Source organism: Adiantum capillus-veneris, chromosome 23 (genome assembly GCF_014529385.1).
Source record: "Adiantum capillus-veneris isolate H3 chromosome 23, ASM1452938v2, whole genome shotgun sequence".
Classification (NCBI taxonomy): Eukaryota; Viridiplantae; Streptophyta; class Polypodiopsida; order Polypodiales; family Pteridaceae; genus Adiantum; species Adiantum capillus-veneris.
The window spans coordinates 73,359,784-73,503,962 of record NC_140953.1 but is presented as its reverse complement, the minus strand read 5'-3'; the positions used below and the strand labels follow the sequence as shown (position 1 = coordinate 73,503,962).

The window sequence follows — 144,179 nt, the reverse complement described above, 5'->3', positions numbered from 1 at the left end:
CAGTAGAATTCTCATCAAAGGAGACAACTATTGCCACTCATGATTTAAGGGAGAGTTGTGTCACTTTCACCTGAGATGAGCTGGCATTGATAGTGGAAGATGTCGACCTACAGTTAAAAAGAGAGAATGATATTTACACGACATAGTTGACAGAGAAAGATGCAGAAAATAACATGGCTTTCTATAGCCACCCAGACACCCCAACCCTCACAAGTCTGGATGGAGAAAAGCATTCACCGCTTAAGTCAGGACGTTCAAAATCTGACACAGCAAGTGAATCTAATACCTGTACAAGGGACACAAATCAGCCACCTTGTCATGCATCCGGATTTGGTCCCCTGGTCTACTTCAGATGCATCCTCATCTTCCCAGTGTCCAGTTTTCTACAAGAATTTTGATGGATGGAGTGGATATTATAATTGACATGTATGTGGTCATTATTATCATTTAGTTTGTCTTATTCGTTTAATGCAAAATAGTAGTCGATGCGCAATCTGTCCAGAAGATATTACACAAGGAATATATATTATGTTTAGCATGGCAAACAAGTATAAATTCAAGCAAGAATTCCAAGATACCCCTAGCACAATTAGAAATCTATTTGATGAGCAAGATGCTGCTTCAGGGCAACACAATTGAGATCGACAAACTATGTACTATCACGAATATGAAGCATTGTAATTACTCAAAATACATTTGAATACAAGGACTTTTACAATGGTTTCTGACATTTACTCATTCTACTCTCAAGCTATCTTGAATCTGTTGAGTTGTTATCTAGTTTTAAGTCTGAGTATTGTGGTTCTCCTTGTAATTCAACCTCCACATCTATGATCAAATTCTCTTCTATTTCGTCTACAGTGCATTGAGATACACCAACATTGAACTCTTCTTCATCTTTGTTTTGACAATCATACAACCAGGTTGGCATTTCCTCCTCGTAGCCAGCACTTTCGATGTGATTCAATATCTTTTCGTTGCAAAACATATACACTAATGTTTCTACTCTGTCTGCTAATAGTCTGTTGTGAATAGTGCTGTGAACATACTTGTACATACTACAGTTTCTCTCTGAACTTGAGTTTACTTCACATTGTGCGAGTACTTTCATTGCAAAGGGACGTAAGGTAGAGTAATGCTCTCCACCATTCATCATCCACCACTTCCATGCAGGTTGCTCTTTTGCCATTACCTGTACAAAATCGTTCGCAAAAGGACCTTCTTATAATCTAAATGCACTCACTTCTTTGATGCAATCAATTCGGTCCTAAACGTTGGAGTAGAACGTGTTGACCACGTGATAGAAATCGCTTACCACCTCTGTATTGGACATTAGATTTAAATTCCAATACTCTATATCGAGCATGTAAGCAACGCTATGGAGTGGACTATGAGCGCTCTTCCACCTTGCATGAAAATACTTAGCCAAAAATTTCCGATGTTTGCCAGAGAATGGTAATCGTCACTCCTTCTCTACTACAGACTCTTTATGCTCTTCGGGATTTTCAAGACTCTGTTGGACTGACCACCATGCCATCCACACTACTTTGCCTAAGTTTGGCGCCCTTTGATCAAGATTGCGGATTGCGAACATAACGGACATCATTACATGGTATGCATCCGTTACACTCCTCCACCAAGCAACCTTGTTTACATTTCCACGTAGACATGTAGTTTTATCTTTCACTTTTTCTTTCTGCTCAAGCTGCCATTCATCAAAGGCTGCGCAATTGAATGTGTCAATCATAGCGCATTTATTATGGAGAACTGATTGCAAGGTATAAAAGTGTGTGCAGAACCGAGTTTCAGCAGGAAGTTTCAACATCACTGATATGCGCATCCTATACAAATCGAGCACTCTTTGTCGTTTCAAGATAAATTTCACAACCTGACGTGCTATATCAATTATTTGGCAAACCATATGGTTTCTTCGCTAGTGTACCAATCTTTCAGTACCAAGTTTAAGTTGTGCGTATTACAACCATTGGCAAAATGTGTGGCGTTTTTACAATTCTTTGCGTTGTTCATGACTACTTGAATGACATGTTCAGCACCAATTTCTTTAATTACATTAATCAAGGTCTCAAAAATATATTTACCACTTTTAATTGCACTAGAACTATCAATCGACTTTATCAACGTTTCTTCCCTTCCACAAACTAGCATTACATTGATCAGCGGTCTTCTCTGAACATTTGACTAGCCATCACTCACAATCGTACATCTTGAAAGCAAAATATTCCCAAGTATTATTTTGCCAACACGCTCTTTGACTTCGATGTAACATTTGTCCAAAAAAACATTTCTTATCGTGTGATAAGGAGCTGAAAATCCTGGACCAAACTCGCTGATTTTCTTCCAAGCAGCCTTCCAATGATTGTTGTCTACCATGAACAAAGCACTTCTAGTAAAGAATATTACTTTGGCGAGTGCAGTTTATGCTTCTTCTAGAGACTGCACTCGAAATCTTTGATGTAATGATTTTTGATGCATTTGACTAAATCCACCTTCATTGTGAAAGTTTAAAAGGAACACTGCCTAGAATTTCCTCTCCTTGTGCAGGTTGTTCTCCAAGGTTAGTTGGCATCACTACAAGATCTGCAGAGTTAATATTTGGCTCTATGAACCCTTGACTCGAAACCACAGAGCTATATATCTGTTGTCTCTTGCCACCCTTTTTGGCGAGCTCTTCTCTCAAACGCTTTGTAATTGCAGGTGCCTAAGGATGTTCACATTTCTTACAACTCTTTTTAACGCTACCCAGAAAATGATCCCTAATACGTGGTGCACCGCCTGATTTTCCTGTGTGACAAATTTACATTGCCACTCCATATATCGGCCGCATATGTTGTGAGCATAATCCCACTCTTTGCCAGGAGCTTTTTATTCTTTGGCTTCTTCGTACCACTTGTGCCCACATTTTGCTCCATTGCTTTTAAATTAAAACTGAAGACAAAAGAACCAGATGTTCAATTTTTGAAATATTTTTTTTATTTTCAATATTTTTTAAATTAAAAATCATTCAATATGAAAGCACAATATGAGATTTCAATGCACGCTAGTCAATCCACATATCGATCACCTATATTGTGAGCAACCATATACATTGCAATGTAGTCTATTCATGGCAAATAACTATAACAATTCTATGAATCTCTCTATGCAATTATCATTATAATAATCATTTATATGTCCACTTTGATTTGCAAACAATAAGACACATCTAATTTTCATTGCTACAAAAAAACAAACGAAAGCAATAAAATATATGATTGGTCATTTCATGCACTAATAATCTATCGTAATACGTAATGCACTCTCTATATAAACCAATGCATGAACTAACGCAAATAAATCTTCATATAATCACTCAATTGAGGACTACTTGTACCCATTGAGGGATTGTAGCCCACCCATGCAACCAATTCAATATATAAAAGCTATTTTTAACATAATTAAGGATTATAGCTCTTATATTGTGGAGTGACAAGTATAAATCAACTCAAATGCAAGACTTCAAGAATCTTTATATGCCCGGTACACTAGTATAGGACGTCCGACCCTTGACTATCGACTCGTCATTTACATATGCTCATCTTCTAAAACCAATTACAACCCTCATTTGGATCAATGGATTCTTTGCAATGAGCATGATTCTCCAAGTTTGATTTTGTACATTCATGTCGGTAAACGAATTAAAAAATTTTAGAAGTGGTTACCGAATTAAGAATCACGTTCAGCCTAAAAAAAGGACTTGTGACTCTGTAACCTTAGGTCAATTCACAAGGAGATGACTATACCCGACACTCGGATACACTCCCCAAGGATTTGCCTAGCTAAAAGACCATGGTTAGCACTATTTACTATATATAATTATTCCCGCCGGACTTTTTCATCTTCCGGTGGGCCTGCCGGGCTATTACATATACCTGGCGGGCCCGCCGAGAAAATAAAAAAGCCCGGCGGACCCGGCAGGGAAAAATGAAAACCCCGTAGGGCTAAACGGCTCTATAGGTTTTTGCACGTCATAATCAAAGTCACATTAACAATTAACGTGATCATGAGATTTTTTTGTGTAAATACTAAAGTTATTGACGTAATCACCCAATCGTGATCATGTTAATAAAATCCCTGGATCATATCTCTTTCTTTCCATAGCACATTATATATGTTAAAAAATGCTACAAGGGAGGGAGTGAGGCAAAATTGATAGCTTTAAGACAGAGCAAGGAATGCAGACAGTTCACCCCTCCATTCTAAGATGCAGTGGCTTTACCAACGAAGCTCCCTAGATCATAATATTTCCATACTACAATGGGGACACCTTGCTAGACATGATGTGCCATTTGCCATTCGCTCACGGAGCTTTCAGACGCCACATGCACAGGCTACAACACGGCTGGAGGTCATTGCCACTAGCAAATCAGCGCTTACCAGAGATAGAGACAGCACGGATCAAAGCAATGAAATTGAGCAAATGCCAGCAATGTGTCACGCCTTAATTGATGGCATTGCGGCTGCTCACTTGGCTAGTATAGTGCACAGTGCCCAACACCCTTTCAACATAATGTTGGACTTTACCGCGGAAATAAACCCTGCATTGGCATCATTGATTGGGGAATGATACTTAGAACACCAGCTAAGAGCGTATCAAATAATTATGTGCATCCAAGCGGGCGGATAGTCGGACTCTACAGTTTTAGAGGCACAGAAAGCAGGGAAAGGAGCGATTGCAAAGCGACCGTGGATTGCTCCAGAAATATATGATCCACAGTGCACAGATGCGTACAAAAAGCAAGAGACATTTATGCATTTGGTTATCTACTCGACATACTGATAGACTTTTGGAGTGCAGTTGTAGATGGCTCGATAGTTTCACTAAGTGGGAACGTTCTCTTATGAGACGGGCAACGAATTACTTAGTAATTACTATGGTAATTACTACAATAAACCCAAAGTGTATAAATAGGGCCCATTACATTGTAATCGGGTTCGCAGTTGGCAATTGTTAGTATTTAGATTAGCACTTTGGCTACATTTGTACTTGAGTTGTCAATCATTGGTAGTTGTTGTTGGCTGTACTCTGTCTTTGTAAATCATATCATACTCACTGTAATCTTTTATCTCTAATCCCAATCATGGCAGATATTCCAGTTACACTTACTTTGTGTCCAGTACTCTGAATCTGAATCTGAATATTATTCTCATTCCATAGTCTGATTCTTATTCCAGTATCCAAATTCCAGTCCTGTTTCTGATTTCTGTCCAGTCTACTGTCTGAAATCTTCTAACACTAGTAGCTGAAATCTTCTAACACTGGAATTAACTGTCTCAAGAGATCAGCTCCAATTCCATTTTGGCGATCACGGTGGCTCGAGCTGAAGCTGGCTGACTGAAAGACTCGTCTCCCAATTGGAAGTTTTCAGCAATGGCACCCAAATCCAATTGTGGCCGCAAATCCACCATCCGTGTTGATCCTATTCCTGAGGAGTCAGGAAGAGAGTCTGACCCTAAGCAAGAGAAGATGACTGACAGTGAGGCTCAGAAGGAGCATAGCCAGGCTGATGAGGCGCAGGACTCATAGCAATCCAGTCATTCTCGACACCGACGGGCAGAACGGGAAGCACGGAAAGCCAAGAGTTCCAAGAGTTCTAGGGCCTGGCAGGAGGATGAGGGTACCAAGGGAAGTAAAGGCAGTCACCGTACTTCTAGCAGACAAGCCAAAGAAGACACTGACACCGAGACAGAGACAGAGATTGATTGGGATGCTGACACTGACAATTGCAAGAAGACTCCCAAGCGCCATTCTAAATCAAAGAAGAAAAGTGGCAAGATCAGTGGTAATTGGAATGATTACACAGCTTCCCTAAAAATTTCTTTTCCAATATTCAAGGGAGGTAAGAAGGATGATCCAAACGTTCACATACAGGCTTTTGAGCAGTATGTTGAACTAAAAAATATTGATGAAGATGATTGGGGGGAATATTTCCCGCAAACCTTGAAGGAGGCAACGAGGAAATGGTATTACCATTACCCCGCCTGCCAGCTCAGATCATACAACAAATTGCTTAAACCTTCAGATTGGAATATTCAGATAACAGAGGGTATGAAGCTATTCTCTGTGACTAGATAAGATCAAAGAGCGGAATCTATTAGTCCGAAGTTATGTGGAAAAGATCAAGGAGCTAACCAGGCAGTTACAGGAACTGCCATCTGAGAAGAGGTTGAGGGCATGGTTTCTGAATGGTTTCAGAAGCAAAAAGCTGAGAGAGCAGGAGGTACCAGCTCCTACCAAGAAATTCAATGATCTGGTCCAAAGGGCACTGAAGATGGAACAACGGGCCAAGAAGGAAAAGAGTCACAAAAAGTGAAGGTCCGGTAGCAGTAGCTCTGCTACTACTAAGAGTTCTGATTTCAGTGAGGTGTCCAGCAGCTCTGAAAGCACTCTAATGAACTATCCAAGGAGAAGTCAAAGAAGGGATCTTGGACCAAGAAAATTGAAGAAATGGCTAGACAGATTACCGAAATTAGCCACACAAGACAGCCAGTTCAAAAGATGGAGACTTGGTGTTTGAAATGAAAATCCAAGGACCATATCTCCAACGAATGTCCACAATGTACCTATTGTAAGGCTTTTGGTCATCTATGGAACAATTGTGGCATCAGGATTCATCACTTTAAGAAGGGCAAAGATTTGTCAGTGGTCGCCTATACGGAACTAGTGAAGGTAGAACCCGCCAAAGCAGCTCAAGAGGAGAGACCAAGTACCAGTGGTACTGGTCAGGGACGTGGCCGATTCCAAATGGGTATGGGCTGAGGGAGAGGACGTGGAAACTTCCAGAATAGGAGCATGAATTGCTACAATTGTGGGAAGTACGGCCATTTTCCATCCCAATGCCCAGATGCACCTGCAACTACTACTACTGAGGCTAAGGCACCAGAGCCAGTCCCAGTACATGGAGTCACAAGAAGCAAGGGTGTAGTGATTGAAGAAATTCCAGATACTTCAGAAACACTAGTCAATACTACAAGCACCAAGTGGGCTCAACAAAGAGAAATTTGGACGGCCAAAGGTAAAGAGAAGGTGGTAGTAGATGAATAGCAAGAGCAGAGGGAACTAGCGGCTAAAATCACGGAGGATTTGGCCAAGAAGCTGCCAAAGCAGCCAGAAATTTCTTAAGCTCGAGTCATTCAGAGGATACCAGCCCAATCAACTGATAAGGATCAGTCAATACCGGCCATACCTGAGACCATGCTGGTTGCGGTACAAGGAATGGCTGATGAACTGAGAGTTGATGGGAGGATTGGAAGCACTGCAAAAGAGGAATGGCAGTGTGAAGATACCAGTTCTTCAAGCTCTGACAATCAGTCTGACCAAGAAAGAGAAGAAATCCATGTTAAAATTTGTGATAGAATTCAAAAGTTGACTATAGAGCTGGAGGATATCAGAAAAACCTTCCCTAAAGTGGGCAACTTTATCAGACAGTGCAGGAAAGTTTAGGCGGAGGCGAGAACAGTGGACCTGACGGCCGCTCGAGATGATGAAGTTCCACTCATTCAGGTGGACTACAAGGTTAGGAAGCAATGGGAACCTCTCTCAAGTGTTATCTTGGATGGAGGAGTAGGAGTCAACATAATGGGAGTTCATCTCCAGCAGAGAATGGGTATCACGAATCTGAAGCCAACACCATTTAAAGTGCGAATGACAGATCACAGAGTGGTACAAGCTACGGGAATGATTGAAAACATGTAGATAAGAGTTGGGAGGAAAAAATTTAAAACCAGTTTCTTAGTTCTAGATGTGCAAGGGGCATATGGGATGCTGCTAGGACGCCCATGGTTGAGAACAGCACATGTTGTTAATGACTATGCAAACCAAACATTAACCATATAAGGGGCCAGCGGCAGAATTCAAATCCAGACAAACAATAATAGGAGCTGGAAAAAAGAACTGAGATCGAAGGAGTTATGTCAGAAGTACACAGCCAAGAAGATCGAGTAAATGTTAGCGGCCATGAACATATTCCCTTTAGCAAAGATCGACTTGAATGCAGTCTTACTGAATAAAGAGCAGGCTGACAAGCAGAAAAGACAATTCCCCGATCAATTTATTGAAATCAACACAGGGGAAAGAACAATTCAGTTAACTGGGAGGTTGGTAGAATCAACTGATACTGGTATGGTAGAGGAACCAGTACGCTCTGAAGAACACGCAGTGGATCAGAATGCTGATTCAGAAACTGAATGGACCATCCTCGGATTATGCTGAAGAGTCGACCAAACGAAAAGGAGGCGGGCCTAATTGGTTGCTTCCAGATGACTAAGAAGTGGAAGAATGGAACCTAGGATCAGAGGATAGTCCTAGGATAATCAAGGTCAACAAGCATCTCAACCGGGCAAAATGAAGGAAAAGGCACACAGGATGTTCCAGAACTACAAACACGTAATTGCCAGGGAAAACACATACCTGAAGGGAGTGGATCCTGAAGTATGTCAGCACCGAATACCGTTGAAGCCAAATGCTAGGCCGGTACGACTGCAAAGATACCGAATGAACCCCAACTATGCTAAGAAGGTCAAAGAGAAGATTGATAATCTTCTCAAGGCTGGGTTCATCACAGAGGTGGCTAGTGGCGATTGGCTATTTTCCATAGTCGTTGTTCCCAAGAAGAACGGGAAATTGAGATTTTGTGTTGACTATATGAAACTCAACGCCCAAACTATCAAAGATCCATTTCCATTTCCTTTTACTGGCATGTTGCTTGATGAGATCGCAGGATATGAAATGTATAGCTTTATGGATGGTTACAGTGGCTATAACCAGTTAACAGATCGCTTCTGAAGATAGAGCGAAGACCACTTTCATCACTGAGTGGGGAGCCTTCATGTATCTGGTGATGCCTTTCGTCCTATGCAATGCACCAGCTACCTTTCAGCGGTGTATGATGGAGATGTTTAATGAATTCCTTCATTGGTTCCTCGCCATTTTTATGGATGACTTTACTGTATATTCAGATGAGGAACAGCATCTACTATTTCTAGAAATGGTTTTCAAACGCTGTCAGGAGAAGCGGATTTGTTTGAATCCATTCAAATCTATTTTCCTAGTCTGGAAGGGACAGCTACTGGGACATGTGGTTTTCCGAAACGGAATAGAGATGGCCAATGATAAAATTCAGTGTGTTCAGCAAGCTAAAGTACCCAGAAATGCTTCAGAATTGAGCTATTTTCTGGGTTATGTTAATTTTTATAGAAGGTTTGTACATAAGTTTGCTTATCAAGCAGTACCATTATATGAGCTTACAAAGAAGACCAGTAAGTTCAAGTGGACTGCTGAATGTAAGGAGAGCTTCCAGAATCTGAAAAAGGCCATTATCAATAAACCAGTCCTTAGGCAACCGAACTAGGATGTTATTTTTCATGTACATGTAGATGCTTCGGGATTGGCAATGGGGACGATATTGGCTCAGCCAGAAGGAAGGACTGATTATCCGTTTTATTTTGCTAGTCGCAGATTCAGTCAAGCTGAACAAGGATATACAACTACTAAGAGAGAAGCCCTTGGAATGGTTTTCAGCACTACAAAGTTCAGGCATTACCTGTTGGGAAAGTTGTTCCATTTTTATGTGGACCATCAGGCTCTTCTATTTTTGATTAATAAAGTCATTATTCAAGGTAGGCTGATAAGATGGATGATGTTCCTAGTGGAGTTTGAATTCAGAATTTTCCATAAGCCTAGCAAGAATAATTATAGAGCTGATTTTCTCTCAAGAAGTACGGAAGGTTATTCAGAATCACCCTTGATGGATGAACCAGTGGGACGTTGACTTATTTCAGCTACAGGCAGGAGAATCAGTTGATCCTGAATGGTATGATGTTTATCAATTTCTTTCCCAAGGTGCTTTTTCAGAGGATTCGAAGCAGAACAAGAAGAAAGCCCTGGCCATAAAAAGCTTGAAGTTCACTATCATCGGAGGGTCACTCTATCGAGACTGGGTGTTGATGGTATACTTCGACGTTGTGTGCCTATGGAAGGAAGAATGCAAGTGATTTCAAAAGCACATAATGGTGAATCTGGTGGACATTTTTCCAGCGAAGTAACCTACAAGAAGATTCTGCAAGCTGGTCTGTGGTGGCAAACAATGATTGCTGATGTCAGAAGTTTTTGTAAAACTTGTGACATATGCCAAAGAATGGGTCGACCAACAGCTACAGATATGACTCCTTTGACGCCAGTACAACCACTTGGCGTGTTCATGAAATGGGGATTAGATTTTATGGGACCTTTTAAGAAGGTTACCCCCAGGAAGAACAAGTACATAGTAATGACTACTTGTTATGTAACTAAGTGGGTTGAAGCTAAGGCTCTTTCTGACAACACAACCAAGTCAACTGCAAGGTTTCTATTTGAGAATATTGTCTGCCGATATGAATGTCCAGTAGAGATTGTGCCAGATCAAGGAACACATTTTATCAATGACACCATGGAAATTCTATTGGATGTGCTTTCAGTCAAGCATCAGAAATATACTGCTTACTATCCCAGATGCAATGGACAGGCTGAAAGTAGCAACAAGACAATCAAGACTATTCTCACTAAGGTGGTGCAAAAGAAACCAGACCAGTGGGATTTGAAACTCCATACTGCTCTATGGGCGTATAGGACAGCTTATAAGGTTACTACTGTGATGACACCATTCAAAATGGTGTATGGCATTGAAGCTATGGTTCCTATGGAGTTTGTTATCCCAAGTCTAAGAATGGCTATGAAGTATGGATTAGACTTCAACCACAATCTGAAAAAGCGCCTAGATGAACTCAGGAAACGAGCTATGCTGGAACAAGAAATTGTTCAACAACGAAGGAAGCATTGGCATGATCGCCAAATTAAGGTTCAGGAATTTCAGAAAGGAGATTTGGTGCTTCTCTATCAGTCTAGACTGGGTCCAAAGAAGCCAAACCTGAAAATTGCCTGGGCAGGACCATTTCAGGTAGATTGGGTCTTCTCCAATGGTACAGTCAGACTTAAAGGTTTATCTGGATTATTGTTTCCAGGATTATATAATGGTGCAAAGATCAAGCTTTACTAGAATGGGCAAGAACAAGGTACTAGGGAATTGGGAACTACAGATCAAGAGATACCAGAATCGGATATTTTTGGGCTTTTTCATGTGCAACCAGTTCCAATTTTAGAACTAGTACCAGTAGAACCAGACCAGACTGATCTTAGAATCAGTACCAGTATGATCAAACCAGACTGGAAACCAGTCCAGTATCGGTGGGAACACACTTTTCAATTTTTAAGCGCCCAATGGTCAAATGGCACGCCAGTAATAATCATTTCAAGGATGGGTAGCAGTCTTGTCCAATGCATGTCTGCCATGACAGCAACGACGCACACAAGTCTAAGGGTGGCGAGTGGTGGAGCTTTTATGGCGCGAACACGTATAACAGTCAAGAGAGTCGGCATTTTTTCTCACAAATCCCCTGCGCGACGTTTTCCTCTCGTTATTCATTCGCCATCGCCCAGCTCCGAGGTTTCTTCGCTACAGCCGCAGACCTCATCCTCTGAAGAAACAATTGACTATCAGCTAGCTTTGCCAGCGACACCAGGGTACGGCTTGGACGCATCAAGTAAGTCTTCTTCTCCTTCGCCTGTTTCATCGTCTTCACAGTGTATGGGTAGAAGGAAACGCTCAGACAAGATGCAGGAGTCTCTTGAGGAAACCCAAGCCATAGTTACTGCTGCAAAGGCAAGCCTTCCCATCATTCCGTAAAGTAAAATTCAGCGCTATGTATTCACCGACCAAGCAATGACTTTGCTGCAACTATGGGATCTCCGAGTTGTTCTGCAAGACACAAGAATTTCTTTTGATGAATACATCATAAAGCAGGTTCTTGATTCTTTTGATGCTGAAGATGGTAGTGCCATGGTGAATGGTAAAAAGGCGTCGGTTACATGAGAGGCCATAGCTTTTGCATTCCAAATGCCCAATGAGCCCAAACCATCTGTGGCAACTCCACAGCAGATCAGTATAGCCCTGAAGGAGGATGAAGCGGCTAAGCGTAAGCGCAAGGCAAGTGGTCAAGGTGTTCCAGTAGCAGGACTGGAAGCTTCTATTGTTTACAGGTTTGTGGCTGAAGCAGTAAACCTTAAGAACAATCCAACGTATGTATCTGAGAAACTCTTTGCTATGTTGATAGCCAAGACATTGGATCCAAAGGTTTCTATTAACCTTTGTCAAATCCTGTCCACACAATGTGCTCCAACAAACTACCAAGTTAAAATCCTAGAATGTTTTTAAAGCTTGGTATGTTTGGCAATTTTTGTATTGGGCCACTGCTGCACATGCTCATGAGCAGGTAAAAAAGGCTTGGAGTGAGAAGCCGGTTTGGGAGCCCAAGAACATTGGTCCGTCCTCAGACGACGAAGCAACAGACAATCAAACCACTTCAACAGATCTGAAAAGGAAAGACACTGAAGAACGGGCTCGCAGTTTGAAGAAGCCAAAGACTACACTAACAACGAGCAGTGCGTTTTTGAGGCAAATAGAAAGCCAAGTCAAGACTGTGAATACTGAAAAAGCTATAGTGAGCCAAACTGAGAAGAAACCTGCTCAGAATACTGTGTCTAACCAGCCAGTAGGACATAGTGCAGTCGTTGCTGGTTCTAGCAAAGATCAGGCCAAGGCAGTAACCTCTGAGAAGGTAGCAGAGAAGTCAGCGGACAAAGGCAAAGGCCAAGTAGACAAAGGCAAAGGCCCGGCTTCTTCAACTTTGTCAGGTGGTGTCTCTATTCCAAATACTGAACAAATTTTGCACCTGGTAAAACAAGACAAGTTGCAGCAAATGCAGACCCATCCACTCAAATGGCATCTTCTTCTACGAAAATCTGATTATGCGACTTTACCTTACATGGCTCCAGTGAGTATATGAGCCTACTGATTCTGATCCAGCTACAGTAAAGGACAAATGTTCAGTTCTCATATAGTCTTCTTAGAATACTATTGTCAACTGTATGGGACAACTATTAGAGGCTGCTGGGTCAGAAGAGGAAGTGAAGAAGGCTAAAGCTGACTTGAAGGAAGCTGACCAAATTCAGAAGCTCCAGAAAGCACGTGATGAGCAGAATATACAACATAGGGTACTTGAAGCTCATTTAGAGAGGGTTATTGAGGTATTGAACAAGAAGCTAGCTAAGACTGAATCTGAAATAATGATCATCAAGAATCAAAGGAATGAAGCACTGAGAGCTACAGAACGGGCTGAAACAATGCTGAAAATGAAGAGAGTTCAATTCAACTCCTTGTTCATTCGCCATACAGCTCTGAAGGCTTCCCTCACTGCTGACATATACATTTATAACAGTCTCGCTGAAATTTTAAATCTAGAAGACAATGCTGTCTTTGATTTAGAAAATTTGAAGTCTTTCATGGAAAGCATGCAGAGTGATTTGCAGGACAAAGTGTCTGGATATAATAATGCTCTGATGAATCAAGCAATATTGGATTATATTGAGCAGCAGAATTCCTTGGATGAAGCAGAAGAAGACAAGGACGAAGAAGACAAGGACGAAGGAGCTGATAAGGACGAGGATGACCAAGAAGAAGAGCATACAAATGATGATGATGATGTCCCACCTCCAGGATCTAGTACTGGTGGTACAGGGCCAACTGAAGGAGGCCAGTCATCACAGCCAGACCAGCCAGGCCAGAATGAAGGGCACCAATCGAGAAATCAGCAGTCTGAAGAACAACAGCCCAGTCACACTGGGAATCAGCTAGCTGATCAGTCCTAGCTCAGTAGGGAGGCTAAAGGGAAAAGCAAAGTACAGGATGAGGGATCAACTGCTGATCATCAGCATTCCTTGTAGCTTATTACCCTGAACAGGCAATTGAGACATTAGCAGGCCTCCATAACCAGACAATATCTGGAGGATGATGATCTCTTGTCTGATTTGGAACGGTTTCAGAGGCTGTATGTTGGAGCCAGGGAAATGGTGGAGCATTGAAAATCAGCGACTTTTCATGATTAAGAAACATGCCATTTGCCTGCGCATCCCAGCACAGTCCAACTGCTGGAAAGGGTTTCTGAATGGATAATCACTGCTGAAGAGAGAGTGACCAACCCACACTTGCAAAGACAGTCTACTGCAGATTGTCGCTCTCTTGCCCTTGAATTAGAGCTTCAGTTGGGAAACAAACCAACTTACAAATTCATGAAGGATGTTAGGGAACAGTTAAAGGAGGTTTTGGTGCAGATACAAACTGCCAGAGGAGTCTTGGATCAGAGAGTAAGGGCCATTCTTGAGGATCAGGCAGCCACTAGTAAAGTACCTCACACTAGAATGTCAGTCGGAGCACAGGCAACTGCTCTCCGCAAATTGTTCCAGCTAGTGAGAATCACCAGAAAGATGATGCAACAAGAGACCAGGCTATTCTCAACTTTTTACAATTCGTGCCTGATTCTCCAGTTCTCTTGTATGCCTTTCCAGCAAGAGAGACGCAGCTGCCAAGATTCTTTCCAGCACTTTATCCTCAACATCCAGAACCAGTTGATCGCCTTATATACTTCAAGATTATTGATGAGCTTCAGGATTGGTATGAGCGATCGACTGTGGAATGGAAGACTTGGCAAACGTTGTTCAATGATGCTCTCCAACTCAATGATATTCAGGCACTGAAAGAGGAGATGCATAGGATCCGGATATGTATGGGTTAGTGGAAGATTCAAATCAGAGGCCTGACCAAGATTACTAATCAGCACTGCAACTTACTGTCGAATCTTCTAAATTGCCTGAAAAGGATATTGCAGCTAAGGCGGGCCTGGCACCGCAGTATAGGGAGATGACTGAGATTCTTTTCAAAGCTCGGGTCAAAACTAATCAACCTCTTCCAGAAGGATGGATCCATACTGCTTCGCATTGTCATAAGCTGGCCAAAACCAGGATCACCAAGGGCAGGCGTACACTCTATGATCCTGAGACCAAAACCTATCGTTCCCTCATGCCTTATGAAGTAGAGATGATCACAGAAAGGCGGGATCAGTTGGAACAGGAGGCCATTTACCGATTGATTCAGAAGGAGAATGCTGGTACTGGGACTTCTCAGGCACCATCCAGGTCAAAGGGCAAACGCCAGACGGTGCAATGGAAGGATACTGGGTAGTTCCATCTCAGAATTCAGTGGCAACTTTTCTTCTTGAGTTGGAAGGTAGACGATGAGAGCTCTACCTTGGCCTTTTCAGCTACCTCTCGCAATATCTTGGCCTTTTCAGCTGCCTCTCGCAATCTTTGTATGGCCACTCTGTCAGTGGTCAAGTCCGATCCCCAACATCAGAACCAGACGGTGGATTTCTCAGTCTCACATCAGAATCAGACAGGGGAATTTTTCAAAAATTTTGGAATCTTGCCAAAATTCAAGAAAGAAGGGAAGGATGTAGACGGCTAGATAGTTTCACTAAGTGGGAACGTTCTCTTATGAGACGGGCAGAGAATTACTTAGCAATTACTATGGTAATTACTACAGTAAACCCAAAGTGTATAAATAGGGCCCATTACATTGTAATCGGGTTGGCAGTTGGCAATTGTTAGCATTTGGGTTAGCACTTTGGCTACATTTGTACTGAAGTTGTCAATCATTGGAAGTTGTTGTTGGTTGTACTCTCTTTGTAAATCATATCATACTCACTGTAATCTTTTATCTGTAATCCCAATCATGGCAGATATTCCAGTTACACTTACTTTGTGTCTAGTACTCTGAATCTGAATCTGAATATTATTCTCATTCCATAGTCTGATTCTTATTCCAGTATCCAAATTCCAGTCCTGTTTCTGATTTCTGTCCAGTCTACTGTCTAAAATCTTCTAACACTAGTAGCTGAAATCTTCTAACACTGGAATTAACTGTCTCAAGAGATCAGCTCCAATTCCAGCATGTAGGAAATCTTGTTTCCCAGAAGAAGTATTTTACCACCCCGATCAAGATGTTATGAGGGCCATTCAGATAAAAGTAGATTATTGGATAAAGTTAAGAGAGCAGGAAATTAAAAGAAATGCATCAGATATTTTGATATTTTTCAAAGAACGTTTGAAGACAAACCCTAATCTTGTCCAACTATCGCTTGTTGAACTTGCGCCATCTTTGTTCCCGGACTAAACATTTTTGTGATCTACATTTGTCTTGTTTTCTGGGTATTTCATTTGTATTGAAGTGTATTATCTAGGTTTTGGGTGGTTCACCTCATTGAGTCATGTCTTGTATTTCAATCGGATCAATTATCTTTAGTCATTTGTCTTGTGGTTCAATTGGTTCCATCAATTGTGATTTTGTTTTTCGCATCAAGTGTGATTTGCTTTAAGGGGCCTACGACATGTTATGTAGTGGACGAGACTGTTGTCTTTGTGTATCTATGAGACTATTGAATTGTGAGAATATATTTTTGTTAATGATATTGAATATTTGTCTATTTTTCCATTGCAGCTCTAATTAAAATGGCCGAAGTAACACATTGGAAAATCCATATTGTTCTCTCCAGGTTGAGCCAAGATGCCTCCAATAGCGTAGGTTGACGCACTCCCTTAATCAGAATGAAGGGTGTCCATAGTACATTTTAAGACATTTTCAGCCATAGCCACAAATTGTTTAAAGCACATAAATACTTCGGACTTCGCTTTAAGCGAAAATACCCATGCATGCCTGGAGTAATCATCGATGAAAGTCACGAAGTAAAGGTGATTTTCCAAGGATGGAGTTTAAGCTTATACAACCCACGGCATAAAATGCTAGATGCAACGATTTCATCACCAAAACTGAGATCATATATTGTACATCTGTCATCCACGAATTTGACTACAAGACCAAGTCCAGCAAGTGCAGATACAGACAAAATATTCTTCTTGATCCCAGATACATAGTGTATCAACAAGTGTGAAAGAAATGCCATTTGCGGCAGTAAGCACAATCTTTCCAAGTCCCTGAATTAGATAAGAGACATTGTTGACACAAGTAATTGAATCCCTATGAGGGACAGATTCAAGAGGTGGAGAAATCACGATGTGAGGTAATGTGCTTTGTAGCACCACTGTCAAAATACCACACATGTGAATCTGCAGCAGCTGACATGCATGCATCATGGACAACAGGATCATAACTGCACTCTGCACTAAAAGCCCATTTTGCACCAACATCAACATCACAGTCTCCTTTCACAATAGGCTCAACAATAGCTGCATTTGTAGTGGAACTAGCATTAGTAGTGGAACCAACCTCTTTGGCCTTCCACTTAGGACACTGCTTGATCAAGCGATCATTAGCTTTACAATAATGACAACGCATCTTCTTTTTTCTCTTATCACCAGAATTTCCAAACGAATTGTTGTCAACACAAGCATTAGGAACAGGTGATTTTCCACTCGCAAAAGAACCATAGAAGTGGCTGCGTTACTGTTACCACCTTTTCTTTTAGAGATAATAAAAACATATTCAATTGCACATTGTCTAGTTCCTGTTTTTTCTCAAAGGTGACGCTTGCAACAGCAATGTGCATAATGCATCAAACTTGACAACTTCAGGATTTTCTTGGGTCATAAGTCTCCAAAGTATTAGCAATAGTTTGGTAAGAATCTATCAAGGCATCAAGAACAATCTGCATAAGGGAACTATCTGAAATGACTTCTCTTGCAGAAATAAAGTTGCTCATTGATATCCTTGACACCAGCAAGGAAAGTGTCCATGTCATCTTCCTCATGCATAATCTTCAACTCCAGCTCTTTACGAACCAATGCAATTTTTGCCTCATTACGACTTACATAAAGACCAACCAGAATATCCCAAGTCTGTTTTGCCGAAGAAATGTGAGGAGTAATATCACGCTTCACAGACAAGGCAATCAATGCATGAGCCTGCGCATCCTGTAACCAAAGAGCTTGTTCTACTGTAGGCAAAACAACTCTAATAGTAGCAATCCTTGCAACAAGAATTGCAACATCCTCAACATCGCATGTATCCTTAGAACCAGGACGTACATCAATGCCTTGCACAATGTTCCAAACGTCCTTCGACACAAGAACATGTTGCATCATATAAGCCCACATAGGGTAATGGTCCCCATCCAATCTATCCTCAGCATCAAACATCTTGAACACATCTGTGTTGTTGTCAGCCATAGTAAATGTTGCATCTGATGTGAAAACTGTCCGAAAAGAGCAGAAGGAAAGCAGGAAGGACACGTACTATATAGCACAAACCGTAGAAGACCTTAAGGGACTTGTTATGCAAAAAATGACAGTGACAAAATTTCTGCATAAAATGAAGAAATAGCATACGCAATACTACATGTAGTGGAAACGGAGGCCGAAATGAGCCCAAATCGGAAATCTGAGCAGACTAGCTCTTCGAGCATGCCCAAAACATTTGTCAACCTATAAACACTTGTCAAAGCTCACAAAAATCGGAGAAAGTGAGCAGGCGTGTGTTCAGGCTGCTGGCGACTAAGCACGAGAAGACGCAACCTGCTCTCATGCCAATTATTGCAGCTACTGGCCACTAAGCCCGAGAGGATGCAACCTGCTCTGATACCAATTGTTGGAATAAGGGTTGCAGGAAAACACAAACAGAGCTTGGAGAAGACGAAGGAAGCTCAAGGCACAACAGAGAGTATATTACCTAGTGTGCAATGAAAGATAGATAGCCCTAAAATGATTGGGAAAGAAAGCCCTCAAAGAGGAACTCACCAAGGCTTTGACCGCTAGCATCGAGGACAAATTAGAAGCCACTAAAGAGGGGTGGGTCGAGGTAGTGAAGAAGAACAACAAAAAGGAGGCAAAAGAGAAGGCACAAAAGGAGGAAGTCCTCATTGTGCACACCACGCTTGAGGAGGAGAAGGTGAGACAAGCCCGACGTCTCAACCTCCGCATCACGAGCATTATGGAAAAGGAAGGCTCCACCCCCGAGTCCGATGGAAAGACATTATGCAAGAAACTCGGCTATAATGAAGAGGAGCCACCCCCTTTCATCAAAGCTTGGAGAGCGGGTAAAGACCTGACAAGGAAGAGAGCCCTCATCCTACACTTCTTCTCCGAAGAAGCACGGACTACTTTCCTTCGCAAACGGGTGATCTTGAGAGGGCTTGGTGGACCACCCATCTACCTAGATGACGATCTCACACCCATGCAAGTGGCACACCGGTGCACATGCATGCCTAGAGTACACCAAGCCCGCAAGGAGGGAAAGAGGGCCTCATATAGAGATGGTCGAGTCATAATCGATGGCTAGGCCATAGCATAGGGACTCGCGGCCTATGAGACACTCTACAAGGAGATACACATGGCAGTTTGGAACTGCAAGGGCTCTCTATGAACACACCCAACTGGAAGAGGGGATGCAAGGTAGAGACATCGTCCTACTCACAAAGACACACCAGAGCTCAGAGAGAGGTCTACCCCGAGTACAGCACTATCGATGGGAGTCTACACACAGGAAGTGTACACGACACAACACATCCAGAGGATCTGTCAAAGTAGACATCCTCTATCGCCACTCACTTAATAGCAAGATACAGATAGTAGCCTGCGATCCAGAGGCACGCTACATGATGATACGGATTGAGCTATCTGAGAAGCACATTCTTTACATTTCCATTTGCTACTTTACACCCAGCGGATGTAGGTTTGCACAGACAAGCGGAGGAGAGACAGAGGAGGTTCATACACACAGAGGAAAGGAGGAGGACGATACACACTCACCATATGCATGTCTCAAGGAGGAGATCATGGAGTACTCTAGACTGGGTGATGTCTTCCTCACGGGGGATTTCAACGCCAGGACACAGAGTAGACAATGTGATATTTACGACTTCAACGACCCAGAGCTACTCTCCACCATGGAGGACACAAGGGCAGAGAGGATCTTCAGAGATACCACCACACCCACACCATATGGGAGACACCTACTTCGCCTGGGATCACAGCGCCGTCTTGTTATTTATAATGGGATGGTGCAATGGACATCTTCCAACGGCTTGACTTGTATACCTCCATCAGTAGCCAACGGAGGTAGTACAGTGGATTACATCATCGGCTTCAGGGAGGCAGCTCACCTGCTCACATCCTTCACCATCCCACCATTACCTATTACGCATATCTTGCCCTCTCTTTCACTGGCTCACCTATCTCACACACACCACCTCCACCCACACACCACTATACACTTCACACATGAGCTACCCAGAGTTTACTCATTACAGGTATATGAGGGGATCTACACTCTCGACCTAGACACACCACTCTCTACACTCACTAGCCAACTCTCTGCAGTTTTACACACCTCATCCCTCAGCTGCTTTCCACACACTACCCATAGTAGACGACCCCTACCCTCTGGGATGATCCCCCAAAAACGATGGTAGGACAAGGAGTGCAAAGATCTTTACAAACAGCTGCGGGCTCGAGGAGTCTTGGAGGAGCTCGCCGAGAGAGAGGTCAGGTGACAGATGAAGGCCATCACACGCCGTAAACCGCGAGACTTTGAGGAGGCGCACGAGCTTGAGCTTTACCACCTTCTCAAGAGTACAAACTGTGCCACAGCATGGAGGATTCCGAGAGAGCCACGCCCCACCACCCCCCTGGAGGACCCCCAGATCTGGCATGACTATGTCGAGCACTTAAACTAGATACTTGGGCAACCACTAATCCCAGAGCCATCTGATCCCCGACCTATCACCTCGACTTTCTTCGCATCTAGTATCGTGGAGAGGGCCATTCGACGCTTTCAGCATGGCCGCTCAGCAAATCACATTGGACTACAGAGTGAGCACCTACTGATATATGCAGCAGACACTCTCTCCCCCTTGATAGCACGTCTCTTCAACCTTGCTTTGGTTGAGAGACTACCAAAGGAGTGGAATATGCACACTATTGTGCCTATCCAAAAATCTGGCGACACCCTATATCCAAGGAACTACACGACTATCATGATTGGTCACACATTGGCCAAATTATATGGGAGAGTTCTTGAGTCAAATCTTAGCACATATGCAGAGGAATCAAGGCTACACGCACCAGGACAGGCAGGCTTTCGACGCACTTTCTCGACTATCGACCACATTTCCAAGCTTCGCTGCTTAATCGATAAAGCGAAAGCACGGAAGAAGACTCTACTACTGCTTTGTGGATTTCCGCAAAGCCTTTGACACCATCCCCAAAGAGAGACTCTTTCAACGCCTTCAAGAGCTAGAGATTACCATCTGAGATGATATGGGCCATCCATTCTTTGTATGCACATGTAGGTAGAGTGCAATGCCCAAGTCGATTCTCAGATCCCATTGCTACCGCCATTGGTGTGAAGCAAGGATGCCTTCTTTCCCCGACTCTATTTCGTCTCTACATTGACAAGATCTCAGATTACATCCTACGAGCAGGCAGAGAGGAATCGGACTTAGCAGGTATACTAGTCCATATTATGCTCTATGCTGATGATATCATTCTAGCTTCTGAGACACAGGAGGGACTACACAGCCACTTACAAGCCTTGGATGATTTCTACACACATCGAGGGCTCACAGTGAACCTTGGCAAGACCAAGGTCATGATCTTCCACACCTCCAAGACAATTTGGAGGAGAGCAATACTCACAGGAGCAGGCGGGCAGGTCAAGGTGGTTGATTCGTATGTATACTTGGGGGTGACTTTTACTGGAACCACTGGAAAATTTTCCATGGCCCAAGTAACACGAGACCTGCTTACACGAGGATATGCAGCACTGGCTACCTTAGAGCGTAGATGCCATCAGGCCCACTTCCAAGAGCCCCGTACCAAAGGGTGTCGTTTTGACCTAGTCACACTTGCCATGATGTATGCTGCTGTAGGCACCAGGGCTATCATTATCTCTCTGGACACAGATAGAGAGCCCATAGATCATTTTCTCTCGTTTGCTACACAGCAAACCCTCAGTACCACATGACATCATCAGAGCAGAGTTGGTTGCACCACCGATGCTAGTAGAGACCCTCTTTCAAACAGTTTGCTTTATCCAACGCATGTGAGATCTCTCACCAGACAAACTTGCCCGCAGAGCTTTTGAGGCATCGATTAAGCTGCATCAAGAGGGGGACACGAGGGCATGGTACTCACGTCATAGAGTGGTTTACATCACATGGCTTGGACATCACAGGTCTGCCTCCTTTTCAGTGTCATCCTGAATCCCCTCATTTACGCCTCGCACACACCGAGAGGAATCGAGTTCTCAGACATGATCTATGGCAGCTATACATCACAGAGACATGGAGCACACCCAGAGAGCCTCTTCCCACAAAAAGGCAGTACTATAGAGACCACTTCCTGACCATTCTAGCATATGGGTTCATCCAGAGACCGAGATACATGGATATCTACATGCCACATAGAGCACGGGTCGCCATCGGACAACTCACAGTATCATCACACCATCTAGAGATTGAGGCAAGGAGAGTTTTGCATGTCCCCAAAGGAGAGAGCATTTGCAGATTTTGCACAGCAGAGATTAAGAGCGAGAAGCGTTATGTATGCATATGTAGAGCATAGGAGGAGATCAAAGGCAAATATCGGACCTAGTTTGCAAATCATCCCACTCTACATCAAATTTTTTGGTCCAGAGAGCAACGATAGGTCGACTGCTTCCTCCTAGAGGCACAACATCGAGACTCCCTCCTCCACACAACATCAGCTGTGGGAGATGAGCAGAGGACCATAGCAACATCACCACCTCCGACCATCCAGAGAGGCATGACTCTACAGCAGGCTGAGGAGGTCCAAGTTCGAATGTACCCATGACGTAGGGCAACTCACCTACACCAGAGAGAGATCCAGAAGATCCACGGGCACTACTCTAGATCTCTGGAGGAGAGACACATTTGAGCTTTTGCAGATTCAACCTCCATCTTACGTGGATTGTTCACACCCTACTCGCCCATGCATTATGTATTATACACCTCGATTATGGTTCTGGATGGAGCTAGAGATAGGATAACATTTCTTCTCATGACATATAGGATTGCATCTTTTCCTCAATTTTGGAGCTCCACTCCCACCCTTGTACCACTTCCCTACTCCCCCAATCATTATACAAGATAGTCACTTTTACTTTTGCACCTTTTATCCTTTACGGATACCATGTACTTTGATTATTCTTATAGACCGATTTCGGCCTTTTATGGACGTTAGAAATTCTCTCTCTCTCTCTCTCTCTCTCTCTCTCTCTCTCTCTCTCTCTCTCTCTCTCTCTGGATTTTATGGACGTTAGAAACTCTCTCTCTCTCTCTCTCTCTCTCTCTCTCTCTCTCTGTGTGGATAGATATTTAAGGTCTCTTGGGATGGTTTCTTACGGCGTTAAAATTCTTTTCTTCTTGTTCTTATCTCTCTCTCTCTCTCTCTCTCTCTCTCTCTCTCTCTCTCTCTATTTTCCTCTCCCTCTCTTTCCCTGTTTTCCTCTCTCTCTCTCTCTCTCTCTCTCTCTCTCTCTCTCTCTCTCTCTCTCTCATTGGCCGATTGGTTCGTGGGGCATGGCCCTTTCTTGATGCACATAGCGAAGATACTCTCATCTTATTGGGATTGGAATATGCCACATGATAGCATTTTTCATTCCCGATAGTGGTAAGAGGGAAAGATACATCAACTTATGTGACAATAAATTGCACCATCAATGCGACTACATGAAGAGCATAATAAAAAAATATAGGGACTAAATTACATTAGTGTTATGTACAGGCACCACCCTCTATTAACAAACTGAAGCCATAACCTTGCTGCTGCCAAAACTGGTTTCTTGCCACCACACGCAAAACCCTAAGCTGACAGAAGCATTGTCAACGCCGAGAAAGAAATAATTACATAAGAGTCTGCCAACTCCTGACGCCTATGCCAATGCTGCTTCAATGACTTCATTTTTCAAGTTTGCTCACCAAGGTATCTAAATCAGGAAGGTCCTTTACAAGCTCCTCCCAATCAGGCATGCCCTGCAAGGCATAGTCTTCATGTCAAGAAAGCAATGACAAGCAAAAAGAACAAGCATAAAGAATGTTAAAGAATTTAAGGTTGCCTGCCCAAAGGTAAAGAAGTGTATTTGTAAGGGTGTATGTGGGCGCGAGATAAGGGAGGGAGGGGACGGGAGGGCGGGGGGTAATGATGGGATGATAAAGAAATGAGTGCAAAGACAAAGAGAAGGGCCTTGGTTTTTTCAATTTCAAGATTTAGCATTAAAGAGCAAACAATGATATGAAGGTGTCCACTTAAACCCATCATTCCATTATCTCCAAAGCTGCAAAAACACAACCAAACACTCTGGCTTTTGCAACTGGCAGGCCAAAAAACCAATGAGAGAGCACCACATGCCTATGTTTTTGAAGTTGATCATGCAACGTGTTCTCAGATGCACTTGCACTTCTAACTACAAGAAAGACATCTGCAAAACAATCTCACCTAGAGCTCGTTTACAAATCTTGTGGTGATACAATTACCCATCACTAACTAGGACACACAGAGCTTGCAATATAAATGGCTTTGTACCAAGCTATGAATGCGCTTGTGCTAAAAACTTCAAACATAGAATAGGTATTAAACTCTTCAGAATAACACTTGAGTAAAACCCAAATACGCTTATCCTAGTATATGGCAGTATCACTAATTAGAGATACTTTGATACACAATATCTTGTTTTACTGATGATTTGCTGCGTGCCTGTTTCTTCAATATCGAGCCCCTACCATAGACATAATAAAATACAGACCTTGATCGTAAAATCAATTACTGAGGCTGTTGCCATGGTTTTCAACATCTCAATGTGACCCATAACCAAGAGATTCGGTCATTTATAGCTACTTTTTTTTTTTTTTGCCATGAGGGTTCTGGTCTGTCGCTGCCCCTAACCACTACGACCATGCTCGTCCTTGATAGAGCAGCAGGTAGTAACGATCTTGGCCCAACATCGTAGCTAGTCACCACATCTCTAGACTCTCTAGCAGCAGCTCCAAGGGAGACCATCACACCACCTCTGACATGCTGCATCTTGCAACTCCACACCTCTCAAGAATCGGAATAGACAGCCTAACCTGGAGATAAGGCTTTGGGAGACGTGCTACCACCTGCCTCTACTTATTCACTTGTTAGTTTCCATTATTAGCATCTACTCTTTTAACTCAGATTTTTGTCAAGAGCAGCAGATCATAAATGTGATAAAGATCAGGTATCACACTAGTCCAAACGCTCCTTCCTTGCCCAGTTGTGCTACTGCTTAGTCCTTTGGTTAGCTTAGAGAAAGTTCCTTCAGCTTTACACACTTTTGTTTTGGTAAATCAATTTTGGAGTACTAGTGGGAAACCTCGAAATGAGGAAAACCCACAAAGTATATCATATACAAGAAAAGCCCAAGTTCACATCTGAGAGAAGGCCATACAATGATGGGTCAATCTCTTGTAAAGACAAACAACCATAAAGAGACTGATGCAAATATTTTCTGAAAAAGGAAAAGGCCTGAATTGGCGACTCACCAAAAGCAAACCAACTACCAAATCATCCACATAGCCCAGTACGGGAGCCAACAAAAAAAAAAAAAAAACAGTCTATATATTCTTAGAGAAGGAGCTAGAATGCAAAACCGCCAAAAATGTTTCCCAAAAGACATAGAAGGGAAACGAGCTCGAAGAAGCCCTGCTATATGATCCAGCAAATTGCAAGAGGCAGTACAATTCCATAATAGATGAGGAACCGTTTCAATAGAGACACCACAAACCGAACAAAGAGAATGTCACATGGTGCCTTGCCAGAGAAGACCCAAGTGGAAGAGCTGCACGCAAGCAGCACCATAGAAAAAGCCGACATTTTACAAGCATCTTACTGCTCCAGATCATCTTGAGTCGTTTCCTCCACCATGGCAAAGGCTTATAGAAGCATTTGCTATATGCTATTTGCATAATCCTAATCCCAATGTACAGGAACGAGGAAAGAGTAAACTGAATGCACAAAAATTCAAGGCAGAGACAAAATGATCATGCGCCCGATATAGGCTCCACAATCTTTCCGATTCATCCAGAGGAAGAATAGGGTCAAAAGGTGCCATCAAATTCTGAATCTTTCACCATAAAGGACGATAACGATAGACAAAGGCTGACAAGGCAGATGTATCTGATAGTTCCAAGAGCAAGGAGAAGGTCAATGTAACCTCCACTGTGGTGATTGAGGAACTGTCTCACATAGATGATATTTTGTGTGCCACTATGTCTCTTATGGATATACCTAGATGAATCCAGGATAAGCCCAGATTCACCCTTGAAGGAAAGTGCAAGGTATAGGCCCACGGTAGTCACCCACAAGTCAGCTCCATGCATAGCATTGATGGATACACCTAGATGAATCCAGGATAAGCCCATATTCACCCTTGCAGGAAAGTGCAAGGTATAGACCCATGGTGGTCACCCACAAGACAATGTAACCATCAGCTCCATCATGCCACTATGTCTCTTATGGATGCCCATGTTTATCATGCACAGGACATCCATATCACCAAGGGTGATGTCATTGAAGCCTTGCTGTCTATGAGTGATGGCTTATCCCAACCTTAGATAGTGGACTCAGGTGCCTCTTTCCATTTGACTCCATCTCGAGAGTGTTTTGCCACTTTTGATGCAGGCAGTTATGGTGAGGTTTATCTTGGAAATAATCATGCTTGCACGATTGATAGAATACGCAAAACTCATGTGGCACTTGATAATGGGCAATGAGTTGTTTTGCATGATGTCAGATATGTTCGTGGCATCAAGAAGAGTCTGCTCTTTGTTGGACAGCTTGATATGCACGGTTACAACATCATTTTTAGTGGTGGTACTTGGAAGCTCACAAAAGGTGCTATGCAAATTGTGAAAGGCACAAAGAAGGGGACACTTTATTTCTTGCATTGCAAAACCTTGCCAAGCAAGTTTGTTGCTATAGATGAGATTGCCTCTCACTTGGAGCTTTGGCACAAAAGATTAGACCATATGAGCCAGAAAGGACTCGATGTTCTTTCCCTCATGTTGATACTAAGGGCTTAAAGCTTGATTTTTGTAATGAATGCCAATATAGAAAGCAAGTGAGAATTTCTTATTACTCCAGTGTCTCTCACAAATCTGATCGTCTTGATCTTGTACATCTTGATGTGTGTAGCATGCCCGTAAAGAGCATGGGTGGTGTTGCATATTTTGTTTCCTTTGTTGATGACTTCTCCAAGAAAATATGGGTTTATTTGCTCAAGAATAAAGTGACACGTTTGCTTACTTTAATTGCCAGAGGTCCAAAGTACCTCCATTTGAGCTCTCTGTATAGGCGTCATCTTCTTGAAAATTTTCTCCAAGAGGTTCACGATCTCTGAAGTATCAGTTATACTCCAAACATGAAAGACCCGATTAGTGCATTAAGCGGATCCCAAACACGTTGAAGTTTTGCAAGCTTCTCCAACTTCTTGGAAGAAAGAGACGCAAGTATCAGTTATACTCCAAACATGAAAGACCGGATTATTGCATTAAGCGGATCCTAAACACGTCGAAGCTTTGCAAGCTTCTCCAACTCCTTGGAAGAAAGAGACGCATCCGTAGGAGCATTTGGGTGCTCAATCTCATCGTGCACCATCAAGCTAAGGTCATAGGTCTCCAATACCACCTCCATAAGCACCTTATGGTCCTGGTAGTTGGTGGCATCTAGCTTTTCATCCTATAGAAACATCGGCAACACATGAACCTTCCTCTCAAGTAACTCCTCAAACTCGTCGCTATGACTAGCCTTTCGCAAACACTCCAAATATCATAAATTGTGTCGATGTAGTCTTATTCTTCTTCTATGTCCCCATCATGAGAGCTCTCCGCAACTTCCTTCTTCTTCGGTGCCATCGTCAAGTCACTCCAAGGTTACAAAGCAATCCTTCATAGACACATACAAACCGGGTCAAGTAACCTCCCGTCAAAGCCTCCCGTCAAACGGATCTCCAAACTCCTTAGCAAGGGCAGGTGCACCGGCTGAAATTGATCCAAAATCAGTCCCCCTCAGCTGCACAAAACACTAACAAGGTGGCTGAAAACAAGGTTGGATCAGTACGTACATACGGATTCTTTCCATACCGTACATACGATCTGTATAGATACGAACGTATGAAAAGGATCCATACGGATTTTTATTTTTTTTATGTCCTTGCAAAAAGAAAAAAAAAACGTGGCCAAATGTTAACACCTTGGATCTACGAGGGTTTTTTAGCCTTTTAAAGGCTTTGGAAACAAAACCTGCGACACTATTAAAATTTCACAAAGCTTTGAGAAAGGGGTTTTACAAGATGGCGAGCAAGTTTTTTAGAGAGAAGAAAAAAACGAGCAGATCATGCAACTCAAGATCATGTATTCAAGATTGGATCTTGGATTTTGGTAACAAACTTGCATTACTAAAGTTATTTTAGAGCAGATCATGTAACTCTCTCTCTCTCTCTCTCTCTCTCTCTCTCTCTCTCTCTCTCTCTCTCTCTCTCTCTCTCTCTCTAGTAAGGATATGACCTCTACCCATATCAATCCACCAAGGAAAATGCTCAAGCTCCTAGAGGTGATGAATGGCTGATGGATACATGCATCCCTCGCCGCTGTCGGCATTAGTCCAAGAATGTGCAAGCACATGCATAGCTGCTACAATCTGGCTCATGCTCAAAGGACGAGCAAAGTATCTGCAACAGGAAGGATAATAGCATTCGCAAAATCCTGCTTTATTTTAATATCTTTATGTCACTGGGCCCCCATCGGACGGGGTCCCCATAAGTTGGTAGGACTTCTTCTTTTGTTACTTGTTCTTCTTAGGGTTTAGGCCCGTCGATCGGCATCTGCAAGTTGGCTCCCTTCTTCAGGGCTTTGACACGTCAGCAGTTTGTGACAAAGCTACTAATCTAGGCTCATTCGACATTGACTATTATCGCTAGCCTGCAAGAAAAAGTACTTGGCGTACATGTCCCAATAAAAAAGAACATGCCCATTAGCCTAAAAAAAGGTCCATCGTGTCAAACTCTAAAGCCCTTTGCACTTATATATGGTTCTAATATGCAATGCTTTTGCCGCTTAGATATGCACATTTTTTTGCCCATTTAATGCAAGGCAAGAATTATAAGGAAAACCAAGCTTCAGTTGATGAGGAAAGGGATTTTACATGAGAGGATAGAAGACCTTAGTTATCTATGGTAGCACTATTCTATTGGGCCAAAGACTAGTGGCACATTTTTGGGCACACCTAAACATGCCAGGTCCTCTCACTTTGTCACAAGAGCATGTAAAGCTTGAGCATAGAGAAAATAATATGGGAGAGCATGTTTATGCTATTGATCATTAGGTTTCTCAGTTCTACAAGGTTGTTACGTCTACTTCTCCATTGAAAGCAACATCGGTTCCAAGATTTCACCAGTATTTATCAAATAGGATCTCAAAGACAACATCCATCACTAGGCAATTGTTGTTTATATCGTTAGATTCCTTCTATTGCAAACCAACATTACAAATTCCCTTAGTCAATCTCGAGAAGTAATGCAAGTTTGTGAGCTTCTATTACAGTATGATGGATAGATTGCTTTTGAGAAGCTACCACAATGTGATGATTCAAGCATGTCTGGCATGGAACAACGAGTTGATTGGCATTCTGGGACAAAATATGTGACTTACAGTAGTGACTTATTTATAGGTGTAGTACGCTTTAGTAAGTGTTGCGGCCACTTCCAGAGTGTTAATGTAGATTGTAGCTACATCCCTAGGAGCAAGTTTCCCAATGAAACTCAATGGAGAGGTCGATTGGCTCGAGCCCCTTAAAAGGCTTGATTGGTCCAGAGTTTGCCAAATTGGTTTGTGTCCATTGTTGTCAAATGCTAGAATGCATTAGTGCATGTATTGCACACATCTATTGTTGCATTCCATTGGAGAAAAACATTGTCAGTAGACATGCAATTCATCCAGATTATCACAAACATCGCATAGTTTTGGGTATAAGTAGAATTGATGACAAGGTGATCTCTGATACTTTGCTTGAATCGGTAGCTTTCCAACCTTTGACAATTACAACGCAACTGGAGAGGTCAACAACAGAAGATATAGTGATGGATAAGCTTATGCATCTTAGCTCTTCTGTAGACCGTTGGGACAAGAAGAGTTTCCTAGTTTTCTTGATACTGTGACTCCACTATCTAACAAGAGTTGAGTGCAACAAATCTTGGGAATTGTCATAAAAGCAAAGGGTATTACATCAATGGGTAAATCCGTTGCACTCCCATCAATTTATCAAGGGTGTTTGCTCATATTCGCTTGGAAATTGGCTTCGCTCGGTTTTCTTTGCTCGTTAGTTTGAAAGCCCTTGAGAAAGTCATCGCGAGGCAAAGGAAATCACAGGTGACACACATATACTCTCTCTCTCTCTCTCTCTCTCTCTCTCTCTCTCTCTCTCTCTCTCTCTCTCGTCGGATAGATCTTTAAGGTCTCTTGGGATAGTTTCCTACGGCGTTAAATTTCTCTTCTCCTTCTCCTCCTCCTCCTCCTCTCTCTCTCTCTCTCTCTCTCTCTCTCTCTCTCTCTCTCTCTCTCTCTCTCTCTCTCTCTCTCTCTCTCTCTCTCTCTCTCTCTCTCTCGTCGGATAGATCTTTAAGGTCTCTTGGGATAGTTTCCTACGGCGTTAAATTTCTCTTTCTCCTCCTCCTCCTCCTCCTCTCTCTCTCTCTCTCTCTCTCTCTCTCTCTCTCTCTCTCTCTCTCTCTCTCTCTCTCTCTCTCTCTCTCTCTCTCTCTCTCTCTCTCTGTTGCATAGATCTTTAAGGTCTCTTGGGATAGTTTCCTACGGCGTTAAATTTCTCTTCTTCTCCTCCTCCTCCTCCTCCTCCTCCTCCTCCTCTCTCTCTCTCTCTCTCTCTCTCTCTCTCTCTCTCTCCTTCTCTCTCTCTCTCTCTCTCTCTCTCTCTCTCTCTCTCTCTCTCTCTCTCTCTCTCTCTCTCTCTCTCTCTCTCTCTCTCTCTCTCTCTCTCTCTCTCTCTCTCTCTCTCTCGCCAAGTCAATTCTAATTTCTTTCTTGCTGCCTGTAGGTGCTAGGAGCCATCGTGCCGCAGGGTACCAATCCATATTGGGCAATGCGCACCAATGTCATCAAAATCATCAACACACCAGGGCAAAAGGGTTCCGGCACGAATGAATGGTCTTGCAAATATTGCAATTTCTCACTAACCAGTATCATTACGCACGTCGTCAAGCACTTGACTGGTATTGGAACAACAAACGATTGTAAAGGGTGCAAGAAAGTGCCACAAGATGTCAAGGATCAGCGGATGATAGGGTGGGTGACAAATCAGAAGGAAGGCAGCACACGCAGGATGCCCTCCATGATGCTCTTCTTGGGGGTTCATAGCATCTCCTGCACCATCTAAGTCGCCTTCTTCTTCTAACAGGAAGAGGGCTCACATCATGGAGGAGGGGGGGCGCAAGGGGGGGGGGGGGGGGGGGGGGGGGGGGGGAGAGAGAGAGAGACATTTGGCAAGATTATAATCAAGACAAACTAGGGTGCATGACTGCCATTTAAGAGCCTACTCAAACAGTCAATGCATTGAAACCTTTCACCTCTACTTGTTGATGTAACACCAGAATTTAAGTAATATCATCAACCAGAATAGTAGGTTACCTTTCCAGATTTTCGCACGCGGCCATCTAAGCGCAAAACAATATAGACCTCTGATCCTGGCTCAACACCTTCTACCTCTTGTTGTTCTCGAACCCATCTGCATGACCAAAATAAAAAATTCTAAGCAAGACTAATTGGCACAACTAGCCTTTTAATTATTGAATAAATTGAAGTTACCAACCAGTTTTTGATACTTACACCATAATTCATACCAAGTTTTCTATCTCAACGGGTCTCTGCACTTCATCTCATCTCCAAACAAGATAACACGTGATATCAAACATTGATGAAAACTTTTGTGATGCTTTTCTGCACCTCGGAGTTGATGTGTTCATAAAGTAATCTGATTACTTAGTGTCCAAGGATCAAATATACAGCTTTGGCTTTTTATTCCATTCGCAAGATTTGCAATGACACAGATGGCAGCTACAACTTGTCCCAAAGAACTAGAGAACAGGACAACATCCGTTCATTTTTATCATACCACATGTCCTGCATCAATTCTATTTGGTAGGGTCTTTTATCAAGTCTACCCTTCTGACAATTAACTAAAATTTTTGGCATTCAAAATGCTAATCCATTTCTTTCAAGTGTTAATAGACCAATGGCCACATTAAACCTGGGAAAGGTTATGCCCAAATCCCTCACTATGTACCTAATTGAACCATTTTGGCGGTACGAGTCTTCAAATTTGCTCGAAGAGCTTGTTTGGTGTTCTTCGTCCAATGCCAGCATTGGTCTTCCTTGTCCTCGCCAATTCCCCCTTGCTCTTCGACCTCCTCCCCTACACGACAGCTCACTCAATTCCCCTCTCCCCCATGCTTGCTTCCCCAATTCCCTGCAGTGCTACCATGTTTCCCCCGCGCCCTCGTGTTTTTCCTTTTGTCCTCCCCCCATTCCCCATCTCAGTTATCTGCGGTGTGCATATGCGCACATGTTAATTAAGGGGCCGGCTTCTATAACATCTCCGATCCAAAGTAGAAGGGGATGAAGAAACTACCACACTCAAAAGGTGTTGGATTATCTCTCTCTCAACCCTCAGCAACGATTGCCCTCGCTTAAACCCTCGACCAACTTCCCTCTACATCACCAGCACTTGCATTTTCATCCATCGCACTCTAGCAAGCCAGGGGCTTCCTTAATTTAACAAAAGAAGAAGGAAAAAAAAAAGTTACGGAAAACTCTGCAATTTTGATGATATAATCCAAGGTCTTCACACTACCTCACTTGTCCTTAGATACCATGAAAAGGGCTCCATAGCCACTCTCAAATATGCACATATCTGGATCAAAACCAAATCAAATCAAGACCATTTTAGAACAACACAAAAGTTCAAGAAGAAAATCAATGGAAAACATGGGGAGATATTTTCACATTGTTATGTACAACATAGGGCTTGCTGCCAGACCCTAGAGTCAAAGAGGAGCGCAGAAGAGAGCTCTACTCAACATAGCTCTTATCACCTAAATAAATTTGAAAAGGAGTCAGGTAGGGCACCATGTTGATGGCCTTCTCGATGAAACACACATTCTCCAATCAAGACTACATACATGCACCTCTTCTCCCAAAACCCCCACCGTACACCAATACCGTCTCCTCCTCCAAAAATCAAGGTCACTCACGATCTCAGCTAAAAACTTTAGTTTTCTTATTTTAAAAGCACTATCATTTTTTCGAGTGTTCACACTCCTATGTACAAAGACAACAAAAACCGCTCATCCATGCAGCTGCCATGCATACATAGAGACAGCGGGCACACACCGCTAATGTAAACTTTCTACAAGCAAGCCATCCCAAAACACCTGAAACAGGGGCCTAGAACATTAGAACATCGTTCCAAGACAGTCCGCTGACCCTCAGAATCAGCAAATGTGTTGAGCCACATCATAGCATGAAGGGAGTTCCAAGAGCACTGCAGCTATTTTACACCCAACACCAGAATGTTTGGCTGAAAATCTTACTGTCATTTCTGATCATTGGTAAATTCTAGCCAGTTTCTGGATTGTTTGGGGAGGCACTGGGGAAACCTGACAGTTCCTTGCATTGAGAGCCCACAGAAGGTTCATGCCTTGTGCTCAAAGGCCCATCAAAACATTCTCACTGCCCACAAGAATGCAAGCCTTTTCTGAATCTGTAGTCTCTCAATCCTTCACTTTAGCTGTCATACTTTCAAGGTCTCAAGACTCCAACACTCAAGAGTCAACTGTCCCTCTTGCTCTCATCATCTCATCTAATTTTGGAGTTCCATCCTCACATCTCTCTTCTTCCATTCTCTAAAGCCGCAACTCTCCCCCCCCCCCCCAAACCAACGATCGCTGTCAAATTCAATTCATTTAACCTCTCCTATATCCTCTCTATCTATATTTCAAGAGTAATGACTCAATCCCTTTCCTCCATTCTCTCTACCTCTCAATTTCCGAGTTCTCTCTCCTCTCCTTCTTTTTTCCATCATGGCATACTCTGTTCCCGTTGTTGGAGCTGCAAAAAGGCGAGATGGAGAATTATCAGCGATCGCCTGTCTTCAATAGAGTAACTTGCAAATGCTTTCCAAGACTGCATCTAACAGGATGTACCCTTTCACACAATGGGAGATAGTGTAGGAGGAGCAGCCAATGGAAAGAGAGGATGCATATAGAGGTGCTCCAACAGCTATCAAGCCAGAGCCCCCAAAGCTTGATCCACAGATGAGGTATGAGATTACCGCGTAAACATGCGGTTAGAGATTATCAGATACAATATGCTTACAGCTTACATGACAAAACGACTAGCTGCTTTGACCAAAGATCTTTGAGTTAAGTACAACAACAGGTTGAGGGCCCATGTGCACCATACAAAAGGACATTACAAAAAGATGTAGTGTAGACTTGCTATTACGACCCAAAGACTAGGAAAGCCTTTGGATATTCGCTCGGCACCTTTATTAGCTGGTTCATAGGACCTCCACAATCGATCAGCTCCATTCAAGTAGATAGGATGCCCATACATTACCCTATGCATAACTGATTGTACAAGCGCAAACCGTTGACCAAGACATTTTGTCAGTATCAATAATCAAACAATTTTAGCACGTACCAAAAGAGTAATATGATGGTGGTCTTGTACCCAAAATCACATAGCATGATGTGTGTGTGCATGTGCATACCTAACCCTTTTGTTTTTGCAGCTACAAAATATGAGGATTTTAACTAATGGTAGCTTAACACAATTATTTAGGGATATCCAATCTCAAATTAAAGAGTCAAGACACGCTTTTATCAACGCTTGGCACACCCCATGGTAAGAACCTATAAAAGAGACTCGTGGAACATAGTTATGGGAAATGGGAAGATGCGAACAAAATTAGTGACGGTTATGGAAACAGAAACAGACAAAATTTGAAGTTTCAGGGACATTTCAGGCCATTTTTTGGTATCCGTTCCACCTTCCCGTTTCAAATCTCTGTTCCGTGTTTGAGACATGAGTATCCGTATCACGGAATGGCATTTCATGACCGTTGCCGTTCCCTAATCCGCATTCCGACTTCCAATTCTGGGTAACTATGACCACATTATGTCACAAAAATAAAGCGTAAACTGACTTTTAATTGTATTTCAAATACTCAAGAGAACTAGAGAGAGAGAGAGAGAGAGAGAGAGAGAGAGAGAGAGAGAGAGAGAGAGAGAAATAGCTTGACACTTCATTAGGGACCACAAGATGGGCTGGTCCCCCCCCCCATAAAGAGATTATCTTTATTACTAAGGGAGAACCTTTACAAGCAAAGGAACGGGGCAATAGCCCGTCCTCTATTCTTTCTTTTCTGCTTCTGATTGAAGAATGCGAAAGCTACTCTCTGAATACGGAGAGGATTTTCCCTCTGCTATGAGATTTTGGGAAGCTCTCGAAAACGAGAGTCTATCTTCCACAAAACTCAACGGAAGCTCTCGAAAATGAGAGTCTACCTTCCGCTAACTGTGTCCTTTTATGCATAATCATCCCTGCAACAAAAACAAGGGAGGAACACGCAAAATGCACACACACATGCTTGCTGTAATTTTCTGCACATAACCTGAAAATGTTATCTGAGCACCTTCCAAAGCCGAAATAGAGACCTTTTTCGCGATGAAATCGCACCAAACTTTGTGTACGCATAGTGTAGGTAGAGAAGAACTAGTTTCTATGTGTACTTTGCTGAAATTCACCCTAGAAGAGATGATTAAGGGCTGAAAACAGAGAATTTACAGCCACCACACTCTACGCAGAGAGTGCCTGCTGCAACTTCTTACGATGAAACTTCACCAAAAGCTGGCTATGGCAGTGTAACAAGGAACAGGGGGAACACGGCCCAAACATTCCGAAACGGCGTTCCAGACGAGTCGGAGATGGGAACGGAACGCCGTTCCGGAACGGGGTGTAACCGGAACGGTCTTCCGACGGTGTTCCGGAATGGGGGGAACGAGGCGAAACATGAGGCGGAACAGGCAAAAGTAGGCATTTGGGAAAAAAAAGTGGCTTTTGGGGGCAGATTTGGGGCTGTTTTGGGAACATATTTGGTGCAGTTGTAAGGCAGGTTAGCGGGCAAATTTGGAGGCAGTTTTGGGATTGTTTAGAAGTTTATTTAGGACTAAGCTGAATAGGGGTAATTCAAGCCCCCTCCTCCTCCCCGTTCCCGTCCCGTTCCGAACCCTCCCATTCCCGTTCCCGTTCCCGTTTTCGTTCCGGGTAACTTTGGGCTATGCCTATGAGAACCCTTGTTCTAGACAATGGGAGCACGAGGCCACCACATATGTCTAGAACAAGGGTTCCAATGCGTAGAGCATACTCACAATATGGGGGGGTAGAAGCACTGCCGACACTGAGAAATGGGGGAGGGGGGACTCTTATCAAGCCAGCAAGAAGAGGGGGCGCCAGGCAGGGAGAGGGTGAGAGTGAGAGTGAGAGGGTTAGTTTTGGATTCGTAAGTGTGCCACTTGGCACACTTACTTAATAACTTAAAAACCCTTCAATTTTCACTCTTAAAAGTTCACAAACTATTAATGAAATGTGCAAATTGAACCACAATTGCACACATAGATCCAACCAATGAAAATGTTAGCTGCTCCCTAGCGCAATGTCGTAGTGGCACTGCTCTGGCATTACCTGTTCGCACTTGTCCGGCCATTTGGTCCAGCATAAACATTATAAAAAGAAATACTTTGACTAACTTATCCTAAGGCCGTAATATAATTCAGGCTTTAGGGTTACTTTTCTAAGGACCCCATCTCATTCCTGTGCTTGCACTGATGCATGTATGTTTCTAAGCCTGAAATCTGAGGCTACTATCTTTTGGTCCCCAATGAAGTGTCAAGCTTTTCCTCTCTCTCTCTCTCTCTCTCTCTCTCTCTCTCTCTCTCTCTCTCTCTCTCTCTCTAATTCTTTAAAGTACTTGAAATAAAATAAAAAGTCAGTTTACGCTTCCAAATTTTTGTGACACGTTAGCTGGCTGCTTATCCCCAAAAGGTACAAGCTGATTCGAAAAGATTTCTCGCGAGAAATCTAGTCCAAATCAAAGGGCGGGTAGCCCTGCAGGTGCGAGAACTCGAGGGCTTGCTTTTGATGCCAAAGACTCCCAGGAGCTTTGAGGAAGCTAGGCAACTACGAAACACGTGTTCCTGTATATTTTAGAGGCGAAAAACATAGATTTCAACGTGCTGTATTTTCTCGCAAATGGGCAAAACCAAGCGTCCCGACTGGCAATATGTGTAGCAAGTGAAGTGCCTCCCAAAAGGAAAATGGACTTGCAAATGTAATTATTGTGGGCATTCATGGGACGGTGGTCCTTTGCATATCCATGCACATATTTTGGACATTGTTGGCCATGGTGTTGGAGGTCCATGTGATGAGGCCCCCAGTCGATGTTGTAGAGATTGTTAGAAGATTGCATGAGTCGATGTTGTAGAGATTGTTAGAAGATTGCATGCAGATGCAAGGTCAAAGAGAAAAGATAGAACTGCATTTGTGGACGCATTGGTCAATGATTTGAAAGGAGATGCCTCTCAAGCTCAAGGAGGTGCTTCAATGACTACGCATGCTAAGAGAACAACTAATGTAAGTGGCTCTTCCAAGTCCAATGTGGGGTCCTAAAGCAAGAAGAGGAAGGCTGCTCAAGGGGGTTTGGCAAGTGCATTTGGCTTGCAAACACAGAAGCAAGCAGACCAAGCCTTGTGCAGGTTTCTTTATGATGAAGATGTTCCTTTATGAAAAGTAAGGAGCCCTTACTTTTTGCAGATGGTGAAAGCTATTGGACAAGCAGGTCCTTCGTATGTTCCCCCTTCTTATCATGCTTTGCGCACCACAGAATTGAATGAAGAGGTCAAATGCGTAAAGACTAAGATCATGGGTGTGCGCGAGAAATGAAAAAGATATGGATGCTCTATTGTGTGTGATGGATGCTCTGACACTAGGCGCAGTCCTATCATTAGCTTTCTTGCATGCTCTATTCATGGGTCAGTGTTTTTGAAAGCTGTAGACACATGTGGGGAAACAAAGACATCGGTATTCATTGCTAAGCATCTCAAACAGGTTATCACAGAGGTTGGCCAAGCAAATGTTGTGCAAGTATGCATGGACAATGCAACCAATTGTGTTGGCGCTTGGGAGATGATTGAAAGGGAGTGGAAACACATTTTACCAGATGTGCTTGCCATTGCTTGGACCTTTTGTTTGAGGACATTGGGCAAATTGGTTGGGTTTCAAAAGTGCTTGAGGATGCAACAAAGATTGTCACATTTGTGACAAGAAAGTCTACTATGTTGGCATTGTTTCGACAACTTACCAAGGACTTGGTGAAGCCGTCAGCCACTCGATTTGTGTACTACTTTATTATGTTGGCTAATCTTGTGGATGAGAGATGATTGATGACAAATTTGTGAAGATAAAGAGATCCAAGACTAAAAAGGCTACTGAGGTCTCTAACATTGTGTTTAATGCATCCTTTTGGCAAGACGCTAGGCTGATTTTGAAAATAACTGCTCCAATTTTGAAAATTCTCCGTTTGGTTGACAAGGAGGGAGCCACCATGGGGCTTATGTACGAGCTTACGGATCGCATGGTAGAGCAAATTGAAAACATGCATGGCATTGATGCTGCAAGGATGAGAGAGATTAGGGATGTATGCATTGAAAGATGGAATACGTTGCACACACCATTACATACTGTTGGATACGTGTTGCATCCTATATGGTGAGGAAGAGGGCAAGACAGTGATGGTGAGGTGCATAAAGAATGGATAACATTCTTGGACAGGTACACCAAGAATGATTTGACCTTGCAAGGCACCCTAATTAATGAGTTTGACATTTATAAAGCTGAAAGCAAGTCATTTGCTCATCCAATTGCAAAAGATTCAAATAGGATTCAAGAGAGGGTGAAATGTTGGAAAACTTTTGGGGCTTGCATACCCACTTTGCAAGCTCTTGCTTTGAGGGTGCTTTCTCAAGGGACGTGTGTCTCTCCATGTGAGAGAAATTGGAGCACCTTCTCTCTCATTCATACCAAGAGAAGAAATAGGCTACTCCCATCTTATACAGAGAAGCTTGTGTACAAACACACGTACTTGAGGCTCATATCCAAAATCAAAGAGCGCGGCTATGAGAGAATGGAGGTCACATTGGAAATGCTCAATAAGGAAAAAGGTGAGGACCGCTTGCTTGCCTTGCAAACGATTCAGGAGGCCATTGCAGAGAGTACTACAGATGCGATAGAGCTTATTCCCATTGCTGATACCTCTTGTATTGGAGCATCATGCTCAGTTGGTGGTGATGAGGATAAGGACAAGGACGAGGACGAGGAAGATGCTGCTTATGACGATGAGGATGTGAGCTATGGTGAGAGTTAGAGCTCACTGTGCATGGCCACCTGCTTTTGGACCATGGTTTTGGACATTTACTTATGTCGTATGGTGTTCAGTGTTCACTGTTGACTCTAGTATCTACAGTTGAATTCTAGCAGATAGTCTCTACTTATGTTTTGGATTCAACCTTAAGGAGACTACACTCTTGAATGTTTTTTGGCTTGCTTCTATAGTCCTCATTCCTTTCTGTTTGGAGGTTACCTTATTACTTAGAGGCACCATCTCTCCACTTTTTATTCTCTGTCTGCATGCGTGATTGAAATTTGACACATGGTCATTGATTGAAGTCTGATTGGAATTTGGTGTACCCACTAGTGAGTTGTGACTATACCGTCACCCGTATCACGTGTGCAGAATCTAGATTGAGCAACAAGCTAGTCTCTAAATTCTGATTTCTAAAGTTTCTATGGTTTTGTCTTTATGTATAAAGTTTTAAACACGGTGCCCATTGCCCAATGCCAGGTGGTCTAATATGTAGCATCCTATGTAGTAGGCTATCTGAAAGACTAGCATATGGAATTTCCGGTAGTCTGATCCGTACTTATTCTGTACTTCCGTACCCGTGTGCGTCTGTCGTGTGATTGACGTGTGGAAAACTATGGTTGTTCCTGGGGTGTTTGAGGCTGGCGAGAGTTCACGGTGATGAGTTTCCCGACAGTTTGTAAATATTGTATATAAAGGGTGATGGTGGGACCAGGTGCATGCAAATGGACTTCTCGTGTGCGGTCAGCATCAAGCCGCGAATAATCAGAGGGAAGGAGGTACATGGGGCTGGATAGCTATGGTCCAGCTCCAATCTTAATGTACATATCTAGGGTCATGAAAGTTTGCTTCATTCTGGTTCCTCTCTCTATACTTGTAGCAACTAATCCAATAAAATCTACTTGGGTGGTTCATGGATAGCATCTATAGTTTCCTACAATGTTAAAATTCTCTTTTTCTTTGAATTCGTCTTGTGAAACAATGTCTACCTCCGGCGTCTTTAGGGTTAGCCAGCCACAAGGGGTTGTGGTCATTGCCGCCAAATCTAGCGCCATGCAGGTCTACCAAACCATTGCCTCTCTCGAATCAACTCGTGATTTCAAGTTGCCAAAGAAGGGTACTCTGTAATGATCACAAAGGGAAGGGATTTGAAGCTTATGATCGCCTGAAGGTTTCTTGGTAGGAACCCACCCTTGACTGGACTTCTAGTAAGGTGATAAAAAATAAAAAAAGTTTCTCACCACACCTGCAATGATTGCGATGGGTATAGCATGCACATGGGGGCGCCGCCCTAGCCAAGAGGGGGGAGATATATATATATATATATATATATATATATATATATATAGGGGGGGGGGGGGGGGGGGGGGGGGGGGGTGGGGTTTAAACCTTTTTAAATGGGGCCGGTTGCCGATGGGCGGACCTCCCTGCCACGTCGGCAGAGAGTCCGATATCTAGGACGAGCCGCGTGTGTGGGTGTGTCTATGTCGTGTGCATGTGTGTGTGTGTGTGTGTGTGTACACTCTTGGGGGATTTGGGTGTGTGGTGAATCCTTCGGCCACTCGTCGGCCGCGGACTCTGCTCTGCACAACATCTACCCTGTGCAAGCCCTTCACAGTGCGCGGGGGGTTAAAGTTTGATTTCGCCTGCACGCGGTCCTTCCGTCGTCTTGTGTCACAGAGAGAGGTGTGAGTGTTTCTGTCCAACTAGCCGGTGTGTGTGTGTCTGTCTGTGTCTATAGGAGTCATATATCAAAAACCTCCCAAAAAAAAGAGAGAGTGTGTGTGTGTGTGAGAGCTTCACATGGATTCGACTGATCAGTGTATATATAAGCGTTGGAAAGCCATGGAAACTTCGGAGATCGATGCTTTGAGTCTTATCAAAGAATGTTTGCATGAGGACTTTGAAGATGCACGTCAAGCCTGGGAAGGATCCGCTCTTGTCATGGAAGTGCGCATCCCTATACAGGAGCTTATGGATCATGTTGCTCAATATGCACTTAACGTGGTGATTCTTTTTTTCCTGGGTAGAATGCCTACGGCTCAGGATGTAGGCCAATGGGTTGATTTCCTACTCAAACGGCAAGCAGTCTAAGGGGTTTACTTTGGTGCGCGAGGGTTCTACGAAGTCTTGCTGGCTGACATGGATGCTCCAGATGCTCTACTAGAAATGTCTCCTCTTTTCTTCAATACGCAGATGACTCATGTGCTGCTTTGGGCTCTTACCAAGGACTATCAGAGTCTCATTCGTCACAAGTGTCCCGTCTGGGTTGAGGTAGTCAAATTTCCTCGCACTTGGCGTCATTTTCTTCCTTTGTTGGCTGCTCAACTGGGTAAAGTCATTTGCCCTCCTAAGCTGGACGCAAAAACAAACCGTTTTTGTATTATGTGGGACACAGATATCCCCACTCGAGCAGGTATTTCGATTGATTCCGGGGATACACTGGTTGGAAAGCGCCCATTTAAGCTTAAATGGGGCAAGTTTGCAAATTCTTGCTTCCGATGTGGTAAATTTGGTCATATGAAGTCCGAATGTCCGGAACGAAATCTACAACCACCTCCTTCAGCCGTCCTTGTTCCTCAACCTCGCTCGCCTCCGAAATCTTCTATTGAGGTTCAAACTAAAGGAGTTTCACCCTCCTCCCCAACAGCTGGGGCGATTAAAGACAAGGGGAAACAATTACAATTGTCTGCACTTTCTGCTTCTCCAAATATTAAAAACATAGGAAAAGAACAGGTTTCGACCTCTCAAACTTGGCTAGTGCCCAAGAAACCCGCCAAAGATGTTACAGCTCGTGTTCCGGCATCTTCTCGTAATTATGTGCCTCCTTTGAAGAATGTTGCTTAGAAAAAACTCCCTTGTATTGACAACACTTCTTTGGCTGAAGCTTGGCACAAGGTGATTCGCCCTTACAAGGAAGTTGTTACCGCAGAAGCTTCTTCCTCGCAAGTTGCATTTACTTTCAATTCTCCAAGTCCAGGTCTTGATCCACCTTCTCAGGCACCTACAGCTGGGGAGGATGTGTCGATGGGCACTGGTACTTGAGTTTTCTCCGCCCTTTATTTTCTTGTTTCCTCGTCCACTATATATACCATATAGAATGCATAGTTCTTTGAATTGCATCTACTATGCTGTGCGTGGGTTATGTAATCATGACAAGTGGCGGCTTACCTGGCACTATGTACATACATGTAAAGCAGACATTGTGGTTCTTCAAGAGCATAACCAACATCAATTTGAAGGACAGACTTCTTACTTTGCGGGCTACTGGATAGCTTATGCAGGATCAGCTGGCCATTCTGGAGTGCTTATGCTTGTTCGACATGAACTCTTCCCGACCTTGGTTTGTAATGACCCGGCTGGGAGATGGATGGTCATCCAATGTATTGTTAATGGGGAAGTTTTCGAATTTGGAGGATTATATGCATACATAGCTTCTGCAAATAGGACACGGTTCTGGAGTGCTCTCTTCTTATTGTTGGTGTTCCAATGCTTTTCTCTGCAGGGATTTTAATAATGCACCAAACCTTGCGGATAATACTACTGGCCATTCTCACATGCTTCATATGGAACGACAATTATGGGACCAATTTATGTCGACTTGTAATGGGCTTGATTTGTGGCCCTTTTTGCATCCAACTGATCCAGAATTCACTTTTCAGCACAATGCTCAATCTATGTATCGTGCTTGGCTGGATCGCTGGTATCTTTTTCACATGCCACACTATGATGACTTTGTATGCGAGATGAGGATTGATTATGCTATATGTCTCTCGGATCATTTTCCCGTATGCTTGAAACTTCGTTTTGGCTCTTTTGATGTCAATAATCGCCTACCCAAGAAGAGACTTTTGCATATCAATAATACTTATCTCAAGCATGAGCTTTTTCGCACTATGATTGTGAATATCATCCCGCCTTTGCTCTCCCAGATGCATGTTGACATGGACATAGCTTGGTTCCGTTTTGTTATGCGTGTTCAATCAGTTATACAAGATTATGGCAGGGATTATTTGTCACAATTAAGGGAACAGCTTAACCAGGCAAAGGATGCTGGTAGCCGATTAATGCACTTGGCTAATCATACTTCTCTTACTGACGCTCAAATGACTGAGTTGTTTTCTCTCCGTCATATATTAAGGCACAATGATGAGAGGAACTTGGCCAAATGGCAGACTCGAGCTCGTCAACAGGCTTTTGCAGATAAAGGATGTGCTTCTAAACAATTCTTTCAGCATTTGCATCACTCGCGGCAGTCTCAAGCTATACACAGAGTTAAATTACCGTCAGGGGAGTGGACCTCCACTTTTCGAGAGCTAGCACTAGCCCGACACTCTCATTATGGCAACATTTTTGAGGCCCCTTCTTCTCCCACGAGAGAAGCTCGCCAAGCACGTCACATGTTTCTATCGCATGTTACTTCCATTCTTTCGATGCGGCAAGCTCAAGACTTGGAAGCTGCAAGACTTGGAAGTTGTTTTCACTGAGTCGGAATTGTATGCCAGCTTGCTTGATTTGGGTCGATGGGAAGCTTCTGGTTGGGATGGTCTCACTGTGGAATTTTTCTTGTCTTTCTAGGATTATTTATAGGTGCCTCTATTGTTCATGATGAATACAACAGGGGAACAACAGGAATTGCCCTCCTCTTGGAAAGAAGGCTTGCTCAAGCTGATACCTAAGCATGCATTGTGTGAAGAATTCTCACATTGGCGGCCTATTACGCTTATGCCTATGGTATATAAGTTAATGGCAAAAATGCTAGCTAACCCACTCAAGTGCTTTTTGCATGAATGCTTGCATCAATCTCAATACAGCTTCATTCCGCGACGTCAAATTACAGATAACCTCGCGAATGTCATCATTGGTATAGAATTTGCAAAATATACTCGACACGATGTCTTAATCATGCAAGTCAACATTGAAAAGGAATTTGATACTGTTCTTTGGGATTACATTGCGGATACCATGAGACGTTTGGGCTTTGGGCCTAGGCTATCCTGTGTCGTGCTTTTCTTGTATGCATATAGTACTTCTACAGGCTTGCTTGATGGTTTTCTCACAGAATCTTGGACTTTGGGATGGTCAGTAAGGCAGGGCTGCCCTCGTAGTGCTTTGCTTTATGCGATCGCTACTCATCCCTTGTTTATGTATTTGGATTCGTTGACCTCCACTGGTCGGCTACATAGCCTGAATTTACCTTCTCGTCGACAGTTTGTTGGTCAGGCTTATGCGGATGACTCTTTGTTCATGCCTCGTAATAACTATGATGATGTACAGCAGATTATGCATACTCTTCACTTGTTTGGATTGGCAGCAAGTCTTAAAGTTAACTTTTGCAAATCCAAGCTATTGCCTCTGAAAGAGTGTGACTTGCATAAGATATTGTGGCCTGGGGAGATTGTTCCTCCACATGTTCTGGTTCGCCATTTGGATTATCCACTAGGTTGGAATGTATCGGCTACGCAAAAACTAGATTGGGTGATCCAACGTCTGCATTCCAAGTTGAAATACTGGAAATTGTCCACGTGGCCACTTCATGTGCGTCTGAGGATTGTCCAATGCATCCTTGTGGTTTTTGTGCAGTTTTACTTGCCTTTGTTATCATGGCCTCGCTTGCTCTTGCAATCCCTCATGTCCAATATTTAAGATCATTTTTGGCGGACCTCGTCTAGCAAGAGGGCCCTTCGGCTTCTATCTATGGACAAGCTGTGTTCTCCCAAGCGGCTAGGAGGGTTGAATATTTTGAACTTGAGACGTCATCTTCTGGCTCGGAAAGGTATGTTGTTGCCAGCAGTAGCAACATTGGGCTCTCATGGTCACAGATTTGTGTGCGCACATTGTAACCCCTTCTTTTGGTCGTTGGAAACCGACTTATTGGGATGTTGTTTTTGGGAAGCTTGAAGGACAGATTCCTGGATGTCCATTTACTTCTTCTCTAATTGTTGATTGGAAGGTTGTCACTTCGCATTTGGCTTGGGATGGTCGACAATCCTCTGGGGATATTTCTCTTCGCTTGGAGAGTCTGCATTGAAGCAGGGTTTTTGCTTCGACTTTGGTTCAACGGTCTCCTCGCCAAGCGTATTTTCTTTCCCAAAAAGGAATCTGTCAGGTGCATCAGGTGGTTGATGACTCGGGTTATGTTCTTTCTTTCGCTGATGCCGTCTCCTGCTTTCGGTTGAGCCTTCACTGTTCTCCTCTCTGGCGGGAGATTCAAAGGATGCTTGCTGCTCATTCACCCAATCCTCCTCTGGATGTGGACTCTCACTTCTCTGATTGCAAATTGGGCTACTACTAGATTGAACTGCATCTCAGCTGCCAGTGTCTATGCCATCCTTCAGTCTGCTGATGTATGGATTGTGCATCGGGGTAATTAGGCGTGGTCGCTTTTCGAGTAATCCTTGTGGTGGCAACACACAGTCTCGCATTTGGCAGAGTCATCTGCGTTTGAAGGAACGTGTTTCCTTGTGGCGGTGTTTAGTGGGAGCTCTACCTGTTGGCAGTGTGTTGCATGCTCGGCATATTGTGCCTTACCGCTGCCCCAGATGCCTTGTAGCTGAGCAAACCGTGCCACACTTACTGTGGTGTTGTCGTCACTCCAGAGCTTTCATTCGGCAACTGTCGACTGCTCTTCGACTGCGTTCTCCTTCTCGCTCTTTTCACAAACGATTTTGGCTTTTTGGGGTGCTTCGGTCACCACAATCTCAGTTTGTGGTCTTCTTCACCTCGGTCAAATTTTGGACTATGAGGGCCATCTGGCATCATAGGAACTCCTTAATGTTCCAGGGCACTTTTGTACCCCTTTCCCTATTTCAAATTATCTCTTAGTCAAGCACTACATTTTGCCTATGAGGCTGGAGACATCACTCTTGATACCTACAAGATTTACTTTGACTGTTTCAAGCCTTCGGAGCCTCATAGTGCTCCGTGTTTTGTATCCCTTTCTTTTCGTGGGTTTTCCTCGCTTTGAGGTTTCCCACTTGTAAATTAATCAAAGCATATTTACAAAAAGAAGAGTGTGTGTGTGTGTGTGTGTGTGTGTGTGTGTGTGTGTGTGTGTGTGTGTGTGTGTGTGTGTGTGAGAGAGAGAGAGAGAGAGTCCGAGTGCCCTATGTGTTATTTTCTGCTGGTCGATAGCATGTATTACAGACCATGATTACTCTCACTGTATCCAAAGGAAAGAAACACGCCATACCGGTTGACACATAGAGAGGGAGAAAGAGAAAGATGAGCGCATCACCAAAGTGCTAAATGGGAGGCTCCTAGCAAGCTGGAGCCCGTCGAAACGGCTAACTTGGAAAGAAACTTGGTAAGTGCAAAGGACCACGAGGGCGAAGAGGTGATTCGCCATCAGAAGCTCACGAGAGGTCGTCTCCCCAACGCTGTAGAGAAAGGCTCGGGTGGTTCAAGGTGAGCGAGGCTATGGTGAGCGAGCCTAAGGCGACCCTTGAGGGTCGCCTGGGAGGAGTTTATCTCAAAGAGCTTGAAATGAAAGCAGAGAAAGTCCAACACGTGCAAGTTTAAGGAAAGGGGTTTGAGCCAAGGAGAGAGAGCTACTAGGGGCGAAAGGCCAAGCCAGAGTCATGCGAGAGGGCTACAACGAGTACGAAGGCTACCAAGCCGAAAGTGGAAGGAAAGGGAAGCAAGCTCCAAGTTTCCACAACCGCCGACATCCCTGCTTATCCACTAGTGTTATGGGTCTTCATTAGTGTCTTTTTTAAGTTTGAAGCATGCACTATATAAGGTTTATTGGCCAGCAATTATAAAAGCTTGAAGTTTTGATATCTGAATGTAGTAATCCATATAGCATCTCCAACAAAGCTCAATCATCCCTGCTTTTTAGGGTTTCAAGCATTTGCTCTCTCACTTTTGCGCTTTCACTCAACTACATGACAAAGCACGTTACAATCTCTTGGTCTTTGACCCGGAGGTCTCTAGGTTATCCGTGTCCTGCTCCTATTGCAAGATATAAGCCTCTTATGTAGTGGCTGATGAAGTAAACCTCCTCCTGAAGGTCGACGCACAAGAATAGGGAGACTTTAGCATCCTCATTTTATTCGCCATATTGAGTTCTATAAAGAAAGGATACTATGTAAATAGAGTTTGTAAACGAACACTTTTGTACAAAACTTTTCTTAATACAACTTTTGCTAGTTTTGATTCTCGAGCTCTTTCGTCCTTGCTCAACTAGAAGTGGGTGTATGTCTGGAACCAATTTCCTTGAAAAGTAATGCTTAAGCTTGTAGCCATTGATCCTATAAGGGAGAGGCTCGCCTCTAAGCCTTTCTAGCTGATAAGACTATTTGGAAAGGCTTGAACTTTATAAGGTCCAAGCCACCTATCTCTAAACTTTGTTTGAAATGTAAAGTCCAGCCTCAAGTCATACTTCAAAACCAAATCGTTTTAAAGAATGGATTTTTTTGGTGACGAGGAGTTGACTTTTTTGATCCTTTTCTCGGCTATCTCGTGATAATAATCTACTGCTTGCTTTCTGTCTACTTGAAAACCGATCCCCTTGAGAAGTAATGCTTAAGCTTGTAGCCATTGATCCTATAAGGGAGAGGCTCGTCTCTAAGCCTTTCCAGGTGATAGGACTATTTGGAAAGGCTTGAACTTTATAAGGTCCAAGCCACCTATCTCTAAACTTTTTTTGAAATGTAAAGTCTAGCCTCGAGTCATACTTAAAAACATAATCGTCTTTAGGAATGGTTTTTGTTGGTGACGAGGAGTTGACTTTTTCGATCCTTTTCTCAGTCATTTGGAGATAATAATCTACAGCTTGCTTTCTATCTACTTGAAGCATCTCTAATGTGTGCACTCTTTCTTCGATTCTCTATTGTTGTGAACCTTGAAGTTGATGCAGAAGCTTTAACGCATCGAGTGCACCCGGATGAGTAAGATAGCCTCCTTCCCATACACCAATTCAAAAGGAGTAAACCATATCGAGGCTTTGAAGGAAGTGTTATAAGCCCACAAGCATTTCTTTAAATGGTGATCCCAATCAGTAGGGTTTTCCCTCACATGCTTTGAGAGCGTTTTGATCAGCTGCCCATTGACATTCTCTACTAAGCCATTACATTGTGGGTAATATGGGGATGAAAACCCATGCTGGACTTTTAATAGTGACGTAAGACGCTCCATTAGTTGACCACGAAAGCCTGGACCTCTATCCGAAATGTAACCATGGGCATACCAAATCTTTAGCAGATATTATTATAAGAGAAAGAAGCCACCTTCTTAGTTGTAACCTCCTTTACGCTTTTGCCTCCACCCATGTGGTGAGATAGTTAACAGCAACAATAATGAAACGCTTTCCATTGTTAGACCTGGGAAATGGTCCAACTGTGTCTATATACCATTTCATAAAAGCATCAAAGAGAGAATAGCTTTTTGAGGCTCGAGAATGAGTTTTCTATTTGCATAAGCTTGACATTCTTTGCAAGTTTTAAATCTGCATGATTCTTCTGTAGGCGCCATCAAAAAGTAGTGTAAAAGCATCTGATATATCTTGCTCTTCTTCTTGAGGTCCCTTATACACCATCACATCCATCAGCTTGGTTTTGGCACAATGATCCACCTTAAAATCAAATTCATATTCTTGTAGTTCGATAATCCATTTAAGAATTCTTTTGCTTGGCTTCGAGTGTTGGACAACCTCAAGCATGAGATTTGATAAAGTTAAAACATAAAACTTCTTTGGAGGCAAATAAGTTCGAAATTTGTGGCATGCAAGCACTAGAGAGAGGACCCACTTCTCTATTTAGGAATAAGAAAATTCACTTGGATTCTTTAGCCTGCATGCCACAAATTTCAAACTTATTTGCTTCCAAAAATTCCATGTTTAAACCTCATCAAATCTCATGCTTGAGGTCTGCCAGCACTTGAAGCCATGCAAAAGAATTCTTAAATGGACTATTGAACTACAAGAATATGAATTTGATTCTAAGCTGGACAATTCTGAAAAACCGAGCAAGCCGACGTAATAGTGTATAAAGAAGGGTCTCTTCCCTCTTTTCCCACGCTAGACACGTCTCCTCAAGAAGAAGAGCTAGATATTTCAGATGCTTTTATGCTACTTTTTTAAGACGCCTAGAGCAGAATCATGCAGAAAGCATTCAGTGGTGGAGTCATCATCAGATCTCCCGAAGGTGAAGTAATCTTTCTTTTCTAAAGCCTACAATCTTCATGAAGTTGGGAGTAACAATGAAGCAAAGTAACTTAATCTTCTTCTAGGGCTGCTCAAACAGTTCACTGAATTTGGAATAGACCGCTTGGTTGTGAGGGTTGATGCCCTATTGGTGATCAAGCAGCTCCTAGGCATGTGGCAGGTCAGAAGGACAACCTAAAGAAGTGGTTTTATGATATCAAAAAACTCTCTCAGCAGTTTAAGGTGGTACAATATAAGCACGTGACAAGAGATCTGAATAAAGCAGTGAACGAACTCACTAGTAGCAAACTAGAAGCTATGGTATCTTCCTTGCATATTAAAGAGGCATTGTATGAAGGTAGAGAGTCTCTCTCTCTCTCTCTCGTTGAGTGTTTTTCAACGGAAGGCCAGTGCCCCAGCCACATGCCCACTTTATAGAAGAGGTTGGTGAATAAAGCCAGAATGTATACTCTTAGGAGAGGACTTGATGATGTATGGAAGGGCTGGCATTTTAAGAGGATACCTTTCAAAGAGGAGATTAGAATCGTCCTCACACACAGTCGTGAAGAAACGGTGCATCAAGCTAAAGCTAAAATCATTTTTATAGAGCAGGCTTCTGTTGGCCCTTGTTCGTGCCCATTACTGCATTAAAACTTGCAAAAAAAGTCACACGTATCAAATAAGAAACTCATTCCGAAGCCTCAAGCAACTATTCTCTCTTTTGATGCTTTTTGGAGATGGAGTATGGACACGGTTGGACCATTTTCCAGGTCTAACAATGGAAAGCGGTTCATTATTGTTGTTGTTGACTATCTCACCAGATGGGTGGAGGCAAAAGCTTGAAGCAGGTTATAACTAACAATGTGGCTGCTTTCTTTTATAATAATATTTGCTGCAGATTTCGTATACCATTGGTTATCATTTCAAATAGAGGTCCAGGCTTTCGCGGTTAACTCATGAAGCGTCTCACATCACTATTGAAAGTCCAGCATGGGTTCTCATCCCCATATTACCCACACTGTAATGGCTTAGTACAGAATGTTAATGGCTAGCTGATCGGAACGCTCTCAAAGTATATGAGGGAAAACCCTATTGACTGGGATCACCATTTAAAGAAATGTTTGTGGGCTTATAAAACTTCCTTTCAAGCCTCGATACGTTTAACTCCTTTTGAATTGGTGTATGGGAAGGAAGCTATCTTATCCATCCGGGTGCAACTCGATGCGTTTAAGCTTTTGCATCGACTTCAAGGTTCACAACAACAAGGAATCGAAGAAAGAATCCACACACTAGAGATGCTTCAAGTAGATAGAGAGCAAGCAGTAGGTTATTATCTCAAGATGGCTGAGAAAAGGATTGAAAAATTCAACTCCTTGTCACCAACAAAATCCATTGCTAAAGGCGATTTGGTTTTAAAGTATGATAGAAGCCTGGACTTTACATTTCAAAAAAAGTTTAGAGACAGGTGGCTTCGACCTTATAAAATTGCTCAAGCCTTTCCAAATGGCACCTATCAGCCCGAAAGACTTACAGGCAAGTCTCTCCCTCATACGATCAATAGCTACAAGCTTAAGCATTACTTCTCAAGGAATTTGGTTCCATACAAACACTCACTTCTAGTTCAGCAAGGACGAAAGCGCTCGAGAACCAAAACCAGTACAAAAGAATCCGCTCACAGACTCTATCTATATAGTATCCTTTTCGTCGCAGAACTCCATATGGCGAATGAAATGGGGAAGATTATCTGAGACGCTTAAGTCTCCCTATTCCTCTTCTTCGACCTTCAGGAGGAGGTTCCATTCATAAGCCACTACAACAGAGCCTAATATACCTAGATGAATCCACGATAGGCCCAGATTCACCCTTAAAAGGAAAGTGCAAGGTACATACCCATGGTAGTCACCCACAAGACAATATAACCATCAACTCCATCATGCATAGTATTGACTAAATACCACGACATCCCCACTAACGTCGTCAGTGCCCAATAGTGGGTGTAGAACTAGGTACTAACATATGCTCCCAAACACGACACACACACCACACACACACACACACACATGAGCATACATAAACACAAAGTTCAGCATACTGAGTTTCTGTCATGACTCCGGAGATCAAGGGCAGACTCAGCCATAATGAAGCCTAGCACTAAAAGAAGCATTAAATCGAAAAAATTAGCACAAAAATGAGGTAGTTGATAGGGCATACGCACCGCAAAAGGGTCTAATATTTCACAATAGGAGCAAGACACAGATAACCTAGAGACCTATGGGCCAAAGACGAGAGTATAACGTGCTTTGCCATGTAGTTGAGAGAAAGCGCAAAAGTGAGAGAGTAGATGCTTGAAACCCTAAAAAGAAGAGCCGATTGAGCTTTGTTGCAGATGCTATATGGATTATTACATTCAACTATCAAAACTTCAAGCTTATATTACTCTTGGCCACCAAACCTTATATTGCACATGCTTCAAACTTAAAAAGACACTAATGAAGACCCATAACACTAGTGGATAAGCAGAGATGTAGGCGGTTGAGGAAACTTGGAGCATTGCTTCCCTTTCCTTCCACTTGCCGACTTGGTAGCCTTCGTATTTGTTGTAGCCCTCTCAAATGACCCTAGCTTTGGCCGTTGTCTTGAACTGTTGCTCCTCGATAGGTTACCCCAGATTGAAGCCTTTCGACCCTAGTAGCTCTCCCTCCTTGACTCGAACCCGTTTCCTTAAACTTGACAATTGGGACTTTCTCTGCTTCCATTTCCACTCTTTCAGAGAAACTCCTCCCAAGCGACCCTCAGATTGAAACTTACCCGCCATAGCCTCGTTCATCGTGAACCACCCAAGCCTTGCTCTGTAGCCTTGGGGAGACCTTCTCTTGTGAGCTTCTGGTGGCAAATCACCTCTTGGCCCTCGTGGCCCTTTGCATTACCAAGTTTCTCTTCAAGTTAGCAGCCTTCAGACCAGCTCCAGCTTGCTATGAGCCTCCCGTTTAGTACTTTGAGGTGCAGCTCTTAACTCTAGCGTTGCCTTGAAGCTACGTTCACCTATCCTGTTGAGGCGCTCATCTCTCTCTTTCTCCCTCTCTGTGTGTCGGCCGGAAAGGCGTGTTTCCCTCCTTCCCACACACTCAGAGTATTCATGATCTGAGATACAAGCTATCGATCAGCGGAAAAGAACACACAGGGCACTAAGACTCTCTCTCTCTCTCTCTCTCTCTCTCTCTCTCTCTCTCTCTCTCTCTCTCTCTTAACCTGCTCTACCAAAGTATTACAGGCAAGGCAGTGACGCTTACAGCTTAATTTGCTGAATAAAATGCGGCCCTTGTCGCCTTTTGTGTTCGTGAGCAGCAGGTTACGTATCAGCCTCTAGCGTTAGCGTCAGCATCAGCCCAAATCTCTACGCGTGCAAATTCTTCTCTACAAAGCCTTCGGCACATTTAGCCCATTTCAACATACAACTCTTCTCGCTAAGGTTCTAATTTTCTAATAAGCAGAGGGCTTTACTTGCTTGAAGCACAACTCTTGCTTGAACTTGAAGCAGACCTACTCTCTCTCTCTCTCTCTCTCTCTCTCTCTCTCTCTCTCTCTCTCTCTCTCTCTCGGAACCTTGCTCGCTATCGCTCACACCTGCAGATTTACAAAGTACATTTTCAGAATCCAGAATTCTCACGAGTTGCAGACCTGCAGGGAATTACTGAACAACATTGACAGAAATTAGCAGAAAAGGAAAATCAGAAAATCAGAAAATGTATGATTGATATGAGGAGAACATATGTATGCATTATGCGGGACATGGATGTATGCATAATGTGGATATAGTGGGTTGGCCTCTCTTGCAGAAGTGCAGATTGTGTTTTTGATGGAGGTCATGAACGCTTCGGAAGTGTGTAAGCCCCATACGAAGCCAACCTTTGTGCTTACAAACAAGCGGATAACACAAATGGAAAGGGAGATGAAAGAATGGAAAGCAAATACGGAGGGATGGTGGAAAGAAAAGACCAACCTTCTTCAAATGTTTCTCAACGAAGGCGCGCAATGGAAGAAGGAGAAAGAGGACTTGCAGGCAGAGCTACAAGCACTTAAGGCGGATTCAAAAGCAATTAAAGAACAGGTCTCAGTCCTCAAGCGAGAGCTTGCTGATAGAGCTAGCAATACACTAGAGGAAGGGGAATTCCAGCCCTCGGTGATAGAGGAAATCAAGGTCATCAAGGAGCAGGTACAGATGATCAAAGAGGAGGAGAAACAAAATGTAGTAAAGACGTCTTCGTGGATGGATGTGATCACGAAGACGCAGAAGAAGGCGGATGAGGCCGAGAAATGGATAGAAGTCGCTAAGAAAGGGAAAGGGAAAGAAACCACATTTGTCCCCTCTCCTACAATCATCCACATGACTCTAGCAGAAGAGCAGCGAAGGAAAACTAGAGATTTGCATATAAGAGTAATCGGTCTAAAAGACCGAGATGATGTGGAAGGGGAAGTCGAAGAACTTCTCCGCATCATGGGTAGTGAGGCTACTCATACAAAGGCATGGAGGGTAGGGAAGAAGACACAAGGAAATGGGGAGACTTCAAAAGAGAGAACTTTAATCATCCGTTTCACATACATGGAGGCAAAGAAGGACTTCTTGAAGAGGCGTCCTACACTAAAGAAAACGGGCATATTCCTTGGGGATGACCTCACTCTCACACAGCTTGCGCATATGAGAGAGGTAATGCCAGAGATTCAAGCGGCAAGGGAGAAGGGAAATATGGCCTTCTACAGAGATGGTCGGGTGGTGATTATAGAACGGCGCTCCACATGACGGTGCGAGACCTATGGGACCACACTTAAAGTTGCCACCTGGAACTGCAATGGATCTATGCGCCTTGATGTGGGTGCTTTTGAGGATAGTTTTACGGGAAGAGACATCGTCTTCTACTCTGAGACACATCAGGTCCCTAGGCAGTCTATGCCTCACATTAGTGGATATAGATGGAGACAACCTGTAGACAGGAGACACGATCAGAGCACGGAGGGCGGGACTTAGGAGGAGTGGCAGTGTTATTCAAGGAGGAGTTGCAGCCATTGATACATATAGCCCGCAGGGATGAGCAAGCTAGGTACATGTGGGTGAGATTGAGAGCAAAGACAGACAGATATCTTTACATTGCTATTTGCTACTTTCCCCCGAGTACGTCAGTTTATGCACCACCCAGAGGATAGTCCCCCTTTTCTATCTTGGACGATGACATATGGGAGTTCTCTAGCGATGGTGACATCATCAATCTAGGGGATTTCAATGCTAGGACTGCCCAACATTACACAGTATTTTATGATACTTCACAGGAGATGCTAAGAGAGCTGGATGTTGCAGAGACGGGCCTATCCAGACTATCACAAGATGGGGAACACACTGAGTATGGACGACACTTGATAGACATGGGGACTGCACATGGATAGGCCATCTTGAATAGCCTACACAGATTTCCCGCTGAGGGGGGTTTTACATGCTTTCCACACACACATGGAGCCAGTCCAGTGAATTATGTCATGGCACAACCGAGCCTCATCTCTAGTATCCAGGATTTCACGGTTGGACCAAACCTATTGATGTGGCAGTGGATCATGCTCTTGTGTCGTTGACCATCTCTTTTCAGTTTAGTGTAGCACACAGGCCACAGGCAGTAGCCCCTACTCGCTACACCTTCACGCTGAAGACTTACTACTATACTGACACAGACACTACATGATGCAGCAGTAGAGGCATACCCACATACCCAGCATGAGCACAGACGCCGTTCGAGGAGCATGCCCCAGAACAGTTGGTATGATGAGGAATGCTGGGACACTAGAGCTAGACTTCAAAGGGAGGTGTTGTTGGGGGATACCACCCACAGACACTCACAGATTCACTTTCGACGCCTAGTGTGGCGGAAGAAGAGGGCATTTTTGGCTCGCCTAGAGCAAGATCTATACCAACTATTCTTGAGTCAGGACTCACGTGAGGCATGGCGGCTCTTTCATGAGCACCACCACCCCCCCCCCCCCCCCCCCGCGCCATCACTTCTATAGAGGCCTAGGGCCAGTACGCATGATCTCTGTACAAAGTTCTTGAGCAGCCCCCCCTTCCCGACCCCCTCGATCCATGCCCACACACATGTGCTTTTTTAACCGCTGAGATGGTGAGGAAGTCCATTGAAAGGATGAGGATTGGGAGAGCATATGATCATGATGGCTTAGTGGCTCAGCATTTCACGCATGCCAGAGATCTACTAGTAGGGCTTCTAGCAGTTATGTTTAACCGTGCCATGTGGAAGGGCTTGCCTGATACCTGGCGCCTATCTACTATATACCTATCTTCAAGTTCGGAGACCCTATGGAGCCTGGGAATTATCGCACTATCATGATTGGACACACATTGGCACGGTTGTACGCATCTATTCTTGAGCAGCAGCTGAGTAGATGGGCAGAGAGGGAGGTGACGCGCAACCAGGCGGGCAGGGTTCAGGAGGGGTTTTTCTACTCTTGACCATATCTTGACACTCAGAGCCATCATTGAGAAGGGTAGATCACATGGGAGACGGATCTATTGTAGCTTTGTGGATTTCCGCAAAGCATTTGACACAGTACCCAGAGCTAGATTGATGCGCACATTACAACAGATGGGAGTACCCACATAGCTCATTTGGGGGGTCATGGCATTATAAAGGTCAGTAGTGGGGCATGTACGCACCTTAGAGGGCCTATCCACACAGGTTTACTCAACTATTGGGGTGAAGCAGGGTTGCCCGGTCTCTCCTACTCTATTTGCTATGTATGTGGATGAGGTTTCTGACTACATTGAGAGAGATGGTGATAGAGGTGCACAGCTGGCAGGGACATGGATTCCACTATTGTTATATGCTGATGATATTGTGTCGATCTCCGACTCTCCGGAGGGGATGCAACGTCACTTGGATGCTTTGCATAGGTTTGCCCAAGAAAGTGGTTTGTCCGTCAACCTTGGTAAAACCAAGGTCATGGTATTTAATACCACCCCACAGTGGATCAGGAAGTCAGCGACTACATTCACATAAGGCCAGGACGCAGTGGAGTATACAGATGCTTACACTTAACTTCTAGTGGTTTTTAGTGGGCCATCATTTTCATTGAGGAGGGCAGCAGAGACTAGATTGACCACAGCCCATGCAGCATTGGGTAGATTGGAAAGGATGTGTTCACAGGTTCAGTTTCAGGAGCCTCAGATGAAGCTCTGGCTCTTTGACACTTTGGTGGCTTCTGCATTGCTTTATGGAGCTGAGTCTGGGCACCTTCATTGAATCACCACGGGAGGACAGGCCGCACTGATGGATGGGGGGACATGGAGAAGCCTCTAGTCTCTATGATCTCGCGGGTCCTTAGAGCTAAGGCTTCAGTACCACGTGCTATTGTCCGAGTAGAGCTAGCTGCCCCCCTATTGGTGGTTCAGGCGCTCACCAAATCTGTCTCCTTCATACACCGCATGTGGGAACTTCCCAGAGACAGATATGCCCGCCTTGCAGGGAGATACAGCATGCTGATATAGGGAGATGACATCATGGTTTCAGGCACATGGGTTCAGCATACACAGATTTCCTCCCTTCCAGTACTCACTGTATGCACCCTCTCTGACTCTTACACAGTTCGAGATCACCAAACTCATCCGCCAAGACCTGACTAAGCTAGACACCAAGAGGACATGGATACAACCAGCACAGAAGCTGGCGACCGAGCTAGGGAGATTTAGACGCCCACGATTGCGGAGGACTACACAGCATCGACGGAGGCTGCATCAGAGGATTCGGATCACTTTGGCCCGACATACACGAAGCCCGGTCAGACTATTGACCATGGAGGAGATTGATGAGATCCACCAACGACCTATGCTGGATCTCTTGTGATGTAGCTATCCCAGCTAGCTACTTAGTTCACACCTAGCAGTTTAGCATTCCACAGTATTTTATTTTGACATTTTGTCATCTTGTCATCTTGTTACTCTGACTTTGTATCAGATCCACCACCTTGTAAATTTCTGGTGTCATAGGTCACTTTGGCCTTTTGAAGACGTTAATATAACATTTCATTTCATCTCATCTCATCTCATCTCATCTCATCTCATCTCTCTCTCTCTCTCTCTCTCTCTCTCTCTCTCTCTCTCTCTCTCTCTCTCTCTCTCTCTCTCTCTCTCTCTCTCTACACACTACTAGCCATCTCTAATATGGGTATGCCCTCACACTTTTACTTTCACTCAGCACGAGGTAGTCATTTTCTGTTGTGACAGAGCTACATCCACAGCCATATATTCATATGGTCTGCATCTGCGGTGCCAGAGCCATATATACCCATACCACCACACATTACCATCATACCACCAAACTGCACATCCCGGCTCTAGATTAGCTTTCATTTCAGTATTTTATTCTCCGGACACCCGGACTACCACTAGATGTACATTAATTTGTCTCATAGGCCGACTTCGGCCTTTAGAAGACGTAAATAAAGCTTTCTTTCTTTCTTTCTCTCTCTCTCTCGCGTTTTCCCTCGCCAGCCTCAGGCTTTAGCCTGCCACTCTCCTCTCGCCAGAGCTAGCGTTTTTCCCACGCCAGCCTCAGCCTAAGCCCGCCATTCAGCAGCTATAGAAGAGGAAGAAGCAGAAGGGGGGAGGGGGGGTTTCCTTTTTCTTTTGCCTCCCGTAGTAGGGAGTGGGGGCCCCTGTGGGGTGGACATATACAACAACCCCCAACTCACACTAACATGGTCCCCACCCATAAAGACTTTTGCGGCAACCATGGCCTCAAGTATCCCACCCATCGCACCCCCTCTCAAACCACAGTCGCCATGGGAAACCTTCATCATGAACGAGTTGAAGAGGCTACATCAAGAGGTAACCAGCTTAAAGTCGGAATTGATCACCAAAGAAGCCCGCATATTTAATCTAGAAAAGCAATGACAGAATGTTGACCAAACAACAAATTCAAGAGAAAACCCAAGAAGAGACATTGGAAGCAGCACCGCAAGACCATCATACTTCAAAGGTACAATCTGAGACTTTTGTTAACGAAGTGCTATCAGTTTTCAAGAAAAATAAGAGGGAAAAAAGCTTGGAACGATATGTCAGAATTCGTGGTTTACCAGATGATTGGTCGGTGGACACTTTACCAGATGAACACTTAAAAGGCTGTATCCTGGATGTAGACATACTTAAGGAAAGATTAAGTAAAGTGGTTCCCTTCGTGGACAATGCAACGATCTTTTGCAATCTAGAACACCATGAAACAGCACCTCCTGCAAGAGTAAAGACATAACCACTTTGTGGATTTCCGTGTATCCACATCACCAGCCATGTCAGAGTGACAAAATCCCTTCAAGTCCAATGGTCCTTCCCTTTGCCTTCTAACCCTTACTCCAAGTATGTGTTCAGCTGCCCCAAGGTCTTTCATTGAAAATGCAGATTTCAGCTGCTCTTTAAGAACATCAACAGTGCTTCTTTTCTTTGCAGCTATTAGCATATCATCCACATAGAGCACAAGAATAATAGGGCTACCAACCTCATCACGTTTGATATACAAACAATGGTCTGCAAGGCTTCTTTTGTAACCATGTTTGAGCATGAAGCGGTCAAACTTTTTGTACCATTGTCTACATGATTGTTTCAACCCATACAAGCTTCTATCGAGCATACATACCAAATGTTCCTTGCCAGGAATAACAAAACCCTCGGGTTGCTTCATGTAAAGCTCTTCCTCCACATCACTATGCAAGAAAGCGGCATGTACATCCATTTGGTCCAATTCCAAATCAAGGGCAACGACTATGGCAAACAATACACGCAAAGTGGTCATCTTCACTACAGGAGAGAACACTTCCTGAAAGTCTATTCCCTTCGTTTGAACATATCCCTTTGCAACCAGCCTTGCCTTATACTTGGATTTTGCATCAACTGTCTTGATTTTATACACCCATTTGTTAGGAATAGCCTTCCTTCCTTTGGGCAATTCCACCAAATCCCAAGTATGATTAGCATGCAAAGCTTTAATCTCTTCCTGCATAGCAAGCTCCCACTTGTCGCTGTGCTCACATGTCTTTGCCTCTTTATACATAAGAGACTCTCCCTCATCTGTCAACATAATGTAATGCAAAGAGGGATCATATCTACTTAGTCCGTCTTGGACGAGTAGACCGCCTCACCCAATGATCCACATTATCCAGTAATGGATCTACATCAGGTGCCATGATAAAATCATCAACAATGGGTTGTTGTACATCATTTTCAGCATTGTTTCGTGGCTGCGAATGCCCTTCAGGAGCCTCAATTTGCTGCCCAACTTCATCCGGCTAAAACACCACTGGATCATCTACATTTTCAGCCATACGTGGTGCATCCTGAGGGTCAAGAATAGGCCTAACAAGTGGCTGGTCATGCTGAAATTTGACCCTTTTATGGTCATGCTTTGAGACACAATTGTTTTGAAGCAGCCTTGCCTCATTAAAAACAACATCCCGGGTGCGCACAACCCGTTTGAGCTGAGGTAACCAAATCCTGTAACCCATTTCGCCTTCTTCACCATATCCCATGAAAAGACCTTTAATGGACTTGGCATCTAGTTTGCTCCTCAACTCATGTCTAATATGCACAAAAGCTTCGCAACAAAAAATGCTAAGTGATCATATGAAGCACGCTTGCCAGACCAAACCTCTTCAGGGATGTCACCTTTCAAAGACATGTGAGGGGATCGATTGCATATACGCATTGCAGTTTTCAAAGCTTCTCCCCAAAATCCATGAGAGAGATTAGCTGTGGATAGCATGCATCTCACCCTCTCACAAAGTGTCCTATTGAATCTTTCAACCACACCATTAGAAGAGGGGCCATATGGCACAGTAAGCTTCCTCTTAATGCCCGAATTTTCACAAAATTTGTTAAATTCAGCACTTGTGAACTCCCCTCCATTGTCCGTACGCAAGCATTTCAGCTTTCTACCTGTTTGGGTGGTCACAAATGCATGAAATTTCTTAATAACAGCAAAGGCCTCATCCTTAGATTTAAGCAAATAAACCCAAATTTTCCTAGAATGATCATCAACAAAAGAGACAAAATAGCATGCACCTCCCATGGACTTAGTAGGCATGCTACATACATCAAAATGTACAAGATCAAGCACACAAGATTTACGAGAGACACCGGAGTAATAAGAATGCTTTACTTGCTTGCCATATTGACATTTTCATTACAAAAGTCAAGCTTTGTACCTTTAGCATCAAGTTTGTTCAAAGTACAAAGCTTAGAAAGGCCGTTTTGGCTCATATGGCCAAGCTTTTTGTGCCATAACTCCATGTGAGAGTTAATTTCAGCCAACGTAATAAACTTGCCCAACATGGCCTTTCCATGCATACAGTAAAGTGTCCATTTCTTTGTGCCCTTTACAATCAGCCTTGAGCCTTTAGTCATTTTCCATTATCCTGTCTCAAACAAGATGCTGTAACCATGCATATCCATCTGACCAACAGAAAGCAGACTCTTCTTGATTCCCGGCACATATCTAACATCATGTAAGACAAGCTCATTTGTGCCATCTATGGAGAGATGCACACTGTCAATACCCTCAATGGTAAATGCATGATTGTTTCCAAGGTATACATGGCCATGCTTGCCTGCATCAAAAGTAGAGAAACACTCCTTGATAAGAGTCACATGAAATGAAGCACCGAAATCAACTATCTAAGTCTGGGATAATGCATCATTGACAGTCAACAAAGCATCAATAAGATCACTCTTGGTGATCAGCATGTCCTATGAATGAACATTAAGAGGGACATCAAGGTCATAAGCATCATCATCTGACAAAGTGACACACAAGATGTCATCTACATCTGACAGCTCCTCAATCACAACACGAGCAGCGACATTGGCCTTCTCTTTGTCCTTTGAGCTGTCCTGTGCATCTACCTTGACTTCCTTCTTCTCTTTCTTTTTGTCTCCGCCATTCTTTTTCCGTTCTAGCTCGCCTTTGTAGTACCTGCAATCGGGTTTCTTGTGACCTTTCCTGCCACACTGATAGCAAGTCACATCACCCTTGCCTTTGCTGACATTTCCCCTTTCCTTACTCTTACTCTTACTCCTTTGTGCAGACATTCTTCTTCTCGGTCCTGCCTCTATCCATGTTGGCAGAGTTGCCTCCCTCTCCACCTGCTTTCCTCCTGATTTTCTCATTCAAGATAGAACCCCTAAAACCATCAAAGGTCAAATTGGGGTTATTTGACAATGAAACCACCAATGTTTCCCATGAATCAGGTAAGGTCATAAGCAAGAAGATAGCTTTTAGCTTATCATCAAAAAGAGACAAACCTGAATCCTGTAACTACGACAAAGTACCTGTAAACAACGACAAGTGCTCTGCAACGCTCTTGGACTCATCTAGCTGCATGCCAACAAGTTTTCGCATCAAATGCACTTGGTTGACAGGCGTTGTATCCTCATACATCGCTTTTAACTTCTCCCACACATCAAAAGCATTTGTGAGACCTTTCAAATCAATGACTGTCTCATCGGTCATGGCCATTTTAATGTATGTAACTACCTTCCTCTTCAGGCGAACCCATGCTTCATATGACATATTCTGTAGCTTTACCTATTCAAGTACCCCATCACAATTCTTAAGAAATAGGATTCCCTGGATCCTGTCTTTCCAAAGGTCGAAACCTGTTCCATCGAACCTCCTAATCTCGAAGAGATTCTTCACATCCGAAGAAGATGAGGCCATATATGCACGAAGAAGAGAGCTAATACGCTGAATTTGTGGGCAAAATGCACCAAAACCGGAGTATAACCTCACAGAAGTGTGCACTACAGCTCCAAATGGTCACAGCAGCAATTTGGGGCAAAATGGGTCAATTTAGGCACAAAAACCAATTTCTGAAATTTATATACACGAAATTTCAGCGAGTGAATTTGTGCTCAAAAACAACAATTTTAGTGTGTTTAGCTTCACACGACATACATAAGGCTAATGCACAGCCTTTAGAAGCATGTATGAGCAAAAGCCCCAATTAGTAGCATCGAATTGCAAAAAATTGAGCCACAAATGGTCATACATAGCCAAAACTTGTCAAATGTGCATAAATTGCATCGATTTTCACTTTCCTCAATGTAGATACATCAAAAATACACTTGCAAAAATCTGCGTAAATCTGAAATTTGCTGAAAACACCTGTTTTAAGACCTATTTTTTGGCAATTTCTTTGTTGGCATTGTTGGCTAAATAGACAACACTCTCGCTATCACAACCAAACACGGGTGTATGAGCAAGCATGCCAAGTTCTTTTGCAAGTCTGCCCAACCAAATGGCCTCCTTTGAAGCCTCTGTGGCTGAAATATATTCAGCATCAGTAGTACTCAATGCCACAACTTTTTGCAACCTAGAACACCAAGAGACTGCACCACCAGCAATGGAAAATACATATCCACTAATAGATTTCTTGGTATACATGTCACCTGCCATGTCTGCATCACAATATCCCTGCAACTTTAAGTCACTTTTGCCATAACAGATACACTTTGATTGTGTACCTTTCAAATATCTCAAAATGCATTTGACAGCTTTCCAATGCGCTTTGCCAGGATTCGACATGTATCGACTAACTCCTCCCACTGCATAAACAATGTTGGGACGAGTGGCAACCATAGCATACATAAGAGAACCACAAGCTGATGCATAAGGGATTCCCTTCATTGCTTTCAATGCCACCTCATCCTTTGGGCAATCTGCTTTGCTAAGCTTAGTGTATGGAGGTAAAGGTACTCCAAGAGGCTTAGCATCAGCCATATTAAACATGTCAAGTACTTTTGCAATGTACCTTTCTTGAGATAAAAACAACAACTTCAGCTTTCTATCTCTTTTAATACGCATGCCCAAAATATGCTCTGCATCACCCAAATCCTTCATAGCAAATACTGAATTTAGCTTACGTTTCAAAGCATCAAGACTAGTCTTATGTTTCCCGGCAAGCAGCGTGTCATCAACATACAGAACAAGTATGATGGGACTACCATCTTCATCCAATTTCGTATACAAACAATGATCTGCATGGCTGCGTTTAAAGCCTTGAGACAGCATAAAAGTGTTAAACTTCTTATACCGATGTCGTGATGATTGTCTCAAACCATACAGAGCACTTTTCAGTTTGCATACAAGTTCCTCACGTATAGGAACTACAAAACCTTCAGGTTGTTTCATGTATACGTCCTCTTCAATGTCACCATGCAAAAACGTTGTCTTTCCATCCGTTTGATTCAATGCCAAATCAAGCATCGCAATGAGAGCAAAAAGGACACGTAAAGTTGTAAGCTTTACAACAGGAAAAAACATTTCTTGAAAATCAATTCCTTCTTTTTGTGCCCATCCTTTTGCGACCAATCTTGCCTTGGACTTGGGTTTTTCATCCACTATCTTAATCTTGTATACCTATTTGTTAGGGAGAGCCTTTCTCCCTTTAGGCAATGGCACAAGATCCCAAGTATCATTTGCATACAAGGATTTCATTTCCTCTTGCATCGCAAGCTCCCACTTACTGCTTGACTCACATGATTTGGCCTTATATGTAAGAGGTTCACCCTCATCTGTCAACATAACATGATCCAAAGAGGGGTTAAATCTCTGCGGTTGCCTTCTCAAACGAGTTGACCTGCGTATCTAATCATCTACATTCTCAGGCAACGGTTCTACATCATAAGGCAACTCATTTTCAGCTCTATCATGCTGCTGAAAATCATTTTCAGCCAATTCAGGTGGCTGTCCATCCTCATTAGGAGATCAAAATCATATCTTCCCTCTTCTGGCTCAAGGTTAACCGGCTGATTATCGATTTCAGCTTGCGGTAATGTATCATGAGGCTCTCTTTCAACAACAATGGATGGGTGGCACGGAAGGCTGAAATCTGATTGTTTTCTTGTCAACATCAAATTTTGTAGCATTCTTAAGCAATTTTGTCTCATTGAACACTACATCTCGGATGCCTATTACCTTTCTAAATTGTGGTAACCACACTCTATAGACTATTTCACCTTCTTCCCCATAACCTAGGAAGACTCCTTCAATGGACTTCATATCAAGCTTTGTTCTCAAGTCATTGCGTACATGAACAAAAGCTTCGCAGCCAAATACTCTCAAATGATCATAAGAGGCAGGTTTGCCATACCAAACCTCCTCAGGAATGTCATTTTTCAACGTACTATTAGGAGAGCGATTGTAAATATGAACTACAGATTTCAATGCCTCCCCCCAAAACTCTTGGGAAAGATTAGCAGTGGACAATATCCAACGCACTCTCTCGCATAAAGTACGATTATACCTTTCAACCACACCATTAGAAGACGAATTACAAGGGGTTGTCAACTCCCTTTTAATCCCATTTTCATCACAAAAACGCTGAAATTGAGCAGATACATACTCTCCTCCATTATCAGATCTGAGACATTTAAGCTGAGTACTCTTTTGCGTAGTGACAAAAGCATGAAACTTCTTAAAAGCATTAAAAGTCTCACTCTTATTTTTCATCCTTTTATAGTACAGTCATCAATAAATGTAACAAAATACAATGCACCACCAAAAGATTTAACAGACATAGTGCATACATCAGAGTGAATAAGATCAAGAGGATGAGCATTGCGAGAGACACCAAAGCATTATAGGTCTCACTATTACTTTTCAACAAATGCACCCATTCTTTCCTAGTATAGTCATCAATGAACGTAACAAAATACAATGCACCACCAAAGGACTTAACAGGCATAGTGCATACATCGAAGTAAATAAGATCGAGAGGATTAGCTTTGCGAGAGACACCAGAGTAATAAGAAGATTTCTTTTGCTTTCCATAAAGACAATCGTTACAAAAATCCAAGTTTTTGCCTTTTACATTAACCCTCTTCAAAGAGGAAAGCACATCAATACCCTTTTGGCTCATATGGCCAAGTCTCTTATGCAACAATTCCGTGTGTGAAGCAACTTCAGCAACAGCAAGAAACTTGCAAGGCAAAGCTTTGCATCGAAGATAGTACAAAGTACCTCTTTTAGACCCTTATGCAACAAGCATAGAGCCCTTAAGCAACTTCCATGAACCCCAGCAAAGATGGTAGTATAACCATGTGCATCTAACTGGCCAACAGATCATAGTTACTCGGAACGGGCACAGGGAACGAGAACGGGAGGGTCCGGAACGGCACGGGAACGGGGAGGAGGAGGGGGGCCGGAACGTGAACGGGGCCAGAACGGTCCACTATAGTAAGGCTTGCATTACCTCCATTGAGCTTAGTCCCAAATAAACTCCTAAACAACCCCAAATCTGCCTCCTAACCTCCCCTCAAACTGCACCGAATATGTTCCCCAAATAGCCTCAAATCTACCCCCAAATGCCTAATTTTGCTCGTTCCGCCCCGTGTTTTGCCGTTCCGCCTCATGTTCCGCTTCGTTCCCCGCATTCCGGAACGACGTTCCAGTTACACCCCATTCCGGAACGGCGTTCTGTTCCCATCTCCGTTTCAGGAACGGGACTTGTTCGGAACGCCATTTCGAACGTTTGGGCTGTGTTCCCCCCGTTCCCTGTTACACTGCAACAGACAGCAAACTTTTCTTAATGCCTGGTACAAACCTGACATCATTTAACAGAAGCTCTTGACCATTGTTAAGAGCCAAACGCACGGTACCCATTCCCTCAATATTGCAAGCAAAATTATCACCAAGGTACACCTTGCCATAATTGCCTACGGCATATGTAGCAAAACACTCCAAAGATGGAGTCACATGGAATGAAGCACCAGAATCCACTATCCAAGACTGGGATAAGCCATCATTAGCACTAAGTAATGCATCAATGACATCTTTCTTCAAGATAAGCATGTCTTCTGCATTAATTATCACCAAATCTGAGGGGCAAGAAGCCGCAACCAAGATTTCCTCAACGTCTGACAACTCCTCAATGACCACAGTAGAGGATAAATTTGCATTCTCAGCATCCCTGGAGGAATCACCTGCTGATTTTTCCCCTTTCTTCTTATCTCGCGTTTCCTTCTTCCTTTCCTGCTCTTTCTTGAAATACCTGCAATCGGGTTTCTTGTGACCCTTTCTGCCACATTGATAGCAAGTGACATCCTTATCCTTTGTCTTGCTCTTACTTCTATTTTGAGTCCTATTGCCCGCATCACGCTTTGATTTCTACCTCTTGCATTGTAGGCAGAACTCCCACCTTCCTCACTAGATTTGCGTCTAATCTCTTCATTGAGAATAGACCCTCTTACACCGTCATACATGAGGGTGGGACTGTTGCTCAAACAGACAACCAAGTTTCCCAAGTATCTGGCACTGTCATAAGCAAGAAAATAGCTTTGAAATTATCATCGAATTGTTGAAGCCCACTGTCCTGCAACAACTGACTCAACACACCTGTAAAAGCACTCAAATGCTCAGAAGATGAGTTCGAGTCATCAAGCTGCATATTCACCAAACTTTCGTATCAATGAACCTGGTTCACAGGCATGGTGTTTTCATAATTGGACTTTAGCTTTTGCCATATTGCATAAGCAAAAGCCAAACGCTTGATGTCCGTCAAAATGTCATCATTGATAGCCATTTTGATGTAGGCCATAGCCTTCTTATTCAACCTGGCCCACTCTTCGTCAGACAAACCTAGCCGCTTATTCTCTTCCAAGCATCTTCACAATCCTTTAAGGAAAGGATACCTAGCATGCGTTCTTGCCAGAGGTTGAAGCCTTGACCATCGAACCGCTTGATTTTCATCAAACTTTTAGTGTCAGATGCGGAAGAGGAAGAAGCCATTTTAATTCAACCACAAGTGTGTATACAAGAGAGGCCTGTCACCCACCATGTCTAGCACTAAACTTGCCATGGGCTTGGGCTTCTTTCCTTTCTTGTTCTCTTTATCATGGGTACAATCTGTAGCAAAGTGAAGAGTCTTTTTCTTTGTGGACAATCTGTAGCAAAGAGAACAGGCTGCTCGCATATAAAGCGTTTATTCTCAACCATCAAGACCTTTTCCTCAAGCGACTTAGGCACAAAAGGCTTCCTTTTTTGTTTCTTTGCTTGCGCTCCAAAAGTCTCGGCTGATGCTTGTCCTTGTTGACCTTTTATGACCCATGTGACGCTTCAGGAGCCGTTTTCACAAAGTGCCTTTTTGCTGAATTTTTCTTGGGTTGGCCCCCTTGACGTAACCCTGGGATCCATCCACTGTCTTTCCCCTTCAACAAGTCGTTTCCAGTGTTGGCAACCTCCATAAGCTAGGTAAGGGTGGCCACTCTATTCTTTGTGCAATAGTTTCTAAGCCCTTTAGGCAACCCACAACAATACTTCTCTGTCTGCTATGTCAATGGCACAAACCTGTTGGAAGTTACTGAAAGCAACGCCTTAGTAAACTTCCTGTTGTATTCTTCTAAGCTCTTGCAAGTAGCTGCAGAGAGTTGGTGCCAATCCGTCGTAACTTTGACTTTGAATTCATTTGATAGCCATCCAGATGCAAACATTTGCTTGAAGTATACCCATGTGGCGGGTGCCTGTCCTTGCATCAACAATGTCGTTCACCATGAGCGTACATTTCCTTTCAAAAAGGTGACAGCTTTCCTGATCTTAGAAGCCTCTGTAAAATGCCCCTTGCATAAGCTGTATCAGACTACTAGAGGAAAGTGAGAGCCTTCGTCTTGTCCTCGAAACCACTGAAGGTGTCAAACTTTACAACTGCACCACCTTCTTTGTATGGTTTTGGCTTCTTCAAAGCTCCCAGATTATCATAGGGTATATTGCTTGCAACATGGGCACCGTAATGGGGATTATCAACATCCCTTGGCCATTACATTTTGCATCGTAGGTGCCATATCTAGCCACTGTCCAGAAAAACCAGCCATGCCAAAATTGTCGTGTGGCACCCCAAACTGGCAATGATTGCACTGAAACCCTTGTTGCATGCCAATACTACCATACATGGGGTTTGGCATCATGCCTTGCATTACCCCAAACACTGTTCCTGGCATATAATGATGGTTTCGAGGCACATAACCAGCCATACTCTGAAACACAGATCCACCCCCGAAATACCCGGGATGTACATGGGTGGTGGAAAAACCTGATGCATTGCCTGGAAACTAGTTCCCTGTTCGTTTAATGCAACATGTGGACTCTGAAAGGTGGCCGGCTGAATTGGCATAACCTGTGGAATAGGTGTCCTAACCACCAACAGACTCTGCAACGTGCAAGTGGTCCCTATCTTGCTAGGACGCATGAAGGACCTGGGCTTGAGCCTCAACGGGCTCTATTGGCTGTGTGAGTTGCCTTGTCTGTTGTGGCACTGGTGACGCTTGCAAAAACTTTATAAACCTTGGGCTTTGCACCAGTCGAGTGAAAACATTGACAGCGGCAACCAACCGAGTCCTGAATGCATCATCTTCAAGCTGCCCAATCATAAAAGCCCTGCACTGGTGGAGCATTTACATCAACAAAAGGTACAGACAGGGGTGGCCAAGAACTCTCGCCAACCTCAAACACCGTAGGTATTGTTGTCTGTCCTACGAAGAGGAACCCTTTTCCATAATGCCTTTCCCTTTGTCGGCTACAATGTAATCCCACGTTCCTATACTCTTATCTCTTTACGGAAAACCAACCGAGACTCACTTCTTGAGGAAAAAGTGATATTGTCTCGTAGGGCGGTAGACTTTGGCTTTCACCCGAAACTTTACTTTAGACTTTAGGTGTAACAGACTTGGACACCCTAAGTCAAGATTCTACCACGACACAACAGATATTCACTTCACAACAGTTCACAAAGATGACACGCCCCGACGTAGTTCCGTGCCCAGAGGTATTGGTCCCAAAGAGTGGTGCCCCTTTCGGTATTTCTTTTTATATTAATCTGTGTTCAAAATACAAAGAGGGCCCACGGGTCTCATTCTCAGACTCTGCGTCCAGATGCTCTCAGAAGTAAGCCCCAAAGGCCACTTATAAAGGTTACATGGGGTTGCTCAAAGTAGATCCCCCAAAAGCTTCAAACTCAAAAGCCATAATTTTCCAAAAGCAACCGGTCTTCCAAATCCTGCAAAAAGCAGTCAGTGTAATTTCTGAATGGTCTGTACGGTAGTCAGCGCGATTTGTGGAGATCCTAAGTCAAGATTCTACCACGACACAACAGATATTCACTTCACAACAGTTCACAAAGATGACACGCCCCGACGTAGTTCCGTGCCCAGAGGTATTGGTCCCAAAGAGTGGTGCCCCTTTCGGTATTTCTTTTTATATTAATCTGTGTTCAAAATACAAAGAGGGCCCACGGGTCTCATTCTCAGACTCTGCGTCCAGATGCTCTCAGAAGTAAGCCCCAAAGGCCACTTATAAAGGTTACATGGGGTTGCTCAAAGCAGATCCCCCAAAAGCTTCAAACTCAAAAGCCATAATTTTCCAAAAGCAACCGGTCTTCCAAATCCTGCAAAAAGCAGTCAGTGTAATTTCCGAATGGTCTGTACGGTAGTCAGCGCGATTTGTGGAGATCCTAAGTCAAGATTCTACCACGACACAACAGATATTCACTTCACAACAGTTCACAAAGATGACACGCCCCGACGTAGTTCCGTGCCCAGAGGTATTGGTCCCAAAGAGTGGTGCCCCTTTCGGTATTTCTTTTTATATTAATCTGTGTTCAAAATACAAAGAGGGCCCACGGGTCTCATTCTCAGACTCTGCGTCCAGATGCTCTCAGAAGTAAGCCCCAAAGGCCACTTATAAAGGTTACATGGGGTTGCTCAAAGCAGATCCCCCAAAAGCTTCAAACTCAAAAGCCATAATTTTCCAAAAGCAACCGGTCTTCCAAATCCTGCAAAAAGCAGTCAGTGTAATTTCCGAATGGTCTGTACGGTAGTCAGCGCGATTTGTGGAGATCCTAAGTCAAGATTCTACCACGACACAACAGATATTCACTTCACAACAGTTCACAAAGATGACACGCCCCGACGTAGTTCCGTGCCCAGAGGTATTGGTCCCAAAGAGTGGTGCCCCTTTCGGTATTTCTTTTTATATTAATCTGTGTTCAAAATACAAAGAGGGCCCACGGGTCTCATTCTCAGACTCTGCGTCCAGATGCTCTCAGAAGTAAGCCCCAAAGGCCACTTATAAAGGTTACATGGGGTTGCTCAAAGCAGATCCCCCAAAAGCTTCAAACTCAAAAGCCATAATTTTCCAAAAGCAACCGGTCTTCCAAATCCTGCAAAAAGCAGTCAGTGTAATTTCCGAATGGTCTGTACGGTAGTCAGCGCGATTTGTGGAGATCCGTACAGCCAACCACATCAGCAACCGCTTTATTTTATTTTCTTGTATCCTCGGGGTCCCCTCGTCCCTTGGCCATAATTTGGGACAACTTCTAGGGTTGCCACGTCACCGATTTGTGACATTAGGACACAGAGAAACTTTGCAAATAAAACCTATAGCTGGAATTAACACCTTGAACACACACGACTTGGAAGCTAGAGCGCTCCAAGCAAACGCCGCTAACCTGTTGGCCCCAAAGACTCGCACCCCTTTCGGTATTTCTTTATTCTTATCAAAAAGAGAATAGAACCTGTGATTTCCTACGAGCTGTCCCGCATAATCCGGGCTGAAAAAGACCTATTCTAGCCGGATTTCGACAACATAACTATACTAGGAAACTTCATAGACAAAATCCCCACGCAATGGATGACTTTCACGGCGCATAAGGGCACTTTACAAAACCTAACGAGAATCTGCAGCACGTTGTTTTCTGCCTTGAAATTGCACCCAAATCGCCTATTTAACGATCCCCTCGCTTCCCCAGACCTCTTGGGGGTATTAGGGACCGATTAGGGCCGAAACCCTAAGCCTGCATATTTACACAACAGGCTGTAATTTCCTGTTTTGGGCTCCATTTTGCGAGCCGAACGCATCCGTAGCGAGCCCATTTACTCCCGCACCTATTGGGCTACTTGCCCTAACAATGACGCGAGATTTCTCACAAGAAATCTCTCTGAATTAACCTCTACCTGCGGGGAATTAGCAATTAGCTAATCCAATACCTGGACAAAAGGCTCTTGCCTCGACACACGTGCATGAACCCACATAACTATACATACAAATGAGTAGCCCTCAGGAGGGGCATCACGATTTTGTATTAAAAAGGGGAGAGAGGTGCGCGAGAGCGGAATCATCGCGCTACATAGTGCAAGGGAGAAGGCAAGCTTTCTACTAAAGCTTCATCCCCTGCACCAACTACTCACACGCACACTGTAGAGCTCACATATGAAGCAAATCAGCCCCTCTCAATTTATGCGCCCCCTCTTGCTGATTGTTCTGGCAAATTGACCTGGAGCTGCCATGTGTCCACTTTGCCCCTTTTGAGTTAATTTCCTAGTACCCACCGACTTATAAGTGTAGCGAGGGGCTTAAATGACTCTGAATTGAGCCTAGACATACTTTTACTGCTCGGATTCCAGTGCCAGTGCCAGTGCCAGTGCCAGTGCCAACCAACTCGTTGCAACAAGGCCTTCCCGTCTACGGGAGAAACTTTTGGGCGTTGGCTGTTTCACATTAGCAATGCAATGTCCGGCCATTTGCAACTTCAAAAAGAGGATCCCAAAAATTAAATAAAAATCATCGGAAAAAAACCAACAACTAAGGTTAGCAGTTGCCTCGTCCTCGTGACAATTTTTGTCTATGAAGCCTTCTATTGTCGTTATGCTGCCGAATTTGCGCTAGAGTAGGCCATTTTCAGCCTAATAATAGTGGGACAGCACATGGAAATTTACAAGTTTTCTCCAAAGTTTCAAGAAATACCGAAAGGGACACCAACCTTTGGGACCAACACAGTGTCACTATCTACTTGGAAGCACTCCAGCTGCCAAGTCGTGATTTGTTTTGAAGTAGTGAATTCCAATCACTAGTTAATTCGTGAAGTTCTTTTCTGTCGTAAAGTACAGGTAAAGTTGATCAACGTAAAGATCGGGTGAAAGCCAACTCTACAGCCCCTTTAGTGAGTCTATGGGCCGACTCTTCTCCTACAAATTATATTGACTTCCTCTACTCCTACTCTCGGTGGGTTCCTTCTCATAGATCAGCCTCATCTACGACATTTATGGGCTAATAACAAAGAAAAACAACAACTTATCGTGATGGAAAAAATTTCATAGATCAGCCCTGTCTACGACGTTGATGGGCTGAAATCAGTAACTTATCTTGATGAAAACAATCTCTGAAGGTATTTCTTTGCAATGAAACTTGTCTACTCAGTCCTAGTGTCATCTGATACACTTGGTGCAGCATAGAGGTCGCCGGTGTAATCATCTTCGCTTGTCACCTTGCTTTTTTGATGCCCGAGAGTGAGTGAGGGTGCGTTTTTATAGCCTCTCGCAACCGGCAGGAATAGGGTAGGTCTTTTGCACAAAAGTAGGGCAAGGGGAGGGGGGGGGGGGGGGGGGGGGGGGGGGGGGAGGGGGAGGGGCTTACCTACTGCAGCTTTTCTTATCAGAGGCCGCCCACTTATTAAGTTGGTGGCCGGACACTTATAAACTTTGTCTAAACCTGCCAAAAACTCAATAAAAACTTGTAAGCTGAAAGTATGCTTACACAAACACAACCAAGGCGTCTCTAGCTGTAGTCTCATGCACAGATGCAATGCCAACACACACCTTTACAAGAAAGCATTTGCTTTCTTAAAAAGCACTCAAAAAGCGACTCGCTTTTTTCATAAGCAACTACATTTCCTCAAAATTTACTCAGAACCCATCTTCATTCAAGAGCTTTTCTCTTGTCTTCTGGGCAATCTAACTCAGTTCGAAAACTCCTCAGACCATGATATATTCCCTACTTGATGCTCCCGTTACCGACCACATGACACATCAAGAATACCCATCACTTAGTCTCTCACTGTAGACACCAGAATATTTTTACATTGTGTACTAAAACTGGGGTAACTTGGGATCTGCACGGGCATGTTAGGTGCATTAGTATGTTAATGATTGCCATAATGGATGCATTAGTGCTAATTTTTGTTAGTTTTTATGACTGCTTGCTGATAAGTTTTTACCTAAAGTAGTTAATCATTTGATGACTGGAGTTAGTTTTAGGGAACTTACTGATAGCTACCTTAACGACTCTAAATTCAAGCTATGACCATTAGGTATCTCAGTTTGTGCTCAATAGGAAATTATCGATTCTAAATGAGTCCCTAGCTGAAGTTTAGCCGACTATATGATGAGATACTAGCTAGACTTTCAACTAGGCCCGAAAGAAACTACAAAATTTCATAGGTATTAGTGACAGCAATGAGGTTGTGAACTCAAGATTTGTCGAAATTGATCTTTATGATCTCTTACCATTATCCTTACGACGTTAAAATCCTTTCTTTTGATGAGTTCCCTGGTAGACAGGAGAGTAAGTGAATGAAAAAGGGTTACCCTCTGTCGACTCCAAGTGGGATATAAAGAGACAGAGGTCTGTTATCTATAATATCAAGGATAAAGAAGAAATGACTGTTGTCGCATAGATCTTGGAGGTCTTTTGAGATTGCCTTTACGACTTTAAAAGAAGAGGATTACCAAGCGAGAGCAAGAAATTTTAAGTTCAAGGCTTGCCGGCCTAGGTCTTTGAAGTCTTGGGTGTTTTTGTAACTATGAGACCATTTCTGAGAAAGAGCATGTGAACGGAGCTTATGATAATGAATTAGAAAAAGAATTTTGAATTATATTGCATTGCCATTTTTTCTAATCAAAAAAGGCAAAACAGTTGAGAACCGTTGCCTGCAGGGGTCGCCTGGAGAAGTGGGAGGTCACTAGAGAGAGGAGTTGGGTAGCGTTTCTTGCCAAGAAGGGGGAGTAGGAGGTTAGCGCTATAGACAGGAGGTAAGCTAGAGAGAGTATAGCGCTACAGGAGATAGAGAGAGAAAGTAGGAGAGAGAGAGTCTTTCCAGGACTGTGTGTGTGTACTAGAAGAGAGAGAGAGAGAGAGAGAGAGAGAGAGAGAGAGAGAGAGAGAGAGAGAGAAACTGTCTCTATATAGCGCTAGAGAGAGAGCGAAAGAACGACCTTCCCGTAGCACTGATTGCAGAGAGAGATTAGGCCAAATCTGATTGTGTGTGTGTAGAATTGTAGAGAAAGTGAATGCTATTATAATCAGTGTGTGTTGGTCTGCGTGAGAATGTTTGTGTGTGTGTGTGTATGTGTGTGTGTGTGTGTGTGTGTGTGATTCTTGCTTGCATGAGCATAGCGATACAGAGAGAAGAATGGTGAGAGAAAGAGAATTACCTGTAGCGCTGAAGTTAAGAAAGAGAGAGAGATTTCGTTTTCAATCTCTTGTGTGTGTGTGTGTGTGTGTGTATGCAGCATTAGAGAGTGAGAGGCAGTGAAGAATTCTGTCAGGGAGATCCCAAGAGGGCTACCATATATACCCTAAGTGTGTCTGTGTGTGAGAGTGGAACACAAGGTCGGCAAGGCCTGCCTGAGAATCGAGACGCCAAGGTAGCGTTTAAGCTAAGAGAGAGAGAATTGTCTCTCTGTACCGAGTTCAAGAGAGAGAGAGAGAGAATCTCTCTGTAGTAAATTGAAGAGAGAGAGGCCGAGTGTATCTCTTGAACGTTATCCAGAGTGAGAGAAGGAGACCCCTTTCTCTGCAGTAGAATGAGTTAGTGAGAGAAAGAGCGAAAGATAAATAAAGAGAGAAATTAATAAGAATAAGTTTCAAAATCATGCTGCGGAGTGACTCACGTTAAAGTGAGAGGAGCCGCTGCTTGATTTCGGACGGAGACGGAAAGTAGAACATACAAAAGTGAAAGTTAAAAAATCTCTGGTTAGTTTTTTTTTTATTTCCAAACAATTTCATAACACTGAAAAGAAGCATTGCTAGTTTCTTAATTAAGAATAAATTTGATCATTTGAAGATGTATCTACATTAAAAGCATCTTTGGAACTGAAATGTTGCATATTGTTGCATGATTGATGGCATTTGGGAAAGGAAATTAGATCATTGACAATTTTTGGCAATTTCAATGGAAATTTACATTTTACGAGATTATTCTGGTGTTTTTGATTGAAAAGTTTGCAAATTTATTCAGTGATTCTAGATACAATGTCCAATAATCTAAAATCTAATGAGTGATTGATTTGTTCTATGAGTCTAGAATGTGTGAGTTTTGAACTCTAGCGGTCAAGTAAATGTTTGAATAAACACGTGTTGACAAATCTTGACTAAAACTCCATTAAAAACGTATATGAGAACTCAAATTTTAACCATAAATAGCATATCTAGAGATGCATACATGAGAAATAGTGCATATTAGAGAGTTGGACTACGAAACTGGGAGGACAGATATATTTGGACTACGAAGCATAGCAAAGTAAGTGAAATACGAACGCATAATCAGAAATTAGTTAAAGATGAGCTTGAAAGCCGCAAATATATGGCAAATTAGTGTACGTCTAAGTTAGTTAGGAGACCGTTAGTTTAACTGAACGTTATTAAGAAGACTTCGAAGGTGACGTTCATTTGGTGCGTCCATCGGGAATTCGGCTACCTACTTTAGCTACGGGGTTTCTCGGTGCATAGACTTTGCATGCCGATCGTTCCCTGGTTTGACTTAGAGAACTAGAGTGAGATAAAAGAGCTGTTTAGTTTAAGTTAGGGAGTGAGAGCACACGTAAACATTCGCGCGGGATTCTTGGACTTAAAGAGCCGTGGTTGTTTCGTCTGAGCGACAATCAATTCAAAAATAGTACACAAGTGTCCGTGGACACTTAGAATTGTCCAATTGATAGGGAGATTCAATCAAATCTCAATAAGTTGAGTTTCCATACTCAAGGTAATACGACTGTACTCAAGAGTTCTATGTCGTTAGCATGGGTTAGCAATATGTCTGATCTCATTAAGTCGAAAATATTAGACAAGCTTTTAGGAGCCACGAGCGCGGTAGAGTACACTTATAAAGGCCTATACATAGGCTGGTTGTGTAGTGCATTAGGAAAAGAAGGAGAGTGTGTACACAAGTACACTGAACCGGAACCTCTATGTTAACCGTAGGAAGTACGTTAAAAGGACCTAGCCATGGTATCTGCAGTTTCCCAAGAAATTTATAGTAACGGCTATCATAAATTAAAACCTTATCGTCTTTTTTAAATTTCCGAACTTTAATATGGCGATTATGCTAAGCTTTACGTCGCTTTTGCATAGCCTCAAGACTTTGTAAGGCTAGCAAGCGCATCTCGTCGAGTTTAGTCAAGGTAAATAGCCTATCTTTTAAAGATTCCTCTTCACCAAGAGAGTAGATAAGGCAACCCTTAAGGTTTGAATCTCCTTTTCGATTGGAAATATGGCTTCAAGACCATAAACTAAACTGAAGGGAGTATTTTGTGTTGTTACCTTAAAAGTGGTGCGATAAGCCCATAATGCTTCAGGTAATCGTTCATCCCAATCACGCCGATTATCAGCTACCGTTTTTGTTAAAATGTTACCCAGAATTCTATTAGTAACTTCCACTTGCCCATTTGCACGTGATAATAAGGTGTAGACTTTCGATGTTTAATTTTATAGAGCTCGATCAATTCCCTAATAGTGTCATTAAGGAAATGAGATCCCGATCCCTAACCAGCTCTAATGGACAACCAAATCTTGTAATGATATCCTCATAGAGGAACCTAGCCACATCTAAGGCTCTATCAGTTTTCAGAGGTTTAGCTTCAACCCACTTGGTAACATAGTCTGTACAGACCAAAATATATCGATTAGAACGATATCGGGATGGAGGATCTATGGGTCCTACAAAATCTATTCCCCATTTCTCAAATGGTTTCAAAGCTAGTATTGGTGTTAACGGCGTTGCATATTGAGCAGTGGGTCGACCCACTCGCTGACATTTATCACACTTTTTACAATGTGTAAAGGAGTCCTTATAAACAGTCGGCCACTAATATCCTACCATCAATACTTTTCTTGCAGTTAATTCCCCTGCAAAATGGCCTCCACAAGGCTCATCATGTAATGCCTTTAAAACTTGATAAATCTCATCGTCTCTTCAACATCGTCTATAGATTTGTTCACGATGAAAATAACGATATAAGAAACCCCCATTAATGAATAATGACGGGCTTGAAGAAGTAGTTTCTTCTTTTCATGCTTAGTCGCTTTATGAGGATATTCAGACGTGCTAAGAAAGTTAGCTATGTCGGCATACCAAGGTAGCTCACTTTCGACCAGAAACAGGTTAGCATCGGGTAAGTCATCATCAACTCCCCTCTCCACATCATCAGTGAGTAATCTAGAAAGATGGTCAGCTAACACATGTGACTTGCCTGGTCCTACAACTACCTCAAAGTCAAACTCTTGTAGAGGTAGCATCCATCGGATCACTCTTCCAGAAATCTCTGGTTTATTTAACAAGTATTTCAATGCGGCATGATCTACATAAAATACAAAATGATTTCCCAATAGATAATGTCGAAATTTATCGACAGAGAAAACCATAGACAGGCATTCTTTTTCAGTTGTAGTGTAATTATGCTCAGGGTAACTTAAGACCCTACTAGCATAATAGATTGGATTATCAACTTTCTTATCATCATGAGCTTGACATAACACAGCCCCAACTGTTGTATGTGATGCATCAGCGTGGATACGAAATTCTTTTATCCAATCAGGACTCACTAGAATTGGAGCTTTTATCAACCGGTCTTTAATGTCTTCAAATGCAACTTGACATTTGTCAGTCCACACGTAACCCATATCCTTTTTAAGTAAATTTGTCAGAGGACCCACAATTGAAGGAAAGTTCACATGAACCTCCTATAGTAATTTGCATGCCCTAGAAATCCTCGCAGTTGACGAATATTCTGAGGTATTGGCAAATCTTTGATTTTACTAACCTTACTCTCATCAACCGTAATGCAATCCCGAGAGAGAACATGACCCAATAGTATCCCTTTGGTTTTCCTTCTCACACTTCCCAATGAACAAATGAATTATCTTTCAATAATACAAAGGAAGATTCTGTTCGTGGCATAGCCTTGATTAGAGGATGTTTATAAACAACATTTTCAAGGTGTTTATTTATAAGAGATTCAAACTCTTCCTTTTTAGTCTCCGTATCACTCATAACAGCCACCGATTGTGTCCCACAATAGGGTACAATCGCAGTTCCATAACTCTTTGTTGACAAGCCCTCTATATTTACCATATAGGTATCCAGTGTTACTTCAGACATTAAAGAGGTCTCAGCTTGGAATTCTGAGACGTCAGTAATTCCATATTCCTCTGGCTGTTCTTCCATACCTTCCTGTTCATAATAATCTTCCCATTGCTTCAATAATTCTTTGCTATGCTTAGCCTCTAAAATAGCCTGGCCTTTCTCTCTTTCTAATCGGGCTATTTTTTGTAGCACTTGAGCCATAGCTTCGTCTGCTAACTCACGCTCTTTTAATAGTTGTTCCCAAATAGCGTTTACTTCTACTAATGCATTGGATTGTCCTTCAGGCTTATCCGTATTCTCTAAGTCATCCTCCAACGTTATATTAAAACAATTTGCCAAACACTCATCTGAGGTGGACATCCATTATGCAATGTCCTTATCAGAATCATAACCCGAAGAATAAAGAACTTTATATTCACCCATTCCTAGGTGACGGGCATAATTACCAACACTCTCTGATGTGGAGATTGTCCTAGTGGAATCAACCTCTATCCGCATATGGTAACCATTGTGCAGAAATCGAGAATATTTATCCGTATCTAATGAGAAGCGTTGTTTAATTGCTTCTTCATCCTCTGATTTATCGCCACTATAATCTGTGTTGTCTTCTGTTTCTGACACAGTCGACTTTTTACACTCCCTCAAAAATTCCTTACAAACAACTTGCAATTCTACTCTATCATCGCGAGGACCAATAGTGATCACTCCTTTGTGCCAACTTTGCACACACCTGGCTTGAACAAGCCAAGGTCTTCCTAACAATATTGGGAAAGAGGCCCCATACGAATGTGGTCGGACTATCAAGTAGCTCACATGAAATTCAAGTCCTGCCACTATGGTCTTGATCCCTTGTAAAATCCCTAAAGGTTTTACCGTCGTTGATCAGCCAAGCGTAGAATAATGTTCGTAGGTTCGACTTGTTTCAATCCCAACTCCCCCATAGTTTGCTCAATCATTAAGCTGACTGTTGCTCAGCTATGGCTTCCTATTTCCAAGGAAATAGTAGGTGCTTCTAGATCCATAAACATATCTACTACTTGAACTCTTTTTTCTTTAACTGGCTCTGTCATTTTAGAGCTTCTTCTCTTCCCTCTTCTGCGTACGAGCTTATGATATAATTGCTTCTTACAAAGAGGAGATATCTCTACCAAAGTGGTCAAGTCCAATGATATTTTACAATCTTTCATAGACTCCCATAAATTAAAGGTATCTAGTACACTCTTTCTGTGAACTATAGATGTTTGTAATCTTTTTGGAAAAGGTGCTATACCTTTTGTAATTTCTTTCTCTACTTGTAGCTTTAAAGCAATCGGTGATTCATCAGCAGAATGATCCTCAGATGCTTCTTCAGGAGATTCTACAAACTCTTTTATGGAAGAGTTATCAACTTTCTTATTCACATTCGGGACAATAAACCCTTTATTATGGTCCATCTTTAGAGATCGAGTAACTACCCCAACCATCACAGGTTCTTTAGCAAAAGTCACTCTTTTGCTTTTCATTTACGAGGGAATGCATCTTGCACTTGTTCAACCTCTACTAAATTGGCAGAGGTACTAGGACCCTCATTGACCTTCTGTTTCCCTTTGTCATTTTGCAATGAAGTTACCCTTTTTAGGCATACATCTTCATAATGACCCTCCTCGCTACATATTCGACATAATAGTATATAGTCTTGATTTTTACGAGGATTGGGGCAATAGGGAGCTATATGCCCTTCGTGTTGACAATTATAGCATACCACAGGGCTAGATGGCCTCATACTTGGGTTAGTGTATCAAAAATTATTCCGGTGAAATGGAGGTCTATATGGAGAATTTCTCCTCATTTGTCCTTGTAACCTTGGCGTAGGTGGTACCCCCTGTGTGGGTAACCCTTGCCTTTGTTGTTGTCATTGCTGTTGATATGTTTCAGGCAGGCCCCTTTGCATAAAAGGTTGGGGTGGTGGACCGATCTCATAAGTCGTATTGCTCCTATCCATAAAGTTACAATTAGTTTGCATAGCCCTTGCTTGTCGACGTTCATACGCTTGCTTTACAAAGTAATTGTCTTCCACATGATTGTTTATTAGACAAAAGGTACAAAACAGTGTACGTACTTGGTCTGGCACTACCCTTGATGCAGTTGGACATTCAGTTGTCAAATGGCCGTAATCGTTGCACTTCCCACACCACACATTAGATCTCATTGGAGGTGCACTCATAGACGGGCCTGCTGCTTGTTGAGCTATAGCATATACTTCTTTCGTTTGAGGTCTTAAAGCACTCAAAATTTCTTCTTTTAATTTTCCAACTGTGACTGTCATCAATTGGACTACCCTCTCTACCCTCTCTATGTCTGAGTGGCTTCTACAAAAGCCACTCAGACATAGATTTTTCTTCTAGCTCAAGGATATCCATATGCTCTTTAATCATGAAAGGGTCCAACTCTCTAGGAACCCCACTCCCTAATGCTAAGTACTTCAGAAAATCGCTAAATGATAGCGGTCTTTCTTTTGGAATCAAGTACCTTTCACAATTGTATCCCCCTCTTGAGTCGAATGTTATTGTCTTATAGTATATCACGTCCACTAATTTCCAGTGGACGATCAGCTCGATTGCTACGTATGTGTCTAAGTGCGTTAAGGCTTTTTGCACAGGATCACTAGGGGTGTTAACGATTATTTCTGAGGTTTCTAACTGCTGAGCATCTATGTTTAGGGCCCTTTCCGGTTCAGTGTACTCCTGTACACACTCTCCTTCTTGCCCTAATGCACTAGACGCCAGCCTATGTATAGGCCTTTATAAGTCTACTCTACCGCGCTCGTAACTCTTAAAAGATTTTCTAATATTTTCCACTTAATGAGATCAGGCAAATTGTTGAGACATTCTAACGACATAGAACCCTTGAGTACAGTCGTATTACCTTGAGTATGGAAACTCAACTTATTGAGATTTGATTGAATCTTCCTATCAATTGGAGAATTCTAAGTGTCCACGGACACTTGTGTACTATTTCTGAAATTGATTGTCGCCCACACGAAACAACCACGGCTCTTTAAGTCCAAGGACCCCGCGGGAATGTTTACGTGTGCTCTCACTCCCTAACTTAAACTAAACAGCTCTTTTATCTCACTCTAGGTCTCTAAGTCAGACCAGGGAACGATCGGCACGCAAAGTCTATGCACAGGGAAACCCCGTAGCTAACGTAGCTAGCCGAACTCCCGACGGACGCACCAAATGAACGTCACCTTCGAAATCTTCTTAATAACGTTTAGTTAAACCAACGGTCCCCTAACTAACATAGACGTGCACTAATTTGCCATATATTTGCGGCTTTCAAGCTCATTTTAACTAATTTTTTATTATGCGTTCGTATTTCACTTACTTTGCTATGCTTCGTAGTCCTGCCCTCCCAGTTTCGTAGTCCAACTCTCTAATATGCACTATTTCTCATGTATGCATCTCTAGATATGCTATTTATGGTTAAAATTTGAGTTCTCATATACGTTTTTAATGGAGTTTTTAGCCAAGATTTATCAACACGCATTTATTCAGACATTTACTTGACCGCTAGAGTTCAAAACTCACACATTCTAAACTCATAGAACAAATCAATCACTCATTGGATTTCAGATTATTGGACATTGTATCTAGAATCACTGAATAAATTTGCAAACTTTTCAATCAAAAACACCATAATAATCTCGTAAAATGTAAATTTTCATTAAAATTGTCAATGATCTAATTTCCTTTCCCAAATGCCATCAATCATGCAACAATATGCAACATTTCATTTCCAAACATGCTTTTAATGCAGATACATCTTCAAATGATCAAATTTATTCTTAATTAAGAAACTATCAATGTTTCTTTTCAATGTTATGAAATCCTTTAGAAATCAAAAAAAAACCAACCAGAAAATTTTCAACTTTCGCTTTCGAATGTTCTGCTTTCCGTCTCCGTCCGAAATCAAGCAGCGGCTCCTCTCACTTTAACGTGAGTCACTCCGCAGCATGATTTTGAAACTTGTTCTTTTTCATTTCACTCTTTCTTTCTCTCTCACTTTTTCTCTCACTAACTCATTCTACTGTAGAGAAAGAGGTCTCCTTCTCTCACTCTCGATAACGTTCAAGAGATACACTCGGCCTCTCTCTCTTCAATTCACTACAAAGGGATTCTCTCTCTCTCTTGAACTCGGCACAGAGAGAAAATTCTCTCTCAGCTTCTACGCTACCTTGGCGACTCCATTCTTAGGCAGGCCTTGCCGACCTTGTGTTCCACTCTCACACACGGACACACTTAGGGTATATATGTCAACCCTCTTAAGATCTCCCTGGCGAAATTCTTCACTCCCTCTCACTCTCTAATGCTGCATACACACACACACAAGAGATTGAAAACGAAATCTCTCTCTCTTTCTTAACTTCAACGCTACAGGTAATTCCCTTTCTCTGACTATTCTTCTCTCTATATCGCTATGCTCATGCAAGCAAGAATAACACACACACACACACAGAGAAACATTCTCAAGCAGAACAATACACAGATTATGATAGCATTCACTATCTCTACAATTCTACACACACACAAGTAAATTTGGCCTAACTCTCTGCAATCAGTGCTACGGGAAGGTCGTTCTTTCTCTCTCTCTCTCTAGCGCTATATAGAGACAGATTCTCTCTCTCTCTCTTCTACTACACACACACAGTCCAGGAAAGACTCTCTCCTACTTTCTCTCTCTATCTCCGGCAGCGCTATACTCTCTCTAGCTTATCTCCTGTCTATAGCGCTAACCTCCTACTAAAACCGGCCCGTAGGGCGGTAGGCGTTGGCTTTCACCCGAAATTCTTTACTTTAGACACACACACAGAGCACTTTGCAAAGAGCACCTGCGACGAGAATTAACACTTAATCGCACACACGGCTCGGAAGCTAGAATGCTCCGAGCAGACCCTGACAACCTGTAGGCCCCAAAATTGGCGCCCCTTTCGGTATTTCTTTATTCTTTGAGAGGGTAAATTACAAAGTAAGGTCCTGGGAATCCTTTACATGTATCACACTAGATACCACTTGATTTGGCCAAATTTCGGCAACATAACAACCCCAAAACTTGCACGAAACCGATTCCCCTGCTGGAACTCACTTCCACTGGCATAAAACCTCTGATTCTTGCCCAAAAACAGTGAATTCAGCACGCTGTATTTACTGGTTTTTGCCCTGTTTTCAGCCCCAAACAATCCCCTAACTGTCCTCTGCCAGTGGGGCACTATTCCCAATGGTTTTGGCATCCATATGGCTGAAAAACAGTCAATTTACAGCGCATACACAGCGCTGAAAATGCACCTATACGGTGAGGTTATGACCCTCACCGGTGCCTGCTTTGAAGCAGCAGCTAGCTACCCCTGTTCCTGCTCAAGGAGGCTCTTGTCTCAGCACAAAAGCTTGAACCCACACAACTGTACATCAGTCAAATGAATAGCCCTCTTGTGGGGCATCACATAACTGCACGTAGGGGGGAGAGAGAGCAGTGTGTAGTGTGCAGGGCATCACTCCTAGCACCACACTGTACATGAGAGGGAAAGGAAGCACTCCATAGCTCTTAACATGTGACAGGTTCTCAATGAAGCATCCTCCCAGCATAAATCGAGCGCCCCCTCTGCTTCCCTTGACCTGTAATGCATCTATGAACAAATAGATGCAAAAAGGGGAAGATTTCCATGGCTGCCAAAACCTGCGTATCGCTGAAAACGCAGAAAAACAGCCCTGTAAATACGTATATGATGCCTTCCAATGCTGAAATGAGCTCCTTGGACCTAGACAAAGTCATGGGAAGCTCAAAAATGGAGAGAAATGGCTGAAAGTCAACGTTAACAGCCTCCAAAACTGCTCCAAAAAGTCAATTACGAGTTCTCTTCTCCCAAACTTGGTAAATTGACCAAAAAGTGCCACTTGGCACTCATGCATGCAATTTCCCCGCATTGGGTTTCCTGCTTAAAAATCTCTCAACTGGTGCATCAGTTGACTTTGCAGCAGAGTACTAAAATGTTCCCTTGGTCATACCGAAGGTAATGACGCGAACACATTTCACGGCCCAAAATAGAAGTTCCCTAATTTTTAGGAGATGATTCCGTCGGGCTCCCGCTAGTCTTCTGACCATCTATCCTCATTGGGACCGCATCCAAAAGTGCAATATGACCCAACTGTCGGATACTTTTTGTTGGTGATCCCACCTTGACTTTATGCCTTTATTGAGTTCACTTCCTAGTATCCACCAACTTGCTAAGTGCGACGGGGGGACCTACATGATCTTGCTCTGAGCCTAGACATCCTCTTACTTTACGAATTCCAGTGCCAACCAACTTCCCGTCTGCGGGTGAAACTACCGTTCACATTGGCCATACAATGTCCGACCATTTGCAACTTCAAAAAGAGGGTCTTGAAAATTAAACAAAAATCATTGGAAAGAAACCAACAACTAACGTTAGCAGTTGCCACGTCCTCGTGACACCTACTCTCCCTTCTTGGCAAGAAACGCTACCCAACTCCTCTCTCTAGCAACCTCCCACTTCTCCAGGCGACCCCTGCAGGCAACGGTTCTCAACTATTTTTCTTTTTTTATTAGAAAAAATGGCCATGCAATATAATTTACAAAAAATTTCTAATTCATTATCATAAGCTCGGTTCACATGCTCCTACTCAGAAATGGTATCATAGTTACAAAAACACCCAAGACTTCAAGGACCTAAGCCGTCAAGCCTTGAACTTAAAATTTCTTGCTCTCGCTTGGTAATCCTCCTCTTTTAACGTCGTAAAGACAATCCCAAAAGACCTCAAAGATCTATGCGACAGCAATCATTCCTTCTTTATCCTTGATACTATAGATAACAGACCTCTCTCTTTATATCCCACTTGGACTTGACAGAGGGTAACTCTCTTTCATTCACTTACACTTCTGTCTACCAAGGCACTCATCAAAAGAAAGGATTTTAACGTCGTAAGGATCATGGTAAGAGATCATAAAGATCAATTTCGACAAATCTTGAGTTCACAACCTTATTGCAGTCACTAAAACCGATGAAATTTTGGAGTTTCTTTCGGCCCAAGCTCAAAGTCTAGCTAGTATCTGATCATTTAGTCAGCTAAACTTAGGCTAGGGACTCATTTAGAATTGATAATTTCCAATTCAGCACAAACTGAGATACCTAATGGTCATAGCTTGAATTTAGAGTGATTAAGGTAGCTATCAGTAAGTTCTCTAAAACTAACTCCTATCATCAAATAATTAACTACTTTAGGTAAAAACTTATCAAGAAGCAGTCATAAAAACTAACAAACATTAGCACTAATGCATCCATTATGGCAATCATTAACATACTAATGCACCTAACATGCCCGTGCAGATCCCAAGTTACCCTAGTTTTGGTACAAAATGTAAAAATATTCTAGTGTCTACACTCACTCATCGAACTTGCGAAACAACTCCTACATGATGCTCTATGTCACCATCCCATGACACATCGGAGATGTCCGTTCCGATGGTCAAATACTCCTTCTCAATGATCTATGTCACCCATCCGTTGTGACGCATCAAAAGTATCTTTTCTTGGTGGCCTAACAGATATTTCCGTTTATAGTGCTCTCATCATTCCTGTGAATGACGCACTAGGAATATCCATACACAGATGTCTCAAGTAGGAAAACCCTCTCACTTATGGACCCAATTATTTTCAATAATTCTTTTAAAACTGTATTTCTCTTAAATAAAGCTAATTTAGCAACACATTGTGCATACATGGCCCCTGCAAGAGCTCAAGCTACATCTCACTCACTCCCCCAAATGAGCCCCCAAGACTTGTTTATATACTGGTAAATCTGACCTCGAGTTTTGATAAGTCACTCAAAAAGGTTAAAAGCCTTATAAATTGTGCCAAGTCATTACGGAATTTTCTTCCAGTAAAAGTAGCTGCAAGACACAACAGATTATGCAAGCGCATGCTTGCACACATCATGTTCAGTGAGTCCAGCTGGTACACGACCACCACTAGCCCTAAGCCACTTTTGAATGTCGTCAAATGTGCACAAAACCCCTTGGTCAACAGACCATGCCTTGTGCACATCATTCATGCAAACTTCAAAGAGGGTTATGCATGGCTTCTAACTAAACTAATGGAATTGTCCAGACATGTAGGTCCTACAAACACGGTCACAAAGGTGCTGGTACATGCTTCCCTAGGCTTATGTAGGCTAGGGGTTGGCTTCATGTCATAGCATGTCCATGTGGCACATCCAGCTCATGTGCACGTGACAGGATTAGCACAAGAAAATCATTTACTAAGGGGCACCACTATCTTTGAGGGGCGCTAAGCACCCCTGCAGAGACCATCCAAGAACTGTGGTTTGAGCCAGTCCACACTTCATGGGGCCGGGGTGATCACCCATGAGGCAGCTTGGATAACATTTAGCAACAACACACTCTTCAAAACCTGGCAGGTTAGTTCCTTCTCCTTGACAAAGGGTGGCTCAGTTCGCTGGCCATTCAAGCCATTGGTGTCGCATTTCCCATCTCCCATTGTCTGATGTAGCACATTAAGGTCGTTGTTGTATCTAGCAAGTCTCCTAGTGCCCCCTCTCATTGTGTGGGAACATGTTCAAAAATTATAGCGGCAAGCAGTGTTGGATATGTTGGCACCAAGAGGTGATGCTGGAAGAAATGGTGCTAAACTGTAAGATGACTCAAATTGGCTAGACTGAAGGTCTCCATCACCTCAAGGTTTTAAGGTCTAGATGGCTAGACCAGCCACAGCTGCTTGCCTCGCAAGCCTCTAGTCCAGTAGTCTATCCTTTCAATCACCAGACCAACCTTCTAGCCCACCAGCCTCAGAAAACCAGCACTTAGCTCCAACATTAGTGATGGAAGTCAAGAGGAAAAGGGTTTCCCTGTCCCAGTACTGTCACCGCGCTTGTGCGTTTAACCGGAAGGCATCTTAAAGTTTGGCACCATTTCTTCTTCCATAGTTCAAATCACTACACAAATCACGAAACATGATTCATATTCATAAAGAGGATGTACCATCTCACAACAAAAATGGATTGGATATTGCTACATATTGACCTGCCTTCAAACAATTACTTCATTCATGATAACCCATACCATTACCCAATAGGTCCATTCATGTAGTAGAGATCTGTACAACTGTGTTTTTGAAAGGCTGAACAAATTTGTTCACCCTTGAAAGCCGTCTCCTACAGTCAGACTCAATGTGATTGTTTTGTGTTTCTTTTTCAATTTCCCAGAAGCACAACTCTCAAGTTTCAGTTACTTAGTTTCTGTTGCAGAGTGGACCAAATCTCATGCCAGATCCTAACTTAACAGCCTTGACCCTGTAGTATGTTCTCAAGGACAAATAGAACACCCTTTGCAATTAGAAGAAATGGATTTATTAACATACACTTTCATAAAGTGCTCTTCTCAACTTAAACTACCTTTCCCACTCCGGAGGAGAAACCACTTCTGCCTTGAGTTTCCTGTCTGCTTTCTCCACAGTCTTAGATGAAATTTCTTTAGCACGTGCTTCAAAATCATCCTGTCAGAGAAAACACCTGCGCTTAGGACATATGTCTGTACAAACATCCGCGCTGGAAATGGAGAATTGACACTTCACTGATAGATTGGTAAGACATTCCATAAATAGCCACAGTGAACTCGCATTCGCTAAACGTTGTATCCATATTCATCTTTTAGAAATTGCATCACTCTCGGCACAACCTCGTCTTGCATCTAACTAGCATACTACATTTTCCTAACCAAAACACAGGACTACAACCAAACAGAGCTCTAAAGGTCAATAGATTTTGGTTGAAGGCACATGAAGATTAATTATGTTACTTGAGAGCAAATTGACTGAACAAACTGCTTAAGTCACCAATACTGTCAAATAGCTAAAAGAAAAGTACCGCAGCTACTGTAGTTGCAGGCACAACAGGGCCTTGGTTCCCGAAACCTTTTGTCTTCTTTCCAAACAACTCTTCTTTTGTATCGCTCCATATTAAAGGCACCAGCAAAACTCCTCGCTTGAGCAATTCGGTACGAAACCTCTCAGCGCGTTGAACTGCTCTTGTAACGGTATCTTTGTTGCCAGCCAGAATGATCTGCCCAGGGGTAAATGTAAAAAGGCCAAATTTGACACCAGCAACAAAAATAACACTGCTGCTTTCATTATATCAAGTACGAAGTCCAAATGCAGCAACTGAAAAAAAAAAAAACATCATTACAAAGAAACCTTACAGGGCGACTTGTCTCTCTCAGCTGTACAAGTTCTACAACACGATTGTTGTTAAGACGCAATGGTAAACGGGAAAGAGTTTCATCTCGAGATATCCTAGCCAGCTGCTCCTCCTCTTGTCTTGCATCCCATATGAATAATGCCACAAAAACTAGAATTCCTGCAGAACTCTAGAACACGACTACATTTTAGATCACGCAATGAAAATGTGAACATCAAACATTAAAAGGCACTATTGCTTCACTTCTTTCTGGTTCCAACACACATCTTGAAAAATGTAAAGATTCTGTGAAGTACTAATGTCTTCATCTTTGAAGCATCAAACCTCTCGGCAAATTTAGATTTGTGTGAACTTTGGATCCAAGACTCAAGTAGCCCTCAATGAGAAAACATTATTGAACAGTCTCCCTTGGACTTGCCTGTTGTTTCTTTTAAAGTGCTTTCAAAAATTCTTACCCACATGATTCAATCATGATCTCTTTTCAATTCTCAAGTCCCTACGCATTGGACATCTAACGCTTCTTTTGATATTTTCCTCCTTGTACACTTCCTAAGGGACACTTCAAGACACACTCTCTCTCTTTAGGAAATACCTTGCAAGAATAGAGCACCTCTACACAAACATTCATGATGATCATATTAAGAAAAAAACATATATCAATGCAATCTCTCTGGAAAAAACATTGCTATTTACTTTACAGGTTGTGATCCAGGAAATAAACGGGCTTCCACTACTAGTGATCTTGAAACTAAGATTGACCAGAGGCCTCTGTACAATGCCTTCATCATTTGTGCTCTGAACTTTCTTAAGGCCTAATAGGCCTAAATTCTGAGAGAACTAGACTAGATTTGAGACAGAGAAACAATTCTTAGTGCCACTCTTTTGCATATACCTACAGTGGATTGAGGGTCCAACCAAATTGAACTCACCGTTCTTTTTACAATGCTAGGTGGTGCACATAATTTTTATGAAACGCAGGTGCAAGAAGTAGAAACAATAAAATAGTTTTGTCGTCGGTCCTTGACACTGAGCGGGCACGCTCGCTACTGCTTACACCCCCCCCCGGCAGCCTTTTTCTTCGCTCTCCGCCTCTTTCCCGAAGTTTCCCTGCAATTGGCTCTGGCAGCATTGTTCTTTGGACAGTGCTCGGCGCGCTTGGTTGCAGAGTTTTTTCTCCTTCTGCTTCTTCGCCACAGCAGTAGACATAGATGGAGGCTCCAACTCCGCCACAGAGGGACTCGTCCGAAGCCCCCTCGCCCAACCCCGCTGAGCCCACCATTCGACTTGCTCTTTCACCGACAGAGCAAGCGAGCCTAGCCGCAGAGGTAGAGCGCTTGCAGGTGACTTCTGTCATCTGCAAGATTCTCGGCACCCGACCTAGCAGAGGAGAGCTGCGTGACCATCTCCATGCCCGTCTTCTCGCAGAGGTGGTCAAGATCTTGGACGTACAAATACTCGGACGAGGTTACTATCAGATCGAGTTTGAGACCTCAGAGATGGCGTCCAAGGTCATCGCCATGAGTCCATTGACCATCCGAGCAACACGAGCCCACTTTCGACAGTGGAGACATGGTTTCGACCCTACTTCGAATGTTCTGGTAGAGGAGGCAAACATCCCCATCTCCGTCTGCTTTCCGGGTTTGCGGAGTCCAGGATGGGTTCAGCCATTGGGACTGTCCTGGAGACACCTCGCACGGCAACCTCGGTAGCTTCCAAGGCAGCTGGCATTCCCTCAGTTCGCGTTTTGGTTAGGGACACTCACACGCTTCCGAAGGTCATCCTTCTGCCTCGGGTGAGTGGGGGTTGGTTTATACAGAGTGTAAAGTATTCGGGCCTCCCGAACCAATGCTTCATTTGTCGACAGATGGGCCATCTTGCGAAGGCCTCTCCACGGAGGAGGCCTCGACCTACACCACAAACTCAGCCCCAGCTTGCAAGGGCTGGCCAACAACCACAAACGGAGACACAACGTACACATGCAAAGCCACCCTCTGAGCCTGGGGCTCCAACGGAGGAGGGATGGTAGCAGGTCCGTAGTCGACGACGGCAGGGGCCACAGCGACAGCCTGGCACTCAAAGTGGTCCTTAGGCGCCTACCCAACAGCAGTGGGTTCCCAAGGGGAACCGTTTTGGTCCTCTTGAGCAGGATGAGGTCCCTGCTCCAACCCCCGCCCCAGCTTCACCCTCGACAGCCCCCCCCCCCCCGAGTTCCCCCTCTCCTCATCATCCTCCCCCCGCCTCCTGCTCCCGCCGCCTCTTCCCCCCGCCCCTCTACCTCTGCCGCTCCCCCCCGCCTCTCTTCTCCACCTCTTCCCCTTGCTCCTACTCCCCCCCCTCCCGCTCCAGTTCCACAGTCGACCCAGGGGGCAGGGCCTTCTCCGGTTGCTAGGAGATCTCTTGGCAGTGCCTTTGCTACGAGTCGTTTGGTGAGAGAGGGACAGCCTTTCTTGCAACCCCCTCTACAGGTACAGATGTCTCCCCTTGCAGCTATCCCTCGTGGTCTGACGAGCATCGACATCCGGCACCAATGAGACTTCTTCGACTACAACTTTACTCGTTTTCTCGATGACCCCTCAGCAGACCATGAGGCAGCCTGCTTCAGGGTCCATGTTCTGTTCCTTCATCTAGGGGGACAGAGGCCTTGGACTCAGCAGTTGGCTTCTCCTTTCCCCTTTGCGGCCGAGACTAGACTGAGTGGACTCTCGACTGAGTGTTGGGATGGTTGCACACAGGTCCTAGAGTTCTCTCACCACATGGGAGAACTAGGAGTTACAAACATGCTTCAGACTTTGTGGCCATTGGCCAAGTTTACGGTGACACCTCCAAATAGAGCAGGATGTAGACACATTGTGGTTTACTTCTTTGCCGATACACAGTGTTTTCCATGCTATGTACACATTCATGAGGACTCCAGACAGAGGAGGTTGCTTTACGTACGGCTCGCTTTGCTTGGGCTTGGGCCAGGCACTCGTTGCAGTCACGCCTATCTAGAGGACGCTCGGATGCAGATTACTCCCCATCCAAGCCAGCCTCGAAGATAGCCCGTTTAGCTACTGCCGCAGCATCTGTTCTCTCTCGCTCCCCATGAGGATCATCTCATGGAACGTGCAGGGACTTGGTGGGCCCCAGTTTCAACGCTGCCTTGTGGGAGGAGAGATTGATCTCCTTATGCTTCAGGAGCACTATTTGTGTGAGAGCCGCATTAGACGTTGTGGTCAGCTCTTGCGTGGACGACATGATACTTTTTGGTCAGCTGCTTTTGGACCAGGAGGCATCCAGGGTGAGGTATGTATGACTATTGCGAACTCTTTGCAACAGGCCATTGTGGGCAGAGGGATTATTGTGCCAGGCAGGGCTCAGTGGATTTGTAAGGTGCAGTGGAATGAATGTTTGCGCTTTGCTCAAGATTAGTGATCCATATTTGCTCAAGGTTCCTTTTAGTTCTTGTGGAAGGGAGAGCCTTCCGTTCTTAATGGAGAATGCAATGATCACGAGCAAAGTGAGTGGACACTGTGCGTGCAAGTATATGAGACTGAGAGATAGAGAGAAAAGAGATACGACACTAGAGACGTAAAACCCTCCTCCGAAGGCCCCACTCTCATCGGCGAGAGTGATCTACTATTGATTGCACAAAGTGGTACAATGATGATGCATGGAAACTGATGCAACTCGGGGCCATGTCGGTGACGACGACGGGGATGGCAACAATGACCTAAGGGCTGAAATCTGCAAGCTTCTGATGGCTGTCTAAAAACGCTATCTGCTGAAAATCTGCTGCGAGTTGAAACGCTGATTCGAGGCTGTTTTTATGCTGCTGAAAACGCTGAAATTGCCTGTCGAAAACGCTGGCCTGCTGCTGCGTTTTAATGCTGAAAAACGCTGATTTGGTTTGCTGCGTTTTGGGCTGAAAAACGCTGATGGGACTGCTGACGATGGGAAGATCTGGAAACGCTAGGTGCAAGGGAATGTTGGGGTCAAGCCAATGCTGAAAACGCCAAGGCAAGGGATGTGCTAGCGATGAGGAAAACGCTAGGGTTGGTGGATGATGGAAAATCGCCAAGGCTGGGGGTTCTTGATGGTTCTTGCTGAGAAGGTGCCTGTTGAGCGGTGGAACTCCTGCTGCCTCTTCTGCCATTTAGTGCTAACTTTGGTTTGCTTATATATTTTCTTACCCAAATTGCACTACCTGATTCCAATGGATTCTGATGGGAATACTGATGATCATGCTGTGTGCAATCAGAGGATATGCGTCTATGTTAAGTGACTGGGCATGCACGGTCTACGAATAGACTCACAAAAAGTGCCAGATCACTTCTAGTCTAGACTGAATGGACTGACAGAACCCTGTTATGTTGTAGCTTGTCCACGGACAAATAGGGTTGGATGTGTCACGTAATAGGATTACTATACACGTTCAAGGTTGCCTTGTGGGCTTCCTCAACATCTATGCGCCCAATGTGGCGAGTGCTCGAGCAGAGTTGGTCACAGATAGTTGAGTCTCTGCCACAGGCAGAACACTGGTGCATAGGGGGGGACTTCAACATGTTGAAGGACCCTTCTGACAGGATTGGTGGTAGCCATGCTACTGTGCATGGAGTTGAGCTGGAAGAGGTTTTGTATGACCCTGAGGGTCTCGGATGTTTGGTAGCACTCTAGTTTTGTGAGGCCCCCAGACAGCCTTGCCTTCTCTCGTTCGGACCACAGAGTGGGAGGAGTGAATCTATCGCGGATAGATCGCTTCTACACTAGTGACCATTTCAGTGACTTGGGATGGACAGTTGGCATTCTGGCAGGGACTTCCTTCTCGCACCATGCACTAGTGATCCTCACAGTGGCAGACGGGCAGAGGAGAGGGAGCACGATGCTTTGCATCCCAGAGAGGGTCTTGCTGGACTCTGCACTCAGAGAGCGAGTAGAGGCTCTCTGGACAGAGAGCTTGGACAGGCAAGATTCTCTTCCTGACAAAGTGGCCTCAAGACTAGCTCAGATAAGTCGTTTCTTTCTCCAGGAGTCTTTGGCTCGCTGGGCTGCAACGAGAGAGGAGGAGCAGCGTCTTAGACGGGGCATTGCTTCGTTGCAGAGGATGCAGGAGCAGCATCCAGAAAGTCCTTGGTTGGAGGAGCAGTTACAGCAGGCTCACCAGGAGCTTGTTAGCACAAAGGAGCGGCGACATGAGTTTGCTTTCCACCGACAGGCATCTCAGTGGACACAGATGGGCGACAGAGTGACTGGTGCTTTCTTTAAGGCAGTGGGACCTCGGCATGCGAGCGGCGACATGAGTTTGCTTTCCACCGACAGGGATCTCAGTGGACACAGGTGGGCGACAGAGTGACGGGTGCTTTCTTTGAGGCAGTGGGACCTCGGCATTCGCATGCCAAGATCAGTCAATTGCGGAGGCCCGACGGGTCAGTTGCTTCTGAGCCCGAGGATATGCGTGCAATTGCTACCGACTTTTATCGTGAGTTACTGTCTACAGAGCCTCAGTCAGAGCGTCACGATGCATACAAGGAGCAGGTTTGGGCACAGATGCCTTGTCTTGTGACTGAGGAGATGTGTCAGAGGCTTGAGCTGTCACTTCAGCTTGAGAAGCTGCACACGGCTCTTAGGACCCTCCCCCGTGGTAGTTGTCCAGGTGGGGATGAGTTGACTCCTAGTTTTTTCTTGGAGTACTGGGACCTGCTTGGCCCAAATCTCTGTAGTGCTTTTCAATACATTTTGCACACATGAGTGATGCCTAACAGCATGAGTGAGGGCTTGATCTACCTCATTCCCAAGGAGGGTGGCTCCTTGGATGAGATTCGACAATAGCGTCCCATCACCATCCTCAACTCAGCCTACAAAATTCTTGCCAAGGCTCTCAGTTTGAGGATTCAGCCACTTCTAGAGAGCCTTATACATGGGACTCAGACAGGTTTTGTCAAGAAACACAGTATCCTTGACAACATCTTTACTTTTTGGGAGGCTTCTGCCCTAGCACGGCTCCGTGGTGAGGACCTAGTGATTCTTCTTCTCGATTTTGAGAAGGCATACGACAGAGTTGACGGGGACTTTCTAGAGGGCACTCTATGCAGGATGGGCTTCTCAGATGCTTGGATCAGAGGGGTGTCAGCTTTGTACAGACAGGCTCACAGTCAGGTACTTTTGGCAAGAGGTAGAGGTGATCGCTTCATGCTCACACGTTCGGTCAGACAAGGCTGTCCTCTTGCGGGGCAGGAGGTAGAGGGTGCTCACACGTTCGGTCAGACAAGGCTGTCCTCTTGCCCCCTTCCTCTTTCTGTTCCATGCGGAGGCGATGAGCAGGTTTTTGTCGCAGCACGTTGGTCTACGGGGCTTAGCACTCCCTATTTAGGGAGATGAGCTACTCAATGCTGAGTTTGCCGACGACTCAGCCTTCCTTAGATGGCCAGGAGGCAAACCTTCACAGGTGTGAGTTGGCTCTGGAGACCTTCTGTTGTGCATCGAGCGCACTGATCAACTGGAGAAAGACAGTGGCTTTCTCGGTTGGTAGTGCTCCTGTGCCCGATTGGATGCTAGGAGAGGGTTTTAGGTGGATTCCCCCGGGGACTACAGTTCGGTACTTAGGCTTCAGGTTGGTTTAGACTTGTCTCCCGAGCAGCAGATTGCTCCCCTCCTCCTGTCTATCAGGAGGAAGTTGTTGCATTGGAGCTCAGCACGACTTTCTTTGGCTGGCAGAGTAGTAGTGGCCAACCATGTGTTGTTGGCGACTATGTGGTACATCACTTCTTGCTGGATCTTCTCGAGTTCTTGTATCAGCCAGGAAGAGAGGCTGATCAGGAAGTTCCTTTGGTCAGGACGTGACACTCAGATAGCCCGAGCCAAAGTGGCTTGGCAGGTCATCACTCTTCCTTGTTCACAGGGAGGGCTTGGGATCATTGACCCAGCACAACAGAGCAGAGCCCTTCTTGGGAAGTTCATAGTCAGAGGACTTCTTCCAGGCGAGGAGCCCTGGAAGGAGTTCTTGCTACAGCAGCTTTGTGCTAGGGTACCTCAGGCTGGAGGCCCCTGGCGACCTTCAACCAGGTGCATCTTCATACAGATGTGCAGAGTTGGTTTGAGCAAGAGACTGGAGGACCGCTTCGCTGTGAGTTTGCTTCGATCTTGGGAGCTCTTGCGGCGAGGCCTGGAGCAGAGACAACCTACTTGCACGGAGGAGCGCCTACGGCAACCCCTTGTCTGGAACCCCATGGTTAGCACTCAGAGAGGCCACATGGTTGGTAGTCGGCCTCATGTTTCTTGGGGTCCCATGGCAACGGGTCCAACGCGCTCTTTAGGTGATTGGTTAGAGTTCTCAGGCTTGTCAGAGGAGGTGCAGGGTTTCCAGCTTCAGGGCATGAGAGGAGTGCAGAGCATGTGCCAGGACATCTCAGAGGCAGTTCCAGCTGAGTGGCTCACGCCTCTCGAGCCAATAGCACCTAGGTGGATGGGAGCCTTCACACGACTGGAGGTTCTCATCTCAGTCAGGGCCTGCTCAGAGACTGTTCCATCCCTTTTCTTCGAGCTACAGGGTGAGGGACGCTTACAGCGAGTTGCAATAGAGGCCCCGCAGGTGGCAGTGTGTTGTTTTCAGAGGATCCGAGTAGTGGGCATCTGTGGGAGGACTTGTGTCATCGATCTTGACCCAGCAGCTCTGAGACTGGACACTGGAGGCTGTGGGCTTGGGAGTGTTGTCCACTGGCACGAGTATAGTGGCATCCTGGTGAGTGGCTCTGGAGGGACCCTTTCTCTTCTGCAGACCACCCAGGTGTCCCATTCTTTCAGTACATTGTTCGACTGGGACGTCATATACTAGCAGCACAGAGAGAGGCCCGCCCCGCTGCAGCACCTCATTGGCAAGAGGAGGGTCTCACAGCTGAGTTCTTGGCAACCTTTTGGGAGAGGTTGTGGGACTCGAGACAGCCGAGGCGAGTCACCTTGTTTCAGTGGCTGGTCGCACACAAAGCCACAGCAGTTGGGAGCTGGCTAGTGCATAGTGGTCTCTCGGCCGCATGTGCATCTTGTGACCATCTTGTGGATAGTCAACGTCGCTGTCTTCGGGACTGTCCTTCGGCACAGCAGATGTGGCTTCGAGTTCTTCGGCTGATGCCTGCTCTAGAGCTCCACGGCTCGACAGTACACTTGGGGAGCAGCGGCTTGGTCCACCCTCTCGGGCCCGGCATTTCAGTTTGAGCTATCTTCCACCTGCAGGATGATAGTCATGCAAGAGGGGCGACCTACACTCCAGCTTGCCACAGAGCTTACTCCACAAGAGTGGTGCAGTGAGAGAGAGGAGTGTTGGGAGCTCATCAGTGACCTGACACTCTGGTTCATCTGGCGGGCCCGTTGCTTCCGCATCTTTGAGGCTCGCCTGTGCCACCAGCAGAGACTGTTCGCGATTTTTGGCTAGAGCTGATCCACACTCTCAGAGGACAGCTCGAGAGACTACAGGGCAGCTCCGACCGCATGCGGGAGCGCAGAGAGGCTTTCCTTTGACTCTGGTGTCCTAGGCCTTTCTACACCATGGTCCAGGGTGTACTCCGATGGCACTACCGACCACCTGTGTGGCTTTTCCCTCCCCCCATTTCTTGATTTAGCCCCATTGTACATATGCTGGTTTTTTCATTGGGAGAGTCTCCCCACCATGGTTGTTGTAGCCCTCTCTTGAAGAGGTGGTTGTAGCCCTATGGGCAGTTTCAGAAACTAATAGAAGGATCTTTTTCTCGGAAAAAAAAAAAGAAAGTAGAAACAATGATGTGGACACTCGATATGCTATCAAAATCTACAAATATTTAAGTTCTTACTAAGTCATATAAACTTGATCTTACTACATACAACAAGAACTCTGATTCCAGATAATTTAAAAACTTAAATGGCTTTAGAACTTAAGAGTAAAGAAGGACACACCAGTGATGTTAATCCCTAGATTTTTGGCAACCTCCCAAACATCCGGAGCATTCTCCCCGCCTTGAATTGCTCGAAATAACCTTGGTCCATTGATAATTGTTGATATTCCAGCTGCAGCAGATAGCACTACATACAAAGTTTTGCGCACAGCTCGAAATGGAGCTTGTACCTCTCCAATAAGCTTCAAATCTCTTCTGAAACCTTGACCCACATCTTGCCCTCCCTTCCGAGCCTGCACATTCAAGATAAGAAATAATTTGAACCTCCTTGGCCCAAGTAGTTAGGCCAGAACAGCTATTGCCCAACTCACCTCATCTTGCAACTTCTTGAACTCCTGTGTGCTTCTAAACGATGCCAGGTCAGGGTCATTAAGAATAACACTGAATTTCAATCCATAATCCCGAAGAGCTTGACGGAGGGCCTCAGAGGCCAGTTGTTCTTCCTTTCTAGAAAAACCAAGAACACGTCAAAGCAAGCACAACTAGTTGTAGAAAATTGAAAACAGACACGCTTTCATACACAGAACCAAAAAAGAAAAGCACTAACCGATATGCATGGCAGCATGCTTTATTATAGAGAGCTGCCTGAGCCTCCTCTGGCTTGGGGTTCATGGTGAGTGCTGCGTCAAATTGAGCCAAAGCATCCTTGACCTGATATAATATTGACAGTAATCACAATTAAGTGCCCAGTTACACTAAGAATTTTGAAGAAAAGGGACCGCCCCCACCCCCGGGGGGGATGGTTGTTGTGATGAAGACAAGCTTGACAGCTCTAACAGAAATATGAAGGGAAAATTTATGATATTGCAGACTACAAGAGAAGGAAAAAGAGCCAGACACGAAGATAATAATAACAAGCTTCATACGTGACTGCGTACTGTGCAAATTGTTCTCGACTGTTTGCAATTTGATGTTACAATTCAACCAAAACGTAAAAATTTTGAAAAAAGATTTTCTTTACTAAGGTGGCATTGAATTTGTTGCAGAATGTTGTCATCCATGATCAGAGTTTAGAGCAAAGAAAAGTTCACGTGTACCAGTCACATTGCTTGAAGCCTGCTATTAGTAAAAGTGCAAGAGTCGTATATTCAAGATAGTGGTAGTAAAATGTCTCAAGCCTCCGTCAAGCATGTCTTAGTGTCGGGACCATTGTGTTTGGTAGGGCACTCCAGAATCCAGATTGCTTGCTAAGACTCTAGCACCTCTAGCCACTCAAAATCTGTCCAGAGCCTCTCTCAAAAATTCCAGAACTGGAAATGGTACTCTGCAAAGAGCTTAGTGTCATCTGCATACTCCTGATGAAAAAAAAAGTTACCCTCCCCCTCTGGAAAGGGAAAACTGAGTCCTCTGATGCAAGTAAGAGGACATAGTCTTGGCAAAAAACAGAAATAGGTAGGGTGTGTGAGGACAACAAAGCGCGACCAATGAAAGGATGATCCGACTATCACGTGCACATGGCTTTGTGTGCCATGTGGACATGCTTCATCGACTTCCAAAGCCAATTTTCCAGTTCTTCCTTGATAGGAGCGTCTAGAATCCTAGGAGGATTAGTAGCGGCAATTTTGTGAGCCTGTTCATAGGACTTACGAGTCCATTAGATTAGGCTTTCCAGTTTTGGAACCCTCTTGCATATATAATTTGTGCACGTGTTTGGCATGACCTACATATAGTTTTAGGTTAAGAGGAATCCAAACGAGCCATTCCTGGGGGGGTACATGTGCGACAATTTCACCCAGAAACTAACTCCTTGGTCAGGCTTTTACATATATCATTTTTAAGATTTATTTGTATGAATTTGACAGAGGTTTTGCCCTACCTGTTGATTTATAAACCCAAATCCTAGCCTATGAAGGGATCCAAGCAGCCCATCGATTGGACAAGTTGCAAGAGGTCCAATTGAGGAAGCACCAGCGTTAGCAGAACCATCAGCATTTTGCAGATTCAGCATAGAGATGGAGTTTTTGCTACCTACACTGTACAGCCAGCGTTTGCAGATTTCAGCCCTACCCCTGCCATTTCTGTAGATCAGCCCCTAGCGTTTTCAGTTTTCAGCTGATCAGCTTGGATCTGCAATTGCTAGCCATCCCAGTTGCAGTCCGGTACTTCAGCAGCCCATCGAGCCTCTCCTCGGCCTTTCCCACACCGGCATCCCATTGCTGTCAACCATCGGCATGGTCAAGATCTGCATCTTCAGCCCTTCATTCCTCCCACATCGGGAGAGCAATTTAGCCCCAGATCTACCCCTTGGAGGCCATCCGCAATCCCACATCGAGAAGGATCCAAAGGTGCATCAAATCAGCCGGGGAGGTGCTTCATCTTGAAGAGTTACCGAGGCGACATTAACCATTCAAGTCAATAGAGTCTGCACTTGAGGTATTGCATATGTGTACATTCCATTTACGCAATCAAAAGCAAATACCACATTGGCAACGGTTTGGGGGGGCCTTGAGAAAGTTGGTTGAGACCCCATCGGTTGTCATTCTCCTCTTCTCTCTCACCCTCTCTCCCCCTTCGCAACTTTACCGCTCTCTCTCATTCCCTATCTTTAGAAAAGTAAAAGGAACCATGATTCATGCTAAAGCAATCACTAACGCAAGGAAAGAAGCAAAGATTTGTTGAAGTGTAAAACCTAGATCTTCACCATTTATCCGCTGCACCTGACTTTCGTATCAGAGCTTTGAAGATTTTGCACTAATCCCGCTACTCCCCAAAAAGTTTTTTTCCTCTCTTGTGTTTTTGGTTGTGTTGGCAGCCCTATGGTGAACATTCCTCCCTCTCTTGGAACAGATGGCCTGCCATTGCGCATAGGACCGTGCGTGTCACAGGACGGGCACACGTGCCACCAGAAAAGAACAGACTGAACAACTTTAAGCATTTCAAATAACAACTAAACTGAAAGAGATAGAGGACAGACGAGATGCGAAGTGGCGGAGTTACACCCTGAGAGAGCACTAGCCCCAAACCTTGGCACCCCTTACGGTATTTCTTTATATTGCTTGAACTCAGTACAATGCCCGTACTCGCGCTGTGCACCTTCACCCGAAAGAGTGCCAAAGACTAAGTCCTTTGCACATATTTATAGGCCCTTGGCCTATGAAAAGCAATTTACATGAAAAGCTTCAAACTCAAAAGCAACTACTCCAAAAGCTGGCGCCCAAAAGCTGTCAACGCAATTTTCGAAAATCCGTACAGCCTGTCAATGCAAAATCCGGGACTACCCATACAGTCTGCCACATCATCATGCCAACACAATTTCCGGGTCTTCCGTACAATTGTCACGTCATCACGTTTTGATGCATCTTCCGTGTGTGAGTGGGTCTTGAAAATAGGCCACTCGGCAAGACTTTGCAAGCTGGTAAAACTTCTTCTATTGCTTCTAGGGTTTAGGCCCCTCGGCCGGGGATCTGCAGGTTGGCTCCATTCTTCAGTGGCTTGACACGTCAACAGTTTGTGACATCCCCCTTCTTGAAAGAAAGTAATCGTCCGCGATTACAGCATATTTGCAAAACAACTCAAGTTAGCTCAAAATTTCCAAGGGTCATTCCGAGGGACATTATGAGGGACAATCAGTTTTCTCATTCCAAATCGGAGCTCTTGATTTCCTAAGCCGTTGGCTTCCCATAAGAATCTCATCCGATAAGGAGTCTCATTCCAGATTGGAGCTCTTGATATCCTCGCTTGTTGGCTTCCCAAAAGTATCTCATCCAATAAGGAGTCTCACTCCAGATCGGAATTCTTGATATCTTGGGTCGTTGGTTTCCCAAAAGTATCTCATCCAACAAGAAATATTCAGTGCACATCACAATGCAGCACGAATGCTCACCTGGTACAAGACATAGAAACATAAAGCCATCGATGAACCATAGTTATCGGGACGAGAATCGGAACGGAGCACAAGGTACGGCAACGGGCATGAAACGCCATTTCTTGTTACGGATACTCATGTTTAAAACACAGAACGGAGATTCGGAATAGGAAGCTAGAAGGAGAACGCGAACGGAGCCTTGAAAACAGCCATTCCCTGTAACTATGCGATAAACACTCCCCCCGTGAATAACCATCCAAGTCCAGGCCATGAGCTGTTCAACAACTCCCTCATCACTCCTCCCGCATAACCTAAAAAGGTCCAGGCCGAGAGATGTAGAGGCCTTTTATAACCAAACGTCCCCCAGACTGCAACCTGCGTTGTTTGGAGGTGCTGAGAGTAACCACTACTTAGACTTCTCAATACTCCCCCCGTAAATAACCACAAGGGTCGGGGCCATGAGTCAAAACAACACTTTTCAAACATTCCATACTCCCTTCGCAAATAATCACAAGGGTCCGGGCCATGAGTATGAACAAGCACTCTCAAACATCATTTCTCAGTACTCCACTCGAGAGTAAAATCACCAATCATTGAAATCAATATTAAAATCAAAGTCAAACAATTCAAATCGGCACCAAGACACGTTCAAAACAGATACCATCCATTTCAAACAAATCCCCAACAGTATCACCAAACAAGTTCTCAAACAAAACTCAAACTTAAAAAGCAATATCGACATCAATCGGACTCAAAAAGATGATTGGCATTCCATCCTGAAACCTGCACCAAGATTAGGGTTCGATTTCTTCCATAAGGTTGTGGTCGTCCGTGGCATGGTCCATAAACTCTTGAATAGTCAAAACAAGCCTCGCCAAGCAATGTTCCTATGGCGGTGATCGTAGTCCCAAAACCTGGCAATCACATTGGACCTCCAAGGGCTTTAGCTCGGGAAGAGACACTTGATGAGAGATGTCGAAAAATTTCAAGTCATAATTTGCAAGGGTCTCTTGTGGCAAGCATTTCAAGATACCCCACTCTGCCAAAAACCATAAAACTTCAAACAAGAATTTTCTTGAAAGCTTGTCAAGTCCTTGGAGTAGTGTGCGGCTTGGTAGCTATAGACATCTACCACTGCATGGCACTGCCTTTGAGAAAAACGGCAACTCGAAAAAAAAAATGATCCTTCTCTGCAAGTGATCTTTATGGCTTATGCCCTGTTAAACAGAGCGATGCGCGATGAAGTAAGGGTGAAAGTGGCTAATAAGTCCGCAATCCTGACACGAAGATTCTTTGAATAAAATTGCCAGTGAACTTTGGAAGCGCCGTCTTGCTTTGTCTGCTCTTTGGTAGGACCGGTATGCTTTCAAAAAAGCACACACCTGAATCTTTGGTAGGACACATCCAAGCCCATGTGTCCGTGGACAAGCTACAGCATGACAAGGGTTCAGTCAGTCCAGTCAATCTAGATTTAGAAGTGATCTGGCACTTTTGTGAGTCTGTTCGCAAACCGTGCATGTCAAGACACTTAGTGTAGATGCATATCCTCTGGCTGCACACAGCATGATCATAAGCATTCCCATCAGAATCCATCAGAATTCTTCAAGAGAATTTTCCAGTGCATTTAGCCTATTTTACCTATTTTTGACATTTTTCACTTATTATTTTTAAGTGACTTTTGTTGGAAAGTAGGTAGGGCAAATTGAGTAAGTTTGTATATAAGCAAACTAGAGTTAGCACTATTTGGCAAAAGAGGCAACAGGAGCCAAGCTCAGCAGGCAACTTCTCAACAAGACCCCTTGGCGGTTTCCCCCTCCAAGCAAGAAGAACCATCAAACCCTTGCCCTAGCGTTTTCTCATCAAGGAGATCCTCGCCACAAGCAAGCTCAGAACTAGCTTTTGCATCAGCAACCATCACCAGCAGAAGATCAGCAGCTAGCGTTTTTGGATATCTCTTCCACTAGCGTTTTTGGAGACCTCAGTGTTTACAGTTTTGCAGCGTTTTCAGCCACAGCAATGCAGCGTTTTCAGTAATGAATAACCTGCAAATTCAGCCCTAAGAAGGTAGCAGATTCAGCCCAGAACGACATCAGTTTTCAGCCCTAAACCTGCAGATTTTCAGCGTCAAAGACCCACAGAAACGGTCCCAGAATCAGCATGTTGGAAATGGTCGCAGATTTCAGCCCATAACGTTTTTGGACATCAGTAGAAAGATTGCAGACTTTAGCCCTAGTGTCGGCCTTGTCGTCCTCGTCGTCGTCGTCAACATAGCCTAGACTTGCATCAGTCACATGCATTCCCATTGTACCAATTTGTGCAATCATAAGTAGACCACTCTCGCCGACGAGAGTGGGGCCTTCGGAGGACTTTGGTGTCGTATCTCTCTTCTCTCTATCTCTCAATCTCATACACTTGCACGCACAGTGTCCACTCACTTTGTTGTGATCATAGCATTCTGTCATTAAGAACGGAAGGGTCTCCCTTCCATAAGAACAAAAGGAACCCTTGAGCACAGTCTCACCAGCGTGTGACTACTATCCCACAAGAACCCAAGACTTCAGCGGATGGTCGTCACTCGAAGCGGAATGGATACTTCGCTTGGAGGTGGTGAGCATGGGAGTGGCGAAGAAGAATTTTGCCCACCAGGAGGTTTTTCCGACCCTCCCCCTTACCCATCTACGACAAGGATTGCACTAACTCCTACAGAGGCTTTCGACAAGATGATGATGGACAAGAAGTTAGAACGCAAAGCAAGAGAAGCAGAAAGAAAGGTAGACACAGAGAAAGAATGGCAGCCATAGAGCGTACATACAACGAAAGAATGGCAGCCATAGCACGTGACCGCGAAGAGTTGTTGCGACTCTTTTCTAATGTGCAGGCACAGATTGCAAAGGGTCAGGAGAAGGAGACTCTCAGTCTCGTCTTCTCCAAAGCATGACACGCATGATTTGGATGATAACGAAAGCATGATGAATTGCATGATAATGATAAGCATGATGATTTGTCTGATAAAGATGTGATTTCTCACGAGTATGACGATTTGCATGATCAAGATGTGATTTCTCACAAGCATGATGATTTGCAGGAAGATGATGTGATTGTTCACAAGCATGATAGTTTAGTTGATACTTCGTCTAATGAAGCTAACCTCGTTGCAGATTCGATCGATCACAAGGAACCGATCTTGACTCTCGAGTCAAGGTCCAAAGAACCCCCACAGGAAGTATTATGTGTTCGAATGATTAGTCAGCACGCATTGTTCGAGTGTTCTATTCGTGATGCTTTCCTGTATTTTAGTTAGCGTCGTTATGTGATCCCTTTTCAAAGGCAAGCCATATTGTACGTTGAGCACGATTCACTCATGAATGAGCACGGATGTATGCAAATTTCTCATGAAAAGTTGAAAAGTATACATTCGAGGAAGTCACATTCCATGTCTCTTCCTTGGCACGACACAGTCATAAAAAGAGCACAAGAAGGATTGAGCATCAAGCATCGGCATTTTCATTGTGTTTTGCCACAGTTGATTGATTTAGATCACAAAGTCAAGATTCGATCTCATTGTTTGCGTGTGTTTGATGAACGGTTTGGCACTCCGTCTCTATGTTCATCTACATTGCATGCACAGGCTCTACAGAAGAGTAGTGTTTTTCCAGTCACTTTACATGGAATGGGTATGTTCATGTTTTTGTGTTGGAAATGGTTTCAGGAATTTTCAGCCTCGGAGATTCTTGAAGAAGGTAGACGCATGACTCTAAACAAAGTTGAAGCATTGAAGGAGCCACAGAAGACTGTCGCTTTCAGCGCGGCCCAAAGAAGCAAGCGTTGCAGACCTTTATAAAGTTCAAGTATCGCATGGCCCACGCATCAGAGTGGGCCGGAGAAAAGTCCTTTCCAGGATTCCAGACTCTGTTGGCGATCTCCCTCGACGCCATACAGTTCGGTACCAGTATCTCACTTTGAAAAGGAGGGGATATCACGTGACACATCCAACCCTATGTGTCCGTGGACAAGCTACAACATGACCAGGGCTCAGTTCACTCAAGTCAGTCTAGAATAGTATTATGGCACTTTTGTGAGTCTGTTCGTAGACCATGCATGTCCAGACACTTAGATTAGATGCATATCCTCTGGTTGCACACAACATGATCATCAGATTATAGTCAGAACTCATCAGTAGCAGTTTTACAATGCATATACCTATTTTTCCTATTTTTGACATTTTTCACTTATTATTTTTAAGTGACTTTTGTTGGAAACTAGGTAGGGCAAGTTTGCAAGGAAGTATAAAAGAAAACCTAGCACTAGCATTATCTGGAGAAGAGGCAGCAGGAACCCTGTGTTCATCAGGCAACTTCTCAGCAAGAACCCCCAAAACAGAAGACCTAGCGTTTTTGCAGATGTAGAGCTAGCGTTTTTCAACAAGACAGAAGCCTGGCGGTTTTGCACAGCAGATCAGCCCGGCGACAACAAGACGCAACAGATCATCCCTAGCGTTAGCAAATTCCCACAACAACACAACAGATTCCCTAGCGTTAGCAGATTTCCTCAGCAAGGACAGTTTTCAGCCCTAGCGTTTTTGGTTTGCAGATCAGCCTCGGCGTTTTGCAATTCCATCGCGACAGAATCAGCAATAGCACCAGCGTTTTCAGTTTTCAGCAATCAGACATTGCAGTAGAAGTCCCAAACCTCGCAGATCTCACCTTCCCGCAGCAAATCATCGCCGCACGGTCAGATCCATCAAAGTTTGCAATTTCAGCAAAGCAATTTACATGAAAAGCTTCAAACTCAAAAGCAACTGCTCCAAAAGCTGGCGCCCAAAAGTTGTCAACGCAATTTTCAGAAATCCATACAGCCTGTCAACGCAAAATCCGGGACTGCTCGTACAATTTGCCACATCATCATGCCAACGCAATTTTCGGGTCTTCCATATAGCTGCCACGTCATCACGTTTTGATGTATCTTCTGTGTGTGTGAGTGGGGTCTTGCTTTATTTGAATAGTCTTGTGTCACTAGGGCCCCATCGAACGGGGTCCCATAAGTTGGTGGGAATTGGTCTTTAAAATAGGCCACTCGGCAAGACTTTGCAAGTTGGTAAAACTTCTTCTACTGCTTCTAGGGTTTAGGTCCCTCGCCCGGGGATCTGTAGGTTGGCTCCATTCTTCAGTGGCTTGACATGTCAGTAGTTTGTGACAGTGCGCCTTGAGCGTCGGAAAATAGCAACCAATTGTATACCGGGTGTTGCATGCAAGGTGCAGCAACTAGGGGGTAGATAGTCTCCCGAAGATTAGCCTGCAACCTTCCTTAAACCAAGACTGGAAATCCTTGCATGGTCAAAACTCCTAGCGGTATAGAGACCTCCACCAATCAAGAAGGTGAGCAAGTCCGACCCACGGATCCTCCCATAAGTCCTCCCCCTACCCCTAGCGGTATAGAGACCACCACCAATCAAGAAGGTGAGCAAGTTCGACCCACACATCCTCCCATAAGTCCTCCCCCTACCCCTCCCTCTTTGCTATGATGCAGATGATGATAATGCGGCAAGAAGAAGCGCGTCGACTGGAGCGTGCGCAAGCGACGGTGCGAGAGGAACGTCGATTGGCGGCCAAAGCCAAGGCTCGTAGATAGGAGCGCGAGACACACACCGACGCTCGTAGGCAAGAAAGGGAAACCATGCATGATCTCATCACCACTTTGGCGGTGCGATCCGATACTTCTTCTTTGGAGCCGAATTATGAGCAGCTTGCCAAGACCATTGCGGAGGTGACCAATGCTACACGGACAACCAATGAACCAATCCTTGAGAAGACCACGTTCAGTAAGTATCACGGTAAGATAGATGCTATTGTCATTTATTCTTGGTTGCATTAATTTACATCCTATTTTGCGGTTGTTAAAAAGCTTGATAATAACAAAGTTCTCTTGACTTCCATGCATCTCACAGGTGACACCATCACATGGAAGGATGAGTGGATGGAGGAGGAGGAAGCCCACAAGGCAGCCCACTCCACGTCTCTCCTCGTTCCCTCTCTTGAGCTTAGTTGGGAGGAGTTTGAGGAGGATTTGAAGACGCGCTTCTTGTCTCCACTGTCACGTGACACATAACCCTATGTGTCCGTGGACAAGCTACAGCATGAATAGGGTTCACTCAATCAAGTCAGTCTAGAATAGGAAGTGATCTGGCACTTTTGTGAGTCTGTTCGCAGACCGTGCATGTCCAGACACTTAGATTAGATGCATATCCTCCTAGTGCACACAGCATGATCATCAACATTACCATCAAAATCCATCAAGGGAATTTTCCAGTGCATTAAACCTATTTTCCCTATTTTTGACATGTTTTACTTATTATTTTTAAGTGACTTTCGTTGGGAACTAGGTAGGGCAAATTTACTAAGTTTGTATATAAGGAAACCTAGCACTAGTAGTTCTGGCAAAAGAGGCAGCAAGAGCATTGCTCAACAGGCACCTTCTCAAGCAAGACTACCCCAAGAACTTGGCGTTTCCAACCCAAAAGCCCTAGCGTTTTCAACATGGGAAGCCAGCGATTTTAGCCATCTTCTGCAACATTTCCCAAAGCAGTAGAACCAGCATTTGTGAAGCCTGCAGGTCAGCATTTCCAGCCTTGAAGACCTAGCGATTTCAGCAGCCTTAGACAGCGTTTTTCAGCCACTGATCCAGCGTTTTTCCATCAGCAAGCCAGTGTTTTTGACAGCAAGAAGAAGCAGCGTTTTCAACATTCAAAGCCACAGCAACAGATAGAGGTTCGTCGTCGTCTTCACCGTCGTCTTCGAAGCATTCAGTTTTCAGCCATAGTCTCGTCATCGTCGGCACCACGGTCGGCCTCGACATAGCACCACTTAGATTTGCATCCGCATCTTGTACCAGATTGTGCAATCAATAGTAAACGACTCTCGCCATCGATAATGGGGCCCTTGGAGGAGGGTTTGACAACTTCCCGGTGTCGTATTCTCTTCTCTCTCTATCTCTCAGTCTCAGCACCTTCACGCACAGTGTCTATTCACTTTGTTTGTGATCACTTGCACTCTCTCATTAAGGAAACGGAAGGCTCTCCCTTCCGTAGGTTAAAGGAACCCTTGAGCACAGTTCGGAGCACTCATCTTGAGCAAAGTTCAACATTCACTTCCGTTGCACATTACATCCACAATACCTAAAGCAATTGAAGGAGGATTTTTGGGCTTTGTCTCAACATGGTAAACCTATGATGTCGTATGCTAACTGTGTGTCTCAGTCATAGTTATTGGGGAACGTCCTAGAACGGCCAGGAGTTCCGACAGGTTTTCTGTTACCGGAATGGGGGGCTGGTACGGACGAGAACGGTCAGGAACGGCCAGAACGGGACAGTAGGCAATCAAGCAGGCCGAACGGCCAGATTCCGGCCAACAGTCAAAACCAGGTAGATTTTATAAATGTTGGATTTTTTTTGAAAGTGAGCAAGCCTCAAGGGCCTATATAATGCAAACCCCCTCACCCCTTCCCTTCATAACATACAAGTGAATGCTCAAGCCTTCAATGCACCATTGCATTGTTCTACACTTCTAACCTCTACCCTCTCTCTCGAGTCTCGACTCTCTCTCCCCCTCTCTCTCTCTATGCTCAAGCTCTGTCTCTCTCTCCCTCTTGAGTCTTGACTCTTCCTACCTCTATCTCTCTCGAGCTCTCAAGGGTCAAGCCTACATGATACGCATTTGCCATTGAAGATTCAAGTGATAAGAAGCTCTCATTGCTACAAGGCTTGCCGCTCTCTCTCTCTCTCTCTCTCTCTCTCTCTCTCTCTCTCTCTCTCTCTCTCTCTCTCTCTCTCTCATCATCCATGGCCTCTTCTTCTCGTTCCACCCCCTCTGTTCAAGCGGGCAACACTCAAAAGGCGAAGGAATGATCGTGGTGGGACGAAGTGACCTCGGAGGGCACCTTGTCGGCGGCGGGAGGTTCTCATGCATGGGCATGCAAGTTATGCGCTTACACACCGAAAGGGGGACATGACAAAGTGAGGGCACACTTTCTTTGAGTGTCGGAGCATGAGGTGTAATTTTGCACCAACGTAAGCGTCGAGAAGGGAAGGAGCTTGAGGAAAAGGATCAGCAATTCAATCATAAATCCAAGCCCGCATGCAAAGGTATCGACACGAAGACCCTCATTTTCCCTTCTTCTCTACCCGGTGTTGGTGTCAGTACCGGTGGATCTTTATCGGGTCCGATTCGTCGCCAAAGGACCCTTGCCACCTCTTGGGACTCAAAGAAGAAGGAAGAGGTGGATGCCGCCGTGGCCCGATTCTTCTATCACGACCATATCCCATTTGTCGCGGCAAGGTATGTTTTATCTATCTTCTTCCGTTATCGTTGTTTCCACCTTTTTGATACCTCTTCTATATGTGATCGAAATAGGTCGAAGTATTAGAAAGTTATGGTGCAGCGGATAGGAGAGTATGGCACCGGCTATGTGCCGCCATCTTCAGAGGCTCTCCGAATCACTTTGCTCGATCGAGAGAAGGCGATCGTGGAGCAAGCAACATTCAATATTCAACGGCTTTGGGCAAAACATGGCACTTCCCGACGGGTGGAGCGATATGTTGGATTAAAGGCCCTAAATAACTCCTTATGTACACTTTATGTACATTTTTATACTTTGTTCAGGTTCAATGTGAACCTGGATAGAACCTGGATATATTTTTTTTAAGTCACTTATAATAGAAGTGGAAAGGCCCAAAACTCAATTATTGAGTTTTCCCAAAAACGCACGAGCCTCTCTCTCTCTCTCTCTCTCTCTCTCTCTCTCTCTCTCTCTCTCCCCCCGAAACTTCGATCCCTAGCGCTACCCCCTTCTTGCACCCATGTCTGGCTATATCCGGACCAATCCTGCACTCCTTCACCGCGCGCATCTCTCGGTAGCCTCTGCTTCGTGCTTTCAACTGGTATCAAAGCTCTAGGGTTCAAAATAGAACCTGCGCAGTCTGTTGGACAGCAAGTTAAATTTGCTCTCCCGCGACAATTTTCACTTCCATCAAGGCCCCTTGCTTTCGAGGTCAAGACGGTCACCAAAACTCCCAAAACAAGCCAAAACAAGCTGTGTTTAGGTCAAAACAGGTGATTTGCAGGTAAAAACAGATTAAAACAACAACACGCAGGTGTACCAAATTTGTGAGATCACATGTATTGATGTTTTGAGCGAGGATTTGAGTGAAAAGCTAAGTACAGGTAATTTAAATCGCATATTCAACTGAAAATTCAGATTTGGACAGTTTCATGTAAAGAAATTGTGGTCTATCGTATGCAAAGTCTTGTGGTTGCTCCTATTTGCTAAAATTTTCAGCCTATTGCATCTCTTTTGTATACACACTGGTGGTTGAGCTAAGATGACTTCTACCTTTGCATCTCTTTTGTATACACACTGGTGGTTGAGCTAAGATAACTTCTACCTTTGCATCTCTTTTGTATACAAACTGGTGGTTGAGCTAAGATGACTTCTACCTTTTCAGCCTATTGCATCTCTTTTGTATACACACTGGTGGTTGAGCTAAGATGACTTCTACCTTTTCCGTATCTGAGACTAAAAGTTTGATGGAAATCAAACGGCTCGATGGTCAAGGCTTCGACCTCTGGCAAGAACGCATGCAAGGTATCCTTTTCTTAAAGGATTGTGAAGATGCATTGGAAGAGAATAAGCCGCAACATTTGTCTGACGAAGAGTGGGCCAAGTTGAATAAGAAGGCTATGGCCAACATCAAAATGGCTATCAATGATGACATTTTGACAAACATCAAGCGTTTGGACTCTGCTTATGCAATATGGCAAAAGCTAAAGTCCAATTATGAGAACCAAGTGCATTTGATGCGAAAGTTGGTGAATATGCAGCTTGATGACTCGAAGTCAGCTTCTTAGCATTTGAGTGCTTTTACAAGTGTGTTGAGTCAGTTGCAAGACAGTGAACTTCAGCAATTTGATGATAAGCTCAAAGCTATTTTCTTGCTTATGACATTGCCAAATACTTGGGAAACATCGGTTGTCTCCTTGAGCAACAGTCCCACCCTCACGTATGACGGTGTGAGAGGGTCTATTCTCAATGAAGGGATTAAACACAAGTCTAGTGGGGAAGGTGGCAGTTCTGTCTACAATGGGCAATTCTACCTACAATGCAAGAGGTAGAAAACAAAAGCGTAATGCGGGCAACAGGACTCAAAATACAAGTAAGAGCAAGACAAAGGATAAGGATGTCACTTGCTATCAATGTGGCAGAAAGGGACACAAGAAACCTGATTGCATGTATTTCAAGAAAGAGCAGGATAGGAAGAAGAAAGCGCAAGAGAAGAAGAAGAAAGATGAGAAGAAAGGGGAAAAATCAGCAAGTGATTCCTCCAAGGATGTTGGAAATGCAAACGTATCCTCTAGTGTGGTCATTAAGGAGTTGTCAAACGTTAAGGAAATTCTGGTTGCGGCTTCATGCTCCTCAGATTTAGTGATAGCTAATGCAGAAGACATGCTTATCTCGAAGAAAGATGTCATTGATGCATTGCTTAGTGCTAATGATGACCTATTCCAATCTTGGATAGTAGATTCTGGTGCATCTTTCCATGTGACTCCATCTTTGGAGTGTTTTGCTACATATGTTGCAGGCAATTATAGCAAGGTGTACCTTGGTGATAATTTTGCTTGCAATATTGAGGGAATGGGTACCATGCGTTTGGCTCTTAACAATGGTCAAGAGCTTGTATTGAATGATGTCAGGTTTATACCAGGCATTAAGAAAAGTTTGCTATCTGTTGGCCAATTAGATGCACCTAGTTTTACTACCATCTTTGCTTGGGGTTCATGGAAGTTGCTTAAGGGCTCTATGCTTGTTGCAAAAGGGTCTAAAAGAGGTAATTTATACTATCTTCGATGCAAAGCTTTGCCTAGCAAGTTTCTTGCTGTTGTTGAAGTTGCTTCACATATAGAATTGTGGCATAAGAGACATGGCCATATGAGCCAAAGGAGTATTGATGTGCTTTCTTCTCTGAAGAGGGTTGATGTAAAAGGCAAAAACTTGGATCTTTGTAACGATTGTCTTTATGAAAAGCAAAAGAAATCTTCTTATTACTCTGGTGTCTCTCACAAAGCTCATCCTCTTGATCTTATTCACTCTGATGTATGCACTATGTCTGTTAAGTCTTTTGGTGGTGCATTGTATTTTGTTACATTTATTGATGACTGTACTAGGAAAGGATGAAAAATAAGAGTGAGACTTTTGATGCTTTTAAGAAGTTTCATGCTTTTGTAACTACTCAAAAGAGTGCTAAGCTTAAATATCTCACGTCGGACAATGGAGGAGAATATGTGTCTGCTGAATTTCAGTGTTTTTGTGATAATGGGATTAAAAGGGAGTTGACAGCCCCTTATAATCCGTTTTCGAATGGTGTGGCTGAGAGGTACAACCGTACTTTATGTGAGAGAGTGCGTTGGATGTTGTCCACCGCTAATCTTTCCCAAGAGTTTTGGGGAGAGGCATTAAAGACTGCAGTTCATATTCGCAATCGCTCTCCGAATAGTACGCTGAAAAATGACATTCCAGAGGAGGTTTGGTCTGGCAAATCTGCCTCTTATGATCATTTGAAAGTATTTGGCTGCGAAGCTTTTGTTCATGTACGCAATGACTTGAGAACAAAGCTTGATATGGAGTATTAAAGGAGTCTTCCTAGATTATGGGAAAGAAGGTGAAATGGGCTATAGAGTGTGGTTACCACAATTTAGAAAGGTAATTCGCAGCCGAGATGTAGTGTTCAATGAGACAAATTTGCTTAAGAATGCTACAAAATCTGATACTGACAAGAAAACAGTCACATTTCAGCCTTTCGTGCCACCCATTGATGTTGAAAAAGAGCCTCATGATGCATTACCGCAAGCTGAAATTGATAATCAGCTCGTTAACCTTGAGCCAGAAGAGGTAGGACATGATATTAATGCGCCTAATAAGGATGGACAGCCACACCTGAATTGGCTGAAAATGATTTTCAGCAACATGATAGAGATGAAAATGAGTTGCTTCATGATGTAGAACCGTTGCTTGAGAATGTAGATCATTGGGTACTGTAACAGACTTGGACACTCCAAGTCAAGAATCAATCACCACAGCACCAAATAACCACTTCAAAACAATTCACACAATAGATTTGCATTGGCCTGGCAGAGTTCCGTGCCCAGAGATATTGGCCCCAAAGACTGGCGCCCCTTTCGGTATTTCTTTATGTATTAAATCAATGTAAAGTACAAGAGAGCGGTTACGGTTTCACTCTCAAACTCTGCGTCCAGATGCTTTGCAGAGTGAGCCCCTCACCGCTTATTTAAAGATTACAAGGGATGCCCAAAAGCAGAGCCCCAAAAGCTTCCAGAACAAAAGCAAAAATTCTCTCTCTCTCAAGAGAGCAAAAGTAAAGCAAATCAGCTCTCTCTCTCTCTCCAATTCAAATTGTGTAGCCAAAAAGCATAAAATTGCGTCCCTTGCTGGCTGTTTTTCATCTCCGCAAAATCCTGCGCGTTTTCCAGAAATCCGTACACCGGCCACGTGGCATTTTCAGCCGACTGTTTTAGGGTTTCCAGCCACATTAGGGTTTCAGCCAGCAGTTAGGGTTAGGGTTTCCAGAAATTAGGGTTTCTGCAAATTAGGGTTTTTGGCAGAAATTAGGGTTTGCAGGAATTAGGGTTCTGGCAGTTTCTGCTCTCGGTAGCCACGTCATCACTTTGTGACAGGTACACACGTCAAGTCGTTTGAGAAGGCAACCGCAAACATTTGATCCCTCTTTGCATCATGTAATGTTGACAGATGAGGGTGAACCTCTTACTTATAAAGAGGCTAAGTCATGTGAATCAAGCAGTAAGTGGAAGCTTGCAATGCAAGAGGAAATGAAATCCTTTTATACAAATGATACTTGGGATCTTGTGCCATTGCCTAAAGGGAGAAAGACTCTTCCTAACAAATGGGTGTACAAAATTAAGATAGTGGATGAAAAACCCAAGTACAAGGCAAGATTGGTTGCAAAAGGATATGCACAAAAAGAAGGAATTGATTTTCAAGAAATCTTTTCTCCTGTTGTAAAGCTTACAACTTTACGTGTCCTTTTTGCTCTCGTTGCGGTGTTTGATTTGGCATTGAATCAGATGGATGTAAAGACAATGTTTTTGCATGGTGACATTGTAGAGGACATATACATGAAACAACCTGAAGGTTTTGTAGTTCCTACACGTGAGGAACTTGTATGCAAACTGAAAAGGGCTCTGTATGGTTTGAGACAATCATCACGACAGTGGTATGAGAAGTTTGACACTTTTATGCTGTCTCAAGGATTTAAACCCAGCCATGCAGATCCTTGTTTGTATACAAAAAGGGATGAAGATGGTAGTCCCATCATACTTTTTCTCTATGTTGATGACATGCTACTTGCCGGGAAACATAAGAGTAGTCTCGATGCTCTGAAGCGTAAGCTAAATTGAGCATTTGCCAGGAAGAATTTGGGTGATACAGAGCATATTTTGGGCATGCGTATTAAAAGAGATAGAATATCACAGACTTGGACACTCCAAGTCAAGAATCAATCGCAACAGCACCAAATAACCACTTCATAACAATTCACAGATCACAATAGATTTTAACTGGCCCGGCAAAATTCCGTGCCTAGAGATATTGGCCCCAAAGACTGGCGCCCCTTTCGGTATTTCTTTTTGTATTAATCAATTCAAAGTACAAAAGAGTGGGTCAAGATTCACTCTCAGACTCTGCGTCCAAATGCTCTGAGAAGTGAAGCCCTCACCACATATTTAAAGGTACAAGGAATGCCCAAAAGCAGAGCCCCAAAAGCTTTTAAAATAAAAAGCATCAGTTCTCTCTCTCTCTTAGAGAGTCTTTTTTTTATAAAAAAAGTAAGTTCTCTTTCTCATGGCCTGGAGAAAAAGCAAGATTCGCGTCGCTCATCATTCCAAAATTTATAAATAAATAAATTTTTTTAAAAAATTAGCCTCCGTGATTTCCGGAAATTAGGGTTTTTGGCAAAAATTAGGGCTTGCAGGAATTTTAGGGTTTCTAGCAAAAATTAGGGTTTCTGCTGTTCGTAGCCACGTCATCACTTTGTGACATACCCCCCTCTTGAAAGCATTGTAATCGACTGCGATTACGAATGCAAAACCGACAAAAGCCATAAACCGTCTTAGCAAACACTGACTGATAGTACCTACGTAATAGGAACACACATCTAGCACATGTACGAAATCGACAGTCACATCACACGACATCACAAGACATCACCAGACATCACAGGACATCACATGACATTCAACATTCATTCGAATCTTAGAGCATGATTTATCGGCAATGTAGCTAGCAATCACATCTAGGTCCAATCGGAACCTCATCGATGTCCGATTGACTAACCCCTATTGCAACCATGTCTATTCGAGATCAATCAGACCAAAATGCTGCAGTCATTTCGTCTATCAGTTCCCGCACTAACAAGAAGTCAAGAACAAATCAGTATCATAATCAGGAATTCCATTTCATAAAGTCATCTAGTAGAATATTGTCAGCTCTCAGTATCCCTGAAGCTCAAAGAGACATCGGTGACTTTAGTATCAAAATCGAGGCATCTGTTGACAAGGGAACGGAGTGACTCCCCTCTTGTGCATCCCACTGCACCAGATCTCCGGCCAAGCTGAATTCTGGGTTCCGTTTGGAGTAGACTATGCTAAACCCAAACATCGAGGTAAAGTTTCACAATCCGAGGAGTATCTGCTAGGTCCTCCTCCTCCATCCACTTCGCATCAAATGCAGGAAAGTTCTTGAACTTAACCAAGAACCGCCTTCAGACTTTACCTTTCTTCGTATCGTTATGTACCAAAATCTGTTCAGGAACAAGGATCTCCTCCTTTTGTTCCACTTCGGGTTGCTCATCAGGCTCTCCATCATCAAGCACATCACCCTTAACAGGTTTCAAGAGACTCACATGCAATGCATTGTGAATCCTCCAGGTATCTAGCAGTTTCAATCGGAAGGAGACATCATTTATCTTGTCAGTGATCTGGAAAGGTCCGTAGTATCGCATACTAAGCTTTGGAAAAAGCCTCTCCTTTCCCTTTTTCTTTCGTAGGCGTGCCTTCTCAAAACGTAAGAGCACCCAATCATCCTCCTTCAATTTCAAGTCGCGATGATGGCGATCCGCTGCCTTTTTCTGTTGTTCTTGAGACTCCTACAAAGTATCACGAACCTTCGCAATAGCCGTATCCAAATCTCGCGAATATTCATCTGCTTCAAATATCTAATCTTTCGTGCTCAGGAAGGATGGTACCTTCGCAGCACTTTCAACAATCTCACATGGCGTCTTCCCCGTCGAAGAGTGTATCGTGTTATTGTAGGCAAATAGTTCTTTTCCCATTGAGTCTTCTGATCCGAGATACAAGACTTCAAAAAATCTAAAATCACTGAATTGGCAATCTCAAATTGCCCGTCAGTCTGCAAGTGGAACGATGACGAGAACTGCAACCGCGTGCCAATGTTCCCCCAAATTGCCTTCCAAAACAAACTCATAAATCTGGGGTCTCTGTCGGAGACAATCGTCTCAGACGTGCCATTCAATCGGAAAATCATCGTGATCATTCTGTGTAATCGGGAGATCAAAAATGAAATCCATTTCAATACTTTCCTTGGGGCGGGTGGGTATGGGTAAAGGGTGTAACAATCCCTGTGCCTTATGCCTGTCAAACTTGACCTTCTGGCATACTGCGCACAACTCTTCCACGTCCTTTTTGAGTCACGGCCAAAGAAGTATCTCTCTATCCCTTTCATGGTGGTAGCAATGCCGCGGTGACCCGTAAAAGGTGGACAATGGCATTCAGTCATAATCTTTTCCCGCAACGGCTGTGTAATGCACAACATAGTCTTTCTCATCAAGTAGCCTTCCCGAAAGGAGTATCCAGCTACTGTCTCCCCATCTCGTATCCGTGTGAAAATATCTGCAAAATCTGTATCTGTGGCATACTGATCGACCGTATCCTCGAAGCTCCTATGATGTATCGCGGAAATAGCCAGAACCAACGGTTTCCGAGACAAAGCATTTGCCACCACATTCTTCTGTCCCTGCACATGGACAATCTGGAAGTGGAACTGTGACAAGATGTTCGCCCACCACATCTGCTTTTCTGAAAGCTGCTTTTGTGACAAGAAGTAGCACAAACTCTGATGGTCTGTAAAGACAGTAAAATCCGCTCCGAGTAGGTAATGCCACCACTGAGTAAGAGCATGGATAACCACTGTCAGGAGTTTTTTGGATCAAGGGATTGCGCATATGTACATACACATGCATGGTGCATCGAATAAAGGATTGCCCATTTTCCAGAGAAAGGTGGTTATGTGGGGCCCACATGTGTACAGGTAGGACAGCATGTACATAGTGCATCGATTTTCACTATCACTAGTACTAGTGTGTTTTTTCTATAATAATGAGGAGTTAGTAGCACGTAAAACTTCTCGAGGAAGCTATCCGCGGCCTGACGACATGAGGTAAGCAGGTGCGTCAGATGGCATCTAATGGCGTCAGGAGGTCGAATGGGGTCAATATTTGCACGTGGAGAAGTACGGACACAACTTGGGTGTTTTCTTGTGATGAATTATGTAAAAGGTCATCATGAGGACCATCTTTTGGGTCCACTTCATGTGGTGGCGGGATGCATTATTGGAAAAAGCTGAGTAAAAGTGTGCGGATGATGCAAAAAGGTGACAACTATGCACTGTGAGGCCAGTTTTTGGCCTATTCGGGGTCCGTTTGAGGTCATTTAAAAGGCCAAGGGTGCCCAAGTGATAAAGTGAAGTGTGGGAACTAAAAAAACAGAGAGAAGACCAGAAAAAACGTGGAGAGAAGAGGAGGAACAGCCGCAACTATGTTTTTGGTGTTTTTGGAGCCTGTTTTGGCCGTAAACTGCTCATCCGAGGTCGGATTTGAGCACTTTGACATTGTAAACTTGGGTTTTGGGCCGTTCCGGACGCGATGGCGCTGTCCATTTATCCAAAATCCTCACTGGTTTTCTGTTGTTTTGGCTGTGTAGGTTTCTCCTATGAGCGAAGCTTCTGCTCCAATTTGTGATTGTATCTGGCATATTTTACCTATATTGTGTGAGCTATTTGCCCCATTGGTGTTGGCCCAAGCTCAATTGTATCTAAACATTAGAAATTCTCCTCTTTTGAGCTGAGTTTTTTGGGTGTGTGTGTGTGTGTGTCTCTGTGTGGAGTGGGTAAATGGGTAGTCTCTCTCCTGTCACTCCATAGGTGTGTTCCCTGTCTCGGCCAGGTGGGTTGTCTAAGCCAAGTGGTGCCCCATAGTGTATGTGTGTATCATTCCAAGAGTGTGTGTCGGGTCATTATAGAGGCGTTGTGTGCGTTTCCATCCCGCTCACACCGCCAAAAGCTCTTTCTCATAAATTTGTGCTGGCATCTCCGGCCTAGAGAACAATCGGCTCTCATAAGCTATGACATGGCCTTCTTGCATCAAGACCGTACCCACACTACGACCACAAGCATCACAATATACTTCAAATGACTTCTGCAAGTCCGGCAAAGTCAAAATAGGTCTCGTAGTCAATTTCTCTTTCAATGTCTGAAAGGCAGTCACCTCCGTGGGTCCCCACGAGAAAGGTACTCCTTTCTGTGTCAAGATATGCAAAGGGGAAGCAACCTCTGCAAACTTTCGTATGAACCGCTTGTAGTACGAACACAGTCTCAAGAAGCTTCTAACTTCATGGACATTCCTCAAATCGGGCCAATCACGGATAGTCTTTATCTTGGCCAGGTCCATTTGCACTCCTGCTGCTGCTGACACAATGTGTCCCAAAAAGTGTATCTCTGGTAGAAAAAATTCACTTTTCTTTGCATTAATCACTAGCTTGTGATCTCGTAATGCGTGAAAGACCTGAAGCAGATGATCTCTGTGTTCTGCCTCATTCTTGGAGAAAACAATGATGTCGTCAAAGAAAGTGTCAACAAATAGCCTGTACTCTCGAAAAATCATGTCCATCATCCGGTTAAATGTCGCACGAGCATTGGTTAAGCCAAAAGGCATCACCAAAAACTCAAATAACCCAAAAGTCGTCCGAAAAGCTATCTTGTGGACGTCTCCGGGCGCTATCCTGATTTGATGATATCCACTCTTCAAGTCAATCCTGCTAAAGCACGAGGATCCCTGTAACCTGTCGAGTATATCATCGATCCTAGGAATCAGAAATCTGTTCTTGATGGTGATTTGTTGAGAGCTCTATAATCGATGCACATTCTTCAAGATCCGTCTTTCTTCAAAACCAACAACACTATAGAGCAATACGGTGAAGTACTAGGCTGGACAAGACCCTTTTCCAAGAGGTCTTTCACTGGGTTCATAATCTTTTCATTCTGTGCTCGGCTCACACGGTAAGGTGGCCGATTCGGTGGCGTGCTTCCAGGTATCAAATCAATGGTTTGATCTTCAGGCCCTCTGAAAAGCAATCGGCATGAGTGTGGAGAAAAATCTTGGCGTTCTTTTGATCAGGTCAAAACATATTCAACCTTTATCCATCGTTCAGTTCTCTCCCAAAAGAATGAGTAAGAAACTGAAGTTCATCAAGTACAATCTCTAAGCCCTTCATTTATCAAAGTCGCTTTCTCAGCCCGGTAGTCAACCACGGCGTAGTTCTTGTGGTACCGAGGGATCCTGAGTAGAACGTCACTCGCATGCCCTGAACACCCCTGTCATTGCAAACGAAGTTTACCAATGCTCGGTGTAATGGCAACATCCCATCCGGGTGCCAGTCGAACTACCTCCGCCTGTGGCGTCAGTCTGTCGGGCGTAATTTCCAAATCGAGCCGCCAATTCCAAGTGAAAAGAAGTTGGCCTTGGCTCCTTCAAAAGAGCTTCCTGATCCTTCACTTTGCCCCAAAAGCGGAAAAGTTTGTACTTTCATTCATTAGATTCCGTGCAGGTCCCACGCCATGTGGTACCAGTTCTGCTTTTCTATCTGCCTTTTCTGCCACGTTCCTCAGCATCTCTCGAACTCTTAGGCCTGTCGTCGTTCTTATCATTCTGTTCTTTCTGTGCCTTTTTAGGGCACTTCGCGGAGATATGTCCATGTTCACCGCATCCAAAGCACTTCCCCTCTCTAATGAAGCGAGCTCTCTTCTCAGGAGTAAGCTTGGGTCGTGCATCCTTCTTCTCTGGGTTGCTCTTTTTCCTTCTACTTTCATTCCCAGAAGTCTGTTCGGCTCGTTGTGTCATGGCCTCATCTGTGGGGTAGGTCAGACTGCCAGAGTGAATGGCAAAGCCCTGCTTCGCATGACTCATCAACTCCTGAATAGAAGCTGACTACTGTTCCAAGCAGTGATCTCGGATCTCTGTAGGTAGACCCAAGGTAAACCGCTCAATCTGTTCTCTAAACGAGATCTTCTTGAATGAAGAGCGAGTAGAAAAGAGTTCCAAAATCTTTCACAATAAGCATCGATTGTATCTTTCTTGGTCATCCGAAGATGGTTCCAAGCAACTCGTACATCTCGTTCATATTCTTGCGTCAACCAAGAAGAAATTAAAAGCTTCTTAAATTTCAACCATTTAACTGGCGCAGTCTTGTTTAAAAGAAGAGTGGACCACCAAGTACGAGCATTCCCCTTAAAGTAAGAGGCAGCTCTCCGAATCTTGGAGTACTCTGAATAGCGTCCTCCCGCGAAAGCGATGTCAAACTGCTGTATAAAAAGACAAAGCCTTCGAAGCATCTGAGTATCCTGAAAAAGTATCAAACTTGATCGAGTGGCCACCTTCCTTAAACTCGCGGACTTTCTTGCTTTTATCTTCGAGAAAGTCATACTGGTTGGCTTTGTAAAAATTCTTCTTGTTCGCATAAAAGTTTCCGTCATCGGAATCTCAGCTGTCTGTAGACGAGTCCTCTGAGAATTGTCAGTCTCTGGGCGAAATAGCCTTTTTTTTCTTTTTCTTGCCCTTTCCAAAGCTTTGTTTCTTGCTTCGCTTTTTACCTTTTCTGTCTTCTTCGCTCGAATCTGAAGAGCTAGAAGAACTGTCAGAAGAAGAAGAAGAAGAACTGGGTACTCCTTCAAATCGAACACGCTTCTTCTGTTTCTTTGCCTTGTCGAATGTCGACAAACGACCCAAATATCCCAGGAAGTCAGTGCCTTTCTTCTGCTTTTTGCCGTGCTTTTTTTGTCTTTCTTTTGCACGTCGAAAAGCTAAGCAATCCGTGCATCAACCACGTTCTCCAGTTCCTTCTCTGTATATTTCTTGGAGGCAGAAGGTTTCTTGAGAGCAGGTTTCGGGAGCGGTGTTGTGGTTCTCTGCCACTCCGTCGGTACCTCTTCCAAAGAGGTCTGGTTCATATATTTTGCCATCTTCGGGTCCTTGGCAAAATTGAGCATCATCTTTTTTGCATCGCCAATCAATTGACGACGCTCCATCTCTTGCTGCTCCACCTGAGTAGGCCTAGGCGGGCCATACTCCGTGCCGGAATCTTCGTTGTGATCCCTGCCCGCATCTCCAGATGCAAAGGGAGTCGAATGATCATTGCCTGAAGCCATAGGTGCCGCGGAAAAAAAATTCGGGAATCGGATTTCCCATAGAAGAGAAATCGGCCGTGCTCTGATACCACTGTAACACACTTGGACACTCCAAGTCAAGAATCAATCGTGACAGCACCAAATAACCACTTCATAACAATTCACAGATCACAATAGATTTGCATTGGCCCGGCAAAATTCCGTGCCTAGAGATATTGGCCCCAAAGACTAGCGCCCCTTTCGGTATTTCTTTTTGTATTAATCAATTCAAAGTACAAGAGAGAGAGTCGGGATTCACTCTCAGACTATGCGTCCAAATGCTCTGAGAAGTGAAGCCCTCACCACGTATTTAAAGGTACAAGGGATGCCCAAAAGCCGAGCCCCAAAAGCTTTTAAAATAAAAAGCATCAGTTCTCTCTCTCTTAGAGAGTCTTTTTTTTATAAAAAAAAGCAAGTTCTCTCTCTTTCTCATGGCCTGGAGAAAAAGCAAGATTCGCGTCGCTCATCATTCTAAAATTTATAAATAAATAAATTTTTAAAAAAAATTAGCCTCCGCGATTTCCAAAAATTAGGGTTTTTGGCAAAAATTAGGGTTTCTGCTGTCCGTAGCCACGTCATCACTTTGTGACATAGAAAGCTGAAATTGTTGTTTTTATCTCAAGAAAAGTACATTCCAAAAGTACTTGACAAGTTTAATATGGCTGATGCTAAGCCTCTTGGAGTACCTTTACCTCCATACACCAAGCTTAGCACTTGTGGTTCTCTTATGTATGCTATGGTTGCCACTCGTCCCAAGGATTGCTTATGCAATGGGAGTTGTTAGTCGATACATGTCGAATCCTAGCAAAGCGCATTGGAAAGTTGTCAAATGCATTCTAAAATATTTGAAAGTACACAATCAAAGTGTATATGTTATGGCAAAAGTGACTTAAAGTTGCACGGATATTGTGATGCCGACATGGCAGGTGACATGGATACCAGGAAATCTACCAGTGGATATGTATTTTCTATTGCTGGTGGTGCAGTCTCTTTGTGTCCTAGGTTGCAGAAAATTGTGGCATTGAATACTACTGAGGCTGAATACATTTCAGCCACAAAAGCTTCAAAGGAAGCCATTTGGTTGGGGAGACTTGCAAAAGAGCTTGGCATGCCTACTTATACTGCCGTGTTGGGATGCGATAGCCAAAGTGCTATCTATTTAGTCAAAAATGCCATGTTTCATGCGCGTACCAAACACATCGATGTGCGGTACCACTTCATACGTCAGGTATTGGAGGATGGTCTAGTCACTTTGACTAAGATCCATACACAGGATAACCCTGCAGATGTTCTCACCAAGAGTCTTGCTAATGCTCAACACGAGCATTGCATGCAGCTAGTGGGAGTTGGTTAACTTTAAGGCGTCATTTATGCCTTCAAGTGGGAGGTTGTTGGGTTAAAGGCCCTAAATAACCCCTTTTGTACACTTTATGTACATTTTTATACTTTGTCCAGATTCACATCGAACCTGGACACATTTTTTAAAGTCACTTATAGCAAAAGTGGGAAAGCCTAAAACTCAATTATTGAGTTTTCCCAAAAACGTACGAGCCTCTCTCTCTCTCTCTCAGAAACTTCGATCCCTAGCGCTACCCCCTTCCTGCACCCACGCCTGGCTGCATCTGCCATCTGGCCCAATCCTGCACTCCTTCACCGCGCGCATCTCTCGGCAGCCTCTGCTTCGCGCTTTCGCAATACAAGGAAGAGATCTATCCATGGCCTTGTCGCATACTTGAGTGGAGAGATGTACTTTGTGCACTCTCACGATGCCATCGAGAGTGGCAAGTCTGCCGATGTCCTCTCTGCAGAGTGGACAGCGGCCATAGAAACGATCGGTGAGCAACACGTGGTGGCCTTTGTCACAAATGGGGAAGCATCAAACAGGGCAGCAGCAGCTATTGCAGAGGGCCACTATCCGCACGTGACAGTGTGCTTTTGCGTGGCACACTACTTGACCAACCTTCTAAAAGACATCGGAAAGCTAGAATGGATTGCTCAAGTCATTGCTGATGAAGTAAAGATTGTTACTTTCATCAACAATCACAACTTGGTTCAGACCTAGTACATCAAGAGGTCGGGCGGCAAAGTGCTTCTAAAGTATTCAGACACCCGCTTCGCATTCAACTTTCTTCTTGTGCGCAGGCTGTGTTGGGGTATAAAGCCCAATGTGGTCGCCCAGGTAAGTGGACGGGCCGCCAGGTATGTACACATATTCTTTTGTAAAAACCTAATAAGAACTCACTATGCTCTACACATTACAGTAGAGCGAGTACACCATATCGTCGTGCTCTTCTTCTCACACTCTCTCTCGCGTCGCACTTCCACTCGTACTCCTTCAACTGGTATCAGAGCTCAGATCGAGGCTCGGGGCAACACTGCAGGAGGCTAGAGTCACCAACTCAGATTGGAGTGAAATTCGACAAGCGAAGACACGGCCCCAAATCTCGTGGGCTCGGTGTTCCCAGAATTTAATTCTGAGGTCATCTCGGCCACCGTTCGGCTTCGACAAAGGTCTGCGCAGGCCATTTTCGACTACGTGGTCTCGACGGGTGCAGATCCGACTCTACAAATTTGGGGTTTTCGGCCTACGACTACAGGTGCTGAGGATATCGACACTCCCAGAGTGTTGATTTGTGACAGTCTACACATCGAAGGACGGCTCACAGTTCTTGAAGGCGTGTCACATACGACACGGGCGCATCTACACACAGACTGTAGGCGACATCCACTAGTTCATCAGGTTGATATTGGTTCAGAGGTCAGTTTACAGGGGAAACTCTGCCGAATTTTTCCCAGGAAAGTAAACTATTGTGAAGCGTAGCTATGGCTGGATCACAGGACACTGCTCTTTACAATATCAAGAAGCTGGATGGAACCAATTTCCCATTGTGGAAGAAGTAGATTTGGCACGTGTTGGTACAAAAGAAGCAGATAAAACCTATAAAGCTCAAGGGGATAAAACCAGAAGATATGGACGAAGATGAATGGGGCGAAATGGATGAATTGGCACTTTCTACCATTATACTGACTTTGGCAGAAAGCGTTTACTTCAATGTAGCAGACGAGATGTCGGCTTATCAAGCATGGTTAAAGCTGAGTGATCTTTATGAGAAGCAGAGTGCAGCTTCACAGGTATACTGGCTTAAAAAGCTTGTTGACTTGAAGATGAAAGAAGGGACACCTATGTCCAATCATCTGAATGAATTCAACACAATCTATAGTCAGTTGTCAGCTCAAGGTGTCAAGTTTGATGAGCCTGTTAGAGCTATGTTCCTGTTGATCACATTGCCGGAAAGTTGGGACACTTTTCGCACAGCTTTGAGTAATTCTGCACCTCCAGATGGTTTGAACATAGCAGGTGTAGAAGGAAGTCTGCTTCCTGAAGAAACCAATAGAAAGACAATGGACAAAGGCAAAGGAACAGCCTTAGTTGTCAGGGGAAGGACCAAAGAAAAGTACAAAGGTGGAAAGAGGAATCAGTCTCGTAGCAAGTCCCGCAGTGCTAAAGGCAAGAGTGACATAGAATGCTACCATTGTAGCAAGAAGGGTCACATGAAAAGAGACTGCAGAGAATGGAAAGCAGAAAAAGGCAAAGAGAAAGCTGAAGATCATGGTGAGAAGAACAAGTCCTCAGTGAAGATTCAAGAAATAAATGTGACAAACACTGTTGCAGAGGATGACAGTCTAGTGTCAGGAGACATCTACTTCTTGAAGAATACAATGGACTCAGCTCTTCTTACATCATCTGATGGAAATGCACTGAGTGACTGGATTATAGACTAAGAGGCATCACTTCATGTGTCTCCAAACAAGGAGTGGTTTACTTCTTATGTGACCACTAAAGATCATGTTTGGCTAGGCAATGGGCAGACATGTGAGATCTTAGGTGTTGGAGATGTTCAATTGAAGTTTCAGAATGGCTCTTCTTTCACGCTAAAGAATGTGAGACATGTTCCCGCAATTACAAAGAGCTTGATCAGCACAGGTTTACTTGATGATGCTGGCTACGTCACCACTTTTGGACAGAACATGTGAAAGATATCCAAGGGTTCTATGACAGTAGCACATGGAGTAAAGTCTGGAGGACTTTACATGATTTATGTATCAAATGTCTCTAAAAATGTAATCAATGTAACCGAGCAGCCGAACGTTTCTTTGTGGCATAGCCGGTTAGGACATATGTCCAAGAAGGGAATGGAAATCTTGTTTCGTTCTGATTATTTGCCTGGCTTTTCATTTAATGATTTTGAATTCTGTGAACATTGTCTGTATGGTAAGCAAACACAGCAGCCACATAAGCATAGAAGCAGTAGAAGAGATACACAGTTGGCACTTGTTCATAGTGATTTGTGTGGACCTATGCCTAACCTATCTCTAGGGGGAGCTTCTTACTTTATGACATTTATAGATGATTACTCGAGGAAAGTATGGGTTTACTTTCTCAAGCACAAGGATGAAGCGATTAGTGTTTTCAAAACGTTTGTGACACTTGTGGAGAATCAGAGTGGCAAGAAGCTTAAATGCTTACGCACTGACAATGGTGGAGAGTATGTTTCAAAGGCCTTTCAGGACTTTTGTGAGTCAAAAGGTATAAAACGTGAACTTACTGCTCCTTACAATCCTCCTCAAAATGGTGTTGCTGAGGGATGAATAGGACCATACAAGAGAAGGTCAGAAGTATGTTGTCTAATGCACAGCTGCCAAATGGGTTTTGGGCTGAAGCTGTATCAACAGCTGTTCATCTTGTAAATAGATCTCCTAGCAAGGTTTTGCAGAAGGATTCAGTGCCAGAGATCGTATGATCAGGTAAAATGCCCTCATACAAGCATCTCAGAGTCTTTGGCTGTGAGGCATATACTCACGTTCCAAAGGAATTTAGGAACAAACTTGAGCCAAAGAGTAGAAAGTGCATCTTTCTAGGCTATGGTAATTCTGGTGAGATGGGGTACAGACTTTGGGATCCCGAATCCAAAAAGGTTGTCCGCAGCAATGATGTTCACTTTAATGAATCCAAATATCATTCTAAACCAGAGAGGGTTGAGGAGATTAGAAGAGTTGTCTTCCAAGAAGATGGACCTACACGTGCAAGACATAATGTCAGGGCTCAAGAGGAGCAAGGACAGGATAGAGTGGAACCACAGGTTGTGGCTGAGCCTGAGCCACCTATTGTGCGTAGATCTGAACGTATCACGCGACCTCCTGATAGGTTTGTTCCATCTATGAACTATGTCATGTTAACTGATTGCAATGAGCCTTCATGTTACAAGGAAGCAGTGCAAATGAAGGACTCCGGGAATTGGCAATTGGCCATGCAGTCAGAGATGACAACTCTGCATAAAAACCAGACATGGAAGCTAGTTAAATTACCACGGGGCAAAAAGGCTCTACCCTGTAAATGGGTTTACAGGTATAAGATCACCGCTCATGATAGTCAGCCAAAGTACAAAGCAAGGCTTGTTGCCAAGGGCTTTAAGCAAGAACAAGGCATTGACTTTGATGAAGTCTTCTCTCCGGTGGTCAAGATGACTACATTGAGATGCTTTCTTGCATTGGTTGCCATATTAGATTTGGTGTTGCACCAAATGGATGTCAAGACAGCGTTCTTGCATGGTGATTTAGATGTGGAAATTTACATGCAGCTGCCAGAAGGGTTTGTTGAGAAAGGTAAGGAAGATTGGGTATGCCAGTTGTTAAAGAGTCTTTATGGCTTAAAACAATCACCGAGGGCATGGTACCATAAATTCCACAAGTTTATGCTTTCTCAAGGCTACAAACGTAGTGAGTTCGATCACTGTCTATACACAAAGAAGGCTAAGGATGGCAGTTGGCTGATCCTTATTTTGTATGTGGATGACATGTTGATTGCTGGCAAGCACTTGGAAGAAATTTCAGCTTTGAAGTCAAAGATGGCAAAATCGTTTGACATGAAAGACATGGGTGAGGCAAGTCATATACTTGGTATGCGCATTGAGAGAGACAGATCAAAGAAGTTGATTTGGTTATCTCAAACAGAGTATATTGACAAGGTTTTGCAACGTTTCAATATGGAGAAGGGAAAGGCATTGAGTGTTCCATTGCCACCATATGTGAAACTTAGCAAACAAGATTGTCCTATGTCTGAGGAAGAACAGGCTGAAATGGATAAGATTCCATATGCGTCTGCAGTGGGTAGTTTGATGTATGCAATGATTGCTACTCGCCCAGACATTGCATTTGCAGTGGGAGTAGTACGTCGATACATGTCAAACCTAGGCAAGAAACATTGGGAGGCAGTGAAAGGAATATTGAGATACCTAAAAGCTACAAAGAGTATGCGTATATGCTATGGGAGTCAGGAGCTAAGTGTAAAGGGTTTTACAGACTCAGATTATGCAGGTGACTTAGACAACCGAAGGTCTACGTCAGGGTATGTCTTTACATTGGCTGGTGGAGCAGTATCATGGCGTTCTAGATTACAAGATTGTGTTACTCAGTCTACTACAGAGGCTGAATATGTTGCAGCATCAAAGGCATGCAAAGAATCAATTTGGCTTAATCGACTAGTAACATACTTGGGAATCAAAGAAGAGATGCCTGTGTTATATTGTGATAGTCAAAGTGCTATACAATTGGCTCGCAATCCAGTTTATCACTCAAAAACAAAGCATGTGGATGTGAAGTATCATTTCATCAGGGAAATGCTCGAGGATAAGCAACTTCAGCTTGTCAAAGTTCACACCACAGAAAATCCTGCTGATCTACTTACAAAAGGACTTTCCTCAGAGAGCTTTGCGCATTTTCGCAAGCAGTTAGGTGTAGGGTAGTACATCACTTCTCTACATCTCTTGTATATTAGCTTGTATAGTAGCTTCTCTCACACTTAAAGTACCACATTGGACTTTAAGTGGGAGGTTGTTGGGGTATAAAGCCCAATGTGGTCGCCCAGGTAAGTGGGCAGGCCGCCAGGTATGTACACATATTCTTTTGTAAAAACCTAATAAGAACTCACTATGCTCTACACATTACAGCAGAGCGAGTTCACCATATCGTCGTGCTCTTCTTCTCGCACTCTCTCTCGCGTCGCACTTCCGCTCGTACTCCTTCAAGTTGTCTGATTGTCAAAATACGGTCCGACAGGTCTTCATCACTGATAAGTTCACCACCTCCCCCTATGCAAAGACAGTTGCAGGGATTTTGTGCAGGGATAAGGCAGAGGATCTTGAGTTCTGGAAGGAGCTCAAGAGTCTGGACGCACAGGTAAAACCGGTGATTCATTTTCTTCGAGTTCTGGATGGCATGGACCCTTGCATTGGAAAGGTTTATGAGGCAATGGACTGCATGATCGAGCAGCTTGCACAGCTTGAGCCGAAAGCAGAGCGATATAAGGAGATCCACGCACTTTGCAACTCGAGGTGGAATTCATATGCCTCTCCTTTACAAGGGGCAACATACATGGTGGATCCAGAGTTCCAAAATGCAGGGCAAGAGACAGATAGAGAAGTCCTGAACCAATTTACAGAGATCTTAAACAAGATGGTTCTAGACAGAGATTGGCGACGCATTGTCAAAGATCAATTGAGACAGTACAGAGAGATGCGGGGGTCATTTGGCAGTCCAGATGCTCAGATTGATCGCAGGAAGATAGGTCCAGAGCTATGGTGGGAGGACTATAGCTATGATGGCCCTGAGCTTCAAAGATTGGCGATCTATATTCTCAACCAGCCAGTTAGTACCTCATGCTTGGAGCAATTGTGGAGTCATTGCTTCCAAGAAGAGGAATCATCGGCTTGGAGTGAAAAAGGCAAATGATCTTGTCTTTGTCAACGCAACAAACGCATAATAAACATGCGAGCAAAGATCTTATATAGGGAAGACAGAGAGTGATCAACCTCCACTGTCAGAGGGACGATGCATCTCCACCTTTCGGTATAACAGAAATGAGTTCCAAACACATAGTGGCAAGCATCTCTCCTATGTCAAAAATGTGTTGTAAGCCAGAAAGTATAACGGGGCTGAGTACATCCCAAAACTAGTGTCGAGTCAACCCGTCCTCTCAAGAGGCACCATCGAGGCCATCCATTGCATCATGCATCTCCTACAAAGTGAAAGGGGCTAGTAAAGTGTAACACATAACCTTCATAACCACAAGCTGAACATGAGACCAAACTTCCTCTCTAGCATGCACAATATCATCAATCAGCTGATCCATAGTAAACAAATGCTCGAAATGATCTGAAGATATGTCAAGGACCTCATCAGGATCTATGTGTAACCTACCTGCAAAATCTCGTAAGGTCCTAATAAACACCCCCTTGAGAAGCTCCCTGAAATGTGCAAAGAAACCGTCATTCATCCTATCGGCTTTGAATATCCATGTCAAACCGAAGCATGATAGGCGAATTCAGATTTTTCAATCTGAATGTGACTAAGAGTCTCTCTGGTGTCAACCTTGTGCTCACCCAAAAGCTCATCTCCTAGAAACTCCTCAGGCTGACAACGAATGCATCTTATCGATCCCATAACTCTAGATCTCTGCAAAATAGAGTTCGTCGCCTCTCTACAGTTGTTTGCCGACAAGCCAAAGAAGACACAATGATGCATGTAGTCAAAGGGTCGCTGGATCTGCAAAACTAGTGTGTGACCATACATCCTTAATCGTTTGAAACAAAGGATCATCCTGTAACACCAAGTCAGGGACGCGCGATCCTCGTCTAGGCATAGAGGAAGTCTCAAATCTCAAATGTGAAGAAACTAGGGCATGATCAGAGAGCACTATGGCGCGCCAAGGGACTCGATAGCTCCTACGTTGTGCTCAAAGCATGTCCTTCATCCATCTCACCAAATCTCTATGCCAAATCCCAAATGAGATGTTGTCCTCCTACGCTAAGCATAACCACACTAATAGAGTTGGAGGCGTATGACTGAGTGCCAGTTTGATAATGCCTGGAGTAGGCTTGTATGGTGAAAGTCTACTTCTTGTCACCCTCTTGGTTTTCATTGTGAAGGGTGATTGGGTTTATCATATCCCATAAAGTATCCAATGACCCATAAAGACATCGCCTTGTCTTTGAGGATACTCCACCAACAACACATCAACCCTCAGGGAGCCTGCCCTCAAAGGATCAGCCCAAGAACTCCATGGGCCTAAGCAAAGCAATGACCTAGAAGCCACAAGGATGCTCCTCTATCTCAAGCAGAAGCATAGCCAGTAGAGTAATCAAAGCCCTCCTCTTGATATACAGGGGACTCTGCAATCTCCTGTAACCGCTTAAGCACGGCCACCACTATGAGTGGAACATATGACCTAACCTCTCACTAGAGTGGGGTAGAATAGTGTCTCTCCCAACAACTGAGACCACACTTGTACATAGATAGCAAGCCAAGATTAGGATACATGAGACATGAGACTCAGTAAATAAACTTTATTTTGCTTGTTTCATCATGAGACATGCAAATATGGGCACATTGTACTCAACACATGTATCACTGTTCAAAAATGGCTTATTTGTAAACAGTGCTACGCCCCAACTTATCCTGAATGCTTCCACGACATGGGAGCTACAGAAAGAAGTTACAATCTGAACCTCAACAGCTTGATAAAAACATGCAGCCAGAAATTTATTAATCTGGACTTAGTTCCCAGAGACGAAAGAAATGAAAAGAACAGAAGCACACCGCCTACCCTGCCTTTCTTGAAGGTAGTGAGGCCAAGTTCGATGGAAGCTGCAGGAGAAGTTGGGCCGGCCTGAGTATCTGTGTCTTGGGCAGCATTGATTTGGAGAGAGGACCACTTCCTTGTAGGCCTTCTCCTCACAAATAGACATGAATGTTGCCCACATGGCCTCCTCCTTTGTAACAAGATCAATGGGTTTACTTTCAAACAGCTCAATTTTCTCGTCGATGCAACAAAAGGAAGCGATTGAGAAACATAGATGCTCTGCGCGACCATGGCCCCCTCTCTCTCTCTCTCTCTCTCTCTCTCTCTCTCTCTTATCCAAAACAAATTCAAAAGATCGTTTCATCTTTACATTTCAAAATCCCATTCCCATCGCTGTCTCTCTCTCTCTCTTTCTCTTTCCTCTTGGGATGGTTTCCTACGACGTTAAAACTCTCTTCTTCTTCTTCTTCTTCTTCTCTCTGTTAGGGTGCGGCACCCAAAAGAGAACGCCGTTTGGTGAAGATTCTAGCGACGCCCACCACGATTTTGGAGCGTAGCTTACCGCTTGTAGAACCTGGTTTGGCCGCAGTAACCGGAAAGCAATGCCCCTCCCCTAGCCGTTTGCAACGGTGTGGAAGCGGTGCCATTCCATTATTAGCATATGTACGCTCAGCGGATGCTCATAACGTGCAGCAGGGTACTGTGGTTGCGCATTCAGCTTTAATGGCCTTTGTAGGATTTGACTGCAGGACTTGCTGAGGGCGGAACAATAAGCGGAATCGTGGGTTGACGAACACTTGGCCAATCCTGGGCCGGTCTTGATGCATGTGCGCAAACGTACGTCCGGTTCTGGGCCGGTTAAGCTACCACCGCCAGTGCATGTGCGCAAAGCGTGCCATACGACCCTTCGGTGAAGGGGGGACGTAGCTACCGGCTGGCGGCACGCATGTGCGCAGCCTATCTCTCTCTCTTTCTCTGCTATCATCATAGTGATATGACGACATCACAGGCACTACCCCTCTTCATGGGAGATGGGATCGAAGGCTCCCTCAATCTAGGGCCCCACATTAAGCAGGCGTCGTAGATCTTGTCCCAAAAGTAAACTCGGGCACTTGAATTTACAAAGTATTTGAGTTTACTTTATCTCGCCCCGATACGTTTGCTCTCATCCCCCGGGTTGTGGGTTCAATCCTCCAAAAGGGAGAGGGGGGGGGGGGGGGCAGACGAGTTTGTATCCGAGTTTACATTGCCTAAGTTTGCCCGAGATCTACGATGCTCAAGCATCCCACCATAGATCCCATCTCCTCCCATGCCCGTGTGAGATATAGGTGAGGCTACCCGGCCCCAGTGATATCTCTTGAGTCTCAGGTCTTAAAAATAAGGGCATTTGCAAATTGCCGCTATGCCTACCCATCATTTTTGCGGGTGGGCATTATTTTTAAAAGCGAGGGCGATTTCAGCTCCACCCCTTACATTATTGGTTTGATGCTTCTGCCTTGTTGAGATGGCAGCAGTTCGTCAATGCCAACCCATCCTTGGACGCGGCTGTCCATAAATTTGTCCAGCATCACTTTTTTGCAGCCAACACTTTTTTGTTGACTGGCCTCCACGTCTGCGTGCCCAAAATTGGGCAACCAGTGTGTAAACAGCGTAAGTTCAAGACTCGTCCATAGATCGTTGAGGTCTCTAGGCAGTTTTCCAAGGAAGTGAGAATTCTCATTTTTGTGATTGTGTGTGTGCACGCGCGCAAGAGAGAGAGAGAGAGAGAGAGAGAGAGAGAGAGAGAGAGAGAGTAATAAGAAGAAAATGGGATAAACTTTTCATCATTCAAGAGTGGCAAATTGATTGTCCCATTTCCCACTTGACTAGGTCTTGAGTTCAAGATGTCTTTGGAGTCTCTTGGAATTGTTCCTATGACATCAGAAATTATTTTCATGTGTGTGTGTCTATGTGCGTGCGCTATGTGTGTGAACAAGAAGAGAAAAATAGAATCGCTTTTATATCACCCAATTGAGTACAAGGTCTTTAGTTCATCAAGACTTGTCAGATAGATCTTTGAGGTATCTCGGGATTGTTCCTACGCCATTAAAATTTATCTTCTCCTTTGAGAGTGTGTGTAAGTGCGTATGTGTGTGTAAGATATAACCTTTCTAGTATTGGGGGAAATTTTTGACAGGCATTTTTTGCGAGTTTTTTTTTAATCCAACGAGCAGATTCTTAAACAAAATATATTTTTGCTCCAACCCTAAAGTGAGAACCCTAACCCTAAATCCCTATTGTTCTCCCTCCTAACCCTTCACTTGCTATGCTATGTCCAAAACCCTAACCCTCTATCTCTCCCTCCATTAAAGAACAAACTACTCTCTCTCCTTCTCCAGTCGCTTTCCCTCTATATCTACATTCTATGTCCCTCTTGTCTCAACCCCCCTTGCACTCCCTTCATTTTGTCCCCAACTCTGCAAACTAAACACACGCTCTGTGACACTTGTATTGTAGACAACATTTTGGATTGAACACCCACTCCCTCAATCACTCCGCAAACCTCTCTCTCTCTCTCTCTCTCTCTCTCTCTCTCTTCCCTCCCCCCCAAGATTTGCAATGTTTCACAATGTGCTTTATATATCTTTTTTAATGCATTGCTACTGATTTGAAGGCACAACATTGTGTGATTCACACACGGTCTCTTCAAATACATAAACTTCGTGATTGACACATTTCGGTTATAAAGATAGACCAAGTCTATGGAAACCAAAACTAATATATATATTGTGTGATGTTCAAAGTGTCAAACAATGGAAGGATGGGTACATAATCCAAGGTGGGACTAGGAGGGATATGAAAAAACAACCATGGAACAAGGACGGGTCTTCCCAAAGGGGGGACAAACTCCCTTGGCATTAGTGCCTACAATAAAGGTTTCATATGTGGAAACATAGTTGGAGTAGGAGCTCTACCATGCTCTCGAGGAACATCATGTAGTCCCTTAAACCCATTGAGCTCAAAATATCTATTGGTAGTAAAAGCCCTCAAGTAGAGGATGAGGCTAGATCTTCCCATTCTCAGACTAGAGAGGCCATGTTACATAGGAGGGAAATAAGGGATCACCTTTGCTTCAATTGTCTTGTGCCTGACCATGTACCTCGAGATTATCTGTTTAGTGATCCAAACAATTATGAACTTGCAAGATAAGATGATGTTGGAAGTACGGACAAAAATTCACACTTTAGACCTAATACCACAGAACCAAGGGATTTATTGAGGAAGCTCAGTGGTTGAGGGAAGAACGGCTAGCAAAGCTAGCTACAAAAAAGAAGAAATGGAAGAAGCTGACTCGGAGGAAGCTGACGACGATGACATCGAACTTGACAAAAAGCTCAAAAAGGTCAAAGCCGAGCAGCTGAAGAAGACAAATAGACATCGACGCAAGCAGGCGGAGGAAGAAGCTGAGCTAGCTGGGTCTTTTCGGTAGCATATACATGATGTCTTAAAGCACAAAGCACAACAAAGAGAAGAACAAGATGCCAAATGAGAGAAGACTGACGATTTAATAACCCCATTGGATTTGTAATGAAAATTGATATTTTGTTATTTATTGCAGCTAACATTTAGAAAAAACTGACCGAGCTATGGACTATGGCAAAAGATATACATTTTATGTACATTTTTATTATTCAAGTGCTCTTTGTGAGCTATGAAAATTATTGTATCCAGCCGGGCAATCTATACTCACTTTGAGTATTCAAGAAATCTATAAATAAATACGTGCAACAGGAAAATGCTCACTCTTGCACGGGGGTAGATTGCACCCAGTGCTTGTGTCCTTCTTCTCTTCTCTCCTTTCCTCTCTTCTCTCTCGTAGTGTCGGTGTAGCACTCCGCTCTAGGAAGTGTATCTACACGCGCTCTCTCACTCTATCTCGCTCTCTGTCTCTCTCGGTTTGTGTATAGCTCCAATTATGTGCAAGTATGAATATCAGGTATGCAGATTTGTTGTTTTATGCCGTGAAGTATGTTGTTTTTGAAGAGCGCGTGCGAGAGCGTGTGTGCAGCAATGGAGAAGAGAGGAGACACAGGTTTTGGGTGGACTCCAAACACAATAGTGTTAGGGTTATGAGTCCTTATTCTTTTATGTAGAATGAATGGTGAGTGTTAGTTTCCGGTAGTCTCCGGCCGCCCAACACTTAGGCGCGGCACATTGGGCTTTACCACCCCAACAACCTCCCACTTAAAGGACAATGTGCCTTTAAGCTGGGGTGACAATGTATATATATATACAGTACAGGTAGACAATGACCATGATCATCTACCCAATGCCCATGAGTGCCCGACAATGTGCAAACCGCTCTGAAGGTAAGCCCTTTGTTAGAAGATTAGCAAGGTTTTCAGTGGTGTGAATCTTGGCAAGATGCAATCGCTTGTCCTCAAGCACCTCACGAATGAAGTGATACTTCACATCCACATGCTTTTTCTTTGCATGAAACACTGGATTCTTTGCCAATTGTATAACACTTTGGCTATCACAATGTAACACAGGCATCTCAACATTGATTCCCAAGTCTCCCACCAGCCGACCAAGCCATATAGCTTCCTTGCAAGCTTCTGAAGCTGCAACATATTCAGCCTTTGTAGTAGACAAGGTAAGACAATCTTGCAAATGAGATCTCCATGAAACTGCACCTCCAGTGAATTCAAAAACATAGCCTGAAGTGGACCTTCTTTTGTCCAAGTCTCCTGCATAATCTGCATCCGTGTAACCAATTACACATGCTTCCTTTCTTCCAAAGTAAATGCACATGTTTTTTGTACCATTCAAATATCGCATAACCCCTTTCACTGCCTCCCAATGTTTCTTGCCTGGATTTGACATATATCTGCTAACAACTCCCACTGCAAAAGCAATATCAGGATGTGTAGTAATCATAGCATACATCAAACTCCCAACTGCAGATGAATAAGGCACTTGTGTCATTTCAACCTTTTCCCCTTCAGACTTAGGGCAATCATTTTTAGAAAGTTTCACATATGGAGGCAATGGAGTACTCAATGCCTTCCCCTTCTCCATATTTAAATGCTTGGGCACTTTAGCAATGCACTGAGATTGAGACAAATAGAGCAATTTCTTGCATCTATCTCGCTTAATGCACATGCCAAGGATATGGCTTGCTTCACCCGTGTCAAAGGACCAAAATCAGCAAACTACCATCATTAGCTCGCTTAGTATAGAGGCAATGGTCTATATTGCTACGTTGGTAGCCTTGAGAGAGCATGAACGAGTAGAATTCACGATACCACTCCCTTGATGACTGTTTTAAACCATAAAGAGTCTTTTCTAACTGACACACCAAGTCTTCATTGACCTTCTCAACAAAACCTTTTGGCTGCTACATATAAACTTCTTCTTGAAGATCACCATGTAAGAACACTGTCTTGACATCCGTCTGGTCAAGCTCCATGTCGTCTTTATTAACCAACGCAAGTACACACCACAGAGTAGTCATCTTGACAACCGAAGAAAAGATCTCATCAAAGTCAATACCCTACTGCTACTTAAATCCTTTAGCAACAAGTCGTGCCTTGTACTTGGGTTTATTATCATGAGGTGTAATTTTTTGCTTGTACACCCATTTGCATGGTAATGCCTTTTTACCTTTAGGCAACCAAACCAACTTCCAAGTTTGATTCTTATGCAACGAGTCCATTTCTGATTGCATAGCTTTCTCCCACTTTGCCTTGTCATCCATTGACATGGCAGAAAGGCTCTCCGCAATCTGTCAACATAATGTAGTCCAATGAGGGAGTAAATCTATCAGGAGGCCTTGAAACTCTTGTAGACCTTCTAATAACTACTTGAGCCGGTTGTCCCTTAGCAACATCTTGTACTGCAGCAAGATTCTGTACTTGTTGTCTGACATTAGGCATTTCAGCCCTGTTGTGGACAATTCCATCTTCTTGGAAGATAACTCTCCTGACCTCCACTGTATGCACAGGCTTCTTATGCATCTTTTTTCATTAAAGTATACGTCATTACTGTGAACTATCTTTTTAGCTTCAGGATCCCATAACCAAAATCCCATCTCGCCAGGATTGCCATAGCCAAGAAATATGCATTTCTTTGACTTAGGAGCCAACTTGCTTCGAAACTCCTTTGGAACATGGCAATACACTTCATAGCCAAAGACTCTAAGATGCTTGTAAGAAGGTGGCTTCCCAGACCAAAGCTCTTCAGGTACCTTCTCATCTAAAGCCTTGTTAGGAGATCTATTAATAAGATGGACAACAGTTCCTAACGCTTTTGTCCAAAATCCATTAGGCAACTCTGCATTAGACAACATGCTACGTAACTTTTCTTGTATGGTACGATTCATCCTCTCAGTACACCATTTTGGGGGAGGGTTATATGGAGCAGTCAACTCTCTTTTGATGCCTTTGGAATCAAAAAAAATTTAAAAGGCTTTAGTGACATACTCACCACCATTGTCTGACCTCAAGCACTTTTCAAGCCAGACTGATTCTCCACTAATGCCACAAAATTCTGAAATTTTGAAAGAACTTCGTCCTTCTTCCTGAAAGGATATACTTGAGAAGTCATCAATGAATGTAACAAAGTACAATGAACCTCCCATGGATACGTTAGGCATAGGTCCACAGACATCACTATGCACTAACTCTAATGGCTCACTTTTTCGAGTGCTTCCCCTTTTGTGTGGTGACTGTGTTTGTTTACCATAAAGACAACGCTCACAAACTGAAAAGTCAGAGAAATTGAAGCCACGCACATAACCAAAATGAGATAAGATTTTCATTCCCTTTTGAGACATATGTCCTAACCGGCGATGCCACAAAGAAACACTTGGCTGCTCGGCTACACAAATTACATGGTTCTTAACATTGGATACATGTAGCATGTACAAAGTCCTAGACTTTGAACCATGTGCTACCACTAAAGAACCTTTGGTGATCTTCCACGAACTATCACCAAATGTGCAATAATATTATGTGTCATCCAATTGTCCTATACTAATCAAGCTTTTGGTAAGCTTCGCCACATGTCTCACATTCTTGAGCATGAATGAAGAATCATTCTGAAATTTCAGCTGCACATTGCCGACACCAACTATGTCGCAAGCAAAATCATTGCCAAGACGAACACGACCTTTACGGACTGCATCATATGTACTGAACCACTCTCTGTGAGGAGTCACATGAAATGATGCACCTCAGTCAATAACCCAATCCTGTAAAGCATAGTCATCAGTGGAAACCAAAAATGTTGAATCCATGGCAGATGTGAGATAAATATCTCCATCAGAATCTTCAACAAAAACATTGTTGATCTCTTCAATCTTTATACTACTTTCCTTAGTCTTGCCTTCTTCCGACTTCTTGTCTTTACCTTTCTCTTGTTTCCACTTTCGACAGTCTTTCTTCATATGACCCTTTTTGTGACAATGATAGCACTCGATGTCTTTTCGGCCACGTGATTTTCTACGAGATTTTCCTCTCTGATTCTGCTTGCCCTTTTCTTGTGATCGACCACGAACAACGAGAGCATTGCTAGTACCACGAGAAGTATCAAGATTCTTCCTGCTAACCTCTTCAGTAAGAAAACTCCCCTCAACATCAGCACATGTTAAACCATCAGGAGGTGTTGAGTTACTTATGGCTGTGCGAAAAGTATCCCAACTTTCTAGTAGCGTAATTAGCAAGAACATTGCTTTGACCGAATTGTCAAAATTGACTCCCTGCGCAGAAAGCTGACTGAAAATTGTGTTGAACTCATTGAGATGGTTGCACATGGGTGTGCCCTCATCCATCTTCAAATCAACTAACTTTTTCATCCAATAAACATGTGATGCTGCACTTTGCTTCTCATACATGTCACATAACTTCTTCCACATCTCATAACTAGTCTTTTCCATGTTCACATTGAAGTACACATTCTTTGACAAAGTTAGCATGATGGTGGACCTGGCAAGCTCATCCAACTCCCGCCAATCAATAGAGGGAACGAGTTTTTAATTCTTAAATGCATCCATTTCAACGAGAAAACCGCATAGGTAGCCGTCATGGTAATATTTTCTCTCGTCTCAAATTTTCAAATAAGTAATGTTCTTACTGCAACAAAAAAGTCCATACTGAAGATGATTGTTGGACACATCAATATGATGAAGAACACATTGTGTCTTGGCATTCAGATTCAAAGGAGCCGCACAAAAGGTATTTCATTCCTTTGAAAACCGAAGTTTATTGCAGAGACTATTCAAAAATTTGGACTGAAATCTACACATTTGGCCAACACACCTTGTCTTGCGAGTTCTACAATGAACACTTTTGACAGTGGTTGTCAACTTGTCATAAGTCAACCTTATGCGAACTTGATTGGATGTCTTCATAGTGGACAAGCACCTGGCCTAGCCTTGCATCCATCTAGCATCTTCAAAAGGATAATTCTTAAACTTAATAAGATATCGTCCGATAGTCTTACCGCCTCTTAGTACCTTGTCTTCATGTCGGAGAATGGACTCGGGCTGCAGCACCTCCTCTTGGTCCTCGGTCTCCGGTGGGTCTTCAGTAGTTGGTTCTTGAGGTGGCTCTCCTTTGTAAGGCTTTAATAGGCTCACATGGAAAGCATTGTGTATGAGCCAATGATTGGGCAACTTGAGTTGATAGGCCATCTCATTGATTGGCCTAAGAATCTGGAAGGGACCATAGTACCTTTTTGCTAGTTTAGCATAGTACTTTTGGTGGCCCGTAGGATTCTTGCTCGTCGTGTGCCTTAATCGAGCCTTGGGAAACTTTAATAAGACCCAATCATTTTCTTTAAAGGCTTGGGATCTTCTGTGCTTGTCAGCAACAGCCTTTTGCCTTTGTTGTGAGATAGAGATAACATCCTTAATCTTTTGGAAAGATTCTTGTAGGTCTCGGCTATACTCATCTGCAGAGCGAAGATCTTCCCATGTACCTTAAGTAGCAAGGGACTTTTTGATCTCCCCTCAATTACCTCAAAAGGTGCTTTTCCCATGGAAGTATGTACAGTGTTATTGTAAGCATACTCCACTAAGGGTAAGTACTTCTCCCATTGGGATCTTTGATCTACTTCCGTTACATAGGCTTTTAGTAGATCGAGAATGGTTAGGTTAGCTATTTCACTTTGGCCATCCGTTTGTGGATGATAGGCCGAAGAGAAGTTTAGCCTTGTTCCTAAATTCTCAAAGAGACCCTTCCAGAAATTATTGGTCATTCTAGGATCTCTATCCGACACTATGGACATTGGCAAGCCATGGTACTTGAAAATTTGTGAAATGAAGAGGGTTGCCATTTGATGGGCTTTGATAGTCTTTTTGACAGGTATAAAATGAGCTTGTTTACTGAACCTGTCTACTATCGTCCATATTCCTGTATTCCCATGGATAGACTTAGGCAATCCAAAGATAAAATCCATGGATATGCTCTCCCATGGTGAATTAGGGATTGGCAAGGGTTGAAGCAATCCAAGTTGCTTCCCTCTATCAAATTTTGTCTTTTGGCATACCACACATTTAGAAACATACTCTTGTATGTTCACTTTCATGGTAGGCCAATAGAAATATGTTTCAATTCCCTTTAAGGTAGACTGAATCCCTCTATGTCCCCCTTAAGGTGGAGCATGAGATTCATACATTACTTTCTCACATAGTGAGTTAGTAACTCATAGTCTATTGCCGTAGAGAAGATAACCATCTTGTAAAGTAAATGGTTCTTCTTTCTTCCTAATGCAAGGGCTGAAATCACATCTCTGAAATCGGGATCAATAGCATACTCATCTATAATTGAAGATAGATCATTGTGAGCTGCTATGGAAACCGCATTCACTCTCGGCCGTCTTGAGAGTGCATCAGCTACTTGATTATGCTTGCCAACAATGTGAGCAATATGAAAATGAAATTGTGAAAGGAAATTTGCCTACCTCATTTGTTTGTCGGAGAGCTTGGTCTGCGTCATGAAGTACTTAAGACTTTGGTGATCCGTTCGCAGAATGAAAAGAGTCCCCAATAAATAGTGCTTCCATGAGTCTAAGGCATGTAGAGCTGCAAGGAGTTCCTTTACATATATGCCTAGAGCTTGCTCAACAGGGTCGAGCCTTCGACTCTCATAGCCTATGGCATGCCCTTCTTGGAGCAAAACAGCTCCAAGGCAATCACCACAAGCATCACATTGGACCTCAAATGGTTTTGAGAGATCCGGCAGTGTAAGTACAGGTTGAGAGATAAGCTTGTCTTTAAGCTTTTCGAAAGCATTGTTCTCCTTAGCAGACCGTGTGTACCTAACGCTTTTCTTTGTTAGGTCATGTAATGGTCCTGCAATTTGTGAGAACTTTTCTATGAAGCGTCTATAGTATGCACACATACCTATAAAGCTTCTTAGTTCGTGAAGATTCCTTGGTTTAGGCCATCCTTTTATTACCTCTAACTTGGATGGATCCATTTGGATGCCATCTTGAGAGATAATGTGACCTAAATACTGAATCTCTTGCACGAAAAATTCACTTTTCTTTCGATTAACATAAAGTTTATTCTCTCTTAAAACTTGAAATATTACCTGGAGGTGTTGCTTGTGTTCGTCTAATGAATTAGAGTAGATGATAATATCATCAAAGAACACTCCAGTGAAGGTTCGATGAGGCCTGAACAGCTTCTCCATCAAGCGATTGAATGTGGCTGGTGCATTGGTCAAGCCAAAAGGCATGAAAATGTATTCGTTAAGACCAAATGTGGTGCGAAATGCAGTCTTTACAATGTCTTGATCAACTATCCTTATTTGATGATAGCCACTTTTTAGGTCAATCCTACTGAAGTAGGTCGATCCTTGTAGCTTATCAAATGGGTCTTCTACCCGTGGAACGGGAAACCTATTCTTGATAGTGATCCTATTTAGTGCTCTATAGTCGACACACATACGATATGTGCCATCTTTCTTTTACACTAATAACACAGGTGAGCAAAATGGAGATGAGCTAGGCCTAACCATGCCCTTCTCAACTAACTCATGCACTTGCCGCATAATCTCCTCTTGTTGAGCTTGAGAAACTCTATAAGGAGGTTTGTTAGGCGGTGAACTTCCTGGAAGAAGTTCAATTGCATGGTCATCATTACCTCGTTTAGGAGGTAGCTCACAAGGGATGTCGTCAATAAAAACATCTTGAAACCCCTTGAGAAAATTGGATAACTCTAATTCCTTTTGGTTGCTTTTATTTTCTTTTGCTAAAGCATTAGGTTCATTTTGAGAATCTTTAACAAAAATCATGTACACGGAAATAGAGCTCTTTATTGACTTGTTGAAAGCTGGTGTATGTACAATGGGGATAGTGTTACCCATTCCCTTAGCATCTATATACATGTTTTTTTCCTTGAACTTAAAGGAGATCCTCCTTTCAGGAAATTTAACATTGGCAGCCAGGCGATCAAACCATGGTGCCCCTAGGATTACATCCTCATGCTTGCGAGGAGAGATAAAGAAGTCCTCTTTGTCCACATAGCCTTGGACATGAAGCCTCAATTTCCCGATTAAGGGAGTGACTGAAGCTTCTTGCCCCTTAAAGGCACTGTCTACGAGTAGGACATCTCCCATCTCGTAAGCTTGTATGTCTAGCTTGGTGGCCAACTCTATAGATATAAAATTGTGAGTAGAACCAGGGTCAAAGAGAATAAAAGCATCATGTTCTCTTACCTTTCCCCAAGCATGGCATAGAGGAGATCCTTTGTCATGAGTTTGGTGAGTCTCCTCCTCTTGGATTTCAACCAAGGAAGCTCTAGGAGGATCTTGGCGGTTGTTCTTTTGGGGACAAGCGCGGTACGGATGCCCTTGTTCACCGCACTTGAAACACCGGTTATCCTTGTGATAACGCTCAAGCTCTTTAGGAGAGAGTTTGTTTTTACCTTTGTAAACTCCCTTCTCTTTAGCTTTGTTGGATTTGCCCTTAGGAGACTTTTGGACATTGTCCTTCCCCTTAGGCTCGTTGGAACCCTTGTTTTCCGTGGGCTTATTATTTCTTTTAGCCCCCGTTTGGAAATTGATTCGAGAGGCCACCATAGTATGGTGTATTACTGCCGAT

At 43.8% G+C, this 144,179-nt stretch overlaps 1 protein-coding gene and 1 pseudogene across 1 annotated transcript; both read right to left on the bottom strand.

Annotated features, from left to right (window-relative positions):
• Positions 1-23,688: 23,688 nt before the first annotated feature.
• LPA1 (tetratricopeptide repeat (TPR)-containing protein) lies at positions 23,689-132,426 on the bottom strand. The gene is made up of 9 exons (XM_086497226.1): positions 132,114-132,426; positions 98,600-98,703; positions 98,364-98,499; positions 98,054-98,285; positions 89,154-89,311; positions 88,823-89,017; positions 88,352-88,452; positions 31,672-31,768; positions 23,689-23,988 (listed from the first exon to the last, which is right to left on the bottom strand). The coding sequence occupies exons 1-9, from the start codon at positions 132,378-132,380 to the stop codon at positions 23,914-23,916; spliced, it is 1,365 nt and encodes a 454-aa protein (XP_086353352.1). The 5' UTR covers positions 132,381-132,426; the 3' UTR covers positions 23,689-23,913.
• On the bottom strand, positions 79,251-80,970 carry LOC147427976 (uncharacterized; annotated as a pseudogene).
• Positions 132,427-144,179: the final 11,753 nt, after the last annotated feature.

Excerpts from the sequence above, each read along its gene's own strand:
- LPA1 (XM_086497226.1), bottom strand. The coding sequence starts at position 132,380 with ATGGTCGCGCAGAGCATCTATGTTTCTCAATCGCTTCCTTTTGTTGCA. Across the intron at positions 98,500-98,599 it reads GCATGCTGCCATGCATATCG|AAAGGAAGAACAACTGGCCT; the intron begins GTTAGTGCTTTT and ends TGGTTTTTCTAG. Across the intron at positions 31,769-88,351 it reads TCTCCTCCGGAGTGGGAAAG|ATGGGTTCGAGAACAACAAG; the intron begins GTAGTTTAAGTT and ends TTGGTCATGCAG.